The sequence below is a fragment of the Tympanuchus pallidicinctus genome, unplaced genomic scaffold (genome assembly GCF_026119805.1).
Source record: "Tympanuchus pallidicinctus isolate F22 unplaced genomic scaffold, pur_lepc_1.0 scaffold5, whole genome shotgun sequence".
Classification (NCBI taxonomy): domain Eukaryota; kingdom Metazoa; phylum Chordata; class Aves; order Galliformes; family Phasianidae; genus Tympanuchus; species Tympanuchus pallidicinctus.
The window spans coordinates 34,340,816-34,457,347 of NW_026294769.1; the positions used below are offsets into that span (position 1 = coordinate 34,340,816).

The 116,532-nt window shown below is 42.2% G+C and overlaps 1 protein-coding gene across 3 annotated transcripts; it reads right to left on the minus strand.

Annotated features, from left to right (window-relative positions):
- Positions 1 to 12,069: 12,069 nt before the first annotated feature.
- On the minus strand, positions 12,070 to 112,430 carry GAREM1 (GRB2 associated regulator of MAPK1 subtype 1). 3 transcript variants are annotated; one of them, XM_052704509.1, is made up of 6 exons: positions 112,018 to 112,430; positions 91,461 to 91,601; positions 36,142 to 36,272; positions 27,204 to 28,382; positions 21,889 to 22,055; positions 12,070 to 18,914 (listed from the first exon to the last, which is right to left on the minus strand). In XM_052704509.1, exons 1-6 carry the CDS (start codon positions 112,136 to 112,138, stop codon positions 18,008 to 18,010), a joined length of 2,646 nt encoding a protein of 881 aa, XP_052560469.1. In that variant the 5' UTR covers positions 112,139 to 112,430; the 3' UTR covers positions 12,070 to 18,007. The 3 variants fall into 3 exon arrangements, with proteins under 3 accessions (XP_052560469.1, XP_052560468.1, XP_052560470.1); XM_052704508.1 differs by having other exon boundaries at positions 12,070 to 18,917; positions 112,018 to 112,429; XM_052704510.1 differs by lacking the exons at positions 36,142 to 36,272; positions 112,018 to 112,430 and having other exon boundaries at positions 12,070 to 18,917; positions 91,461 to 91,565.
- Between the last annotated feature and the right edge of the window lie 4,102 nt (positions 112,431 to 116,532).

Here is a 116,532-nt window from a genome sequence, read left to right on the forward strand (position 1 = left end):
TACTCTGCTCTCTACTCATCAGGATTTGTGTAAAGTGGGTATTTATGGGTGGAAGAAGGGCTTGAGCTGATAACATTGACTCCCTAGTTCAACTACCTTGCTCCTGTCCTTTATCTGAGTGTGAAACTCAGCTGATACCCATTGATGAGCTCCTAGAAGCTACCCCTGTTTGAGTGATGGTGGTCTCTGCTCCTCCTTTCCTGGGCTCCGGTCTGCCTGTGCAGCTGGAGCCAGCAGAGGAAATGCATGCTGCACTGAGAGCTGTGTGCATGACTCATCCCTCAGTCTGTTGGGAGTTACTGCATGGGCTTAAAAATAGATAAATAGGTAAATAAATCAATTTCAAGCCAGCAGCTCAGGTTTGGGGAAGAAAACACACGCATACATACACAAAAGAAACCCAAAAGTAGGTTATCCTGTCTCCTTCTCTGTCTTTCTTTAAGAATCTCAATACTGCAGAAAATCTTTCCGGCACGCCACGCCACGCCACCTAATATCTATGCTAAACAGTACACACAGCCTCCCACTCCTGTTCTAGGCAAACCAGACCAATTTCATTGCTATTTGCATCACACAGATGGATTAACTTGCTCATCCTAGCTTTTGCACAGGTAGCAAATAGCTGAATCATAATGCTCTGGCTGAAATGGCATTGTCTAAATGCAAAGGGAGAACTGATCCCAGGTGGGCAGGTTCCAGCGTGACCGAGTCTGGAAGGGCCATTTTTTCTGTGCAAACAGCCTGTGAGATCAGAACAGGGCAGTGGCATTTCTCCATTTTCACTCTTTGGAGACTTTTCTTAAGGCACAGAAGCCATGCTAAAATGCTTGTTATTTTCTTAAATACGATCTTAATTCTCCTGTGTGCTCAGACTGCATTTTCAGTCTATCTGCCACTGCAGTGAGTGCAGGTAGGCAAGTGTCAGCAGGAGAAGCCAACCACTGAACAAACTGCCTTTTCTAAGAAGAAGTCAACTGCTGTTTCTAAAATCCAGAGCTTGATCTCCGCCTTTGACTTTGCCTCCCATGAAGATGAAATAGCATCAAAGAAGTCGAACTTGAATGTCTGGAGCTTAAAAGAACAAAACCAAACTTCATCATTTCCCAAGGTCGCAGTGCTTAATCATACAATACATAAACATCACTGCTCCTACTGTGAAATACTCACAGGAAAAAAAACAGTTATGCACTTTTATCAGATGTGAATCTTATCTCTGAGCAGTTTGATGGAACATTTAGATTAACATCTTAATGACAGCATTTCTGCTGCGAGGTTCCTGTCACATAACTAGAAGCAGCCATCCTGCTCTGCTAGAGCTCTGTGCACGTGCACTTCCCCTTCACGTTTCTCTTTTACCGCCATCTGGATACAGGCAGACCATGCTACAGAAAAAAACAAATCCTGTCAGCAGCACGTCTCCCTCTTCAGCTCTGATTTTGCTTTTTTTCCCATACTTCTCATCATGTTGTAGACACCTGAGGTTGGAGGCAGCTTTCACTCATGCAAATGATGTTGGCTGGTTCAGAGCATTGAGTTATGAGTTCCATGAAATACCACTGGGACTTCGGTTTAGTTTGTTAAGTAAGCTATTAGTTCATTAAATGATGAAGTCATTTAGTAGACTTCACTTCATTAACCATGGTAGGAGTCAGTGTTGCCACTCAGAAGAATCATGCTGCTACTGCATGCCTGTTTCCCTGGCAGATATGTGTCAGGGTGAGGTGGAGGTAAGGAGAGAGGCAGGAGCTGAGAGCATCAATGATCTCAGCTGGTGAAGGAATCATCTCTGCGGGCACTTAGAACAACTGCAGGCTTGCCTTGGCCAAAAGAACAACGATCTTGCCTTTACTTTAACAGCAGTGATTTCATAGCAGTGAAAAAAGAAAAACCATTGGATTAGAAACTTGTTTATTCTTAAGTGACCAAGATCTATAAGAAAAAAAAAAAAAAAAAGAAAAAAAAGAGAAAAAAAAAAGAGAAAAAAATTAAGATAGAAATCCCCGACTGCGAGTCCTTGCATGGCAGTCTATGACCAATTCTCCCCAGCAGGTGCGCTGTTGGAACATGAGGCGTGAGCAATTTCTGCTGCTCCAGAGCCCACCCAGCTGCTCCACCTTTCACAGGCTCCCACCCCCCGGCTCCTTGGGCCAGCCCTGTCTGCTTGCATGGCTGTTCTGGCCAACACGAGCACTGTGCCCCAGCTACAGCCCTGCCACAGAAGGCAGAAAAGCTACGAATCCTCAACCCTGGAGCACATTTGAATTCCTGAGAAATATAAACAGCTGCAGGCATGTTCATTTTGAACGCGGAACCTCCGTGGTGATTCTGAACTGAATGGTGGGGCAGGGAGGAAAGGAGAGTGATTTACCATTTTCTCTCTAAAATGATTGGGATGAGCACAAAAGCAGCTCTGAACCCGAGAGCAGGGGCTAGGTCTAACAAGTCGCCCATCCCTTTGTGCTGGTGGAGCCATGCATGTGCTCCCAGTTAAGCCACAGCCATACCCCAGTGCCCAGCTGAGGAGGTGCCACTTGCTTTTCCAAGCGCACGGTGTGTTGCCCTCCGCCTGCCTCGCTTTGCACCCACACACACAAACCACTTCTCAGGCCTGTCAGCTCCCTCTCAGGATGGCTGCTCATGGACTTGCTCACATCTCTGCTTTCTGTCTTGCTCCCCACAGCATCTCAGTGATCTGAGTGACAGCCGAGGCCGGTGTCCCGGGCAGAGGCAGTCCATCCGTGCTGCCCTCCTTTGGGGCACAAACAGCAATGCAGGTCCAGCAAACCCACCCCTGCGGAACCCTGACTTGTTCCTAGACTGCACCCCTATGGAGAGGGATTGGTGCTGGTGGCACTGGACATGTCAGTGCAGCCGTGCACCATGGGAGGGCTGCAGGGATCAGGAGATGGAAAGTTTGCTGGCTTTGGAAACGCAAGACTGAGCATCGGTCTTGTAATCAGCAGTTACAGCTGCTGTCTACTGCCTTCCCTGAGACCCCCTGCTGCCAGTGGAAGTGATGTGGGGGATATTTTGCAATGCAGAGATCACCTCTTAAAGGGGAACGCAGAGCCCTCCATCACTCTTCAGCTAAAGCCCTGCTCCTGGTTGCCCTGCGGTACCATCTTCCCATAATGGCTGCAAGATTCTATTTCCTGTATTGTTTGAAAACACAACTTCCATACAAATATAATGGGACATCATTTTCAACTTTGGAACAGGAGAAAATACTGAGCAAATTTAATCAGCAGCTTTTGTTACTGCAGGTACAAGAACCTGCCACTTTCCACCAGGGTCTCCAAAAGAAAGTTCAGCCACTGGAAGAAAAGGCATTATAAAGGTTTGTGTGATTAGCACAATTTAAGCCTTAAAGCTCCCAAAGCTGAAGGACACACGTAAGAAATCCTTTGCACTTTAGACTTTTAGTTTGTTTTCCCAGTATTTCCTCCCTAGAATACTCCCAGTTCTTAACAAACTTGAAAATCTTGCACCACAAATTAACTGCTAATTTGCTTTAGCTAGTGATAAGGTTACACCAGTACTACTGGAGTATAAGAAGTATTGCAATTACTCATTTCAGCCTCAAACTGAGAAAAGAGAGAAGCCTGCTTTTCTAAAGCCTATCTATATATAAATAAAAGAAACTCAACTGCTTTCTTAAGGAAAAGCCATATTACTACACTGTTATTACATATACCTACCAGTGCTCCAGACATTACAGATCACAGACATCCCCTGAACTCCTGCTGTTTCACTGATCAGACAGAAATGCTGAAGCTACACATTCTTCAAGTTCTTGCTTCAGGACCCTTCTAGAATAAGCTTCTTTTTCCCTCTTCTTATCTATCTATCTATCTATCTATCTATCTATCTATTTATTTTCTTTGGGATCCCATTCCTGGATGTATGTGGCAAGTACAGGCTGCAGATCACCCACGAAAACATCTCCCTCTGGGACACGCACAACCCGCACCTCAAGCTGCTCTCCTGGTCTTTGTCCTAGACCAGGACAATTGCCTACGTCCATTTTAGCTTTCCATTTTATTACCAGACCACCTTTTGGCATTAACAAGTTTTACCAGGTAGAGCTTTGGGTTACACATCCTGGTGAATCTGCATGTCATTGAGAGCCATTACATGATCAAGCTGAGGTTTTTTTTGGCTCTGTATGCACTGTATTTGGGTACTCCGTGAGGTAATTCAGCTGCTGGGCAAGCTCTTATGAAATTAAAACTTTGGATCATGACAAATCACAACAGCTCCCACTGTACTGATGTGGCTAGAATACTGGGAGAGCTGTGTGGACAAAGTGTTTTCCCAGTGCTGCCAACCAAGTAATGGTGCAAGCAGTCCTCTGCAAGAGAGAGACTGTTTATGCAAGGAGAATCATAGAATCATAGAATCACAGGGTGGCCTGGGTTGAAAAAGACCACAGTGATCACCCAGTTTCAAACCCCCTGCTATGTGCAGGGTCTCCAACCACCAGACCAGGCTGCCCAGAGCCACATCCAGCCTGGCCTTGAATGCCTCCGGGGATGGGGCATCCACAGCCTCCTTGGGCAGCCTGTTCAAGTGTGCCGAAGATTATTGTTTTAATTAGTCACTTTTTAAAGTACCTCCTCAACATTTGATTGAATCTCTGCATAGACTCACTGAGCTTGATGCCTGCAAGAAAGACAATACCTCTTCCAGGAGCATTTCTGCATTGTCAGGTTAATGTAACTTAATTGTGAGTGCTGAAAACAAAGCATTTAGAAATGAAGTAACGACTGAAGAGCTGATGTGCCTACAAGTGACAGAGGCAGAATAGTTCCATCAACTTGAGTGATAAGCTAAAGCCCCTTCATGAGAGCAGTGGGTGTCTCGCCCGAATAAACAGTGCAGGATTAGACTCTATTGCGCTTCGTGCCAGCGCTAGTTAGAAACACACAACAGATGTCAAGCAAATAGGGAAGTGTGGGACAAAACAGAAATAATTGTAAAAATGTGCCCAAGGATAAAATAAATTGATCCTAAGACACTAACAAACATTCTTGTATGAGACAAAATGAGTCTTTGTACTGGTTTAGCTTTTATTTTCTTGCTAATATTGCATAACAGAGCTGCGCTGGCACAACAAGGAGGGGGGATAATAAAATAACTTATCAATGCACTATTAACTCTACACACTCTTACCTAATAATAAGATATGGATGTCTCTTTTAATGCGTGTCCCATTGTTGAGAACTTTCTCATTACCCCGAAGTAGAATACACAAAATGGCTTTTTTAATATACTCATGGCCGTGAGTGTTCGGTGCTAAAGACTTGCTTAAATGGTCAAAGATATCCTATTTAAGAAACAGCAAACACTTACATTGCACATTACCAACATTAGAATGGAATCTCATTATCCATTTGCTGGTATTAGTGCAATTTATAACTTACTTTAGTTTGAGCTTTGCAGAATTTCTTGATCTTTGCCACATCATCAGCTGAGAATGTGGGTGCTGTTTCTTTGCTCATCAGTTTGATATTATCAGCCAGCATTGTTATCCCGGGTATTTTCCTTCAGATTAAGAGAAATGTCACGAGATTAACTATTAAATAGGTTAACTATTAAATACAAACCGGACCATTGTTTTCATGACATCAAAAGCTGCTTAGGAAGGAGAACGTGCAAGTGGAATCAAATTGAAAGAAATTATTAGGTTTATCCATTCTATTATGGCTTAGCTAGTGAAATCCACACTAAGAAAGGATTTAACAAAGCTTCAACCCCAGAATTCAAAAGAACCGGAGTGATGCAGTGCAGCTCCATAGCACTGGGGATTTCATTCCTTCTTTACTGCTAAATGCTAGAGACTTGGCTATCTGTGTTTGGTGAAACCAAATACATCCCGGCAAAGGATGTGTTTTGGAGCTAGGGCTGACCTCAGCTTCGGCTCTGGGGAATCATCGGTCTCTGATGGCGTGCAGGATGCAGAGCTGCATGGGGAGGGGTGGCCAGGCAGAGCACTGCTCACAGGACCAGGGCTTACCCAGCAGGACCCAGCACATCATCGTTCAAGCAGGAAGCAAGCTCCAAAAAACGTGGGGTCTTTCTGAGTGGGTCCTTAAGAAAAAGCTCTTAAGAGGTTTTGGTAATAATTGCAGGAGAAAGCTACAATGGAATTAGGAGTACTTGCAGTCAAGCTAGCAAGAATCTAACTGTTCAGATAAGAATACCAATCCCTATTTGATGCCAAGTTCATTTCAGGCTGGCCCTGCTGGAAGCTGCTTTGCTGGTGTGCTCGGCTGTGCTGCCAGCCAGCAGAGCCCTGGGAAGGGCTGCTTGGACACAGGCACTCAGACTCCAGGAGATGTTTCTGAGCATACGATCCTCCTGGATATTTTCCAAAGTGAATTAATTTTCCTGTAAGTGCCTTCCACACAGTCTTGGCTATATTGCATTAAGAACTGGTTGCTCCCGGGGATGGTGATATCTGGAGACTTCCATTCTTCGGTCAACAAGGATGGATGTCAATGGCAGTCACCCAACCGCAGGGCGGGGAAGGGAGCACGCAGCCCACAACAATGTTTAAGTTGCTGTATCATGACTTCCATTGCTGCACTCCTCTGAGCTGTGGCTCGCTCCCAAGGAACAGGAAGACCCCAAATGTGAAGAAATGTCCTCCAGTAGGGATGCATGTTGGCTCTGCACCAGGACCCGCAGCCCCAGCAGAGCAGGGGGAGATAAAAAAACCCCGCCAAGCAGCACGCATTGCTTTACACAGCTGAGGGGAAAAACACAGACGGAGCTACAACAAAGCTTAAATCCAAAATAATTACATTTTGTCACAACTCCTTCCACACGGCCCAAGCTACCAAGGAAGCAAGCCGCTGGTGTAGGAGGGGAGACACGATCTGCTCCACAGCCTCCTTCAATCCCAACACGACCAGTTCCAAACGTCTGAAACAGGGAGCGACTAAATCTCTTAATGCTCTCTGAAAAGCAATCAGCTCAGCGAACGCATCATTCAACAGCCTCCAATATAAAATAATTAAACCGTGAAAAGCTGCTGCCGTAATCTGACTTTGAAATCCTAAATTCCTTTACATGCGGAGGATCTGATGGCAGCGAGCACAGCCAGGCGCAGGCAGCCAGCATCTCCAGGCTCAGCCTCACGTGCCTCCGCTCCCTGAGCAGAGACAGCTTAACTCTGTGAAGATTTGTGGTTGCAGCAGAACTATCTAGGAGATACAGCTAAACCCCAGTGCATTCAGTTCCCCAGCCAAATTATATTTTGATGCAGGTCGCCAGGAGCTAATCTTTCATCTCTATTTTTTATACATGAAAATGAAAAACCAAAAAGGAAAAAAAAAAAAAAAAAAAAAAAAAAGATTTCAGATTAAACAGCATTTATCATACTAAATAGAATTAAATCAGATGGAAAATTGCATAAAGACGCTCAGTTAAAACAATCGAATTAAAAAGCCCTTTACCTGTGCGAGTAAAGTCTTTGATTTTGTTAGAAGAGAAGCCTGTTATTAAGCAGGCTTGAAAGGGAGGTTCGGGCAGCCCTGTCCCATTCCCTTGCGCTGGAGCTGTCGGGCTGTCCCCTGGCACAGATGGTGCTACCTGTTTGTCAGGCAGGGTCACTGCTTCGCCCTCACCTGCGGGAAGAAGATGCGTTTTCAGTACTGCAGCGGCACAAGGGCTGCACGGTAATTATGCAGCAGGTTTATTCAGCCAGGCATTTTTCTCAGCGACGTGCATACGCACACATCCAGGTGCACACACACACCTGCACTCAGCACTGGAATGCTCTCTTGGCCAAGCAGGGCCAGAGGCTTTCAGCAAGCCATACTGACGTGCTGACTGTTAAAGAGCTCTCACCTTAGATGGCTTCTGGTGAGGGTTAAAATGAAGAAATAGCAAAGCCTTCTTGAAGGAACCTATTTCAAATTATCTCAGAAATAGTATTTTAGTAAAACTGAAGGAATTATAATCCATCTTTTCAAAAAAAACTCCAAGTTATTCTTTCCATCAATTAAAAATGCACTTATGAACTTGGCTTGTGGCAAAACTGAGAGCAAAAAACAGTGGCTGTGATGGAGAACAACTGTCTGGAAACAATTTTTCTGATATATAACATAGGTCTAAGAGGCTCAATAATATCTTTGGCCAGATTTTGCTGATGAACATTGTCCTGGATTCTTGGCTGGAACTCCCTTTGGCTTCAAAAGATCCTATGTCATTTCAGGGTGAGTTTGGTCAGAGCAAGAAATGCAGAAACCCCTACAATAAGATTGATTTCATAAAGAACTTGAGAAATGCTGAAGGTTGGAGTCCAAGGCAACATATATGCTATTCCTTGGTATCCAGGGTGTTTCCTTTAGAACCACATGAATAAGTGGGTGTAAAGTGCTCCTCTTGAGAACTGGGATGCTTTTTTGTTCCCAATTATAGAATCATCTGGGTGGAAAAGACTTTCAAGATCACCAAGTCCAGTTGTCAACCTGAGTGTCATCACTTACCCATCTCTCTCATCCACGCACCTCTCGCATACCCCACAGGACAGGGATTCCATGACGTCTCTATGCAGTCCTTTCCAGCCCTTGAGTCAGAATCAAGCATCTTGTAACTGAACATGCTCCACACGTTACTGCATGAATCCTCTGTGAGGACCTACAGAAAGCTATAACATGCTTGAAAAGGTTGCATGAACAGTACAGACACAACATGCTGATGCTACTCTCGTGATCTGCTGGGGTCTTTGAATGCATCTGTCATTTACACGTCCAGCTCAGCTTAGTGCTTCTGGATAAAACCCAAGTTCTGGGTCTATCAACAGGAGTGATATTCATTTTCAAGGATCGCCTATATAGTTTTACTTCAGGTAGATTTTTTTTTTTTTTTTTTTTTGGTCAAAACAACAGTTTAAGAAAACAGGAACACAAGATATTTGGCCAAGGTACAAAAATCAAATGCCATCTGCTAGCTATCACAAATAAGCAAAGCGGTATATGCAGCCAGACAGTAGTTGAGGCTGACTCAGTGTTCCCCAGAGTGGGGAAAAGGCAAACTGCTTTCAGGGCAGTAGGAGAAGAAATAGCAGGCCATGTTCTGGACTTGGGGATGGGTTGATTTTCACATGAACAGCTGGAACCGTCAACTGGAAGCTTCTTGGCTCTCAGAACAACATTCAAGAAATCAGTAGTAAGGCAAAGGAGCCACGGACCTCCATGAAATCTAGGGAGGCAGAGGGCTGCGCTCATCTCTACTGCAATCCCACCAAAGGGAGAGGCACTAACCCAGGACATCTTCCCCAGCTGTTTGAGGAATAAGGATATCCATTGTCTTCCAGAGGAAAGAAGGGGCAGCAAGTGGGACAGACCTTGTGTTGCCCGCCCAGAGCAGGCACTGCCTGGCACCAGCATCTGTGATCATTTCTAGCTATCAGATGCTTCTCCTGTTTGCTGAGCTGCAGTTAAACAAATAAGATCAGCCAAGATACATGAAGCACTCCAGAGCTCTTCCAGCCCTCCTGACAGTGCTGACTCATTAGAGTTTCCTCCCACATTCTGCAAGAACACCTGAAACCCAGCCCCGATGGCATGTGTCACTGACCTCTAATTTACTAGAGGTAATTGCTGATGCTGGATAATGGAATGGCAGCAGCACGGTCAAAATAAATGCTTCTTGTGGCAGCACTTTATGGAGCTGGCAGTGAGTCCCAATGAGTTCTTGACCCCATCAGCCGCTGCCGCAGGTCTCCTGTCCCAGCAGCTGCGTGCCAGCCTGACCCAGTGTGGCACAACCAAGTACTGCATGAAGCAAGGACGGCTCCTCCCTGCCACCTCTGAACTTGGCACATTCTATGTGTCCTGTCCTTCCTCCCTGTTTCCCTTTTCTTTTATTCTTCTTCCTTCCCCTCTTGCACTCCCTCTGAGGAATGGTTTTCATTTAATTCAAGTGTGTTTGGCAACAGATTTCTTTTGTCCCGCCCAGGAGTCAAGGGCATGTTGAGGTCTTGTTGAGCAATACATCAAGATTAGAAGCTTATTTCTGTTGAGCTGATGTAGTGCCCTGACTGCCCAGCTTGAGCTTTCCACCTTTGGCATTTCATGGCAGGAATGAAGAGGAGACACCCCTCTGCTAAAGCCACTTCACTCCGATGAGTGGAAATGGGCTGCAGTGCTTTGTCCTGCTTCCAGGCAACCAAATAAAAATATAAATAGTTAAAAAAACAAAACCAAACAACAAAAAAACCCAATTTGCCTTGTTTGAGCATGAGAACCATAGGCCAGGGATAAACAAGAAAGAAATGTATATGCAGAATACAGTTACCTTTGATTTTTTTTTTCAGCAATCATTAGAGTTGGCATTCCAATGCCCACCACAGGGGCAGGGTTAGCAAAGGACACCAGGGCTCCCCTAAAAACCGGGGAAGCATTGGAACTCCCGTCCCTGGAGGTGTTTAAGAGACATGTGGGCATGGCCCTAAGGGATTTGGCTGAGTGGTGGGTCTCAATAAGTCAGCTTGATGGTTGAATTTCATGATCTTGAAGGTCTTTTCCAGCCCACATGGTTCAATGATTCTGTGATCTGCTCAGGCATGGAGCAAGCAGAGCAGAGCTTCACCCAGGTTTATAGATTTTGGTGGCATGGAGGAAGCAGTTGAGCACAATATATGCACCTGCCAATACCCAGCATACCTGTACCAGGGCAGCAGAGCACAACAAGTGTGCCTCAGGCTGCTGGTGACCTGGGTTGGCACAGCTGCAGCCAGCGCTCTGATAGTGAGTCATTGCATCTGTAGAACAGCTCAAGCCTGAATGATGCAGCTACTGACCCCAAGGAGGGAGCCCCAGTGAGGCAGAACAGGTATGCACACATTTGAAGATCCAGAGGAGGCTCAATTAGTGAGCTACACAAGGAGGGCAGCATGAGGACAAGCAATGAGCTTGCACTTCTCAAAAAGAAGGGAGCTGCATTTTCAGGCTGCTCCTCTGCTGTAATCCTCATCCATATTTACATGCAGCCACAGTGACTACAGGCAGATGGGAGACATGTTAGGTCTGAACCTAACACACATACATCAGAAGTGCCTTCTTAGCACAGCACTTTCCTGTTGGGGAGGCAGAGGCATTCTGCAGTGGGCAGAGACTCTCTTTCCCCTTCATGCATTGAACACTTCCCATGCATTGAACACAGCCTGGAGCAAACCAACTGCAACATTAAATAAATGGAATAGTTTCCTTTCCTTTCCTTTCTTCAAGGTGTCCTAGACCGCTTTGCTGCTGAGCAGTGGGGTTTTTCTTGACTTCCCACCCCAAGTGTCCTGCTCCTCACCTGCCCCAGATGGGAAAGCTGGAGTAAACCCCATCCACCTCATATCCAGTACCTGCTGTGAGAAATTCCACCCCACTTAGTTTCTCACAAACACAGTCCCAACAGAAACCCTTCCACAACTCCCGCTGTGCTGGAGAGAACTTCCTTCTGGCCCAGCATTAGCGAGCAGAGCTTGTGCTGAAGGAGGCTTTGGCACAACAGCATCTTGTCTGCATGACACGTGGATGGTTATAAAAGTGACTTTTTCCCCTATTGCTGACACTGGAGGAAACTTAGGCAGGCAGCCTCGCTGAGAAAATTGCTCCCTCTCATTTTCTGCCCTCTTCAGAGACTTCTTGTCAATCAGAAATACTTACGTGTGGTCTCGTGCTTAAAAATACACCCAAATGACCATTGAATGCATTTCTCTAAAATGGAGATAAGAGGCTGAGGGCTCAGGAAAATACTGTTTCTTTTTTTTCCTGCTGGAATCAGGAAAGCTGTCCGGCAACAAATCCTTTCGGGAACGTACAGCTCTTGCTAAGGGGCACCGGGTGAAATTGCAGGATGGAGAAATCCAGCGCTGTGTGGTGAGAGGTCAAAGGTAGAAGCCTGATGGCTCTTCTCATCTCTCCCCTTTTGGAGGTGGTTATTTCTGACTTACACTGAGATGAGCACGGGGTTAAGTCAATGAAATTACTGAATGAAAAGCCACAATTTTACAGAGCATGTGCAACCCAACCACTCTGGTACAACAAATCCCATAGACGCTGGAAGTATCATGAAAATAGTGTCTTTAATATACAGTTTATATACTTACAATACGCAGTTTAGATTTGTTCATATACATTAAAAGGAAATTTATTTGCACCTGGTTTAAATAACAACCCGCCTTCAGCCTCTTACACAAACGCCCAGAAGAGCACAGAGTTTCCACAAAACCATGCTTCGTTTCGTAACGGAAATGCACTAAGCTGAAGTTTGAGAGTTCTTTTTTCTTCTTCTTTTTTCTTTTCCCCAAATGTTACTTCTTTTGACCTACCCAAAGTGAATCTAAAGAGCTAAGAACTAACATTACTTTTAACATACTTCAGGAGATTGTCCAAGTCAAGAGAATCACTCTGTAGATTTTCGCTCTGAGAATTTGGTTATTATGCACAGAAATGGTAAAATCTGAGCAACTCCTGGATGAACAGGAGTTTAAGACATAACAAACAAAGAATCATTTATTGCTAGGTCTCAACAAGGAGCCTGAATTTCCATACTGCCCCGATGCCCCTAACAGCGCAACTAAAAGCATCGCTGCGATTACCTTTTCATTCCTACCTTCCATTCTGCACACGGTTGCACTGCAGATTTTGGACATCGAGGAGACGAGGCAGGGGAGCGTGCTCAGCCCTCACCCTGACCTGGTTTGAGGCAGTCTGGCCCCTGGCCCCTGCATACAACTGCTTGGTGCCAGCACGCTTTATGGAGCAGGGAGGCAACTCCAGGAGTCAGTTCAAGAAGAAAACAGGAGAAAACACTTCAAGTATTTACAGACAGATTGGAAGTATGCTGTTTTTGAAACTGTATTGCTATTTACACTGTTTTTTTTCTTGAAGCTGTTGTGGAATGAAGTCAGCTAAAGTGGCAAATAAAACTGTTGTATTGGGAAAAAAAAAAAAAGCATGATGCAGATTTACTTCAAACCCATGCTTCTAGCGGCAAGAACACTTCAAAACACATTTTCCTTGTAAATTTGGAGGGACCAAATGCTTTCTGTCTCCAAATTTCTAGCTGTGGGCAATTTTTACAATACAACAAGAAGGCAAATATGCATTTTCAGTTGATTTCAATACAACTTTGGTTAGCCAGCCAGGCAGCAATACAAAGCTGCAAAGAAGCCCTGTGGGGAAGGTCTCAGCCCTGCAGAGGGCTTGGGCATCCTGGTGGATGAAAAGCTGGACATGAGCTCGCAGTGAGCTCTTGCAGCCCAGAACAACGGTATCCTGGGCTCCATCAAAAGAGGGGTGGCCAGCAGGGAGAGGAGGGGATTGTCTCCCTCTGTCTGCCCTTGTGAGGCCCCACCTGAAGTAGTATGTCCAGGCCCAGAGCCTCCAGCACAAGAAGAATGCAAAACTGTTGCAGTGGGTCCAGAGTGTTGCCACAAGATGATCAGAGGGCTGAAGCAACTCTCCTATGAACAAAGGTTGAGAGAGTTGGGCTTGTTCAGCTTGGAGAAGGCTCCAGGGAGACCTCATTGCAGCCTTCCAGTACCTGACAGGTGCTTACAAGCAGGAGGGGAACAAATTTTTACACGGTCTGACAGTGATAGGACAAGAGATAATGGCTTTAAACTAAAAGACAGGAGATTTAGGCTAGCTGATGGGAAGAGTTCTTTACTCAGAGGGACACTGGAACACGTTGCCCAGAGAGGCTGCAGATGCTCCATCCCTTGAGATGCTCAAGGCCAGGTTGGAAGGAGGACCCGGGCAGCTGAGCTGATGGGTGGCAGCCCTGCCCATGGCAGCAGGGTTGGAACTAGGTGATCTTTAAGGTTTCACTCCAACCTAATCCATTCTGTGATTCTACGATGAAGAATCTCAATCCTAGGCACAACGAGTGTTTAAAGGAAAGCAGCATTTCCTCTCAAGCTTTCTCCAATCCCTCCTCTTGCCAATTCTGTTTCCGTTCTGGAGAAGCACCTGTGCTAGACTGAAATTTTCACAGCTGAAGGCAGCATCAATGCTTTGCCACATGAATACTGCATAGAAAGGATGAATTTCCCAGTGCAGAGTCAAGAGACAATTCCATACATAATGAGAGGCCAGAATTTTTGCTGCCAAAATCCCTAGACAAACAAGATCCCCAACTTAGTAGCACACTACTGCAGACTCTACTAGCTAAATAAGCATCAGAGGCCTTGAGCTTAAATAATAGGAGAAAGGAAACCCAAAGTTAGGACTGGCCAATATTAGCAAAGCATCTCCAAAAAGTTTTACTTTAGGCCCCCTCTGACATGACATGCAATCTCTGCATTCAATAACTCCCTTGCTATTAGCAGATAAAATGGACCAGAACTCAATCTTGGATCCCAGCACACCTCACATCAGCCTGGTCAAAGTCCAGACCAAGAGACCAACTCTGCTGCCCCCCAGATGATGGCTCGACTTCACCCACCTTACTTCCTGGGAACAGTCACTGCTTCCTCAGAGCTAGGCCTGCACCAGAGCCATACATGTGCCCAGGCCAAGAGCACAGCTCAAGGGGCCCAGATTCCAGCACTGCTCAGGTTCCCAGTACAGACGTAAGTGAATGCACAGTTAGACCTTGGGGCCAGTTAGAAAGCAGTGAGTGGTGAGGAAAGGAGCTAGTACCTCTTGCCAATGACAAACTGGAGTCTTTAATACCATCATGAAACTCAGTGGTATTCAACAAATCTGGCTAACACTAGTCTGCATCCTATTTAAGCTCAAAAACACATCAGCAACATGCACATGTGCATGAGTCATTAAATGTCTCCTAAATCATACCACACCTTTAAACACACAAAGCATACCTGCTGCAAACAACACAAGGCCAACGAACCAGCTCAGGAGGAAATGAGATTCTGTGGGCATCAGCACTGCCCTATGCTGGCTGCTACATCTAAGTTCAAGCAAGTCATGACACCCCAGCTGTACAATTTGCAATTTGCTCTCCTGATTTCACCAGCACAGACACTTCTACTCTGCTTGGGCATGCACACAGTGGCTCGATCCTGCAGTCCTCTTATTTACACAAAGGTTAGCAATGCATGAATTGCTATAAAAGGTTTGGAAAGTGAAGGTGATGGGCTGCTCTGGGCTACAGTAAAGGTCAAATGCTAACATATTATGCATGAAAATAAGTAAGCAGTGCTAAGCTAGAATAAGACAACTGGCAGGACATCAGTAGCAAGTTTGCAATTAAGAGGTTTTAGCTGTACTTTTGTACATAAGATCTGCTTCTGAAATCACTGCACATTTCTGCACCTTTCTACAGGCCAGTTCTATTCTGGTCTATGCATACATGATGTTAATGCAGCAAACTTATGAATGCAGATTCCATCACACTCGCTTTGTAAGGAAAAAAAAACACACACAAAAAACATTCCAAGCAGGTAAGCACGGAAACATGGTATATATCCATCTGTAGTCAAAGAACACTATTTTCTCAGGGATGGCAACTTGCAGAAATATTTAACCTCAAGATTGCAGTTCCAAGGAGAGAGAGACCACGCACTTTTTCATCCACAATTAACAAGCCAAGCAATAACAAAGAGAGGTATTGGATATTTAAAATTTGCCCGTTTAACAAATGAATGTTCTTTTGACATAATGAGGGTCAAAAACAGCTGATTTGAATTTGCTTGTGCCTACCAACAAGCACACGTATCTGACCGTTACTCTAATTTAATCCAGTCTTAACTGCAGTTAAAATATTTTAGGACACTAATTAAAATGCATTCAGAAATTACTGATCTGTTCTAAAAGTCAATACATTAACACAGAAGAGTAAGATCATGAATTCTTGGGTTTTTCTATAGGGATATGTTTTGGCTCACTGCCTTCTAGTACCCACATTTAGTTGGGCCTTACTCTCTGGTTAGAAACTGATGGTTTCTATTATTGCAGGACAAACAATGCATCTTGGCTTCAGTATGGAAACATGACATAAAATTTGCCCAGGCAACAGAAAGCTAACTTTGCAAATATGTTTGTTTTAATGAGTCTGTTTTTTTGAGGAAAAAAAGGCAAAACGAGCCTCCCATTTTTGCTCTCAAGACGTGCCTTGAAAGATGCTCTTTGTCCTTCGGAAAGGACAGAGAGGCAGTTGTCAACCCTTTCAACTGCAGGACAAGTGGAAATTTTAGTGTTTTAAGAGGGAAGGTTTAGGTTGGATGTCAGGGGGAAATTCTTTACCGAGAGAGTGGTGAGGTGCTGGAACAGGCTGCCCAGAGAGGCTGTGGATGCCCCGTCCTGGAGGTGTTCAAGGCCAGATTGGATGGGGCCCTGGGCAGCCTGGTCTGGTATTACATGGGGAGGTTGGTGGCCCTGCATGTGGCGGGGAGTTGGAGCTTCATGATCCTTGAGGCCCCTTCCAACCCTGGCAACTGTGTGATTCTGTGATGGTCACTCCAGGCAGCGCTCTGCTCTGTGGCTGGTGAAGCTGCTCCAGCATCTCTGGCTCTGACTGCCAGAAGGTACTGGACACGCAGCATTGAGGATGGGCTCTACAGGCTTTCCTGAGGACAAATCCTTCCTTCACGACTATGAAGGCAGGGAACCTCGGGACCTTGGAGTTATTTAGACATTTTTTAGAGCTCTGCCAATGACAAGAACTCAGCAATGGACTACCAATAATGAATCCTACTTCTGACTTCCCACACTTAATTCAAAAGGTGCCCAGGGGCAGTCTTATGCCTTCTTCCCATCTCTGAGCTCACTTCTGCTGCTACTTTTGCCTGGCATCTATTGCCGCAAGTTTTTGTAACCAGGCAGTTGAGTTTGCACATCTCAATGAAGCTACTGTCCCTTCCACTTCGACATTCACATTTTCCTAGCCCACTGCAAGTGAAACAGGTGAACTTAAGCATTACAAGCATTTCCTGAGGCATGGCCCAAACTCTCACTGGGCCCCTTCTTATCTGCGTGGCAGGCACTGCTCCTGGTTCTTTGCACCTCACCAAAGTTTTATTTCAAAGGCATCCTGCAGTACTATCACCTTCCCACACAGATCTGACTCCAAGAATAGCACAGCACATTTTCAGATGATGGTAACAACAACAGATGAAACGTAATGGGTTTCCTCAGGGCAGAGCAAGGCAAATGGAAGGGCTGAGCTACCAGGCTGCTCAGACTGTCCTTGTGGCTGTGAGGGGCTGGAGCCACTGAGGACAGGGTTTGTGTAGGGAGCTGCATTTCACATAGGAAAGCTGCATGACCCGAAGTCGTGCCACTGACTGCAGCTATCTGACTACAAAAGCAACTTTTGAAATCTACAGGTCACAAACTTTTAGTTGGCCAGGTCAGAGCGGCTCAGTAGGAAAATCCCCCTTCTCCCTTCCCTTTGGGCACTAAGCTAAGCAAGCTCTTTTCTCTGAAAGTGAGGTGGAAAACATACCCACAATTATAGGTAGTCATGAAGACACTGTTAATAAAAACAAGCTGCAAGAGTAGTGTATTAGTGGCACTTCACAGCAATTCTTAACATTTTCAGATGTAGTGTCAAAACCATGTTTTTCTATCTCTGACCATGCTTACTGTTAGCAGAAAAGGAAAAAAAAAATCACAGCATGTTGTCAAATATTATTTGAAGAAATACTCCCATAAGAAATACATTTTTTTGCAGTTAACTCAAAACTGTAAACTGGATTGGCGTGTGTGTGTGTCTTTCAGCATCAAATTGTTCAGTAATAAATATGACTAAGTCTTAATAGAGTACAGAGTGAAAGTTCCCTTAGTGTCCAGTTTTTAGCAGCTGTTGAACATTCAGGGATGCACAAGGCACACCTCTGCAGATTCTCTACCATTATTATTGACATACAAAAAAAAACCCCACCGTTCACCACTCAAAAACTTCTATCTGCATAGTTAAGAATTTTTCTATTACTATTTACAGGAAGGGCTCTTAGTGCAAAAAACAGGAAGTGATGTATTAGCTGAAGTGCCTCTAGCACACCTCATACAGTTCCACTGAAAACTTGTCAGCATCACATCTTGGGCCGCCAGCCATTAATGAACTGTAGTATTTTCTTAACCTGCAATTTGCTTAGCTTAAAGTCTTCTGACAGGATTTCTTCCGTTAGCTGAACCAGTAAATTGCCATCAATCTTCTCTGTAACAAAAAATGAGATGACATCTTCAGACAGACCAATAAACCTCAGCGATTTAGACACTTCCTCTATCGAGAGTCCAGAAAGGTCTGTGGGTGGCTGCCAGGGAGAGCCATCCCCACAAGACCTTGGCGCTAACTGGAGGTGGAGGGGAGATGAGAAGGGATAAGACACAGAGAATGTATCCTGCATGCCCTTTTTAACCAGATATTGATCTTCCAGGAGGTCTGGAGAATCCGTTTTTGATTCTTCCTCGGCACCATCTATTTTTAGTGGCAAAGTACACATGTCTGTAACTTGTTTCTCTTCGCTTGACTTTGGTGCCCGAGGAGGTAAGGCAGGACATGAATGACTCTGCTTTGCATTGCTGTCTCCCAGAGTTTTCTCATCAGTGCTGCCTAGAGAGTAACTTGCTGACTTCGGGCAGCTGGAGATGTTGAACTCTGCTGGGGACAGCTGGGAGTACCCCGCAGGGAGCTCACACCCATCGAAGTCAAAAGTCAAAGGTGCTGGGCAGTTCCTCTTTGGCGTGCCTGGAGTCTTCTGTCTGGGGTAACTGTAGCTCCTGCTTGGATCGAGCAGGAAATCACTCCTATTCTGGCCTTCCATAGCTCCTGAAAAATGGTTCGGCCAAGATAATCTGGAAGGCAGAGCTTCAATTGAGGGGCTTCCAAAAGGCATTGTGTTCTCAGGCTCTTTGGATTCAGTTTTCATCACGGTGCAAGGGTAGCATGAAACAGTTGTGCTGCTCTCAGCTGGGTTCGTGCTGTCACTCTCTGTGACGCTGCTTAAGGAACAAAGCAGAAAGGATTTGGTTAGCACCAAAGTAAAACGTGAATAAATACATTAATCATCATACAAAATCAGAAAGTTGTTGTTGTAAGGAAACAATCTTTTTTTCTGCTGTCAGATTGTTTCAGATTTCAATTAACAATACAAACGTTGATGGTTCGTTTCTACAAGCCAGATGAGATGCTGATATACCCCAAAGCCTCACGAGATAGATTCATAGATTTTTTTTTCTTCTTTAAGCTCAGAAAAAAAACACAACAACAAACAGATGTCTCAATTCTGTGTTGTGTCATCTCCCAAATATTCAGATTTTCACTGTTAAATTCCTGAGGAACATCATCATGGTAAACGAATAGCTTCATGCATACTAGAGGATTTTCTAATCCTGTCTTTTATTTTTAAACACCACAGATGCGTTACAGTATGTAAAAACTCCTAACAGAGGCAGGTCACCATTGCAGTAGTTACAAGCTTGGTAGACATAAGAGATGACCAAAAGCCCTTTTGGGGCCAGTATTTTCATTTGCTATGGCACTGCACCAGCGTACAGTACAATAACACAGAACAAATTATTGCTTACTGCCAAAGGAAGATTTTTACCTGGAAGGGTAAGTAGAGAGCTGTATTCATTGAAATACCAGATTTTAAACTTAAGCCACAGTAAACTGCTTATTCATATCTTTAAAAAGTTCTGACATAAAGCCCTTGCTTTTCAAAGGCACCTAAAGAAAAGTTATCCTGAACCTACTTCCAGGCAGTAAATCAAACTCAGCCTGTCCAAGGAAACTGACTGTTTATATCCAGGCCTTTCCAAAAGACTGAGATGCTAACAAATACATACAATCTGTTACCAGAAGTGAATGTTCTCTGCTTTTATGCCACTTTCTAAAAGAGAGTCTGAAGGATTTGGCTGATGTTCGGAATTCTGGCCAATTAAGCTGGAACACTGCAAAAACAATTAGCAGACTTATAAAATCCTTACCTAATACAGCAGAGGGAAACCAACAGTTGAAATAATTGTTTTAATTACTCACCTCTCTCTTAGAAACTAATTACTCAAGAAAGAAAATAGGCAGTAATTCTGTGGCAGCTCAATGAAAACTGTTTGAGGAGGGAGACAGCTTCTGAATAGACCACAGTTTTGAACAGATTGCCACAAAAAAATTACTTCCCATGTACTTACAGCGAGTTAAAAAGGAAGCCAACCTAGACTTGCTTAGCAAAAAAGTAGATGCATAAATGCAGTTCTAATCTATATCACTGAAAAATCACAGTTCCCTCAGTTTCCCTCTCTGACAACTTGCTCTCCCACTCAGTGATCTCCAAATATTTGTTTTTGTTTTTTTTTCCCTGCACAAAGCTGCCAGTAAAAACAGTTGGCTTATAACAATGCCACACTTAAAAAAACCAAAACAACAACAAAAACAAAAAATACCACTCTCATCAAGGATATACCTTCAACTGGTCAATTTACTCAAAAACATTTTTCCAAAAATCAAGACACTGGGCTGTCTAATTCAGAGTAGACAGTCAACAAGCTGTTATGAACAACTGACCATACAGATGAATTACACTGACTGATCCTGCTTCTGTTCTCTAATCCAATGTTAGAAACAGGAACATTTAAAAGATTAACATTTTAGAAGTTCAAAAGAATTAACAAAAAATGATAAAATATTCACAAACCATTTCCTTACTCATACTGCACTAAAATTAACCTGCTGAGGCTCAGAGCCAGAGGATGCGAGAAAAACCTCCAAATTACAGGGTTTAATAGGCCAAAAAGGAGAAATCATATTGTTCTTTTTTGTTGAAAAACCAGTTGCAACCCTTTAAGATCCAGAAAATAAGATTAAAATGTCAAAACTTGAAAAGTAACTTCACCAGAAATCTGGTTACTCCACATGATGTCTACTTTCCACCTGCTTCCTCAGCAGCTCCAGATCAATGACACCAAATTGGAGATACCCGGTATGGACCCAAGATATACACATCTGTGATTAATTTCATGTGAATTTCCATGCAAAAAAGTCACCTGCATGAGAAACTACTCATTGTTTTCTTGCTTTCTTGGGAGACAGATGCGTTGTTAGTTATCAAGAACGAAAACAGCATTTGATGGGCCCCAAATTCTGGGAGGTCTTGTGCTTAATCTCCTACAGAGTAGACTTTTACAGATCTATCCAATAGGCTTCCAGAAAAATAAATGACAAGCCTTGATCTAGAGCGACCATTGCCAGGTACACAGCACTTAGCTGAAAATGTGCAGTATGGCTTAGAAAGGCAACTCCAGGAATTATCATACCATTGCACCTAGACAGAACCAATTTCAGCAGCATTTCTGATCAATCCATAATACTCAGGCAGTACCTTGGAACTTTCTTAGCAACAAAGCTGAAGAGGTACAAAAGAATCATGACATCCAAGTAAAAAAGGAGGTAAAATTTCAAACGACATACACAGTTTCTAAAGCCAAAGGAAGAACATTGCATTGCAAAGAAAAGGTATGCAGCCAGGAAGTTCAAAATCCAATGTCAACTTCTGACTAGCCTAAACAGATTTTCCAGTCTGTGGTTTAAGTTTGTGCTGAAGTGGGTTTGATCCACAAGCTGCCTGGATCCATTTTTGCCTTTTCCTCACTTCATGCTCAGCGGCGTCTTCCAGCTTCACTGCTTTCCATCATACTCACCTGTAGGTTCACATTTGGTTGGCACAAAACATTTCTGGATTACCACACCCTTCTATGCCCCCAGTTATCAAGAGCAGGTAGCACTACACGCGTGTGAGACTGAAATTCCACTTGAAAACTAGCTTTGAGATTATCTGGTTTGAAGATTCAAGCCATTTAAGAATTATACAGAACTGCACAGGATTTTCCAGTCAAACAGTCTCTGCCATCTTACGGTGAGATTACCTATAGCAGTAGGTATTTAATACAAATTGCTATGTCCTATATAATAACATACATGTTGTGCAGTCCTGAAGAATAGTAGGACAGAGTAGGGCTAGGAGAGCGCGTCTGCTGTCGTGCAGGTTTGACTGTGCGAGGAGGGATGGAAGGACTAGTGGAAGATGGTTTTGAACTCCGTGGTGGGACAGGGGGAGCGTTCAGGAGCCTGCATTCCTCTTTTACCTGTTAAAAAAAGGACATGTAAGTAAGCAGCCAGAAAACTCGGGCAACAGTGCTCTCCAACAGATGAAACACATCTGCTTCAGGCTTATTCTGTGAAAGGAAATAATTAAAAAGGGAGGGGAAGAGAGAAATGATGCTAAGTATATACATTTGTAACAGTATGTGGCTGTCATAAGAAAGACAAAAGAATGCTTTACTACCAGTAGAGCTACTACCAATCTTTTAGGGGTGCTTTGCAGTAGTTTGAGATCCACTCATTTATAAGAAGGAACAATGAAACCATATAAAAGAACCTTCCTAACGAAAACAAAACCGGAGACTGTTCCAGATATTTTATATTCTGTAAGAAGCAATTCATTAGAATCAAACTCCATTAGTGTTGTTTATTTAGATGTAATAAACCAAGCTTATGTAATGAAAAGATCTCAGCAGATCTCGATGTTTCCTGACTTACTTCACCAGTGATACTCACCATCCAGTTCCAGGATAATTCCCTGCTTCCTCCCTCAAGGAACAGTATAAATATTGTAGATTTACCAGATGCACCCAGGACACATCTATCTGCAGGAAAGCACTAAACAGAAATGACCTTGGTGGCCACCGCTCCGTCTTTTCCTGTGGGCTACCCAGCAGAGGCCACAGCACCACTGGCCATGCTCCTTCTCCTCAGTATATTTCATGATGTACATACTTCTAATGCCAGACTTGATAAGGCAGATATGCGGAGTGGTTTTCAATAGATAAATTATAAACAAAAAATCCCCTTCCCTCCTTTTTTTCTCTCCATCCTGTGTGTACAAACTATGAATGGACCACAACCTGGGTTCAGATTGGGAGACTGGAATGCTCTAGCTATCTGAATGCTGGAATTAAAATATGGAGCTTCAGTCCTTATGTCAAAGTAGTCCAGGCTATGGTTAACTACAAAATGTATAAGGTAGAAAGTGCAGAGCAGAAAAAGCTGTTAAAATAATGCATCCATATAAATGCCAAACAGACCTCTTGTTACCAGCCACACAAATCTTGTTTCTAGGATCAGAGTAGCAGCAGAAAGGTAACGCAAATGAAATGGGTGGGGGACTACAAGGATAGATCTGGGCATAAAGCAAAAACCATTTATGAGTTGTGTTACAAAAATATAGCATGTCTTCTTTAGCCTACGTTTCCTCAGAGCTGACTTTGATATTAAACACTAACAACAAAGCCAACTGGTCTACTCACTGCAGTCAGCTAACTTTGCAGCTTAAAACACATGACTGTAGCACTGTTTACATTAATTTAGCTTGGTCCTGCCTAGGGAGGAACAACGTACCAAGATAAAGCTCCATCAGAAAAATGATGGACTAAGACCTTAATCTCATCAAGACATACAAGGGAGAGCAACTTGGTGGGACCAGAGATGTGTGAGGCGGCTGAGAACAAGGCTGCCAGGCAAGCCTTTTGAGGACTCACCACTTCCCCAAGGCAGCAGCAGATCTCCATGTTGTCCTCATTTGAAATCATCTCAGATGCACCAGAATAGGAAAATTCTCTTTGTGTTTCAAACTTAGTTTATTTTTAAATTTACCAACACTGCAGAACTAAAAGTTATCTTATCTTAGCAGTTTTGCAACACATAATTAGCAATTAAAGTGATTTAATTTATTTAAAAACAAAATAAATGTGGAACCTTTTGCAATCCACTTCAGTGCATTCAGAATGCAACAACCCATTTAGTACTAAAGTAAAATGGAAAACTGGGGACTGGGACATTGTAGTACATTTTTTCCTAATTCAGAACACGACAAAATTACAGGAAATGCCTGACAGCATAAAATACTGAAATAAATCTTGCTCTAAGGGTTCTTATTTGCTCTTTCAGAAAAAAAAAGGAATCAATTTTATTCATGTTTGTTATTGAATTCAGGCATAAAACTCTTCAACCATTTTAGTGCTGTGCCCCAAGGATGCATAAGGACTTCATTTTTTTTTTCCCAAGTCAGAGTAGGCAAAGTTAATACTGCATGCCATGGAACACACACCCATGGGGGTCAGAGACCATTCAGGGGAGCTCTTAGGGCACAGCAGACAGTCATGAGGTTAAAGAAATTCTTTCCTGGGAAGAATAACAGCATTCAAAGGTACTAGCAGACCTAACTACACCCAGCTCCTCTGCTGACCTAGATTGCAGATCAGAAGTGGGCCGTAAATAATACCAGTTTGCAATCCCAGTTGGTCCCTGTCACAAGACTGCGATTACAGCTGCCAGGCACAGCTCTCGGGAAACACAGCAGAGGAACAAAAAGGAGATTTTGCACATTAAACCGACAGCAGCATGGGGAAACTTCACAGGAGATCTGCGCTCGTGGGGAGAACAGCAATGAAACAGTGCGGGAGAGGAGGGGAAGAGTGGCGGTGTGACACAGCGCCTGCCTTGGTGACTTGCTGCTGTTACACAGAAACACTCTTTCACCCAGCAGCGCTAGATGCCGCATGCCTGCCAGGGAGAGATAAAGTGCACTTGCAATGAGAGCCCCGGGACATCTCCTCCCACGCTCAAACACTCCTTCCCATGCTAATCCTGGTAACGGTGACCCCTTCCTTGCATGAGGTGCTGCAAGGATTTTAGGATGCGCTGCAACTCATCTCTCCCGGGGTGATACCACCCATGCAAGCACCCCTGGCTGTGGTGCCAACCCAACCCCCCCGCTACCAGCACTGCCACCAGGGTAACGCAGCCTGCAGGAGCACCAGCCTCCGGCACGCTCCATCTGGGCATGCTGTAAATCAATCAGGAAAACAGCCCCTGATATTATGCAAATTAGTGTTCTGGGACCAAAGCAATTTCTGTTTTACAGGCCTTAATTCAGAGGTCATTTTCTTTCTCTTTTCCCTTCATGCTACTTTGGTTTTCTGAAAGGTATTTAGAAAATACACACTGCATCAGAACATTTTGCCCTGTGGGTGAAAAGAAAGACAGAAGAGCTTCTGAAACACCTGAATGTCCTTTTCTCCTACAACCAGCTCCTACACACACACTTTAAATTTAGTGCATGCAAAAACACAATTGCCTGCCAACCTTTAAACAGAAACACTATGGAATATCATTCCAGGGGATGTGATGACTAAACCTCATGTTCACCAGCAGCTACTGAGATCCACTTATTCTATAAATACCCTACATGGAAAGCATGCAAGCATCTCGGCCAGCCTCAGCCCACTGATGAGCTCGGCCGGTCACTGAGACTCATTCCAAAGCTGTTCCAGGAAGCCACAAAACTGATTCTAAATCATTATCCCATCTACAGAGAGGCAATTTTTTATTTTTATTTTTCACAAGGTTACACCCTGCCCAGCTCGAAATGCAATCTAATAGCTTTAGCAGAAATTAGTTCTCCTGCATGGTTAGGAAGTCACGCTGAAAATGCTGACAGCACATGGGTGCATTACCTCAGCCCTGCTATGACGGACATGACAAAAATGCACGCTTTTCAAGCTGATGATAAAAGGCAAAACACACACAGGTCCCCCAGAGGCCATGCTGCTGTCCCCAGAAGGGACTCTACTCCACAAAGGTCCTCGAGGCATGACACAGTGGGCAGGCGTGCCCCTTCCTCTCAGCACCCAGGCCGAGTGGGCCTCAAGGACATGGCATTCCCTTCCCCCTTGGCCCACTGTGACAGCAGTCTTCCTCCTCGCCCTCCCCCTGCCTCGGCTCCAGCTCTGTGCTGAAGCGGTCTGGCTCACAGAAATCAGCAGGAAACTAATCGTTTTCCACATCCAGACCTGGCTCCCTGCCCAGGCACAGGAGTGCCAGAGCCAGCACAAAAGGAAAGCCAAGCCCACGTGGCTGGGAGAGGAGAAGGGTGGGAGCAGCCCCATGCCGGTTTACATTTGTGCAGCTCATCCTGATACAGTGCAGTGGGCACTTCTCCAACACACTTTGGACAAAGCGTCGGTGCAAACCTGAGCCTGACAGCAAGGAAGTGCTCATGGGTTCCAGCACTCAGACATAACACGTAAACACTCCTTTTGCTAAGACGACGTAATGTCTTGACTTTCCTGTCTTTGCTGAAGCTGCTGTGGCTGCTTTTTGGGAAAGTTTTGAAGGGCTGCAGTTGTGCTTTTCACACCTGTGCCGGCTTATGCCTTCTCTCTCTCCTCGCAGCACCTCCCTAGTGGCTGCATAGCAGCACATCAATCTACTGAAAGCTGACCCAGCTCAAAGAAATCAATCATAGTTGTCAACCAGGCTGTGATCTGACTCATGATGAAAAGGCTCCTGAAACACTGCTGAGACAGGAAGATGGCAATGGCAGAGAGATCACCACCATGTGCTGCAGTTTGGTCTCGGATGAGCCCCAGCTTGCTGTGCAGCCTTGGTTTTGAAAACATTGCTCAATTTGCAAGGACGTTTTCCTTAATTAAACTTCATTTTAAAAAAAACAGCAAAAATGATTAACTGATTTGTTAAATAATAAGATAATCAACTACGTATCACTTAATCTTGCTAAAGTTCCCTAGCCACTCTTCCTTGGGCAAGTTTTCTTTTTTCCTGTTTTTAAAATAAGGTGTAGGACTACCTCAAGAGACCATGCAATGGGTGGACTTTCCATACAACCCACATAAGCTCCTGTAGGAAAAATGTTTTTAATTTTGTCGCTGAAGTCAATTCAAACAGTTCAGGTTTGGAAAAGTGATTTCTCCCAAGAGTTTTTAACCCTCAGACAGAATTCACTCTGTTTAAAACTGAGTCTTCTAAAAGGCTCGTTTCTAAACTCTGCTGCAGAGTATATATTTAAGCATGAATTCTTTCAATAAGCACTACCAAAACAGAGCTAAATAATCACTCCGTGAAGTCTGGTTGAAGGTGATGAACCTAATAATCTCCACTCTCACTGAAAATACGAGAAAACAGACCACACGTGGAGAGATGATGTCACCTGAAGTATCAGGATTAAGCTACCAGATCAGCTACATTAAATATACTCTGATGAATTTTAGGATGTGACTTACAGTTGCTATGTGGTTAGCTGAAGTTGCACACTTCTTCTCCCTATTTCCCTGCATGTGCTCTACCCCCTCCAAAGTCTTCCCCATAAAGAATTCCCAAGCAAACTTTTCATCTGCTGAAAAAGAAACAAACCAACATAAGCAACCCTGACTTACTGCTTCTGATTTGGGAGGCACTGGAGGTGGAGGTAGGGAAACATCCGCAGACTTTGTTGCTGCATCGACTGTCCCAGGCACAGGAAGAGATGTACTACCACACTTTGATCGGAAGGATCCTCTGTAATTGTCACATTTGTTCTTCTCACTTAGCGAGCGAGTGAGAGGCTGCTCACCAGGCTTTCCAGACCCTTGGTCCAACCACAGCTCTTCGTAAGGAAGTTCTGGTTTCGTAGGCAGAAACATGGACTCTTCACCAACCTCTGGAAAAAGGTAATCACTGCTACTGTCACCAGAATCCTGGTACTGAAGCGCATCGTGAGAAAACAGTGCCCACTCGTTACACAGGTCCCTGCAGCCGTGGAGGTTCACTTCGCTATTGCCATGCAAATTGTTGCCATAAACACACACCGACAGCCGGTGGAAGGACTGCGTGAGTTCGTCCCGTGCGTAGCTGAGGGAGTTGGGCACGTGAGTGTGCCCGCTGCACCGGCTCTTCTTTGGGCTCTTGCAGTCTTCATTCCAGTCTGTTTTCACATCGCGCACGGCCCGGGAATACTCATCTATGTCAAACTGTTCCTGGCATATATTAAACCAATGCTGGATGAGGGATTCGTGCCACAGCTCCCCCTTCACAAGACTGTCAGGTAGAGTAAATTTTGGAAGTGTCAAGTGCAAGGGAAAATGCATGGGAATAATTTTGTTGCCACGAAGCACGCAACAAACCACCACAGTTTTGGTCTGAATGTTGACAAACTTGTATCTGTGCCCTTCGCGGATGAAATGCAGGTCGTAGGGGTTTCTCGGCGTAGGGCTTGGCACAGTCACATTAACAGGCAGCCGGGTTTTTTCTACTATATTACGAATTGTGTGCTCACCTTCTTGCATCTGTACCTCCAATGGGCTGCGGGTGCTAAACTTGCCCTTACACTGGAATGGGAGACTGATGCTTTCATTGGTCCTGTGGTTCATGCAGATGAGGCAGGGCATTTTGCCTCTGCCAAGTTTGCTAATTGAATTAAGTTTACCAATTTTTTTGAAGATGGTGTTGAGTCGTGACTTCTCCTTAGAAGATTTTGCATAAAGGATTTCTGCTTGTCCCATTAAAGTGAGTTCATCCCCAGTACTAAGGGTAATGTTGTAAACCTCAGTGTCTTCATTGCATTCACCTGAAGCTACCTGCAAAACAGTAATGAAATAAATTGTTTTTACCTCGCTGAAAACAACATCACAAATCACATCAAACCTAATGAGATTGGACTTGAAGGTGGTACTTTGGGAGAAAAACACTACTTTTATTTGAACAGCTGAGTAGTCAGACACACGTGAGGTTTAATGTAAAGCTCAGTCAAGTAATCTTTTTTTACTGTTCTGTGTATTCTCTCATCTTATTAGAGGGGAAGCAGCCACTTGGGAATGACAAAGAAGACACGAGAACAAATATAACAAGCTTTAAAATAAAGGACAACTCCCAGCAATTCAAACAGCCAGTTGTGTCACACAGCTATGAGAGTCTGTCTGGATTTGCTCAGGTATCTTCTCTTCACTCCTTGTTTTTGCTGTAACTTATTTGTCAGGCTCTTAAAGGAAGCAAACATTCTTCTTCCAGCTTCATCTCCCTGAGGAGCTGAAAAGGTGATCTCATCACTATGAATGAAACATATCCCTTTGATATAACCTCTTCACAGCTAGGGTGAATGACAGATGACATCTATTCCCTGGAGGACAAGTCAAGAATATTGGTCTATTCCACATGCCCAACTCCTTCTCTGTCTTCAGACTTCCTTCCTCATTTTTTGATCATAATTGCAATTTAAGATATTAAACAACATATGCAAAGCCATGTGTGTGCTTTTCTACTATAGAAATTGTACTGGAATTAAAAAAAAAAAAGAAAAAAAAAAAAGAAAAACAGATGTCCAAGGCTCATTTATTCCTGAAGTTATTTCCTTAAGACTGGAATAACTCTTTATGCACAAGACTGCTCTGCTTTCTATTTGAATGGCTTAATGTGAAAGGCCTTTTTCAGGGACCAACCAGAACTTAATGAGCTCTTCTTCGCAGTAGCAGATACTTATTCTTAAAGGAAGGTGCCTCAGCTAACCACAGCAGGCCTGCTAAAGACCACTTTGTTCAGGAATACTGAACATATTAAAAAAAAAACCTGCCAAAAATAAGCAAGAATAATATATCCCTGCCCCATCTACATGACTCCTAAAGATTCCACCTAGCTATGTGAAGTTCACATTCCAGCCTTCAGACTTCGTCACAGGACAGCCACTGCATGAAATCAGAGCTGTAATTCCAATTAGTCAGTAATTGAGAAGTGCTGTAAATAATGCTTCCTCTTGTAAGATGTGATCTGCAATTCACTTGTGTTTGTAAAGTCATTATTATCTTCTGGAAACCTCTCTCAGCAAATGGCCAGGCAGCTCAGAAGAGGTGTGCCTTCGGAGTGTTTCAGCTCAGCACTTCCTGACAGGAAGCCATTCAAGCCCTGAATTATCCAAACAAACTCTAATTGGCCTAATCCAGGAAACCACTGGGATTTTATTGTACACAGTAGTCACAGTTTATGCTGCTGGCCAGACAATATAATGAAAAGCTGCAACATGAAAAGAAAGCACTCAGATTTTTCTGCTGATAACACCAGAATGATGCTTATTGCTATTTTCTCTTCAGAACCAATGAATGCTACGTTCGCATTGCTGCTGGTGAGGCCCTGACCTTAGAGGAGCTAAGGGGGCTGAAGACACAGGACTCTGTGCATGTCCCATGCAGTCCACTGCATCTCTTCTCGAAAGGGCACGTCCTATAAGAATGTGGGTTTCTATGCAAATCCCCATAAAGGACTTCTTTGGGCAACACTGTCAGACATTTAAATGTGTGACAGCATTATTACAGCTTCTTCTTACCTCCTGCACAATGAGGACAGAAGCGAGGGAGCTGTTGTAATCCATGACTGCAGGAGCTGCTGCTTTGACAACCTGCAGCTTCTGAGCGATTTGTGAAAAGCCCATTCTGAAGGACAACATGGCCACTCAGATGTGCAGCCACAGGAGGTACTGAGCAAGCACAGACACACAGTGAGCCATGGTTATGAAAGCAGTTGCTGATTAGTGGCATTGAATTCAACCAATAGCACAAGGATTGTGACATCAGATAGTCATGTTTAAAGACAAAACTACTCTAAATTAAAAAAAAAATAAATTGGAAAACGTTATTTTCTTTTCTTGGAATACAGTAGCAGTGTAATAATAGACAAAAAATGGCTGAATCAAAAGAAAAACTATGCTGCTATTCTATTTTGAAACTGAGAAAAATGATGTGTGTGCCTCCTTCTGAATAAATATCTGTAAGGGACCAGTTGCTGTCTAAAATGGTAACGAATTGAAATGGTGAAACCAAAAGTCTTAGGCTGCACAACTGATTTCATTTCTACTCACAAAATCTTACTCTGGGGACATTAAGGCTGCAGGTACACCTCAGCAGGTCAAGTGTATTTTAAATTTTAAGTTCCTAAAATTCAGGCAGCTAACTCCTCTCTTGTATGAGATTAATTCTGTTATTTATTTACCTACTACTTAACATTCACAACAAGTGCATGGCAGGTAAATATTTGGGTGCAGAACATCAGCAACAAACACATACCTTGACCCACTGCCTCTACTCATGCTACTACAGCCCCACATGCTGCTGTCTGCCCTTTCCACACCTCCAAGTCTTCCTGCCAGGTCTTTTCTGCAAGCTGTTTCCTGGACAGTCTGCCTGCTGCAGGGCTAATCCCACGGCAGGAACAGGGCTCTGTGCTCACTAATGAACCTCAGGGGGCTCCCACCACTCTGGAAATCACAGAATATCCTGAGCTGGAAGAGACTGACAATGATCATCAAATCCAACTCCTGGCTCCACACAGGACTGCCCAAATTCAAACGTTATGTCTGAGTGTGCTGTCCAAATGCTTCTTGAGCTGTGGCACTTGGGGCTGTGACCATAGCCACGGGCAGCCTGTTCCATGCCCACCACCCTCTGCTGAAGAGCCTTTCTGTAACATCTAATCTGATCCTCCTCCTCCTGAAGCAGCTCTATGCCGTTCCCTTGGGTTCTGTTGCTGTCACCAGAGAGCAGAGCTCAGTGCCATGAGGCCTCCCTCAGCCTCCTCTGCTCTGCAAGTGAAGCAGTCAGACACAGATGCCCACTGGTTAAAAGTTTCTAGGAACAGATTTGATTCACGCCAAAAAAGATGCTTAAAGACAAAGCGATCTAAGAGAAATCACAAATTATTTCCAAAAGTATATCACAAATTATTTCCAAATGAAATGATGACAGTGACAGGGATAAGACCATGCCCTCTATCTTCCAAGCTTCCAGCACCAGCCCAACAGGATCCATACCTTCAAGCACCACGTCATGTCTTTATACTACCACCTGAAGCATGTAACATACACTGCCTGCTGTGAAATCAGTGCAGGGATGTAGCAGAATCCTGGACTATTTCAGACACTTTGAACTGCTGGCAGCACATCTCACAACATACAATTCCTGTACAAGAGAGACAACAGTGCCCTATCTCAGAGTGGCAGTTAAGGTAGCCCAGACTATAGATGGATGCAGACAGATATATATCGTCTGTTTTCCCGGCAAACTGCTGGAATTTCCTCGTAACTCTGGAAAATATGTAGAGTTACAAAAGGCACCAAAAAGCCTTCATTCAGCTGTATAACACACCAGGAGGGCTGACAGATCCCAGTGTGGCTCCAGCCTGCCCTGCGCTTTCCGCTCGTCTTCCCTTCCTGCTCTGCCCATATTGGAACCATGCTCTTCTCATCTCCTCAATGGCTTTACCAGGCCTGCTTTGAATCTTCAGCTACAAAAACAGGCAGTCTTGCAGCAGGACGGGAGAGCAGCTGAAGGAATGGGGAGAGGAGGAGGGAAGGTGAACACATTTTCTTCAAACCTTTCCTCAGTGGGACAGTGCACTTGTTTTAATTATTTTGTGTATGCTCTCTCTTTACATCTTCTGTTTAAAACACAGGTTCCACACTGGGCAATTTTAGTGCAACAGCCCACAGCAGTAACTGCCACACATCTCAGTGCCATGATAAACACAAAGTCTTATCTAATTATTAGCCTTGGGAGCATCCTGAAGTAACTCCTTCCCCAAACACATTTCTCTTCTTTGTTCTCTCTTAAAGTGCTGCTTTACACATTAAAACAATCAACTCTGTAGCTTTATTCCACCCTCATCCTTCTGTCACTTTCTCATAATAGGTGAGAATAACCAGTGCTTCTAGCTCTGTGAAAGAAGTAGTGTTTGCCACACCATTCTGCAAAAAAAATCTCGCTAGATGTTCAAACTGAACATCTCCCAGTATGAGAGAAGATCCACACAACCAGAAGCAGTTTGCTTCACACTTCACACATCTACTCCTCAACTTTACACATACCGATCCATACTAACAGCTCAGTACTGATGCCAGACTGCTGACCAGAAAGGCTGCTGGCTTGCAGACATCTTGTCAAACATGGGGGGGGTTAAGGCATTCTCATGTTTTCAGCTTGCAATTCAATAACCATTCAGAAGCCAGTTATATCCACTGCAGAAGACAGGCATCAGGAAAGTGATGAATGATGATTTAGGCAACGTGTTCTTTTGGGAAAATTCAAGCATATTGTAGCATATTGTTTCTTTTGCTTAAGGAAAGGTTAACTCAGAAAAATAGATTCTGATAACACCTGAGTCAATATCCTGTCCCGAGCTCCGAGTGTTCTAATTTGTTACAGTTAAGAGGCAGAAGTCCTTAGTCACTTGGGCATGTAGGAACTCCTTATAAAAGTGATTTGTGGCTTCATACAACTTGTTATATCTGCTAGATCTTATTAGAGCAATGCAAGCATTGCATTGTCAGTACAAATTCATAGTTAGAACCTTTATGAATTTTTTTTTTTTTAAACAGTGAGGCCTCTGATGCATAGTTACTGCATACAGATTCTATTATTAAAGCCAACAGACCAACCAGAACATATATTTTTTTCCACAAGGTGTAGAAAGTGGATAAAGAGTTTTATTTAATATAAAATAGGGTATCCAGAAGAGTTGTAAGAAGAAAAAATCATGATTTTTTTTCAAGGAACTTAACTATTTTTTCTTTTAGCCTCCTTGTTTACATAGACTTCTACCTGTGTGGAACCTCAGCACCCAACTGCAGAAACCTATTGCTGCTTCAGCAAAAGCTAGGGCCCTGGAGTAGCAAAACTTTCTTAAGATTTTTCTTCTAAGCATAGAGAGCTAAGCTTATTCTCATCATTGCAATGTAATGCTGTTATATAAACAAAATTATCTGTCACTATGAATTGAATAGTAACATAGAAAAGGCTATAAGATATCTGTTCATCGAAGAATAGACAGAATGCCCACAATTTTCTACTAGGAATAGATTAGATTTTGACTGTAGGCAATCAGCTTATCCTCAGATCACTCAGATTTACTGTGTCTGTAGATACTGCTGGCTACCAGGTACTGAGGTGACCAACAAGGTATATAAGCACAGATACATGCACAAATCAGAAGAAATTAATAAGTAGTTCTAATCATTACAAAAATTTGGTTTAAACTCAAATTCCTGCTTGCTGTTCTGTGAAAAGTACTCAGGACTCTACCTTCTAGTCCCAGCTCTGCTTTTGATGGCATGCCTTACAACACTCCTTCAAATACAACACAGGCCCTAAATGTTCTGCCTCGGCACACTTCCCAGAAAAGCCACCTAACTGGGAAACAGTAAGAAGGGAAGGGAGATGTCTCCGTGGCCTACCTTAGGGTAAAATTTTACTAACAAGTGAAAGCACACAAAGTAAAATAAAACCTCCCTCTTAGAAAAGATGTCATGGCACTTCATTATGAGAAAGCAGCCGTTCTCTAAACTTCTCTAAGCTGCAAAATACTGCCTAAGCAGCAAAGGAATTAGTTGGAGGACAACGTTTGCATGGAGTCAACCTCAGCAGTGGCACACAGCATGCTCAGACAGATCTCAACACAGACAAAATCATACAGGAACAGTCCAGTGAAATTCTGTAAAGCTACCAGCTCTTTCTTCAAAACTTATCCACAGCAGTGGATTTTTTAGAATAAGAAAAAAACCCCAGACATCACAATTCCTCCTCATCTTAAGTGCTTTATTAGATATTTTAGACATGTCTTCTTTTTGTATCAGATTAACTAACTTCTGATAATCTTAATTTAAGCAAACACACTGCTTTGGATAGAAATCAACTGCATTCTTCCCTTTGCTCAAATCACTTTGACACCATCTCTCTTATAGAATCGTAGCATACGTCATTCCGTTGTGTATAGTCATTAAACACTTTTAAAAGTCCTGCTAATTCATTTTTCAGAAGATGACAACTTTGGAATAGTCTTCTATGAAACTTGAGAAACAGCCAAGAGAAATACTGCCAAGATATGTTTAACTAGGTTAAACCTGGATTATTAATACTGTTATTTACATTATAGAGTATGGCTAAAATATCTTTTAAAACGTATCTGATATACATAATAGTAAGCTATGCTTAATTCTGAGTTTGCTAAATATGACAAAGAGATTGAGAATACTGGTGCTAAACTCAAGGCATAACGTTTTATATTTCGAAAAGACTTCTTCTTCCAAAATTATAACTGCATGTTTCACTGTGCCATGCTCTTCATTTGGATACAGATACACTGAGAAACAATCGCACAGCAGTTCTAAGATAATAATGATCTTCTCGGGTAGAAATGGAATTTTCTTGCTTCCTTCATTTGGCTAAATATATCCTAAAAATTCAAGCGTTTCATTTTTCTCCTGTAGTTATCATTCCTGAAAGGCTCTGTTGCATGGTTTCAGATTAATTAATTAATAGCACAAAAGTTATAAAAAAAAAAAAACAAAAAAAAAACCAACAAAACAACCAAAAAAACAACTTACTGTCCTGAAAGGCAAAAGTCTGTGTATCTAAATGAATCAATTAATGAGCACTTATATTAGTCTTCAGCAATCTTGTTTCATACCTGTAAAAACTGAGTCTAGCTGATGTCTCCCAACTCTAGCAGTGCAAGAAAGAGAAGAAGCCATTAAAAGATACATGGGTTATAAAAAAACCCACACTACTACACCTGGGAATGTACTATACTGGTTTTGCACTAGCAGCATCAGCCAGTCTTTTCTGTACACAATGCAAATATACACCATTGCATCCCATCTCCAGGATGCTGTTGTGCTCATTCACCAGAACTGACCTATCATGCATAGGCGTCCTGCTATGGAAAGAAAGGAAATACAGGTAAGACAAGGGAAATGAACATGCTCTATTACCATTGCTTCATACCATAGAACTGCAGTTTGGTGATGCAAAGCCCTCCTCTGGCATTGTTGTCCCAAAGATGAGCCCAAGAAGTGTGTGCACAAATACACACACACAGAACAAGGCCATATTTTCTATTTTTGTCTTTTATTCACAATGACACTTTCTGTAGTAATTTCGAGAGAAGCAACACCATCATTTCACTCTGCACACTCTCTGAGAATAAGGCTTTCTGGATAGGGATTTGAGCAGCTGCTGCTTACCAGAAAATAAAATTCAAACTGCTGGAAGTGGGAGGACAAAGGGGGCAACAAACAACATTTGTTTAAAGTCTGGCAGCAACATCCCAATTAGATGAATTATGGGATGCATCATCAGTACTGCTCCCTGAAGTGCCATAGGATAGGACAGCCCTTCTAGGACGTGTTGATTTAGCACTGCAAAAACGATCCTGAAGAGCACCACCACAGAAGGCAGAACTAAAGACCCATTTGTCTCAAAAATCACACTTCCCACACAGCGCTGTTGCTCGCTTGCCATGTATATAAAGGTTGTAACAGTTAATCACTGAGACAGAGATAAATATTTATTCAGGGACTACCTTAACGTTGAATGTTATTTCCTCCATGACGTAAACTCGTTCAGGAAATGCTTTAGCCACCTCCTCCACACTGTTAAAATACTGCACTGGCTCCTTAATATCTCGGTCTTGTTCCAGCAGCTTAAACTGCCCTGAAAACAGATGATAAACAGAAGAGTTGTAAGATATTTACATTGGACAACTGTCACTGTGGCAACTGCTGGCTCAACTTCTTCACTGTTTTCCTCGGTCAATTTTTCCGGTTATTTAGCAGCCAAAATACAAAATGAAAGACTGCAAAGAGCCTTCTGAACCTGCCATGAAGGACACCCAGTTTCACTAGGGCAGAACAAAAAGAATGTGCAGGAGCTGCAAATTTTAAAAGATCCTTTTATCACATGCTGTCTAGAAACAGTAAATAACTACTGAGACTTCTGTGTTTATGTACTTCATTTACTGTAATAGTATCTGCACAGATAACATGTTTGGCCCCTAATAATAGAAGTGTTACAGACAGAAAACACACCCAGTACTATAAAACCCCAAACAGTAAACACGTATTTTTTTTGAAGTATATATTTCAGCGTCATCAAAAGGCTATGCAAGTATGTGAGGCTACAATCCTTTTCCCCCGGGCTTTCCTAACAGCGGAACAGTGTGGAACAGCATCTAGTGCTTAATTACAAGCTAAGCCCTCTGAGAACTTCAACACTGCAAGAAACAAAACCATACACATATAAAATCCTTTTGAAGGTGGTCAGCCTCAGACAAGCATTAGGAAGAATCATTTGTTGCTTTCTCCCATGTTTTCAGTGTTGTGAGAAGCAAGGGCCAACACCAAGGATTAATTGCTCTTGTGCGTAACAAACACCAAGTTTAGAAGTTTGTTGTATAAATGCAGGCATAATGAAAACTCAGATATGTTGCTGTTTGTGTGACAAATCAGCAGAGCAATCTCCCCAAATTTAGCAACATTAACTACTAACATTAACTACTACCAGGCTAAAGGATGATCTCAGTGGGAGAACAGCATAGCAAGCCTCCTTGTAAGGAGCAACTCAAGAAAACGAGTAGAAATCCAATTAAAATCTGAGATTTGTGCATCTTCTGTAAAACATGTTTTAAAATTAGCAATCCACTCAGCACTCAGGCTTATTGCTCACAGCGCTCAACTTCATGAAAATTTATCCAATACATGTCAGCCACCTACAGAAATATTCCCAGTCCTTCAGCATTTTTGTGCACCACACACAGTTTCTCCTACATACCCCCATCAGACAGTTCAGAGGATTCACCTGTACGGAATAGCTAAAGATGCTGTCATCTCCCACGTGCTGTTTTGCGACTGTTTAATAAATTACTGCACTTCAAAATTCAGTTCTCAGTGTTTTTCTAACTCTGTGTCTGCTTCAGGACACACCATCATTTGAAGTCCAGCCAAGTCAGCTCAAGTATTTCAAAGATCAATGCTACTGTTCCTGTCGCAGGAACAGGCAAACCTTTGGTCTGACCTGGTGATGTTGTCCCTGTAGTGAATCACACTTGCTGTCATAGACTGCAAGAGTGGTTTCACCACATCAGACCAAAGCTCTGCCTCAGAACCTGAGGCTCAAGGACGCCCAGAGCGGAGAAAAGGTTTTAGCTTACTAGCTCTAAATTTCTACCCTATAAATTTGTTTCCTCAAGGTATCTTAAAGTTTTAACGTAAACAGACACCCAACCTGAAAAAATGTTGGCATTCTTCTTCCACAGGCTTTATAGTGCTTTCAACATTAAGAGGAGAAATTTCAGGAGTGACAAAGCTATGCCTGCCAGACACTACAGGTAGCCATAAGAAATCTACAGCAGATGAGCATTTGAAAAGAACACCTTACATACGTAGTAGAAACATATCAGCACTGTGCAGCCCATTTTGATGTAAAGCAATCAAGGAGGAAGCATGCAACTCCATAAAACTTGCTCTGGCTAGAGAAGCTGGAAGTTGTGTTGTTGATAATGGACAGAGAGCGAGAGATGAAGGAAAAACAACTAGGCTTTTTAATCCCCCAGTCGCTACACACAGACAGTGTAGTTCTGGTTGTGAGACTTCCCTGTCAGCCACTTTCTAACTTGGAGAAAGATGCTCTTCCCAGATCTGCAGGTCCTCCTCCCTCCAGACACACAGATTTCCTATGGAGGAATTTCAGGAGTGCACGAACTAAGTGAAGGCAGACCTTTACCTATGTGTGCCAAGACATCATACAGCAGCAGAGATTATGTGCGGCACCAGGGAGTGATAGCCTGATAGCACAGAGAAACAACCACTCTGGAGCACAGAACCAATGACAGTATTCAACAGTATTCCACATATAGTCACTGGAGATCAGATGTTTTTACATTTGACAGAAGTTGTCACAGTGTTCCCCATGCGTTCACTACTGGATGTAGCTCACTCCTGCTTGCTTTGGAGTTGCTCTACAGGGAGCACAGTTGCCCCTCTTCAGCTAATGGCACAGCCACCTGGATGCAACTCTACTTGATTGCCCAATTTGGGATCTGGGGGTTTGATCTGTAAGATTCCCAGCTGCAGTCACTATTTGAGGCAAACTGTGATGAGAATTTATAATAGCATTTTACACTTTAAGTCCCCAGAGGAATAAACAAACAAGATTACTGCAAGTTCTAGAAACCTCAGACAGATGTGCTAAACTTAGTGGGGTTTAACACCCTTTCCTACAGAATGAAGTTGAATACAATACTGCACAGAAGCTACATAACAGTTGAAAACGGTGATACATTGCGGAGATAACATTTTGCTAGTTCAGAAATAAATAGGGAAATCTTGCTCAGGAGTGGGAATTGAATTAAGCACAATGACAGGGTATGAATTCATATGAATAACGGAGAAGAACATCATCTTGAACAATAACATTATCTAAACAAGACTCACCCAGCACTTTGAGTGAGGTCTTTAATTCTAGGTCCTTTAGTTACTCTGTCTGGAAGTGTACTAGCATTATTTTACTATGACTGTGATGTATTTAAAATATGTAGGTCTGGTGGCAACAAAAAGTCAGTCATCCATTACAACTCAAACGTCTACAAAATAGTCCAAAATTCCTCACCACAGAATAAAAGCTTCAGGCTGTCAGCAACCAGAAGGATCTGCTAGCTACTGCAAGCTTGCACAAGTTCTTGTAAAAAAACCAAAAGCATCAGCTGGAGTATTGCTTCGGTACAAAGAGATGCTCAGAACCATCTATGTAGCTGTCTGTGTCATCCTCCCTTCAGCTAAGCTGCACAAACACAAAGCTGTCTGTGCCTTCACTGCTAATGTTCAGCAGTTCATGACGAGGCTGACTACAGAGGAGTACATACAGATCCAAAAGCACATAATAGAAGGGCAGCATTAATCTTCTGTTACGAAATCAAGTATTCTGTGCATGGAAGCTGTCAGGACTGTATGTTAAAATGCTTTTCCTTTGGAATATTCTCTGGATTTTCTATGGACTTTTTTGGAATTTATTTCTTCATTGAGAAAAGCAGACTTTTCTATTGGAAGGAGAGAAAAAGGGCAGAAGAGGGGCCTGCAAGACACTTACAAGCCAGATGTCAAGTAACTAACAGAGAGGAAGCAGACAATTACTTATTATGTTCCTCCCCAGTCTCAATTGCCATAAAAAAAAGAGCATAGCTGAAACACAAGTCAAATGGACATAAGTCTTGACTACAAGCTGAAATGGAATTTATTATCATTCACAATAGACAAGATTCCATCAAGAGACTTTACAAAACTGACAGCAAGCTTCAATACATTACTGTACAATTTAACTGTGCTAATCAGAAATGTGACAAAAAAAATGAAGAAAACCTAAAGCTACGCCTTTATAGAACTATCCCCCTTTCTTGTGCTGCTACAGAAAGAATAATGAAATATTCCTCTAGTAAATCACGTTCAGAAAGATCAGAGATTCGTTATATTTGCATGGTCCACTGAGCAAGTGTGGTTACTCCTTTGCAGCCAAATGCAAGGGAGTAATGAACGACTACTGCAAGCCTTATATCTCTTTATCTCTCAGTCTGGCCTCTGGCAGACAGAGTATTGGAACAATTTCATTCTAGTATATATTATCTACACAGATTATGAAGCCTTATTTCCGTGTGAAAGTACTTACAGCAAAGACTATAAATTCACTACTAAAGGAAATGAATCTGGAAAGATAAAATGCAGGGAAAGAATTAAACCAGGGCTCATCCCCCAGTTTATGGAGGTATTTATTAAAAATGAGTAGGAAGATCAGTCCATTCTGCCTCTTGCAAGAAGCCAAACACTTATGAGCAGGATCTGCCCTAGGTCATTAACCAGACCTTTCTGTTCCAGCCTTTTGGCTGCTTTTGCCACTTCCACTGCTCAGGCTCTTGCAAGTTTATGGATGTACAGAACTGCAATGCATCTCATTAAAGTATTTCTGCAATGTAAGGTCTGCTGGTCTTAGCTGCAATCTCCCCTTCACACCCAAACACCTCAGCTGTTATAAATGTTCTGACTTATCTCCAAAACAAAAAAAAAAAAATCGGACTATTCTGTAAATAACAAGAGAAAAGTAGCTGTATATCATCAGTAGAAAACATGGAAGATCACCAAAACATCTGCTCAATTGCGTTCACTGCTAGACGTTTCCCTAAGGAGGCAGCAGTTGTATTGTCTTTCAGCAGCTTTGATTACTTAGCAAGTCTCACAAGGCAAAGTCTTGTGCTTCTTCAGAATACGCAGACAGCACAGCGGGGCAGCCAAAGTACTGCAGAGGTTTATGTTTCTTATTATTTGTTGACTGCTGACTGCACTTCAGTATTTCAAAGAGTAACAGACTAGAATCAAAGAGAAAAGACTCACTGCTTCCAGATCACCACAACTTAGGAAAAAGACTATTTCTGTCTACGGTTTTCTATGCATCAAGATGATAGGAAACAACTTTGTCTTCCACTCCAAAAGGGTGATCCTTGATATAACTGAGCAGAGTTGAGTAACAGAAACCTAAAGAGTAAATAAGAGACAGTAAAGAGGGCAAACACAGGTAGCTTGCTAGATGCTAGGGAGAATGTCAGTTTATTTCCTCACTTTTCAACTCCATCAACTATGTCATATGCAAGAGTTGTTCTTCCCTTCCTAATTTTCAGATAATAAAGCCAGTCAAGAACAATCAGTTTTTAATTTGAATTGACATTGCCAAAATGTCACTGCATAGAGCCCACATGTGGCATTTTAGTGTTCCAAAGAGCGCTGGTGTGACACTGGTTGAAGATGCCTAGACCTGAAAGAACGGAGAAAGACCAAAGAACACTTTGAACATGAGAATGTATCACTAAATCAATAACAAATGGTTTGGCAGACATGCAGAAGAAACAGAGAGCAGAAAATTAATGTCTTCCTTTGCTTCTGTCATTTTCCAGCTTGCAGAAATCCAAAGCTTGTTCCCAGCTCTCCACGAGCTAGATATTTACCCTGGAATTTAGGTGTTTAGTAGCAGAAGTGCTCCTGGGTCTCCACTATAGAGAAGACAGTTGAGGCAGGAAAGACTTATAGAGGAAAATGGCAAATACAAATGGTACACTGTTTTTAAGAACACTATTTTCAACAACTACGGGAGACAGCAGACCTCAAGTCAACTTGTACAGACAAAGGAAAGGACAGGAAAGCCAGTTCCTTGCTCCATCTAGAAGGATTCCTCATCAAATAATTTACTGGCTTCATCCTGGACTGGAACCTGCCAGCGAAATGACGTAGGTATGATTCTGTGGAAAGTTAATCCCCTCATCAAATAAAGAGTAAGGAAAACCTTCCTGGTACAGATTCAGCCTTATCTGTCACATCAACAGCTTCTGAGAGCTATATAAAAAAGGCAGAGAGGTAGGGTGCAAAGATGGAAGTTTTTCTGAGTTATTTGTAAGAATTTATTATGTACTGTACCCTGCTAAAAGCTACAGGAGGTTATAAAAGGTCAGAGAATACAGCAGGAAAATACAAGAGTCTCAGCTTCCAAAGGGTAAAGACTGCCCACAAACTAGAAAAGCTACAATTGAATCTTACACTGTAATCACCATGAAATAGCTTTGAAATACTGTCTCTGTTTTTTAAGAGCCGCCTGTCTATACTTCTTCCTTGAGGGGAAAGGGATAGAAGAGTACTTCCCGTGTCCCCATCTGTCCCCAGTCATTTGGAAATGTTGGGAATGAATTAAAAAAAAAAACAACAGATGAAAGATGAACTAGGGACATATCTAAGTAAACATAATACAATTAGAATTCATCAAGTGTACTGGAGCTAAACTTATGGCCCTGTGAAGCAGAGGGCAAGGCACAATGGCACATTCAGTCAGAGATTGTGCAATGTTTCATGGGGAAGGAGCCCTTCAGATGAATAGCTTTACTTCTCAGAAGTATTATCTAGATTTTGAAGCCTTAAATGCCTTTATTTCTCTCCGTGTTATGTCTGCTATACAATACCCGTTCAACCACAGCAGAGTGAGTCAAGCATCAGAACCCAGTGAGACATGTTGGAGCAGAGCATCAGCAGGCTGACGCATCACCTGCTCATATGCATACTGGTGGAGAGATCAAGGGAGGGAATGCAACCAAGTTTCCCCACGCAGCAACACAGTGATTGTGCTTCTCATCTAAATCTCTAATCCCGAGCTGCTAAAGCAATGGAGATGATACAGTCTAGCATTCTATTTTCCAAATCTTACTGTTATGACTCTTGAACAGAGTAAAAATGTATCTGATTCTACTGGAGGCATTAGGCAGACAAATCAGTTCAAATGGTGACTGATGATAGTTTGAAGCAGATTTAAGTAACCGATTATGTATGAGAGGGAAATTTAGGTTACTGATTATGTAAAATGACGGACAGGAAACAAGTCTAACCTCTACCCTTTGTTGCATAAGTTATTATCATCATTATCATCACAAATGCTAGATTACCACAATGAAAGGTTTCATTTTACGGGGTCACGTTGGAGTGTCTGGACTAGTAAGAAGTTGACCAGAGTCAACTTAGTCACTGGGTTAACATTCAATCTAACTCATAATTAACATCATTTCATTCCTTTCCCACATGCTACCAGCAGACACCATGAATGCTCCATATGCAGTTTTCTGTCAGCATTCAAGTTCATACACTTAAGAGGCCATGCAGAGCAGACTGGTGACTACTGCAGTCTGACTTTCCTAATTACTACCAAGAAAAGCCATTGCTGGCTTCCTGTTGAACAGTAAGATCATTAACACACATGAAGATGGCACGCTCTCCTAGAGAACAGCAGAGCTAATTCAGACTGCAGCACAAGGCAGCAAGAGCAAGAGTAAAGTTACAGTGAGCCCAGCTAAAACAATCCAGAACTTGCCTGATAGTGTTGAGATGACTTTGTTTACAAGCAGATGTCAGATAAAAAGCTTTCCTTACGCGCTTGCTATTCTTTTCAAGCTGCAGTAGAGTGCCACTTACCTCTCAGTTAACAAAATGTTAAGCCACTAAGAGCTAACAACTCTCATTACTGCAGTGGCAACCAGCATCCTTATGAGAACCCTCTGCTGGAAATGCTTGTCACCACTGATGATTTGAAATGAAGGTAAAGCCAATGTGTCCTCTGCCTAACAAATGCCTCCTCCAGAAACTGTCCCCCCTATGAAAGGCTAAAAAAAATATATAGAACCAAATGTGAAAAAGTATGTGACTAAAGTCCTTATTGTACTTAAAATCATTTGTCTTTCTGAGCAAATACATCACTTTCACTTATACTTGATACATCAAAGCTGAGTTAGAGCTAAAAATCAGACCTGAAGAGTAGTGATTCAGTTTAGATATATGAAACCAAGTTCAGGATGAAACTTTGCCTTGAATGGCATTCAAGCCCCTTACCTTATTTAGCCCAGGAAATTGAATGTTGATTTCTAGTATTAATACTTATCAATAAGTGTATGCTTTTTGAAATTAAAATTCTAATTTAGTAATAAGTAAATTCTATTTTTTTGGAATTGTTCTAACCCAAGCAGATTTTCCTATTTTATCAAATGGCATTAAATACATTGAAAGTTAAGAAGCAGTACAGGCTTAGTCGGTCTGCAAACATATTCTTATCTACGTGATCTCCTCTCAGATCATCAGTATACATCAGTTTCAAGTCATTACAAGAACAGGGCTGTCTACAATAGATTAACATTTAATTAAGGCACAGAAGAAAGTTATGATGAGAGTAACAGAATAAACCCCTCGTTAACATCTGAAATTAATACTACTAGGTACAAGCAGGTTCAAACAGGCCATATTAGAATAGCTGTTACAGATTAACTAGACAGCCTAGAGATTTTGTATCACAACTGCATCAAAAAATTCTGCCTTCATCATGGATTTACTCATTAACATCTATTCAGGCTGATGTTGCCACCAGCAATGGTGCAGTTGTAGCTCATAACATGTGACTCCAAGTTCCAAATTCAGCCTAGTCCCTCCCTCAAGAAGACACCTTCTCATGGGAAATCCACATAGGAAGAAGCATTTCTTCCTTTTCACTCTTGGTTGGTATAGCAGAGTTAAGTTTCTTGTGCAACTGAAGTATCAATGAAAAACTGAAGTGTTTTTTACAAGCAGCAGTATTCCACATTCCGAGCTCAGTTTGATTAGTCATCTTCTACTTTTGGTGTCTCACTATGTTCAAAAAGGTAAAGAGGGATTGTATATTGACAGTGAGTTAAAGTATATTAAACACAGATTGTACTTACAAACAGTAGTTCAATATACATCCTTATTACTAATGTCCACAAGAAAATGAGGATGTTTATTTGAGGTTAAATAAAAACCAAATGGCATTCTGTCTGCCGATGGCAATGGAGAAATCTTACACAGACAGACGGAAGAGACATCATTCCTAGAAGAATAACTGAATTTAGAAAGAAGGTAATCACTTTAGTGGACCAAAAGTTTACTGCATTGAAGAAAGCAAACTTTTGCAATTTAGAAACCACCAGGTCCCAGTCTCAGTGCCAGGCCTGCTCTGAACCACATCACTTCACTTTGATTTGGAGAGAAGTGCCTCTACGGGAAGAAAATGAAGGTGTGCAGAAATGGAGAAGCACGTTTTTGGATTTCAGAGACTCTAAACAAGCAACTTCTGAATTTGTATCTTACACAAGTTGCTGGATTTGGAAGCCATCTTTCAGAACAATCATTTGATAGAACCGGAGTGATTTTTCTAAACGACATCATGCACATTCTTTTACATCTTGTTAGGCCAAAGCTTTTGCTAAAGTAACAGCAATGGCTGCTAAGCTTAATCATTAACTTTGTCTAACTCAGCAGCAGCTTTTATTTATTTCATAAACACATAATGCTCACCATAACTCAAGCTATGAGTGCTCCTGCCCCACCATAAAGACAGGCCTGCACTCAAAAACCCACCACCTCTTTCTGCACTTTTGCTAACATAACCTTTTCATCTGACTACTCCCACACTAAAATCTCCATTTCTACAGCCCGACTTTAACTGCATTCATTGCTGTCATGCTGCTTGAGTAGCCTTTTGTGCCCTTCAGGTTCTGACCCCGCTCCCCGTTACGCAGGCCATGGTACGAGTGTAGGCCGGTGTGCGGTAGAACAGCCCAGCTGACAAGGACTGCCATGCATGCAGCACTGCTGCTGGCAGCCACGTTTGGTGCAATAAACAAAGCTAAAGAAAAAAAGCATTCACAGAGCAGAAATCTTTACAATGTATGCAGTCCAATACTGTATATAAAGTGCTTTTGTTTCATGCTCAGGAACAGGTTTTATAATTAACTGAATGGGAAGAGTTTTAAAAACCAGGAACAATGACTGAGTCAGCAGTTCCAGCTTTTGGTAACTCACAGGGCTTTACACGAGGCAGAATGAAATGCATGTTTCATTCAGAGTTAGACATTTTTATCAATGCGGAGAGAGACTTCAGAGCCTGGGCTTGGTAGCCTGAAAGAATGTCTGTGCATTATAGACTGTCTCATTGTTCCATAGCTTGTATCTCATTCACTCACTGAATACACATGGTTCACAGTCCCTAGTGCTGTATTTCCCCACTCTGCCTCTCAACTTAAATCTATTGAAATATTTCATGCAAATTATTAGAAGTCCTGCTGCTCTAATAGCTCCCAATACTTGCGTATCAACAATATAATGGAAAGGCTGTTGGTTTTTTTAAGCAACTGAGAAGTATTTTGTTAGGAAAAGCTCTTATTTTTTCCTCTCCCTCATTCCCCCTTCTCTCCCCCCCAAAAGCCTGGCACAGGCTATATCTTAGCCTACGTATTTATAAAATGTTCAAATTGGGTGTGAATGCAATTTATTATAGCTCTGACCACCAGCAATTATGAGCAAATTCTGGAAAAAAAGTTCACTTCTGGAACAAATTAGACAACGTATTTCAAACTGAAATGAAGCCAATTTCCAAAGAAACTCCTTATTTACACAGTAGATCCAGCTTTGGCAAGAGACCTTAGCTAAATAAGTGTTAAATCTACTTAAGCTACAGCTAAAACTATGTTATCAAAAACTCAAACAATTGTAATTGTTTAAGATAATTAAGTTAAATGATAGACAATCTGAAAAGTCACAAATTAAATACATGTAATAAGTTATGTCCTCAAACTTTTGTTGTCCATAATGCTGGAATATCCAGTAAGTCCGCAAAGTTATTTGCAGCAAACATTTCTAGCATTTATTTACAGCCAACAGTCATGTTTACATCATCACCTCAGCTGAGAAGGTGTTTTGTGACCTGTATTCTGCATGCAGCAAGCCATCTTTTCAGTCACTGTGTATAAAGCCGTAAAGTCTGTCAGAATCACTTATCTGGTTTCCAGTACAACCCAACGGTGATTCAAGGTTGTGCAATTTATCTACATAGTCAAGAAAGCTCTCAATAACAGTACAAAATGAATGAAAGCAGCTTTTAAGAATGAACAATTTGGCATACATTCACAGCATATGTGAAAGTGTCACAAAAAAAAAATCAGATGAGCTGAAAGCTGAGTGAATAGAGTTAGTGGATAAGAGCATACTGCTTCAGCATCATCGCCTCATTTAATTTTCATTTCTCCTTAAAAAACCAACAAAGACAATAAATCTAAAATTCAGATCTAAGCAAGATAACATCTTCCTTAGCATTCAGTCACACACATTGTTTCATGATCTGGTTCAATAAAGTACCTTAAATAAGTTGGTTATCATCTAAAGCCCTCTTTGGCAGTTCAGATGGTTATAGTTGAATCCAAATGGTGAAAAGAAACAGAACACCCAGCCAATTTTTCCCGTTAAGTCTGTCAGCTTACCGAGAGTAAATGAAACCCATTAATAGAGCCTGGCCTAAAACTGCCTGACAGAAAGTAAACAATACAGACTACACATTTTGTGCTTTAATTTTTGTGTTTCTAGAAGACCACTCAGGTGATTTTGTTTTCTCCACGTAAGTGATAATGAAAAGTTATACTGTGTATTGCTAAGGCTTCCTGAAATTATAGTGAATACCTTAGTTGTGTTTATAGTGAAATCTTTTCTCTAAAACTGGCTTGGGGCATCTCTGGCTAAAAGCCATTTTTGTACCATTTTGCAGCCTTTCATGAAAAGGGCTGTGAAGTGGTAATTATCAAAGTGTCTGGTCTCCTATTCATCTTTGAATGCACGCATGTTTTCACAGATGCTAGACTCGATATGTTGTTACAAACTAATTTTTAAGTACAGAAGCTAACATTATCAGTGGCAAATGCTCTACAGAAATTCTCTGAAAGACATTCCCATGGAAAAACTTTTCCTCTAAAACAAGGCCATATCAATGCTACCTCTAAGCCTAAAATAATAGTAACATCTCTGGATCAAAAAGAAAAGTTATTCATAGAATAATGAAATTAAATCAATACTAAGCAGTTTGTGTGAGCACAAAGATTTAAGGAGGTGAAGAAGCCATGGATGGGATGGGGAGGGACATCAACAAAAAAGACAGCATTTGAAACACTTAGAATTGGTGTACTAGAGAAGTTGTGAGAGAGAGAGAGAGACCAGATTATGCTTAGACACCAGAAAGACTGGTAAATCAAGCTGGAAGCAACTCAAAATACAGAATTGTCAAAAGATCAGTCTCTGGTAATGTTACTATGAAGCACTGCAAGAGTTTCCTCACCAGCCTAATGTTACCTATCAAGAAAACAGCTATTTCAGTCGAGTTTTTTGAACACAGGGAGCAGAGCTGCAAAGCTGCAAAAAAGATACAACTTTCAGATGACACAAATTGCACTTCTTGAATCAGTAATTTCATAAAAAATGTCCTCTTCTTCCTTGTTCAACTACACTCTGCATTCCCAGCAAGAGCAAAGCTCATCAGCATAAGCGGCCTCCCCCCAAATACTAAGCCTTCTCCACAGGTACAGGAAAGCATACTACAATGCTGCAGAACACTTGGAGAAGGGTCACTTGCTGGAAATACCCCAGCACTTTCCTCACTCTTTCATGGAATCTCAGAATGGTCTGGGTGGGAAGGAATCTTTAATGGTCATCTAGTCCAACCCACCGCCCAGGGATGGGACACTTCTCATTGGATTAGACTGCCCAAGGCTCCGTCCAACCTCATCTTGAACACTTCCAAGAATGGGGCAGCCCCAGCTTTTTTGGGCAACGTATTCTCGTGCCTTATCATTCCCACAGTGAAGAACTTGTTCCTTAATCTAAACCTACCTCTTTTAGCTCAAACCTGTCACCCCTTGTCCTGTTGCTACATGCCCTTGTAAAAGTCTCTCTGTCTTTCTTAAAAGTCCCCTTTAAGTACTGAAAGGCTGCAATAAACTACCCCCCAAAGCCTTCTCTTCCTCAGGCTGAACAACTCCAACTCTCTCAGCCTGTCTTCACTGGACAAATACTACAGTTCCCAGATTGCACTTGCAGTTGTCGTCTAGACCCAATATATCAGGTCTGTGTATGTCATGTGCTGAGGGCCTCAGAACTGGACGCAGTCTACCACACCGTGTTGCCCTGAGGGGATCAGACCCTGCCACTGAAAGAGTCTCCCGTAGAAAACTTGGTCAATAATACTTGTGTTCACACAAAGTAGTCATAGGCACAGCTTTCACAGCCTGGACATATGGAGCTATAGCTAATAGGCTTATCAACATACAGTTTCACTGGTCATTTAACTAAACTGATATACAACACATTTAGTTCAGTCCCTGAAAGACAGTGATCAGCTCAGCTAAGTCAGATACAGTCAGATCCCCATGTCACATTATCAGCAGGAGGCTCTCTGATGGATGTCAAAATCCTTAATTTCAGAGTCCTCACCTTTCTTCCTTGCAATTGTTTGTTCTCTGACACAAGCTTTCCCAACGACTCTCAATCCTGAATTATTCGAGTTGCTGAATACCTGAATGGATTCAGCAACTTGGGATATTCTTCATCATACTCAAGGTGGTACTCCTGCTTGGCACTTCATGGCTGATCACACAGCTCAGCTGCCGGCTCCAAGAAGATGCAGCTGAGCCAACTTTCAAAAAACTGTATGCCAGCTGACCCAAGATTTTTCTTGGATAGGAGTCAGGAAACCACACTACACTTTCCATCCGATTCACATTAAATGAGCCTTACAATATCCCAACACCACAAAGCGACTAACATCTGCAATACGATAGGAAGGTGGCTACTTTCCACAGAAGAGGACTGGTGTACCCAAACAGATTGAAGGCGTACAAGCGTCACAAACATTATCGCAGACATCTGCCTCCTTCAACCAACAAGCCTGACAGCAGCCATGCAGATTGAGCAGCACAGGGTTTAATCCTCAGCACTGCACTATGCCTTCCAGAGACTCCAGGCAGGCAAACCTTGGTTGCTGCCACACACTGAGCCACTGCTGCCTCCCTGTTATTGTTACAGCAAGTCAGTACACGCTGTGAGCTTAAACATTCACTGTGCTGTGTGGGCAGACCTGAAGAGTCTCACTTTCAGGGCTTACCAGAGCGAAGTCTAAAGCCTATCAGAGAGCTGATGTGCGAAACCTACTCTCCTCTTTTCGCAGAGCTGAAGGTTTAGCGTTGCCCTTTATATTATTTCTTCCCTGTCAAACATCATGAGATGCACCAATACCACTGCTGACCCCCTCCCTCACAAAGAGTTATATTACTCTGAAGAAAATGAAAAGCAAGCAAACCAATGTGTTGAAAATACTACCTGTGACTCTCTAGAAATAGCACACCTGGAAATCAGTATGACCAACATTTCCTAGTAGAGTATAAAATGCACAGGGAAGAAATCTATGCCACCAGAAATGATTTTTTTTTTCTTCTAGCATTAAAAAAGCTTTATAAAAATTAACAGGCATTATACTGAGAGTAATAATAATAGAGGATAACTTTGTCTGTGACCACATAGCACACAGCTCCATAATGATCAACAAAAGTAAACTGAACCAGACACTACCTTCAAAAACAGAAAAACTCTACAATTAGCAGCTTACACGTAACAGAAATGACAAGCCCGCACAATTAACGTCTTCACACAAGACTATAGCAGAAAGCATGAGGGCTAATCCAGGAAATCCAAATAATGTAATGATACTTTCTACTGAAAAATTAAAGCATACATAGAGCTCACAATATCAAGCTTTCTAACATGTTTCCGCTTTACCCAAACTCTGTTTGAAAATGAAATCTTCACCTCCCTTTTGAAATCCGATTCCTCCTCCACAGCTGAACTCAAGCAGTGTTGATGGAAATTACATGAGGGAAACTGAGCAAGTACTGGGTTGTCTGATCAATCTTCACCTGAGAGTTCAATCTCTGCATAGTAGAAGCTTGTTAGAATGACAGCTCTTTCCATACAGATGAAGGGACTAGGGTGATAATAATCCATTTCTTTTTACCCCCATTATTGTACTTCTTCAGCTTCTTCTTTAAGGTCCACAGTTGGGATCTCATTGCTCATTGAGCAATTCCTCCAAACCTATAGTATGAGCTCACCAGTTTTGGCTGTCTCCTCGAGAAAAACTTGTAGAAGTAAAGCACAGATGCAACTTAAAGACACAGAACAGACGGTATTTCTGCTGGATCAGCTCATCCATCATCCTCAGGAGCTGCCCATCAGGAAGTTCTGGGCAAAGCACAGCACTCTAGCTGCCATCAGCTGAACAACTACACTAAGGAGAACACCATGAGTAGGGATTTGATTAAAAAAAATCCTTTTTTTTTTTTTTTTTTTTTTTTTACACAAATTTCACCAACAGATTAATTTTCTGAAGAAGAACACAAGCCTGCACACTTCATCTGCTTTTCACTTTATGCTGGCAATTTTCTTGTCAGGTTTTTCTTTTTTTCAGCAGTCCCTTTCCAAAGGATCTTAAACTTCCTATGAAATCTATTTTGCTGAGTGCACAAACTAGATCTGTGTTCAGCAATTTGATTAAACTTTTCTGCCCCTTGTGTAGATCTGAAGTGTGGGAGTTACTTCTTTTCTGCAGCAGAACTATTCTGAGACGCCTTCTAAGTGCTTTCCGCCCACCAAAAAGATGCATGGATACAGACCCAGGTCTGCATAAACTCACAAACTGGTAAGCAACTTGCATTCATACTACACATCTCTTTCATTCAATTCATTTTAGCTGATGATTTAAATCCAGTCTCTCCCAGCTACAGAATCAATCTTTTTGCCCCAGTCAAAATCATATATACATAAAGAAAGAATTGCTCCAAGCAATCCTTGTAGCAGAGCAACTGATTGCACGATGTTATGGCCAGGGAACCATGAAGATGGGAAGCAAGATGGAAATCCAAACTTCAAATCCAGCAGGGCAAGAGATGTACATGCTTGCAGCCACCATTCATTGTGTGGTAACATTCTCCATTTTCACTGTGGATGTGAGAAGTCTTTCAATTAAAAAAAAAAACAAAAAAAAACAAAAAAAAAAAACAACAAAAACAAATTAACCAAAAAATATCAACACCAAAAACAAACCAACCAAAAGCAAACCAAGAAAACTCTTCAAACTTAATTCTGTCAATGTAACAGAGAAAAATTAACCTGCATCCCTCTGGTTAAAGAAATGTTTCATCAATACAAGTCAGGCAGCAGGATCTGGAGCTATGCATACGTTCTTTTAATGACTTCCAAGTAGTGTTTGCTCATTACAATAATTAAAATAATAGCTCAATTCTTTCAGGGTCGATAATTTTCTAAAAATTAAACTACTTTATTTCAGCATTCACCATGCAGAGTAGGAAATCATTCTTATACCAGAAGGGGGTTCCTTCTCACCAGGCAATTTACAGGATAAGCCTTGATTCTGCAGTTGTGGAGAAGGCAGCCAGCACAAGGGGGGGTATTGTTAGAACCCCCTGCCTTGCATGGGCATGCTGCCTGCCCCTAGGGCAAGGTTCACAGCCTTACATAAAGCTGTGGAAGGGGCAAGCCACAATTCATTGTCTGCCCTGGTTTTCTCCTTGCCCTGGGTGCCAGAGCTGATGCCTTGGAGACAGGTCTCAAGGAGCTCGGTCTTGGCTTACTGGCTTTCTTGACAAAATCTCTAGTGAGATTTTGTCAAGGCTGGTGAGAGCTATGCTGCAACTTACCCCTGCAGGAGCAGAGACACGGTTATGCTGTTACGTGCATGGGAGTTCTGTTTCATTTGGCATCAGGACTGATAGGAAGAATCAAAAGGAGGATGGGAGTAAAAGATTTATTTGTATATCAAGAGCAAAAGCCAGAAGCCACTGAAATAGCTTAAAGGGGGCTGGAAGAGTAGTACGAAGATCAAACATTATACTGACAGATATGCAGATGGCATTTGTAGGCAAACCTCAACAATTTTACCCCAGCTAAATTTCAGTAACATTCAGGTACCTCTTCAGAATGTTACTTCAAATATTTAAGTACCACTAAATTAAGGAAGTTTTAGGGAAATGTGCATCACTGTGACTGATTGCCCCACTCCCTCCACATCAGCAATGTTTTACAAGAATTACATTGATTTACCACATTTTATTCTTTAAATGTTGAGGAAAAAAACTGTTTGGGGAGCAAACCTACTGCAGTCACAACTGCAGGGGAAAAAACAGCAACTCGGGAATATAGACAGAGGGGAACAGAGTAGAAGGAAGAACTAAAGGATGCAGATGTGAATTCTTAAAGCTTCTGTGTTACATGGGGTCACTGCAGAGTTTCTCACTCTCAGGAACAGGTTATGTGAAATTCTGGAAAAGGCCAAGCGCAGACATAGCAGGGGAAAGCAAATCCATCCATGAATACCACTGCCTTTTATACAATCATTCAATTCTTCCCACATAAATTCACCCTTGCAATTTCCCTTGTCATTTGAGAGCCTCATGCCTAGGAGAATGATGACAAACAAGAGCAAAGCATGTAATCTTACCAGGTGCAAGAGCAAATCAGAAGGATGAGTAAAAGATTTTCAATAGTCTGTGGGCTCTCTCCTCAGTGGAAATCACAGCACAGCTATACAAACCTAAGACAAACAGCCATGAAAGCTTGAAATATCCATTCAGAATTTGTACAAATTAAGAGTTTACCAGGCAAACTCTTTCCACAGCCTCATTTTGTGGTTTTCTTCACTTCTGTACCACTGCATTACACACTACAACACTGAAAGGTTTTCTTAGGCACTAGGTATGGATAGCATACAAATACTTTTACATTTTTCCTATCCTTAATTATAGACACTTACTCATTTGCACTTGTCTAAGATCTATATACCAGATATGTTTGATGCTGTCATTTCTCCATAAATAAACAAATAAAAACAACAAAAATCACTGCAAAATGTTGAGGGGGTGACAGGGAGAAGAACAGGAAGTTTTTCAGTCCAACTTTTTGGCTTTGAGTGTATTCCACATGTATTCCACAGACCTGAATCCCAGCAGGATGGTCTGCACATCCAAGAGTACCAGTGTGCATGCTAGCAGCAGCTTGAGACATCAGAGAAGGCTGCTGCCAATATGTGCATTAGAGCACTGCCCCTGCCAAAGCATGCAGAGCTGCAAACTGAATCTTCCTAGGCAAGAGGTAGGAAAGGATCAAGCAGCAGCGCTGAATCCTTTGCTTTTGTGTAATGGCACTAAAGCTAAAAATAGATTTATACAACATTCATAATCCTTAATCTCCCTTCAAATCAAAATGATTTATTAGTGATTAGAGACCCCAAGAGATTTATTTGTAAATGGCTGGCTCAGACTCTGCTAAATCCTTCTTGCTTTTGTTTAGCCAGTTTGCTGACCTGGTAACCATGCAAAGCATAAATTTTAATGAGAAAAATATCCAACCACCTCCTGCACATTAAACCTTTGTAAAGAAAACCAACCAAACAAAAAAACATCATGAAGAGAAAAAAAAGGTGTGGGGTCACAAACAGTGGTGGGGGAAGGGAGATCTTTTCATAAGCAGATGAATGCAATGTTCAAAAAAGGTCCAAATCTTCCATATAGACAACGTATTTAGTGGTTCCCTGCACAACTAATCTGTTGTTACTCATTCTTTTTTGCTCAGTATAGATGGACCCTGTGTAGCAGGGAACAGGCTTTGGAGAACAGCCCTCATTTTGTTCAGCACAATACAGCCTTCTAAAGCCTCTGCTGCCACTTGAACTATCAAGTTGTATACAGGCGATACAAGGACAATTTTGAAATGAATAAAGCAAATAACTGGTTTTAGTCCCACTAGGATATAACGCTGCATCCCTGCTAAGGGCCAGTGCAACTTTGTATGTGGTATTTTCCACTCTTGGGATATTTCTTAGCTTTTCAGGAGAGAGACAGTTACTAGCACAGGGAGCATACCTGCAGTTGGATGTTGGGTGAAGGTTGGCGATAAAGGCACAAAGTAGGCTGCTCATCAGCACCCACAGCAGCTTAAGGGCCAGTTGCATTCATATCATCACAAGGTTTTAAGGTTCAGAGACATTTCAGATCACAGCCAATGAAAGCTTGCTGATCTGCCATGACTCACCTAGATTTATATTCCCCCTTACAAATTTGGTAATACAGAAAGAAATATAAAACACCTATGGTATTCCAGAAAAAAATTCCCACCAAAAATCATTTTTGTTGGACGACGGTATTTTCATATCGCAACACCCAAGAATCCAATTCACATACTAAATGTATTCCACTAAAAGTTTTAACATACTTGTATTCATCAGGGCCAAGAGAAATGCAAGCACAATTCCCAGATGATGAAGGAATTCTCATTCTCAGAGTTAGAAGTGAAAGGAGTGGGCTGAAAAGGGAAGTGTCCATAGATACAATTGCCAAGGAGTCTCCAAGAATGAAAATGCACTGCCTGACCTGAACCTATTCCAGTTTCAGATAGTTTGAGAACAGAACATTTGTTTTCAGGAAAAAAAAAAAAAGAAAAACGAAAAAAAAGTGTGTTTCCATGGCTTTTCTGGGTATTTGAATTTGTTTTCAGGGAATTTTTAATAAAATGGTTCAGATAATATTAAATAGTTCAGAGTACTTCTATAGGTGGTAAATGATAAAGCTGTAAGATTTTTGGCTCACTAAAATAACACTTTTATTGTACAACAAATAGAAAAAATTCCCTCTTAATTTCAATCAATCAATGACCATCATCAGCACGAGATTTCCAACAATTAAACAGAACGGAGCTTATTGCTCAGTTAAAAAAAAGTCACAATGTTGCATTTTTGCCACTTCTTACATTCCATGTAAGAAATTTGCTTTCTTGAAGTGGTACTTGGGAGCTTCAGGCTGCAGAGTCCAAATGTGCCAGAGTACAGACTTGGCACTCCACAAACTCCTAGGAGGAGAATGTGCGAGTGATCCCTCCCACAAGAACACGTGTGCTCAGCTATGGGACAGGGGTCAGGACTTCTGCAGAAAATTCTGCACTAACAGAGATTATTTTAACATTTTTTTGGCAACTGTTATTACCAGCACTATAACAAAAATTGCAGAAAGTAAAAAAAAGGGGAAAAAAAGAAATCAAGATCAATCATATTGTTATATGTAGCAAGGAATTAAATTCACAAACTACAATCCTTACTGTGAAGCTTAGAGATAGTGGTCCTTTAGCTAGAAAAAAGGCAAGTCTACACGGCAGCAGCAGTGCATCCATCATATCCCAAGAAACAGGGCTATAAGAGAGGTGAGGATTCAGAGGAAGCCATTTGGCATCTCTCCCAGACAGTCACTAAGTCTTCTCATTCCACTTCTGCCTGAAGCCCCAGTTCACCAACTTGCACGGGAGGGCTCCTGAAGAACTAAATTATGACCTGGCTTAAGGGAAATATAGAAGAGAACATGCCGCAAAGGAAACGAGTAGCTCAAACTCAGAATTACTGCATCAGACCACAGGAATGATTGAAGGCACGGATATTTGGGGGGAGATATGAAAAATCTGCAAAAAATCTGTGATAATTCGTACAAAGTCTTAGACTACAGAGCTTAGTTTTTCCTTTTACCTCTTGAAAAACTGAGTGGATACTTGACTAAATTAAGAGGCAAACAGCAGGCAGGTGGCAAAAATTTCCTGTATGGGAGAAAACAAGAGGTTGAACGAGGAAGAAATTATGCACACCAGAACAACCACTCAGATGTGTGCGATTACTTCCAACTTGGGCGCCTGAGGACTTGAACCAGCAGGATCCAGTTTTCACAAGTTAACAGCCATGAGCACTGAGACCTTTGAGAGAAAAGGGAAAAGAGGGGGAGGAGAACAGGCAAGTTAGCCAAGGAAGGCCATCTGGTAAGTGAACTTAGGCTATGAACTCAAGACCTGCCCATACTAGGCTCAAACATCAATAGGATGCCCCGGAAACACCAACAGCTAATGGAGAAAAATTCCTTTACTTCATCAAAACTGACTAAAAATTGAAGTGTCTAATTTAAAATAATTTCACTATGTGCAATAGCCAATTAGTCACAAATTACATACAAAATAAACCTCACAACAAACTACAAAATGAGAACATTCTTAGTATTTTTGAAAGCATATTCTCATCAGTTAGGAATAAGTGAACAGTAAAATCACATGGAAATGCCAAATTATCTTCTGGCAGCATTTGTAAACTTTAGAAAGCAAGGATGCAAGGAAGAAGAGGGAGGGGGAGAAAAAACTCCCACACAAATTCCCAGCTTCTAGCATAAATGGAGAACAAAACGAATCTGACAACGAGCCATGGCCCTGGAGACATTCAAGGCCAAACTGGACCAGGCTCTGAGCAACCTGATCTAGCAGTGGAGGTCTGTGTTCACTGCAGGGGAGTTGGACTAGATGACCTTTAAAGGTCTGTTCCATCTCCAAGGATTCTATGACTCTCATTCTATAATTCAGAAGGTAGGGAAACAGAAACATGAGAAACCTAATGACTTCTATCCTTAACATGACACCTTGAAGTATCTCATACAGCTTCCTTTTCAAGGAAAAGGAAAACAAAATAAAACTTCACCAGTGTATGGTAGACAATAAGAGAAGGTTCATTCCTTTTCTCATCTTGCTGTTTAATTCCTAATAGCTTCTTACAAAATAACTCTCACAAGAATTGGAATAAAACTTTCAATTTTAAAACTAAGGTTTCAGTAGTACAGGATCAGCTTTTAATCATAAGCAGAAGAGGAATTCTAACACTAAGAAGAAATTTTTCCATAGTCCTTAAAGAACTGTACAATTGGATTTGGAAGGGAGCTCTGGAAGCCATGATGTCTGAACTTTTGTTCAAAGCAGGACTAACCTCAAAGGTGGATTCCACTACCTTGTTCCATCAAAGTTTGAATGTGTCCAAGGATGGAGAACCCACTGTGTCTCCAGAAAATCTGCCTCAGGGCTTAACCGCCATCACGGCGATGCAGTTTTTCCTTACACCCAAGTAGAGTTTTCCCCATCAGATATTGCATGCTTTCCTTTCTGACTTGTCTTCCAGAGCCTGAACTGCCTTTCCTATTACTCCATCTGGTTGGTGGAGGGCCACTCCCCACCTTTTCCTTCTCCAGGCTGAATTTCCTCCAGCTTCCCTCATACATCATCAACTAAAGCCCCATAACCATTTCACCGATCTCTTGCCGGACTCAGGGGATCACCAATTCCAGACATACTAAAATTTGCAGAGAACTTCGGGATCAAAGTTTATGAACAAAATCATCTTGAAGTCACTCTTTCATCACCACCTAGTTCCCTTTATGCAGTATATTGTTGCAACTTCCCTCAATATCTAAGTGTTGATGGTTTCATGGTTTTCTCTGTAAAGGGTTAACAAATACTGGAAATAAAAGCCAACCCTCCTCTACTCTCAAAATAAGTCACAATATATGTAACATGAGAAATATCCACCAACTGCTTGGTTCCAGTTTTTCTTCCTTAGTTCTTTTTTATTACTATTATTATTAAAGCTTTCAGGATGCATTCAAATAGTATCTTCTCACTTTTCTTTAATAAGAATGAAATAAAGTTGAATTGGCTCCAGAAACTGTAGTGTTAGGCAAAGTAATTAATTACACAATTATCCAAACAAAATAATAATAGTAAGAGTTGATAGAAATTCCTGATGGTAACTTGCTACCCCCTCCTTGCTCCAAGAACAAAAGAGCTAAAAGATGTTCCTCTGACATCACAATCAATAATAAGATTAATTACCTTAAAGAACAGGCAGAAAGACCAAAACAGACGCTTTCAAAGAGATATTACAAAATGCCAGTCATGGGAAAACCCTTATTTCACTCCCATGAGAGCTGCTAATCTCTCATTTAACTTCCCCAACATTTTGCAACATAAATCATGAAACCAGAAGGAGCCAACATAATCATCTAAGCCTAATCTCTTTGATAGTAGAAGCCATAGGACTGCAATGAACTATTTCTTTTGAGTTATGTTGCATTGCCTACTACAGAGTTAATGCTTATGGATTTGTGCTTTTTCCAAAAGGGAGAAAAATTTCCAACTTCAATCTTGATTGAAATATTCCCAGGGAAGGAAGTTCAACCCACAAATTCACATTTTTTTTTTTTTTTCTCTCATATTCACTGCTAACTTTTTGTTTGCTTTCATTGCTGGCTCTGTCATGACCTGGTCTAGTAGGCATGCTCAGTTCTTACATTACACAGCTTAGTTCCACAATTTTGATAAGGTAAAGCTCTTGGAGACCATAGATGAATAAAACTAACTTCCCTTCCAAACCCCTGGAGTTTGCGAGCAACGCATTATTTTTGAGCCCATCATTTTTATGCTTATTCTAGAAACTCTGCTTTACCACCAACTGCTTTACTGAAAACCAACCATAAATTGTATGGTTGCTGTCGCATCAGTCACAAAGAGAAAAAGATTTGTACGTGCTTCTGTTTTATACATCCATTGATTGCATTAGGACCACTTACAAAAGAAATCAGACAATCTCACAGCGGGTAATCTAGACATTTTCAGAGCTAGTGTTTCTTAAAATAGCATTCTACTATAAGCATAACTTGTATTTCTCCATTCCTGGACATGCAGTTTTTATTTTGGTCTGCTTTGAAGTAAATATCGTTTTACAGCAGATCAATTTGTAGCCTGGTTTCATTTACTTCTTATGTTCTGTTTGCCAGACGTTTAATTCATTCATAAAAATACTAAAAACACAAAGATGAAAAAGAAGAGATATAAACTCATTTTATACAGCTTCAGTTCTTAAACAATAGAAACCAGATGTCCAGAGCTTCTCTTTAAATCCCTTCTCTTCCCTCCCTTTTCTCACTTCCAGTAAAGAACTTACTGTCTTTGCACCAATTTTGGCAAATGTTGGACCTCTTCTAAAGAACATCCAAACCATCTGCCTAGGCAGTTTTTGCCAGTACGTCACATCCTCATATTTGGTAAAGTTTCTGGAATAGTTGGAATAACTTGTTTCCATATGCCTTGCTAGAATTTAAGTCCCCTGTTTTGTCACAGCAGACTGAGGGGATAATTCATTTGTCACACTTGATGCCTCTGAACTACTTCTCCTTTTCTAGAAGGTGCAAACCAATGTTTCCTTCGAGTGTTGCATTACCTATGCTGTGATTATTTCTGCTGCTTTGATCTGGACGTTAAGGCTCCATGCAGACAATAAAGATTCTACTGAGCTGACTGATGCCTTACCAACTGCAAAGAGAGCAGAATGATATCATCCTACAAACCAAAAGCTTTCTCAGACACTTCACCCCTCCCCTTTCCTTGAGGCAACATCGTGACACTAATGACTCATGTTCAGATTTATAAACAGAAGTAAACTATTAGAGAACTTGTTTTCCATACTTAAATTTTCAGCTTAAAATAAGGTCTTTGATGTCTGTTGCCAGCAATGTGCTTGAAGCCTCCCTTTCAACCTTTTTTCACACTCTGGTTTTAAAGTGGATTCGCTTTCAGCTGTCAACAATTTTCCAACTGTAACCATCAGTGACTGGGATGGCTGATTTTCAGACATATCAGAAGGTCATTTTCTAAATAAATACAGACATAACATAGTGGTAGATATAGACCATAAATACTATTTGCTTGAATGCCAATTCTCTGTGCGGGTGTAAGGAAAGGCTTTCATTTTGGTTATTGCCAACTACCTTCCAACACAGCAGTTCAGCATAGACAATGTCTCTGCTGTATTTTCAGGAAAATATACCATTAAAAAAAAAAACAATAACCAACGAAGACGGTATGAAAAAAGTGATTTTTTTTTTTCATAGATAAACTATGAAACTCTAGAACAAAAACAAAAAACACCGAAAGAAAACGTGCAACAGAAAAAGAAGCATGTTCTTTATTTACCCTGTTCTTTGAAGTTACAACGAGGTAGAACATCTTAGATAACTGGACCATAACTAGGAAAGAATCACTTGCAATAATCACTCAGTTAAACAACCAGAAGGCTCAGTTTTACACATTGATTTCTTTCTCTGTAGCAATACAAAAACAGTCTGGGAAAATCCCAGCAAGGAAACACTCAGACTGCAACTCTAAAACATCCCTTAGTTTAGACAGCTTCTTTATGTATAAAAACAACTGCCTTCATCTTCTCTGTTTTAAATAGTTACAAAATTTACTTCTGAACTGTGCTCAGTTTAGAGCATTTGATGGAATAGATGACATCCTGGATGAATACTGCTACAGTAGTTTTCCAAATGGACTGCTGAAATACAAATCAGCAAGGACAGTGCAAAATGTGCAGTGAGCTGAAGGGGAGCCAAAGTAAGAGGAGAGGGCAGAGAGGAGCCTCAGGAAGTCAGAGTCCTGAAACTGTGGAGGAATAACCACAAGCTTCAGTACAAGTTAGGCACCGATCTGCTGAAAAGGAGCTCTGAGGAGAAGCACCTGGGTGTCCTGGTGGACAGCAGGTTGACCATGAGGCAGCAGTGTGCCCTTGTGGCCAAGAAGGCCAATGGGATGCTGGGGTGCATTAACAAGAGCGTGGCCAGCAGGTCGAGGGAGGTGATCTTCCCCTTTCTACACACTGCTCTTGGTGAGGCCACATTTAAACTACTGTGACCAGTTCTGGTCTCCTAAGTTCAAGAAAGGCAGGGAACCTCTAGAGAGAGTCCAGTGGAGGATCCCAAAGATAATGAGGGGTCTGGTCCCTTATGAGAAAAGGCTGAGGGAGCTGGGACAGTTCAGACTGGAGAAAAACAAAGGAGATCTTATTGATACTTAGAAATATCTAGAGGGTGCGTGTCACAAGGGTGTGACCAATCTCTTCTTGGTGGTACTCAGTGACAGGACAAGGGGCAATAGGTACAAACCAAAACACAGCAAATTCCATATGAACGTGATAAAAATGTCTTCACTGTGAGGATGACAGAGCACTGGAATAGGCTGCTCAGAGAGATTATGGATTCTCCTTCCCTGGGGGAATTCAAAACCCACCTGGATGCTTTCCTGTGTAACCTACTGTAAGGAACCTAGATCGGATGGTCTCCAGAGATTCCTTCTAACCTTATAATTCTATGAGAAGTGTTTTAAATAAGCAAAGCAATAGCCAGGAGAGATATTATGCACACTTAAATGGGAGAGTCTTAACTTTCTAATTTTTTTTTTTAATGCAATTGGACAGATGGCCAGGTAGTGAGTGACAATCTGCTGCTTGAAGATTTTATTCACCCTTACTTTCTTTCTACTAGTTATCTTCTAAGACAGCTTAAAGTTCTGATTCAGGCCTTGAATTCCTTAAGCTTAATTAATAGAAGAAACTAAGAAAACAAAGAAGCTTCTTTTAATACCCTCCTTCTGAAAGGTGTCAGGAAAACATGCTTTCCCATTCCTCCTACGGAAGTCACAAGAAGCATTAATAATACATAAAAGTTTATTTCTATAAACACTGAAGTAATACTGTAAAAGGGAGATATAACCTAGAAAATTAAGAACTACAAAACAGGACATCTCAGTGATAACTCCCAAACAACAGTTAATATTTTCCCTTCCTTATTTATCTTACAAGTTCTGGAAGTTTCTCTATGCCAGGCCTTCTTTCTGGAAAGAAACAAAATCCTTGGCTTTCTCTTTTGAAAGCAGCAAGACACAGTAGCAGGAAGGAGTTCAAGTAAGTTAATGTACTTTGTACGCTGAGTGCAGAGGCCATCCTTAGAACAGTTTGCATCTTGAAAGCTGCTTTCAAGTATTAGCAATTATAAAGAACTAGTTTCCTGGCCACAGAAAGGTAGATCACTTAAGAAACAGCTTGGCTTGGATGGTTTTCTCAATGGCTAATTAGGACAAACTTTACTGAGTATCTCCAAGCAGAGTATTTCATAACAACATTTAAATCTAACAGGGCAGGGAAGTACTTTTAAAAGCAATGGTAGTAAATACCATTAAAACCTTGCTTATTCATAATGAAAGATGCTACTGGCTTGCATGAGAGCAACAGACATGAGTTGTACTTTCTGTCAATGAACATTGTTTAGCCTTTCCTTCAGGTTTAGTTTCCCACATTCACCAAACACAGTTTTCCACTACAAACATCATTTTCCAATTTGCCTTTTACACTCCCATGCTCAGCAGGAGTAAAGAAATGGCCTTATTTAAGATTTCAGAGTCCTTCACAGAGGCAATGTTATTTTACTAAGTATACCAAGAGAAACACTTAGCCAATTTCAACAGCAAGCCTTGTCTGGCAACAATGTATTTCTAAATCAAAGTATGTTATTATTTATAATGACAGCCAGTATTCTTGTAAATTAAGCAATTAGACCCCCTGTTCCCAACTTCTTTTGCCCCGAAATCCATCAACACCAAACATCATTAGGAAGCTTTTGGCTCATCTGATGTTTCAGGATGCTGTCTAAAATTCAGTACAACTAAACCTACTACTTCCAGTGAAGATTAATGAAAGAAATCTAGAAAGGTCAAACACTTGCTTTACTTTACAGACACACTGCTGTGCTTTTCACTACATGGTTATTAAGCAGCTCTATATGCCTGCATGGCATCTATACACAATCCAACGTACCATATTTGATTTTATTCTCTCCTAGCTGATGTTTATTGTGACTAGTGTTCAGCATCTGAATTAAACCAGAAGGAAAGCAGCAGTAAAGCATTATTTAGAGAGCTAAAATTTTCTTATAGTAGATTTGAGTTCAGATCTATTAGAAGACGCCCACAGGACTTTCAACATGGTTAAACTGCCTAAATTAAACTGTGGTCTGTAATTCAGATTAATCAACAAATGATTAACATATGCAGTATAAGATCATGAGTTCGCTCTCTGAACCCTTCTTTTATTGGCAGCTAGTAAGTGAATATTTTTGAGAAGTCCTTGCAGAACATAAGTCATCTTTCAGCCATTCTCAGTCAGAAAGTGCAAAACAACATTGAAAAAAAAACATCCTCAATCTTCTACAGGACAAGCTGAGATTAGTTTAATAAAGCACATCCAGTTTGACAGGCACAGACTGCAGTACAGAGATGCACTATTTCCTTCCCCACTGACCCTCCCCCCAAAAAAAACAAAACACCCCACCACTATTAGAATTAGTATTTCAAAAACATCTCTAACTGCAAAAAAGAATGTGGTTATTTCTAAGAAATCATTGCATTTTGCTGCCACAGCCACTGGTTCCAGACTACAACATCCTTCATTTTCTGCTGTACATCAAACTACATTCTGACCTCTTACTTCACTACACACATCTTCCCATTTCTTCCTTTCATCAAGGACTCTGTGTGCCTCATCCCACCCATGTAGTGCAAAAATAGCTGCTCCTCCCTAATGACTGTAAGCCCAAAAGTCTGCCTGCCTTTTCCAACTATATCTGAAATTCCAACTGGTCTAACAAAAATATTATGCCTCACTATGTAAGTTGTTGCAGAGAAACAACAGGTATACGAACACCACAGCTACCAGCCCGCTGCACTTGAATTTTTCCTTATTTCTCACTTTTTCCACGGAGAAAGAAAAAATAAGTCATTCCCCGTTATCCACATTTTAAATTTATCACGGCTTTGGCTGCTATGCAAAGAGCTGTCAGTCATCTGACTTAGAGAGAAAGCACCCAAACTGCTGAGAGCGCTACCCAAAGGCCTTGTACCTGCCGATACCTCAGGCACCCCCTGGCATTTGGCATCAACTAGATGTAGCACCCGCAGAAATATAGGGCTCATAGGGCCACATGAGCCATTAAGTTCAGATCACTGAAAGACCCCCAAGAGCAGTGCAGCACCAGCTCTGCAGCCTATTGAGATTTCCAAGATCTCCATCTCGCATTAGTTTTCTCATTTTTGAGCACAGGCACTGGAAGATACAGCTCTCAGATGGCCTCAGCTGGGAAGTGGCTCAGGTTTCAGAAGTGTGTGCCCCCATGTTCTCCCAAGCACTGCCTTTGCTTTATAGAGAGGAACAGCATCCTCCCTGACTTCACAGCCAGCACAATGGACACTGATTTCTACAACACAAACACCGTGTGACCCTTCAGAAGAAGGAGCTGGCCAGGTTTGGACACCCAATGCTCACAACAAAATGTCAATGTGCAGTTGGCACTGTGTGGGCAGAAACTGGGACACAGGAAGGTGCAGAGCAGTGCCAACTGAAGGCATTCTATGCATTTTGATACATTAGCTAAACACAGTCCTGCAAACAGAAAAATATTCCATTTTGATAAAGGAATTCGAGAATAGGTTTCAATATTTCAAAGAAAAAAAAAAAATCATCCTTTCTTTTGGTTTACTTGTGACTTCATTTTCAGCTGACATAAATAAAAACTATGAAATTTCACATGGAATGTACAGAGTTAAATCAGACACTCAACTCAAAAGTCTGACCATGTCTCTTTACCAGACTTCAATAAGCTCTCTCTTAGCAGAGAGAAATATCCCTTGCTTCACAACCAAGCCTTGTTCGTGACACTGCTTTTTGGCAAGTACGTACATTTGCAAACAATTGCTTTCAAGGATGAAGTACAGGAAGATTAAAAACACTTTGAGAACTCACTAAGAACTGCAGCCACTGCCACCAAACCAGAGTGATGTTTCACACAAGCTGAGCCATATACCCCACCTGTTTTACATTTGGTTGTTCTCTTCTTTTTATGCTTTAGTAGGGAAATATATGTTAAAGAAGTAGTTCTGATTCATACATTTACTATACCCTATATTTTGTATGTGTCCTGAGACAATTCCTCTTCACTCAATACAACCCAGGAAAGCCAAAAGGTTGGACACCCACGAACTAGGTCAATTAACAGAAATCTGTCACCAACTGGAAGTAACAGTCCTACAAGTAAAGCCAGAGTCTCTCCTGTGATCACACAAGGCCACCTCATCTCTTCCAATGTGGTACTGGCACCCATTGAAAGCCAGTTTTCCTTTGAACAATATACCCTGTGGGCCATATTTCTTGATTTGGCTCACCTGGATGGGATTTCCAGCCTAAGTGCATGAACTGCTGCTTCACATGTAAGCCATGCTCATTTCAGTTCAGACTGAGGACAATCTGTGAATTTTAGCTTATTTCAGATGCTCTAACAATGATACTAACATTTATCCACCCATGCAAAACCGTCAGGCATCTTTCTTAGTTGCAGCAAAACAATTGTAATTACCTCTAAACCTTAGGTTCTTAAAGAGAATTTAATTAAGCATGTTTATAAAATGATTTACAAGACTACAGACACCATCTGAATCTCCAGGAAAGCTCTTAGCAAGTATTTAGTGAAGTAAGAGAACTCAAAAACAAAATCACAACTGGAAAAAAAACAAACCAGAAAACAGTATTTTCTCTGGCTTCCAACAATTATTTTCATTTCAGCAACCAAGATTTACCACAGACTGCCTTGGAAGGTGATAAGGCCAATCCAGGAGTCAGAAGTAAAACTCAAATGAAGGTGAGATAGGAAATGTGCGTTTCTCCATTCTTGTTAAGCAAATACTAATACATGCTACAAAAAAAAAAAAAAAAAAAAAAAATTATGCTGCAGAGCACTGATGACAAAAATCAAGCCTTTGGTATTCTAAAGGTATTCTTGATGACTGTGGAAGTAATACACAAATACTTAAATATGGTATAGTGTCATCTCAATCAGCGAGCATAACTGAGTCAATATGCAATCAGGAACACTCATAAATAAAAGTTTCACGTCTGAGTCTAATGTGCTCCTTTTCCTGATGTAAGCACATTTCAGTCTGCATAGTAGCTACAGTTTTCACATATAAAGCAACCTGAAAAAGAGTGAACTCTCTACATACTACTCATGCTAGAGAAGAATGAGACTGAGGAACTTGACAGCAAACAACATATTTAGTGACTGAAGCCTGGTTCCTTTCTCCTACTCTGCCAGGTTTTATATTTTGACATGACAAACATCAGTATTCATCAGACAACAGTATTTACTACTGTCAAGTATGCTCCATCTCCATCACTATTTCAACTTGATTTTCATTTGATTTCTTACTTCAATATAACACCTTAGTAAAAATATAATCAACAGACGCATCTGGGGAAGATTTTCAGGCTGTCTAATGCTAAGTAGCTTACACATACAACAGGAAGAGTCTTCCACCCATGCCTTTTAACTAGCTGCCAGACAAATTGATGAGTACCACACCACTTAAAGTACTTGGTTCATGTAGACTTAATTGCTGCAGTGGTGACCCTTAATTTTTGCTTTGTATTTAATTTTCTACCAACTGCATTATATTTTCCTACAGAGGCTTAGAGAAGATACACCTGATGGGAGTTACGAACAGCTCAGTACACAAGCAAGTTCTAAAGGAAAGGGAAGATTTCCAAGTTTGCTCCATATGCAATCAAGGCTTTCAATAGTCCATGATTACATTCAAATTTTGAAGAACAGGTTTTTTGTGTGTCATTAGGGCCTATACTGGCCACAGAAATAGGAGGATCTTCAATGGAAAAAAAAAAAGATGGGTCAACAAACATCAACCAACACGAATATGCTGTAGCAAGACAGCCTGCTGGGTAGCAGCAATAGGTGTGACAAAGGATGCCTTTCCTTAGCAGGGAAGAAAGGCCATCCAAAAAGGCATTACCACCAACAGGAATAAAATTATATACAGAAAAACTCAAACAAATGATTAGCTAGATTGGGGAACAGTGTAAAAAGGTCTTAAAATAGTAAAACAGGCAATGCCACAGAACAGACAGTTGCTGAATGAAGAAAATTACCACAGAACATTTTCATATCACTACTACATACGTAGGTCACTCCAAAAGTAATGCCTCCTATTTATTTCCACAGAAGCTACAACAGATGCAAAGAGCACAATAACACTACTTGATAGAGCAAATCCTCAGCTACAGAACACATTTTTCAATACAGGCTCCGCTCTTAGTGCAGCGCAACTGCACCAGTCATGAACAAGAGTGTGCATGCTGTGATCATAAAAATCTGCATTACCATCTGAAATGTGGCCTGTTCTATACACTGCTGTTGCCACTGCTGAAACGCATCACCCACCACCTCACTGTGCTCATGTCACAGCAACATGTAACAGAATACTAGCAGGAAGGTTCAATCTCTACTGCCGTGCTGCCAATATGTGTCTCTGACATTGTGAGCCAATATAATAGGAGGCATTACTTTTGTGGTAGCCCCTGCAGAACACAGCAAGCACAGCTGCTACTTACAAGCAATGAGGTAACAGCTTTTACTTTTATTGTGGGAATGAGGAGCAGCACAGTGTCACTATGCTGATGGTTATACACAGACCAACAAGGGGTCCCATAGGCTGTAACTCAAAAGCTTTCTGCTTTGGAACTGATACCTCCCAGAGCCAGTTAACTTGGCAAGATTTGTCAAGCGTAGCAAGGAATCAGTGAAGTCTAAGACACCTAGTTCTCCACATAAGCATAATTAATGTGTCCAACTATCATGCTTACGACTGACGTTGTCTTGGAAAATCTCCAAGGGTCACAGGCATGGTACAGGAAAGGAAGCTACAGAAGGAGCTACTGTATTTCCCTAATAAATCTACTGCACAGACTGCTGTCAGTGGATTTTGTTCCAAGAAACTGTACAAACAAAACAGCCTTTACAGACAGAGGAGAAAGAAGGGGGCGGGAGAGAGGCAAGAAGGATCTGATCTCGTGATCTCTAACAAAGATGAACAGCTGAACCATTCACAGACAATGTCTGTGGAACTCATGAGTTTTCTGAATTACTGTGACAAACTTCAAGTTTACAATTTAGAGATGAAGGCAAAGCTAAATTTTATCTCAACTTTTTTTCTCTTTAAAGAAGCCAAAGAAGTGCCACAGTTTGTCATATAAAGTGTGAGACTGCCAATGAAGATATCACTTGTCTTTTATTGTCATTACATTCTTTGGTAACTTTTCCATCTTTCTTGGAGTTGGAACACATTCACATACTGACCATCCATATTAGATTTTCTAATAAAAAAAAAAAAAAAAAAAAGATCACGTTTTACACAGTCACCTTTTCACCAGAGAACCTCAAATATAAATTAACGTTTGAGTTTTCACATAGATTTCTCAAATCACCTTAATTTAACTAGAAGGCTTAAACTATGGCCTCTCTGCAAAGACAAGTAAATGCCAAGCATAAAAAAAGGTGTAACTTCATAACAAGTTTGCCTTAATTTAAAGCCACGCTTACCAGAAATGTAACGGTAAGTTACATTTTTTTTTTACAGGTAGTATTTTGTCATTCAACTGTAGGAATGGAAGAAGTGTTAAAGGGTAATCAGTTCAGCCATGCTGCCCTTCAGTTAGGTTTAGCTAGTACACCCAAAAGCTGCTACTTCCATATCAGACTGGAAAGTCTGCAGAGTCTCTGAAAGAGAACCTGAAACAGAGCCTTTAGCTAATTATGTACAAATAGGATAAGCACTAATAACTCTCCCAAAGTTGTTCTGTTTTAGATATAAGAATATTATAGACATACTCAGAAGTTCCAGTAGATGGAAGAATACTGTATACTGCCAATTATTAAATGAGGCTTACTTTAAGAAATAATCTTACATATGTGTCTTTTGTAACTTGCGACTTACAACTAGGCTTTAGCGTGTTATTCTGGCAGTGAGTGCCTCCCAAACAAGTTTAATTCTGCAGAAATACTTCTTTCCTTCACTTGTTATTATCAAGGAAGCTTAGTACTGTAACACTTATTGTACAGCTCTCTGTAACAAAAATTTGGTCCTCAGTGGAAGCATCACACAACTTGCAACTGCTAAGAGTCACTAAAAGATGGCAGTTACTAGTAAACATAGTCGCAAATATAAAAATGCACAAACTTTTATATGTGTATATATATAAAATACAGAAATAAGTATTTGCACGTTTAAAGAAAAAACAAAAACACAGACCTCACCTTTCAACCAAAAATCTCACTTCAAAAACTCCTTAATAGAAATCCCCCCGTTTTCCCATATCCACACCCACGGCAATACACTTAAAGCATGCCTAGATGTCAGAACAGCATATCCCTCCCTCCTTCAACACATATCCCTGACCCACTTCACAGCAGAAAGCTAGTGAGACAGGCTCCAAGTATTTCGCTCTGCAGCTGGTCGTTAAGCCCTAATAACCGAGGGAGGTTGAAGTCACTCCCTAATCTGCTAATGTTAAGAATCAACAGAGCTCCCCTTTGAGCACCCAGCCTACGCTGGAGCACAGAACAGATTGTGTCAAATGACAGCTGCTTTCTGGCAGAACACACGATTCCCTACCAAGAAAGGGAGGCAGGAAGCATCACTCAGTTGTTGAAAAGGTTGCCAGCTTAAAAAAAAAAATCAAATCAAATCATATAGCCATTCAAATAAGATCTGTGCAGCATCCAGAGTATGTACTAAATTTAAACTTTCTGCTGCCATCTCCTCTCCCTCTTGCCTACCACGTGCCTGTGGGAGGGTAGAAGTTTCCCACCTCCAGGGCTGTTTGCCTCTGTATCAGAGTGGTGCTTTAGATAATGGTCCTCCATAAGGATTATTTGCCTATGTAACCAAATGGCCCTTAAGATGCTAGAGCTGCCCAACAAAGCTACCCAATTTCAGCAACTTACAGTTTGAGATCACGTATTTCATACAGGTGATCACTTTTTGTTAGAAAGGAGAGCTGATAGAATAGTGATCTGCAGCCTGCCAACTGATCGCAGACAGCATTGAATGCATGCACACTACCACGTGTGAGCATATCTTGTAAACCTAGTAGGTCATGTGTAACCTAGACTCTACCCATTGCAACAGAGAGCATACAAACAATTAAAAATGGTTTCACAGCTCCATCTCCTCCCCTACTTGTGCAAGTATATTTTAATTCGGAAGTTGCCACTTAATACTTTAATTAAACTGCAACCAGTCTTAAGCCATAGGTGAGAAGTTTCTGAAGTTAGATAACCATTTTTTCCCCCAGGTGTTCTGAATCACCTTTAGCACAAGGCTAGAGTTTTTCACACATTGTTTCTGAAAACCAGTGTCTGGAATTGTTTTTTAAAAAAACTTCTGAGCATACTAGCTTGTAAGTTGAAAGGAATAAAATCTGGACCAACCACCCTTCCTGTTAAAGAAACCTTCTATTTTCTGTTGAAGAAAAAGAAGTAAAAAGCTCGCCAACAAAAACTTCCTAGCAAATCCACAACTGACTTTTTAAAAGGATCGTTAGGATCATTTATCTTTTTATTTATTATATTTAAAAAAGGATAATATTCAGGTGGCCAAGAAGGCCAATGACATGCTGGCTTGTATCAGGAATGGTGTAGTGAGCAGGACTAGGGAGGAAATCCTGCCCTTGTACTCAGCACTGGTGAGGCCTCACGTTGAATACTGTGTTCAGTTTGGGGCACCTCAGTACAGAAAGGACATCGAGGTGCTGGAGCAGGTTCAAAGAAGGGCAACAAGGCTTGTGAAGGGCTTGAAAACGTGCCCTATGAGGAGTGACTGAAGGAACTGGGACTGTTTAGTCTGGGGAAGAGGCTGAGAGGAAACCTTATTGCTCTCTTCAAACACCTGAAAGGTATTTATAGAGAGAGCGAGGTTTTTCTCTTCTCACTGGTGACAGGATGAGGGGAAATGGCCTCAAGTTGCGCCAGGGTAAGTTTAGGTTGGATATCAGGACAAACTTTACAGAAAGGGTTGTTAAGCACTGGAATAGGCTGCTCAGGGAGGTGGTTGAGTCACCATCCCTGGATGTGTTTAAAAACTGTTTGGATGTGGTGCTCAGGGACATGATTTAGCAGAGGGTTGTTAGAGTCAGGGTGGTATCATCAGGTTGTGGTTCAACTTGATGATCTTTAAGGTCTTTTCCAACCTGAGAAATTCTATGATTCTAAGAAACTATGACTACAACTTAATAAATTTTGCTTTCATAAACTTCAGCTGTATTATTTAAGCTCTCATTAGCTAGATTTTAGTACTGCTTAAAACCTTTGTCAATATGTTCGGCATAAGGCATGTCGTAACAAACTCCTATGTGAAATCTACACTTTGTGTAAGCAATAATATACAGATCAAAGGCTTCTCACTGGCCAGCCCCAGCAGAATGAAGAAAAGGGAAGGGTACAGAATTCAGTATTTTTAGAGGAAACTGATAATCCAGATGAAAGAAAAATGTCATAAACCAGACTCAAAGCAGTTCTGATACAATACTGTCAGCAGACAATGTTAAAATGCAGACTGCAATCCTCCAAGAACTCAAAAAATGGCAAATGGGTGTAACTTAAACACACCAGACATTAACAGTTTAATTTGTGGATGAAAGAAAAGTTCCAGCCCTTACAAGTAAACACATCCACAAACAGATGCCGTAATAGGAACAGTTTTGCAACACAAGATAATACTAATAAAACAGGAAACACGGTTACAACATCCCCTCTTGTAAGCGTCTCGATTACATCATGAAGTTAGGATTATAAATTACTGCTTTTACTACTTCCTGCAGTGATTTACGTTCCGTTTACTGAACTGAAACCGGCACATGAGGGCTCTGTGACAGGTGTCCTCCGCCCTCGCCCTCTGGCAGCTGTGTCCCTGTGCCAGCAGAAGGGCAGTGCCTTGCACCAGCTGCTCCAGCCCAGGATGGCTGTGCAGATGAGGCACAGCTGGGGCACAGGGCTGGAGCTCAGATCCAGTGCTTCCAAAAGCCATGGCTACTTGCGAGATGTCAGTGGCTGGACAATGTTTTCCACTGCAGCTACATGATGGTTTTGCATCTACATCCACTAACACTCTGCAACTCAGCACCAAATCTCACAAATATCGCCCTCTACTCAGATCACAGAATCATAGAAGCACCTGGGTTGAAAAGGACCACAATGATCATTGTGTTTCAACCCCCTGCTATGTGCAGGGTCGCCAATTACCAGACCAGGCTGCCCAGAGCCACATCCAGCCTGGCCTTGAGTGCCTCCAGGGATGGGGCATCCACAGCCTCTTTGGCTTAACCTGTTACAGTGTGCCACCACACTCTGTGTGAAAGACTTCCTCCTAATATTTGACCTAACCCCCCCCCGTCTCAGCTTAATACCATTCCCCCTTGTTCCGTCACTATCCACCCTCATAAATAGTTGTTTCCCCTCCTGTTTATATGCTCCTTTCAAATACTGGAGGGCCACACAGTGAGGTCTCCCTGGAGCCTTCTCTTCTGCAAGCTAAACAAGACCAGTTCCCCCAACCTTTCTCCACAGGAGAGGTGCTCCAGCCCTCTGATCATCTTAGTGGCCCTCCCCTGGACCTGTTCCAAGAGCTCTGCAACAAGAACAACACTCCGTCTTACCTTCATATGGCTGCAGCCACATATAGCTTCTTCCTGGAAAGCTCCGCAGAGCTAACAAATCATAGGAAACCTGCTGACACTCTGGACATGAGCAGGCTTCATTCTAACTCAAAGCAGCCTTCAATGCTGTATCCCTGTAATTTTTTAGGGAAATACTAATGACCTTAGCCTAAATAACATACAAGTCTTCTTAATTGTACAATGAAAGAGGGAAGCGTTGAAGCATTCAAAGTGGCCAAAAAAAATATTCAGATTTAGCAACTATTCAAAAAAATCATTAAAAATTCTGCTAATTCATAAAAGCATAAAGATATTTTTAAAACTATTACTTTTCACAGTTTTCTTAAAAGGTAAACATTACAGTATTGAACTTGCAGGACAATCTGAGTAATTTCAAAACAAACAGGAAAGAACAATTTAAAAGTGACTTTGCTATATTTAGGAATAGCACAATCAATACAATACAGACATCAACTCCAAAAATATAACTCAGGTCAGTCGCCAACGCCTGAAGCAAAAACATACAGGAAAAAAAAAAAAAGAATTCAATCTGAAAGTATAAAAGTTGCAAAGCTTTTTTATTGTAATTTTTCCAAGTGTTAAGTTCTTTCAGGGGATTTTTACCCAATTTCTACACAACCATAGCAATCTCTTAGCAACTTTTCATGTGTTTGCTTTAGTTTTGTGTTAGATAACACGAGGCTGTCGTGCAGTTAAAACATTCAGGTGATACCACATGTGCTCACAATGACAGGAAAAAAAAAAGTGTCTTCTGAGAACATAACCCTGACTGCAGCTCTAAGAGAGATGTTACATCATAACCCAGATGCAATCAGATTTCTGATAGGTTTGTAAATCAGTCGGTTGTTTACAATACTTAAAAGAATACTGGTATTGACACAGATTTGGTTTCCACATCACATCTGCAACTGTTTGCAGACAAAATTTTGTTATCTATATTAGTTGGGCATTCTGGAATAGTCAAGCACTGTATTTGTTAAGTATCCTCAAGCTGTAATTCTGAAAAATAACTCCAAGTAACTCCAGAAAAGTTCGTGAATGAAACAAAAAAAATACCAAAATCTCCATGGAAAGATCTACCACCAGACTGAAAGAAGTCTACTGACGCCCTTCAGTGAGACTTCACATTTACTGTCTCAAGGACTTACATATCAAATACATTCCAGTCATGATGAAAAATTCTATGAATTTACATGGCCATCAAAGCAAGCTACCTATGTAAAGCAAAAATTCAGGTGTAGTTTTGTGGGTTTTTTTCCCTGAAGTAAAAAGGTGTACAGAATTCATCTTTACCAACTAGCTTTTATATCTGCAATTGCATCCACTGGAATGGAAGAATAGAGAAACAACAGGCGAGTGCATCTGTTTCTAAATATTTGATTGGATATGGTTTACTCTGCAGCCCAATCCTTACAAGATGAAGTACTATTAGTAAATAATAGAAGTCATTTGTACTTGCTGTTGCACCTCTTCTTTTTAGTAGAAAACACATTTATATTGTTCTTTACTCCTATGTTTCCTAGACATTGGAGCTGTGAGTAAGGAATCTAGATGCAGTGCTCCCATGGCTGTGGGTGGTGGGGAATGAGTAATTTGGTATATTTTAAATGCCCTGAGTTTGTAGGTAGGCATTTTTTATTGTGTTGCCATTCTATTCGAACTATATTTACCATGAAATCAGCTAAACAAACGCATGCATACTTTCTTACCTGCATTAACTACATGCTTCCCTATGTACTAGATTGATTTATATGACATTTATATGACATTTACTTCTGCATGGATAGATATTCTTTTGTAGCCTTCAGATCAGTTTAAGTTGCAGTTTAAGGCAGTACCTTCTTAACTCTTACTGAGAAAGATTCACACTTCAATAACTTCTACCTGCTCTCATGGCAACAAGCCCCTAGGTCCATGGCAGTTCAAATAGCTACAAGGCATCCATTCTCATCACTTACTTACATTTCTCAGGTTTTGAGCCACAGTAGTAGCAGCAGAATTGCAGAGAATACAAGTATCTTTAAATAATTAAAAGTAAACTCTTCTGAAGAGCCCTTAACAGTAATCTAACTCTGCTCCCAGGGAGTTCAGTAGTACTTCTATCACACTTAGGAAAAAATCCATGGCTCAGCTCAGGAAACATTACATACTTCTGCAAAACTACTTATGAGAGAGAGAGAATAGAGAGAGCTTTCTTCTAACCCAAAATGCCAGTTAAAAGCTTGGTCTAATCACTCCCTGATGCTGCTTGTTTCCTCACTTACTTCAATATTACCCAGAAGTTCTGACGTGAAGGATGAGGCGTAACCGTTCTCCTACGGAAGGAAAAGAATCTCTTCCAGTGAGGAATTACCAAGATGAAAGACTAATGAGCTTTTGACACGAAAACTATAGTTGGTGAAGGACTCCCCAGTGAGAGCTAGAAAGTCCTGAAACTACAAAAGTGATTATTCAAGACAAATTTCTGAATTGCAGCATTTGTTAACCATAAGCAAAATTCATTTGTGAAACTTGTCTGGCCTAGAAGCTGTGACACGGTACAGCGTGTGCAATCATGCAGTGCAGGGCTGTAGCTACATACAGGGAACAGACCTCAAATATAAGAAATCGCCACACACGGTTATTTATATCAATTTCAGAAAGAAAATGTTTGAAGATGTAAGTACACGTTTATATTCTTTTTAATGATTCCTCACATAAAAGGAAACATCTTTACAAACATTTTTGTTTATTTAGTACAAAGAATTCCTGGATGGGAAACCAACATTTATAGCAACACTAGTCAAAGTGTTCTTAGTTCCCAAGATCAACCCTCCAACCAAGGAGAACAACAAACAAAACACTCATCTGCCAAAACCAGCCAAAGTCATTTCTATTGTTGATTTCTTTTGAAGTCAATGATACTGCAGCCTAGGGCAAACATTAGCCAATCAGATTCCACCCTGTAGTTTTCCAAATACCATCCATGCGCAATTTTGAGCTTTTTAGCCATCTAAATCAGCCTTTAAAAAGAGTTTGCTTTTAACTGATCCAACTGAGCTATGATTGTGATCGAGTATTACTCAAGGGCTGCCTTTCCAAATGCAGCAGTTGAAATTTTGAATTCAGCTTTTGAAGAGCCAGAATTACAGCTGTTCAAGATAAGACTGCAATCAATAACCTCTCCATTCTCCTCCACATTATTTTATAAATGTGACTAAAGATTGCTGTGACTGGACCATTAAATTGAAGTATTAAAAAAATAAAAATAAAAATCAGTGCTACCCATCAATACACACAACACTGACCATGGGTTTCTATGATGCCAACCTCCCAAAAACATAGCTGTTAACTTATTTCTAAGAACTTCGAATAAAAAACTTAGAATATTTTGCTATTAATGCATTTCAGGATTGCATTCAACTCCAGGAGTCCAAAGAACTGTAGTTGGTTTTTTTTTTGAAAGCTGCATATAAAAAAGAACCGTCTTTTGTCTGAGTAACCACAGACACCAAAAATTTAAAAGCCTGTTTTTATGTTGCATTAAATTTATCCTACCCTTTTACGGATGAATTTAGGACAGTGCAAATAAACTAGATTCCTGAATAGCTTATTCCCAGAAAGAAAAGAATCAGTCACTATTGTTACTTTCTACTGCTTGACATACAGCCAATAGGACGCATCAACTGCTTATTCAACTTACCTTTCTATCAAAGTGTGCGTTCCCCTTACAGTGGAATAACAAACTTTTTTTTATAATAATTAAAAAAAAAAAAAAAAAAATAGTAATCCCTGCACACATCCCAGCAAAGAGCACTGCTCAGCTCAGCTACACTGGCAAAATCAGTATTGCTTTTTCAGTTACTTGTCCATGAAGGAAGAGTGAAACTTCCTTAAGAATAGATTTACCTATGTTTCCCTCTCCCCAAAATATATATAGTGGCTATTACTCACACCTTACTACAGTAACATGACTTGGCAAACAGAGTGCCAAATGCCATCTCTCCCCTCACCCCATGCTGCAGAGCTATAATTGGGCACCAGCCATTGAAACAGAAAGGGTTGCGTGCATACACACAGCTGGCCCATGCCCAGGCCAGGTTGGGGAGGGAGAGCTGGGCAGCATGCAATAGTCACGGTGCTAAGAAGGCCTGCAGGGCTGCAGATTAACAGCTCCAAAAAGAAAAAAGAAACAGCTCCAAAAGAAAAACAAAAAACAACATCCAAACATTGCTGGCCAGCTGAAATCTTGTACTCAGATTTCAGCCTGGTCTGCCAGCCACCAGACCTGGTAGCATCCAAGCAGAGCTGTGCCACTCCTCTTCCACTCTGCTTAGATAAGAATGGGCTCAAAGAGGTTATTTTAAGCTGCAATAGCTAGTTCATATCTTATCAGAAGGGCTTGATGTGCACAATCATTGCTGTTAATTGCTTCCCATCCTCTTCTGAAAGAGCAAAAAGAATTTTATTCATGGCACCAGGAGATAGAGCAAACAGAACCGAGGTAAAGCACTATATGTGCTCTGTTGCTGCACTGTGACAGTGAACTCCAGCACTTCTCATTCCTCTTGCAAGAAGTCCTGCTGAGATATGTCTGATGGTTTGAACCATGCTTCTCTTTTTCTTGCAGAAACGTTTAACCTGGCCCTTCCTTATTGTGACACAGGGCTCAGCTGTGCTCAGTGTGGCAGCACTGCTTAAAGCCGCAGCCTGCAGAAGCAGCAGTCTCTCTGCAGCTATGAGTTGGGTATTTGCACACAGGAGGTAGCGAAGCACTTCACTTTCTGAACACAGACCCTAAACAGCAGGAAGAAATCCTAGGAACCACAGCAGGAAAAAATGGCACAGCTGTACCTGGGATGAGCAGCACAGTGGCAAGAAAGTACTTCTCGCTTGCTACATACAAATTGCACTTTGAGAACAAACCTCAGATCCAGTACCAAATGTGATTGCCACAGCACTGAGTAATCCTCACTGGGCAAGGTTAAGTGTTGAAGGACAGCCTGACCTTGCCACAAGTTCATCTAAGAAGGAAGTTGGGCATAAATAACTGGATATGTTGTTATTCACATGACTCCTTGTGCAGCTACACCTTGGCACTGGACTGCTCTTGGATCAGTCAGACAGCTGTCACCAGCAGCACAGACTGGTCACAGTAAATCTCACGCTCCCAGACTAGTGGTACCTACGGCTTAGGAACAATGCTCTCCCCATCAATCCTCCACACCCACTACTGTCCACTGAAAACAATATTTTCCATTGAATGTGCCATGAATTAATTTTAACATGATTTTATACAGCAGCTCCAATCACACTCTGGCCTTTAGACTGATGTGACATTCAGAAGTCAGACATTATGTCACTTATGTATCATTAGAAAACTCTGGATGCTGTGAAAAGGCACACAGGGTAACAATCACCAGCAAGAGGTAAAAGAACAGGTGCTCCCGCTCCCTAAACTACATTCTGGAACATTTCCTTATAGTTTGGGTAAGAAAGTGTGGAGAAAGGTAATGCAAAGCTTTGTTTTCCTGCAACACTTCATTATGACCTGTGCCCCCATTTCTCCAAAGAAAACCTACCAAAAGGTTGCAGGATTTTTTTTTTTCCTGACAGTAAGATGTTGCTCTAACACTGTGCCACACACAAACTGGATGAGCAGCCAACTGCTGAGTGGGAGGCTCATTAAAAAGGGCCATTTGCTTGCCATATGTCTCTTTCTTCTGGACGAGACTAATTCTAGTCATTAGACTTTCAACCAGAAATACAAATCAGCAAAGCCACTCCTTTGCTAAAATGGTACCAAGAAAGAACCCTCAGACCCATCACCTCCTCCTGTTCTCCCCACCCAGAATGCTGTTGTTGCCTCCTGCCTCACCCGGCATCATCACCTCCTTTTCATCCTTCTCCCTCCCCAGCACCACCATAGCATTTCTCCTGCTCGTTCCCACAATCAGTGCAACGACTGCAGGAGGGCAAGCTGACTGAGATGCCTGCTTGCTACTTCAGCCTGAGAAAGCAACACAAACATGTCTGCTCCTGACCCTACACCCAAAGCAGCCCTGTTGACCTCCAGCCCCACAACAGCATCTTCAGCAGTATAGACACCACATCAATAGAGAAACACAGGTAATATACAGGCAGCCATAGGGCCTGTGGCCAGAATGGACACACAACCATCACCACCAAAAAACGCATCTTAGGATTTCAAGTGCAGCTCTAAGCCTCTTTTTTAGAATAAGGTAGTTTTTCAGATAGGAACATACGCACACAAGATCTTATTATAAATGTCAGCCTCTTCTATTTACATCCTGTTTTAAGACATTGACAGCCTGAAGTCAAATTCAGGTTCTCCATCAGTTCTTAGTTGGCAAGTTTGTCTCAATTCATGTTGTTTCTATAGCAACAGTCCTCCTGAAGATCTGAAAGCGTTTCACAGAAAGACTGGATACCACCACCAGTCACAAGAAATGGCCAACTCACCCACCTACCACATCAGTGCTTAAGGGGGGGTGTGGGAGCAATGGGATAATAAATCAAACTCAAGAGTTTCTCATTGCACAGCAGTCACACCACAGTCCTTGCCCTCTGCTGTGTTTGAAACACACCCCTCACAGCAGCTAGTTCTGGGTTTCCAAGTCACCCTCACAAGAATCAATCAACTCAGACACTCAGGTCAAACACAGCACTATTTTATTTTGGTCAATGCCATGTGTATAGCAAGTGTCATAATATCTCCCCTTTAAGCCCTAGTAATCAACAGGAACATAGCAATTACAAAACTGGATTACACAAGCCATCCTTTGCACCATCTTGCCATTTTCCCTATCAACTTCAAAAGCAGTCCCCCTTGCCCTACACAGCCCTTATTTACACTGCAGAGGCCCATGACGTATTTTATCAGATGGCTTTTCCCAGTTGCTACTTCCTCCTGCACTCCCTTTTCTCTACAGATACACATCTCACACTTGTGTTTACAAGTTTATTAATGAAAAAAAAAAAGAAAAAGATCCGCCACAAACAACAAACAAACAAAACCACCAACTATTATTTTTCTTCTGGCAGAAGATGACAAATGCGGTTTCCATCATTTTGATGAAGACCTTCAAAAACCTTCAGGTGTGATCATGCATCCTAATTGCTCATTCTCTTCTTCCTTTCTCCTGCACACATGCAGTCACTGTGACAAAAATTGGACCTTGCACATGAAGAACTGGTCCCCAGGCACACTGGGAGAGGGATCAGGTGAGCACCAAAGCTACAACAAATGGACACAGCCAGTGTGAGCTGTTCCAGATACCCATACACAGCCACCCCAGCTAACTATTCTTAGTCTAGCACAACATGGAACCTGTGTGAGGTGAACCAGAATTAGTTAAACCAGCGACAAATATTTAAAGAGTGCTGTGAAAGTAACTCCTTTGAAAAACTTTCTTAGCAGCTAGATTTAAAAGGTCTTGCTCTACATAGGGTATGGCAGCTCACCAGGCAGCCATTCCTCATTTGGGGACACTCATGAGCACTATGAGCGTATTCACATATGCTCTGTATCTTTGTCCCAACTTTGTCTGCCTTCAGGAATAACCCAGGCACTCTGCTTCACAGGGAAAGCTGGGTCTCAGCTGCAGCGAAGAGAATGGGTAGGAGAAACAGAACTTCATGGCTGCACCTGATGCAAATAAGGCACAGGCTTCTGTTTCCATCTATTCTAATTCTGAAGGACCTAAAGCAAAATACCCAAGTTTCTTCTAGCCAGGTAAAAGTAGCCACATTACCATTAAATAGCTTCCACCCCTTCTCACACACACTGAAATGAATTAAATCCTTCCACCTGAGAATGGAGTCTCTGCACAGTCATTCAGAAAAAAAAAAAAGCCATTTCTTCCACTCTGAAGTTTCAAAGCCCACAGAAGTACCATCCCCAGACTGACACAGCAAAATTATCATATTGGATCACAGGCTAAATTAAACGCACAAATTACATTCCCTATATAAACAGACTTATGCATGGCTTAAATAGCAGGGTTTTATTTTCCTGTTGGCACCAATGGGTACAGTAGCTCAGCTGAAGCTTAAGATGTCTGTGATGTCAGTCGCTTTAATAGGCAGCACTGACGTGACTGGCTTTCGTTCCCAGACGTGAAGTGTGCTGGTTTCCATGGGGAGGATGCTGCCTCAAGAATTCCTACCACACTTCCCATCAGTTGCTTTGCGCACCAAATACCAGCTCCAGGGAAAAAATGTCTGCTCGGGCATCCAAAAATTCACAATATGACATCATCCCATGCAGCACACTTCCCCACGGCTATCCCCACAGGGAAACACAACCTATATGGAACCCTGCTGCAGACTCCTGTCAGCTGGGTTTGTGTATTTAGGGAAGCGAAAGACACTGGAAATTTCTGCCTTACTTGTTTGCCACTAAGCTCATACAACAGACACCCTTCCAACTCTGAGGAGCAAAAGGACACTCAGTCTGAGAGATTTCTTAGACTAATCAAAAAGCCTCATAGCAATTTCTTCCCCTCCCAAATTCCCATGCAGATTTAGAGGTGGCTGAATAAAGTTGGTTTGTTTTTTTTTAAGGGTATGCAGTAAGCCGTATCAAAATCCCCTAAACACTAAGAGCTGCAACTTTTCTCCGAAAATCTTCATCTGCTATTAGCACACGCTACAATCCATGTAAGATCACGAGTCACGAGACAGTCAAAGTGGGGACTACACCATTCTTTGCAAGAGTTTTATAGCAGTCACTTGTGCTCCCTTTTTTCATTCTGCATCTATTACTGTTCATACAAAAACACAAGACCCTACTTCACACACCAGAGTTCAGGCTAGCAAAGAAAATCATTACCATTATCAACTATCAACTTGAAACACACCAGTTTTCAGCTGGAGCAGTCTTATAAAAGTTCAAGTTTTGCAGAGAAGAGAAGGCATGTAAGTTTTGCTGTGCCCTTCCAACTGACTTCTCTTCATTCTCTTCTCCCATCAAGAGTCAACTCTGAGGCCAAATGGATCATAGAATGAATCACAGAATGGCCTGGGTTGAAAAGGACCACAATGATCATTGAGTTTCAACCCCTCTGCTATGTGCAGGGTTGCCAGCCACCAGACCAGGCTGCCTAGTGCCACATTCAGCCTGGCTTTGAATGCATCCAGCGGCATCCAACAGCCTCCTTGGGCAACCTGTTCCAGTGTGTCACCACCCTCTGAGTGGAAAACTTCCTCCTATCATCTAACCTAAACCTCCCCTGTCTCAGCTTAAAACCATTTCCCCCTTTTCCTATCAAATGATTATATTAGACCTGTTACAATTAGGTGAGTATATGTATATGCGCATGCACACACACCCTTATAAAAACAGATAAATAGTTCCAGACTTGCAATTACAGACTACAAGCTAATAGATCCTCTCTGAGCTCCTAATTACCCATCAAGCTTTTTAACAGTATTGTTCTCTACCTCCCTACAAATCTACTTTAGGGCATGAAAAGATGAAGCAGCTTTACACTTAATTCATACCTTATTCCACAGACGATGCCTGAAACCAGACTGTTCTTCCACCTATCCCACTTCCAGGATACAGAAGGGAGGTACTCAAGCAAAAAACATAGGGTCCTGCTTTACAGGTGTGTCTTCATCTCCAGTTGTCCTATCTAGAAACTTCTGCAAGTACAGAAGTGCCCATTCCTGCCCTAGCTTCACTGGCACAAGCTTTCAGTGCCATACCATTCAGGTACATCCTCCCTTATAATGCCTTAGGTTGCATCTCATGGAAGAAGAGAATATCATCCTCTTGGAAACACAGGAGCCATATTCCCCACTTCCTCATAGATAGGACATTCTCAAGTGGTCAGAAACATGGGAGCAGACCAGAACCTCAAAAGTAGCCCTAAATAGACGTGCAGCTCCCAAGGTGACTCAGACTTATCCCTAGAGCTTCCTAGCAGTTATGTCAGGCAGCTTTTAAGAGCCTTCTCCCAAGCACTTCACCCCAGTGCTCCACCATACCAGCCAAGAGCTAAGGCAAAACAATTCAAGCAACAGTGAGCAAATCCTGCATAATTTAGCCCATCTCTTCTGAGAAAGCGTTTTCTGGCTGCTATTCAACCTTCCTTCAATTACAATCTTTTTGAAAGTCTTCCTCATCAGTTAATTTCTTTTGTATGAGCCTCTAGAGCTTATCTTAATTGATGCAACTGCTATCAGCTTCTTTGCAAACAGAAAAAAAAACACCTTACAGTGAATGCATATAAGGTCACAGCTGAATTTCAGCAGGCTGCAAATTTCAGCAGACTTGGTGTAAGAGCCAAGAACCATGGAAGTCTGAGAAGAACATGTGATACTTCAAATCAGCAGCTATAAAACTACTAATTTTCCTCTCTCCTCCTACTTGTTGTCCTTTCTCACCAATAAAACAAAGTTCTGTGCTGAAGCAAATCTTAAGCTTTTTAACAAGGGTAAGGTTGCAGTGACGTGGAAGTCAAAACAGAGAAAAGTAACTGTGTCTAAAATCATACATTCTTCTGCCAAGTACATCACTGAGATAGCACTGAAAGATACCAGGCAGCAGGACTGAATGCAGAGGGGAGCTTGAATGGTTGAATGGAGCATCACCAGAACACTGAATACAAAATCTGATACTTCCACTGGCCTCTGAAAGTTGAGCAAAATCTGCAAATTCCATAGATAGGAGACTCCCAAAAATCTCTCCTAGACGTAAGGCTGTGAAAATATACAAATGAAGAAGTCTGTTTTTCAGTTTGCTGATTTTCCTTTATGAGGATGATAACTTTAAGAAAACTGGACACCACAAAAAAAGGCTGACTCAAGAGCTGTGAAGCTGTAAATACGTGAGAAGACCCTCAGAGGCTCAACCTGATAAGAGTTGCACATTTATTTTTTGCCAGAATCTAGCTAGACTTCAGCCACCTCCCCATACAGAAAGGTATTCCTGATCTATAGCCTGCATCCTAGGAAGCTACTAGCAGACAATCCTAGAAAGTAAGTCCTGTACATACTCAGAACAAACTCCCTGAGCTCAGGACATACTACTGGTGCTAGGAGAAATTCCGGTCAGCAGGCAAGCAACAATAATTGGAAAACATGCACATATTCCGTAATAGGTTAAAAAATAGTACAAGAGATTCTCCAATACAGATGAACTTACAGAAGGGGAATATTTAATAAAACTTATGTAAAATGCTGCTACATCATCTGACTCAGCAATGGTGGGCAGGGGAAAAATGAAGGAACAGGAAGAATATGATTATGATCCCAAAAGTGCAAGAGAAATAAGCAATTTTTGCCAGCATTTCCAGTGCCTGCATTTTTATCTTATGATTTGATATTGAGCTGTAGGCCAGCAGAGATGCATCTGCCAAAGTTTAAACAGACACGGGAACTGAAATAACAGATAGGGCCATGGGGAATGATGGGAAGTCTGACATCAGCTAAACTTGGTGGTAAGTTTATGGAAGGAAAAAGCACCACACAAATTAAGAATACAGAGATTTGTTCATGAATGGAAGAGTAGTCCATCCACTGCTTTCAGGTTTTAAAAATCCAGGAATATGAAGACAGTTGCCAGACAAAGCCTTGATTCCTGTGAACAGAAAAACAGCTGGTGGTAGCAGATGAAAAAAAGGAGTATCACAGAACAGCTTGGGTTAGATGAGACCTTAAAGCACACTCAGTTCCAACTCCCCTGCTGGAAGCAGGGTTGCAAAGCACCGAATCAGCTGCTCTGTGCCTCAATCAACATGGCCTTGAATGTCTCTAAGGATGAGACATCACCAACTTCTCCAGGGAGCCCGTGCCAGTGCCCCACTGCCCCCTGAGAGAATTTCTTCCTAACATCTATTTTAGATATCCCCTCTTTTAGTCTTAAACCATTCCCCTTTGTTCTCCTACTATGATACTATGTAAAAATTAGTCTCTCTCTTGCTTATTAGCTCCCTTAAAGTACTGGAAGGCTGCAAAGAGGTTGTCCCAGAGCCTCCTCTTCTCTATGCTGAACAAGCCCAGCTCCCTCAACCTTTCTTCATAGGAGAGGTGCTTCAGCCCTTTGATCATCTTCATGATCCTCTTCCTTTCACCAGCAATCACCTCCCTCTCCCTGCTGGCTACTTCTCTTTTCATGCAGTCCAGGATACAGCTGGAGTTAACAAAAAATGAGTAGATAAATAGAGATTAAGATGTGGTCACGTCCCCAACAGAGAAAGCAGGGAATGACAATCCATGGACAATTTAAACTGCTTCGGACATTACTATTCTTAAGATTTCTGAACTATGGAGGGAACCTGTAACACCCAGGCACTGTTCCATGACAACACCTCTAAACTGATACTGAAGATACATTTTTTTCATGGGGAGAAAAGTCTTGCAATTCTCAGGAAGCTTGACAGAATCAAGTGGTTAGTGTTATAAACATCGTTCTGCATGAAAACTATGAAGGCCATATGCTAGTGGCAGCGCTTTTATTAACAGTACACATGAGGTAAAACTTTCACCCCTCTGACTGCTTTTAAGATTTAAAAAAAAAACCTTTTAAAGAAAGCACAACAAAAACAAAATTTAAGAGTACCAGGGGCTAAATATGGGGGCTGTTTTCTGTCTTGGGTTTCTTTTGAGGACATATATTCATTAATCATTTACCAGCCCCTACACATGACAGCCCGCAGTCTTTCAGAAACACTGAATTCAGGCTGTTTTGTACAGTCACACAGCACAAAAGCCCTAGGAGAACTATGTGATAGTTGGGTGCCAGGTAAAGTTAAAAGCAAAACACAAATTAAAATGCAAAACACATTTCATATCAGGGAGTGGTGTACCTGTTTGCTCGAGAGGACTCACCTAAATAAGCTCTCTGCTCCAAAGCAGCGTCCCTCCCTGCTTCAGATCTCACTCACTTCTTTGAACTTTAAAGTTCCTCCACCAGAGCTGTGCTCCTTCACATACACAAAAGAGCAAACTTAGCTCTTCACAAAACCATAGTTAATTTGTAGTGAGGTAAAACTCAGCAAAAGGGCTCTTCATCTACCTCTACCCTCCCTAACTAGCAGATCCCCACAGAAATGAAAATACTAAGCTGAACAGAAGAAAGTAAAGTACCCCATCTCCAAAGTAATATAAGTTGGCAACAGCTACTATAAAGTCACTGAGAACGAGCATTTGTTTGCCAATATAACGTCTGCTCCTCTCTCCAAGGCCACAAGGTAAGCATACTCTGAAAAAAGCTAACATACTGCTAAACATCTAACAGTGTTCTGCATTGCCACTCTCCTACACATCTCGGATGGAAGAGATACAAGGGCGATCAACAGCTGCTGTTGCCAACATCTGAAGACAGATGGGAGATGCCATACTTGCACCATACTTCAGCACCCTCCTCCGTTTGTCCAACTTGTGAGTATCCCAGAGCAGGCAACAGTGGGACTGCTAGCACTGCATAGTTGTATTAGAGACAGGAGATGGAAACTGCTGCTGCTGCATGCTATTAATGTCTCCTGCTCCTCAGCTGCACAGGCAAGTTCTCTCTTGAGAAGACCCGCAGAGTGTCTTCCTCCTCGTTAACAGGATGCAGCAAGGAACAGGCCTATCAGGCACTGCTCTGTGATTAACAAATCCAACTAGTAGAAACAGGTTTCAGTAGGATGTTCATTTACTGGTTCTAAAAAGCAGAGACAAGATTTCTGACTCATTCTCACCAGCTGCCCCACCTGGGGAGGGCTCACATGACAAGGTCTTATATTTCTTCATTTTAAAGACATTAAGAAAGCTATTGGTATACTTAGGTAAGCAACCAGACAGGGCACAAGTGATTGCTCTGTATTAGTAATCAAACACCTTCACTTTGTGGCTGGGAGGCATGAGGTCACAGGAAGAGTATTTCCAACACCCCGGATATGTTACAACAGGGTACACCCTGCAATAGGGTGTTACTTTCTAGTGTCTTAATAGAAGTATTTTCTTTACTAGTTGATTTTCTTTTCTAGTTGCTTCACATAAACATACCAACAGTAGCACTGATGCAAGAGCTGTTTGCCTCCAAACCCTGGACAAAGCTGATTAGAAAAAAAAAAGGAGAGAGAGTGTCAATTTTATTTAGACAATACTAACAAGCAACAATACTAATAACAATCATTTAGAGGGAACAGCTTTGCTCTTAGGAGGGAAAAAGCCTCCAACAGACACCACAAGAGTGGAAATAAACTATGAGTGGCAAAACAGAGATTAAGTGCTAAAAGCAATAGTAAGATCCTGTTGCGAAGTGATTAAAAACTGGAGCAAATATCTGGGGCAAAGGAACTCCAATGCTGCCAACTCATCCCAAAGCATTTTTTCTATCACTGCATCTGCTCTGCTCACAAACAACAGTACAGCCTTTGGAAGAAAACGCTGTGCTACACAGGCAACATTGAAAGCACACTGGCTTGCTGCACAGCCCTTTGAGCTGCTTTTCCTGTACTGCAAGTTTCAGAAACCACAGCCAGCTCCATCCCACTGCAAAGCATTGATCTGCCCCCAGAACAAGCTGCAGTCAGTCACATAGCGCAAGCATACACAACTGCCAGAACTCAGCCTCTTCGGTCAGAGCAGAAGATCTCTGTGGCTTGGGCTGATAAAACCTCCCAAACACTTTTCTCAGTTTCAAACTCTACAACTCTGGAATGTAACACAAGGGTTAGAAAACACCTGAGGGGCATGGTGTTCAAGCCCTGTGCTGAAGGCAGCTTCAATCACTTTCAGTTATGGTAGCATACATGTGAAAAGCAGTCACGAATGCCTGCATCTTTCCACACAGCTACAGAGGAACATGAGACATCACCTCCACAAGAAGCAGCACAGTGAAGTTTAATTCTGCAAGATATCAAATTCAGATCATACCATATTTTCCAGAGGTTACTGAAGGAGACACTCATCAAGATAATGTTCACAGCATGGCCTAAATCAAAACCAATGGCAGCATTTGAAGAGTGTAGATGATGCTCACTCTTTTCTAGAACAGAAATTTGATATTAGGAATATAGTACCAGAAACACAAAGCTAGCTCAAACTGAGAGCAGGTAAGATGTATTTTTTAGATGTATCAAATGTCAATAAATAGGCCCTGACAAAAGGAAAGGACACTTGAGTCTGTAAGCAGCAATGGTTTACTTGGGAGGCCTTTGACATCTGCGTTCTTATCATAGAATCATTAAGATTGGAGAAGACCTCTAAGATCATCTAATCTCTTACACCAAGACAGGACACTATCAGGACAATAACTTTGATCTACTTTTCATCCTAAGTACAAGATGACCTCTTCTGCTGTGAGAACCAGAAATACATTAACCACTTGTTTTTGATTACATGAAAATTTAACTCAATGCTACATTAACTTTAGCTAAAGAGAAACAGACTGGAAAGAGTATTCAAGAGAGAATACTCTAAGACTAACAGCTGTCATATGTGAGTGTTATCTGACAGGAATAGTAAAAATTAACCATGTCAGACATCCCACTGAACAGCAACAAACAGGGTAGTAGCTTCCTGCTAGCAGTACTACAGAACAGAGGTTGCAGTAATGAGATTTCACATAAATGTAAAATACAGCCTTTTCCTTCTTTAACTAGGCTTTATTGCATTTAGGTTTAATAAGTGTATCAAAATCTGATTTTATTAAGTAGCAAAATCAGATTTATGCTATACTAGTATTCATATATGCAAGTGATGACTTTGCAGTATGTAAACACAAACCTCAGAAGAATAAAATCAGTTTCAAATTCCCTTTCTATTCAACAAGAGCAATCAAAATCATGCTGAAATCTGCTACTTTAAAACTTCACAGTGGGGGGAAAAGAAAAAATTTATTTCATTAAAACTGAAAAAATCATTTTCATGAACAGTTATGTTCAAACTCCGCAGACCTTTCTGGATAGCAGTATAAGAAGCAATGCCAATTACATGTTCACAAAATTGTCTTACTTGACAGAAGTTTAAAGTTACTACCTGGAAAAGAAGCAGCAGCAATACAATCCAAAACTTGTCAGTAAATAAGTAAATACGTCCTCAGACAGCAATGAAGTTTACAAATAAAATCCTACCTGTAAAACCAAAAACTTAGGGCTGACCTCCACAAATACAGTCTGTCAGTTGTTCTACTTGTGTGTTCTACAAAGATGGAAAGTTCTTGGATGCAAATGGAGAGCTGTGCCAGCAAGTTCCTAGGGCCCTGGCCAGCTGAACAGCCTACCTTTTGGCAGCAGCACATCTTCCTCTGAGAAGCTAATGATTCTGAAGCGCTCCCATCGCCCAGACTTCTAAACTGCTTACAGCACAGCAGATGCCCAAGGTAGTTCCTGAGCTGGAAGTATAACTGCATCAGGGAGTACAAGTCTAACACTGAAGACTGTCGTCTTCACATGGGGTTCTGAGTTACAAAAGCATGCCATGAGGCACAATGCAGCGCTGCGCTGCCTCACGCAGCTGTATCAGGCATCATGTCAGCATAAATTTGTTTTTTGGTACACAGAAGATCTCTCAAAATGCTTTTAGATGTTAGCATCCAAGCACTAGTTTGAAGTACTTTTCTAGCTAAGCCTTCACATCCTTATATAAGTCTCTCCTTTCTCACAGCTAACCTATTTCACGAGCTCTGACACTGCAAGTTAGCACCCATCAGTCTTGTGAAGTTCCCTTGGCAGCAGAGTCCATCAGATATTTACTAAGTAGCTTTACTAAACAGCAATTTGTGAACTTGCCTGTATTTTCATCTCATTAGTGAGGTGTTAACGTCACGGAACCTTCTAGAGATGATTGTTTGACAGCAAAATGCATTCTGTCAACTACATACACACCCTCGTCCTGTATCGTAGGGGACAGGTTTTGAATTTATATAGACATCTTTAAAAATTAATAACAAAGCTTAAGAAACCTTTTAAGAGTCCAATCTTCCTCCATGCCAACAACCAGGTTATTTGCTGCTCTCCTTCCACAGGCCAATGAGGATTTTATAAAGCACCATTCAGTCTGAAGGAAGTGAAGTGTTTATCTGGCCATGGCACTGAAGTTTATGGAGTCAGGAGATATAAAAAACGCTGTTACTACGAACAAGCTCTAGAAACTACTTATACTGAAGAAGTTAAATGTTAATGTCATTGGTCTGAAATTTTCAGACATCTTAGAATTAAGCTTCCAGAAGTCAGCTCAAAAAAGGAACATTAAGTTCCATCACTGCAATATGGTGCTGTTGTAGCAGCACTGTGATTAAAACATCTCAGTCAACTCGTGTACAATTCAGCCCGACCTCTTTACAGCGGGATTTAAAATGAGACAATAACAGAGCTATGTAGATTACTCAACTGACAAGTGGCTATTCAGAAGACAAAGTGAAAGCAGAGTACTAAGCCCACATACTTCCTTTATAGCCAGCTCTTTTACTTACAAAAATTTTAAAAGCTCAAGTGTGCATTGTAACTGCAGCAGGGTAGGTACTTCCCATTCATTTAGTACTGTTCTATTTAGCATGTGAATAAGGATACTAAGCAGTGAGAAACAGTACTAAAATAAAAATGAATAAAATACTTTCTTTGGAAAGTAAAGCTAATTTTTTAAGTTACAAAATAAACATTGATGAGCTATATATCTGCCATATATCTAACCATACTTGCCTACTTTGAACAACGGTACTACTGCATCATCCAAAAAGGCAGACAGCAACAAAGAACTAATGAAAAGCACCAATGTAATACTGCACTGTTGTTCTGAAAGCTCTTGGGCTTTCAACACAGAAACATTAAGACCTCCCTCCAGCTTGAGTATGTAATTAAGTGCAAACTTCATTCCATCTCTGACTGATCATTTCAAAGCATTTTCAAACTTCCCCTACCATGTTCACAGATGACAAAGGCTGGCAATTTGTTATACTCAAAACTGAGATTCTTCTACATTGCTGTGCATTCTGTCAACATGCTGCCCAATGAAACATCTGTTTAATAGCCCTGGGTGTATATCACTATCTCTTGAGCTCTGCAGTGTTACTAAAAAGATAATTCACAGTCACTGATACTGAAGATTTAGTTTCACTCTACCCACTAAAGTGATTAACTTAAGTGGTAGGCAATTCATTCTCTTGAAATTTGTTTTTCAGGTTAACAGCAGCTTTACCTGCATAATGTACAGGGATTTCTATCTTTGGCCCTATGACGTAGTGGCCCTCCTCCAGACTGTGAGCTGTAATTGTTGTCCACTGCCGACACGAATGAATCAGGAGGTAATCACTCTCTCGAAGGCCTTCTACAGTTTCTCCTGAAAAACAGACATATGATTTTAAAATTACACTTATTGTCTACAGAATTAGGAAGACTTCACAATAAGCATTGTGTTCTTACTAGTATTTACTTTTCAGAAATCCGGTTTAAATAAGTTAAGAAATCCAGTTAACTAAGTTGCAATTCTAAACAGTACTCATTTTGCAAGGTAAGCACTTTATCTTAAAGAACACAAACATAAACCAACCCACTGTCTGAATACAAAGTACCAGAGATGTGCTGTTGATCATTCAGCAGTGGCTTTTAGCTTGCTTTTTCAGATTTCTGCTTAAACAGATTTTTCACATTCCTCTTTATGTCTGTCTATCTTACTTAATACACATACTTGAGAGCTCTTAATCTTTAAATAAAGGAAATCCACACACAAATCAGTTATTACACTTTGGAGGTATCAGGAGAAAAGCATATTTCCATACGTTAAAGGACCAGCACTTCACTAACCTAAAGCCACCTAAGGCCAAATTCTGCTTGTCATTATTAAGCAGCTGAGTACTTCACCTGCAGATAGAGATTTCAGCTCTTTTTATCCCTTTGCAAGCTACTAGGTAAATAGCTATTCCTGTGCAAATAAACTTAATCCTATTGCTTGTGAAGAAAAAGTTAATACACTACAATCATCACTCACAGCAGGCTGCTCTTACATTCATACAGTCCTGTTTGTACACATAGAGAAAACAGCCCTCCTCAAGGTGTCCTGAAAGCAGTCAAACGAACTATCAGCAACACCTAGCAGACACCAAACACAAGTCAGAATGACCAGAGAGGTTGCGGAGTCTCCTCTGAAGATACTTAAAACCTACCTGTACACTTTCCTATGTCACCTACAGCAGGGAACCTGCTTTAGCAAGGGGTTGGGCTTGATTATGTCCAGAGGTCCCTTCCAACCCAAGAGATTGAACCCAAGAGATTGACCTCACGTGGTCTACTGCCCCATGAGCTGTTAAATCCATTTAAAAAAAGTATTTTGACAGCAAGCAGGCACACTTTCAAGTAGGCACAGCATTTCAAGAACTGGTTTCCAAGTCCCAAGGCAGTCCAGCCAGGCAGGCAGTCTGCTAAGCACCAGCTCCTACTCACTGACTTCGAGCATCTTCTGTTCTCTGCTCAAAAGGCAACTCACAATAGGCACAAAAATTCTCTTCAGCTTACTCCAGTGAACAGTTATAATTCTGGAGGGAAACATAATGATAATATATGGTCTATTTGAAACTCAAGTTTCAGTTCAGAGTCTTAACCTCATGCTTTCTATAGCCCATGGCAACAAGCAATTATTCCATCCCACAGCAAAATAAAAACAATGACACCTAAGGGAAGAACTAGTATTTTACTAGTTTCATTGACAACAGCAAACAGATTCTGAAGAAAAGCCAAAGCACCGCTGATATGTTCTACTGTGCCTTACAATTTGTAGTTATAATTTCAGACCATTACCTAAAGAAAGCCCGAATTCTACATCCAGGATTTGCAGGGAAATAATTACAGTATTGATCGTTCTTGAGGAGTCTGAGAAAGATGTTTTCAGTAAAAATAAATAACATACACACATAACAAAAAGGAGCTTCCAGTCATGGCTCACAAGCCACGATCTGTTAAACAGGTTACTCCTAAAACTGGGTGGGACAGGTGAGTGTAAAAAGGTATTATGAAGGCAGGCCCAATAGTGACTACCTAATTAACTCTGCAGCTGGAAGTAGTAATTTTTAAGCAGAGTCTTGGAAACCACAACTCTTGCTACAACAACCATTCCCTGGAAGAGATTAAATTGGAAACAAATTCCGTATTTCTCTCTGGAAGCTGGAGCAGAGCAGAAAGGTGGACGTACACAACAGGCAGGCCTGGCACCTGCATGTCCTTTGCTTCTGTAGCCTAGGGTGAGTAGAGTTCCTGGGGTTGCTTTAGACGAAGCTGCTCCTCGTAGGGATTAATGGATTAGCAAAAAACCTGGCTAACAACAGCCTCCACACTATGGGGAAATACAAGGAAGCATCAAATATGAATGAGAACAGCATGTGGTGATACACGTTCTTTCTAATTCCTTCCACTGACTTGTCCAGTGCCTTTAGACCAGCCTCCTCTCTTCAGGCTGGGGACACGTTTAAACCAGGCTACGCTTCTCAGGATCTGGCCCAAGCGCACCCAGATGCAGCCCTTCATACTTTTCCCAGCAACCCCTACCTTGCAACACAGCCACATGCATCCAATCTGATTTTCCCCCATCTCAGTAACACAGGTTATGCAAGCCTTTCATTAATCACATTTTAGCTATGTGGGAGAGAAGTCAGCAGCCTTCACATCCACAAACTATGCATCTTGGCTCTCACCTATTCAACATACTCCTACACTACTGCTTACATAAAATCAAACTCCATGAGAAAACAGAATACAGGTCACTCGTCTTTACTAACAATTTTGTCTCCTGTGATCAAATATGGATTAGCTGTATCTCGCCCTCTCCTCCCCACCCCAAATGCCTGCAATGTAATTATACCACTACAAAGAATCTACAGGTAAATACTTGAGTTCATTCTTTCCCCTAAATAAAAGTCAGAAGCAAGGAATTATCACGTTTCCTCACACCTCCCTAAGTCCATTACACTTTTCCAAAGCCTGAGTCAACTTTATTCATAATAATGCCCAAGACTAAGAAGCCCATGCTTTGCTAACAGCACGTAAATCCTAATAAAGCACTGACACCCCTCCTTACCTTACAATAAAAGCCTCACACCTCTGAACGGTGAAGAAAGCCAGCGTATTCCTAAGCAAGCTGTCATCCTGTGAGCACTGTGACCAAGACACAGGCTACGTCACCACCCATCACTGAAGCAGTGCTTTAACAGCTACTCGTGTTCTTTCTCAATCAGATATTATCATTTTTTAGTTACATGATTGGCAAAACTTCATATCCATGCAACTCTTAAGAACTACAAACAAAAGCCCGCTGTTGTTCAAAAGCAATTGCAGAGAGAATGATGACAATGAAAGGAAAATTCTTCAAATGTTGGTAGTTAAAAAACAAGAAAAAGATAATTGCCTAATCAAGATTCTTATGCTTATTAAATGCCACCTACATTAAATGCCGATACTCCTTTCACAATTCTTTCTAGTCTTAGAACTTGTAATCCAATCTTGGCTCAGTCACTGTGCACATTCCAATTTCAGATGAACAGTTAAAAACTGCAGCAAGGCCAGGAGCAGGATACCTCAATTTACAAGCTCAGAGATGAATTTCTGTTCTCACTTGCTGTGTTCCAGAACCAGATGAGAAAATAGTGGCTGGCTATGCGCCAGGACAGAGCTTATCCATGGCAAAGCCATGGCACACAGGCACACTTCTCTTGAAGCAAGGACTGACATCCCCATGAGCTGTCACTACCACTTCCTGAGAAAGGGCACTTGCATTTCTCAATTCTCAAACATCTAAGGTAAAGACCCCGTTATAACTGTAGACGTTCCAGTTCTGAAGGCACTGAGCTCTCCCATCTCCTGTTCACCTCCTAGATCAACAATTAAAGCTTGGCCCATTCATTCCCATACAAGAGAATTCAAGATGGTTCCACATATTCTCATTTGCCAAAGATAGAAGTGACTTTTCAACACCAACCGCTAAAGAAAAATAATGAAAGAAATGGAAAAAAAACAAACAAGACAAACTTTCAGGATTCTCATTCTAGTTTTGAGAAGCTGATGTTCAAGTTACTGCAAAACATGTAGACCAACATGACTCATTCACTCACAGAAACTACACTGCTAAAAATAAGCAGCCATCTACAGGAATATAAACATTTTAAAATGCCACACACTTTGTCATCCTGGTTAAGAGTTTGTATCACTCCCTTAAAGCCTAAGCTTTGTGTCTAGGGAGATAAGAATAGAAAGAGGAAGTCCACACAAGGTTCCAGCAACGTAACAGATACCATTCGCACATTCTAGACGAACTGGATACCATCTCCTCCTGCCAGGAGGATGGTTAGGGAGACATTCCTCTTATCCCATTCATTACAGAAGACTGTAAAGAGAACTAAATGCTGTCCCTTGCACGTTAGATCAAGCAAGCAGAATTTGTTCTTCCTGGAACAAAAAGAAAATACAGAAAACTAAACTCATGTCAGAAGTAAGATTGCTGCTGTGAAATAGCTGGTGAAGAAGATGCCTGCTGAACCCCAGAGACAATTAATCTAGACTTCATACCATGTGTTTTCATCAAGTCTGAACTGTCTGCAGCCAGGTAACAGCTGCTGCACAATTAAGTGCATCACCCAGGCTTCCTTGATGAGTTAAGCAGGTGGTGGGCTTTAATTATCCCACCTAATGTTCTAAGTCACATAACAAATTATTACAGAGGAAAACCTCAGCAACATGAGAAATCCTTTCAGTGGACACTCAGCCAGGTAATTACAAAAGCCCCACACAAATGAGTAACTTCAACTTTCCTCCCACTCAAGCTTGTACTAATGCTTGCTAAGAATGAAGGGTTAACTTGAGGAGCAGCAGAGGCAGCTGCCCAGGCAGGTGAGCTCTGTGGAAGGAGCAGGAAGACCTGTCAACACGTGGCTGGTCTTAAAAGGGAAGACAAGGGAAGACTAGCAGACAAGGTTTGCTTTGCAATGACCAGAAGCTAACAGAAAGCAGAGTGATGAGAAAAACTGGAGAAGAGAGAATTGAGGTTCTTATTTATTCAACATGGTATCACAGCACTGGGGAGCCTTCCTTACTTATGTGGTATCTGCTGCACAAGCAGCAGATTCTTTTCCCGGCTGAGGGCCAAACAAGCCATGCATTAAGACACACCTCAACATCATCCTACAGAAAGCACAGCTCCAGCCAGGATGAAATGAAATTATAATCCATTCTTAATAAAGACAGTATTATGTGTTATGGCCTTCATGGCTCTGTTCAGGGAGACATTTCAGGTCAGAGGGAGGTCACACTGCTAACACAAATAAATGCCAACACTGCTCTTCCACATTAAAAGAAAGAATCTGTAACACTGTACACTAGTCAATTAGTAAGAGTTGTCTTGTTTTTGAGAAAGTTAACTTATGTCTCTACAAACATTTGCTAGTCATAGTTCCTATAGGGGTAGCATCCTAGGGTGAAGTACTTTTTTAGCTTGCTAGAAGATTCACCACAGGTATACGCTGGAGCTCCTCTTGTAACACAAGCACAGAGGTTCATGTATAAAAATGGGAAGTAGAGGGGCCCAGCATGGATGAGACAGCACACCTGAAGAGACAAGGGCAGGTCAGAAACACCCAGCTGTCCCCAGCACACCCATTAACTTTGGCACTATGCACACAGACTTCAGCTTGCCTGGCAAAGAGGACCTGTGAGCATCACAGGTGGCTGCAGCCTTCCCAATGCAGCCTCTCAAGTATCAGCAGCTCTTAGGGCCAGGTGATGAGCACAGCATCCTTTTGCCTTTAAGATGACAATCATTAAACTATGAAACTCCAGGTAGTTCATTTTCTAGTACCTCCAATGCTTAGCACCTGGAGTCTAAACTGGAGTTTAAATTAAGAGCAGTATGAATTATTTCACTCAGGAAACAAGGCTGCACTCCTAAACAATCTTCCCTGGTTTTAATATGAGCAATGGAGGAGAAGCAAAGGAAGTGAGTATGTGACAACTCAAACTCAATTACATTCTACTAGTTAATCAAATACCTGCAGTGCTGTTACGCATGACCGTCCAAAGACAGTTGTCATGGAAGGGAAGGCCATGGAAGGCCAGGAAGGGAACACATGGGCAATTTTTTTTTCCTTCAGAAGTATCAGCTTCACCTAAAATCACCTCATGGTCATTCTGTTTCAGACAGACTGAAGCTGCACCAGCGCATAGGACAGATGCACCAGACCCACGACCTGCCCCAATGCTAACACCATCTGGTCTTTCATCTCCAACTTGCAGTTGTGTTACCCTAGCAGAACAGCTGCCTCTTCTCCCACAGGTTAAAGCTTTCTTCTAACACTGAGTCTGGAATTTACATTTCAGGAAATAAAACACAAACTTCTTGTTAACTCTGAATATGTACTTTATTTTTTATTTTTATATATCAGATCATACAAGCCTGCCCAAAGTCCTCCTCACGGCAAGTAACTTGCATATGAACTCTGAAGGAGGGTGAAGGAAGAAATTAAAGCTTTTTCTTTTCCCCTGCATGCTGCATCATACTCCAGAGTATCTGTTGGGTACACACCTACAGAGATATCTCAGCAAATGTCAAAAACTAAGTGTTGCTAGGGTCATTTGCTTGCTTATCCTTTTGTGGTGTGTTTGGTTACTGAGTCAACTCTCAATGAGCTGTTCAGCCTGCTAGTGCTATTGCTTCAGCAAAAATAAGAATTGCCCTGGTCTAAATGTAGGTCAGAGAGAAGTTCAACAGGATGAGAACAACATCCAAATTTTCCATTGTGGAGCTGCAAAGGTTTTGTATGAAAAAAGACTACTGTAATTTTTCTTAACCAATGAATGAAAGAAAACCTCGCAATTGATTTGACATGTGAAGTATCCCACTTACAGTAACAAAACAGATATACAATAATTGAAAATGTTGGTCTTTTGTCACTAAGACTGAACAGATGCTTGGAAGAGTTACTGTTGCATAAAACGTGCAATGGAAGAGAAGTAAAAAGAGCACTGAATGGTAGAAAATACTGCTACTGCCAGAAAAGCACACAAAAGCCCTTCCTCGAAGGTCTCCCCACGTTATCAGTCTCACTATGTCATTCCATACAGACATTAAAAAACAGCATAAGAATTATCTAGCTGATCAGAAACATTTCTTTGGTTAAAGAAAAGCAAAACAATTTGCACAGGGGTGGATCACACGAAACCTAAATGCAGGCAGCCAGTGACTTAGAAGTGTCAAGACTGTAATCTCTAGGAGCAACGTGGGGGAAAAAAAAAGCATTAACATTTAATCATCTCTGGGCTATACAGAACAGTATGCTAAATTTTTAATTTAAAGTGAGCCAACTCATTCTGAAAGCCTAACGGTGGTCTTATCTGTATATGAGCACAGCAGATGGAAGTAGAAGACTTTGTCCACGGCTACACAACCTTATGGATAGACACAAAGATTGGGAATAAAAATCACAGTTACAGTTGAGACTTCTGATAACACATCTCACTTTCTAGCTTTACTTCTCCATTTGCTGAGTAGTTTTAAATATGTTTCTAACTGTTTAATTCCAGCAGCACATTCATTGGTGCTGGTTCCCATCACCCGGGTGAGCCAGTATTTGGCATGAGTGAAACTCCCCAACGCTCCTTTTTTGGAAGAAATACAATGTGACATTGATTTGAAGCACCACCAATTGAATAGACTCCACATCTTCCAGTAGATGAAAGGCTTACCAGACAGTACGAAAGTTTTGATTTTTAAAACAAATTCATTTCTTTGCCAAAATTAAGGTAAAAATAGCAACTCAAGCAGGGGAAAGCAGGTAAAATTAGTACAAGTGTGCTGTCTCCAAGCTAAGATTCAGCCTGTTGTCCTCCAGAGGCCATGGGCAATGGGATCAGCCCAGCCCACAACACTGGGTCACCAGTCCTGCCCTTCTACAGCACAGCCCTTACCAGCTCCCTCAAAGAAGTTTTCTCCAGATGAAACAACTGTTGCTGTCTACAACTGACCACACTGGAACAGTTTTCAGTGGTGACTGAATAGCAGGACTTCCATTTTGCTTAACTGACCACATCTGCAAACAAGGGGCAATGACAGCCTTACCCACAGACTAGAATCACTACTTGCAGTGCTCTGTTCATCTCTGCAATCCTTCAGCCCCACAGCACTGTGATCAAACACCGCTTTGGGTGACCACTAAATATTTCACAATCAAGAGAAAGTAGACAAGCCTTTGCTTCTGCAATTTCAATCCTTCTGCAAAAGCCAGATACAATCAAATTGCTTCAATACATCTGATGCTGAACTCCAGCTACCATCCGCTAATACCCAGCAAGAGAAACAACTCCCATCCCCCTATTCTTTCTACGCTTGCCAGGAAGAAGACAGATTTATTTCTTTAGGATTAAGATTTTGCCATTGGAACAACTGGATATACCAGTACTGTTGCAACAAATCAGCATAAACCCTAATCTTGTTATAAGGCTATGGGACAGATTAATCCACTGAAAAATCCGGTTTGTTCCAATACAAGCTTTTCTCTAGCTGCCAATGCACAGACATCATCTCAGCAGTCTCAGAAAACCTGTTCAACTCACTGCAGGAAGGAGGAGCACAAATATTTTACGTCGGTGCCGAATGGTGCCACTGCCTTCAATGGGGAATGCTCCACTGACTTCAGCAACTTTGGCATCTTGATGCGTGTTCATATGAAAGTTGGTGGGAAAAAAAGAATAAGGCTAACAACTCAGATTTCACTGAGCTTTGTTTGCATTCATTTCAGGCCTTCAAAACAAACAACCCAGAACGAGAAACCTTACTTTTTATGATCTCAAGCCAAGCAAGTCAAAGCACATCTTTCAACACAGCCTGCTCTCCACTCCTACACAGGGGAAAAAAACAACAGTACCTTACATTTGCATCCCAAAACACAGCGATTTTCTGTCACTGTTATAGTTACTCTTATTAATGCTGAACATTATCAGATGTAACTACAGATTTATCCACTTTATAGATTTAGCTGTAAGATTGGTCCAACAAGACAATCCATTAACCCAGTTACTTACAAACCACTGCAGAAAGACCCAACAATTCTTTAAACTACTTCAGTACCCTACAACATGTGAACCAGTGCCCATTATCATTTTTCATTTATCATGGTATCTTAAAGGAGAAAAAAAGATACTTGATCAGAGAATCATCATTAATTAAAAAAAAAAACAAAAAACAAAACAAACCCACAACTGAGATTCTCAGGGAAAAGAAATCCATTCTGAAGTGACCTAAGAACACAGATCTGCAGCGCTAAGAATCTCACATTAATGAAACTTAGAATGATTACAAATCCGGAGTACACGAATGAGAAAGATTAACTTTTCATTGCAGGCAACACAGGTTCCAATCTACTTTAGTGCTACTGTAGAGAGACAGGAAATAATGTGTAGATTCAGTTTGTTTTCCATTTTGAATTCTCATTGCCAAAGTCACGGAAAAGAAGGTTCAAGCATTTATTTGTCCTTTGCAACCAGAGGTCCAAGCCTAGAAATTAAGACCAATAACTGCTTGATAGTGATAAAGGGAATAACAGAACTACCTGACCAAAAGAAAACCATAGCATTAATGGGGTTTCTGAGCAGCGTGCTGCCATCCAAATCAGCTCCTTTATATACCTCAGTAAGAGAACTGAGGTTTTCCCATACCAGAGGCAAGCATTCCTTATGCTAGAAAGCTCCTTCTCTGAAGCATCTGTAAATACTATGAGGGCCACCAGAGGATACATTTCCAAGAACCTGTTTAACATCAGCTGCCTAGCTGGACAAGCTTAATACTTAAAAGGTGGGAAGTCAGCAGTTAGCATTGCACTGTGCGCTTCTATTGGCCTCCTGTTTATTTCCAAGCACAGCAACAAAATGGTTGCTTTAACTGACAAGCTAAATTTTAGCTGCTCCAAGGAGCCCTTCTTCCAAGGTGCGTCGTTTGGAGTCTGGTCAGGAAGGTCTGGCTGCTGCTCCCTGGATTCAAGATGCCCACAAAAAAACCTTTGACCCTGCCAACCCCATAGCTGCGAGATCCAGAACGTGATTCTAGATTGCCCTGGCAGACGGAAAAGCAGCCTATTCATTCAGACTTTTCCTGGGCACAGCATGAGAGCTGGGGAGCTGCCTATTGTCAATGATTTATAATTAGATGATTTTTTTAAACAGTAGCCAAGCAAGCATGCTCAGCCTTCTCATTATACTGCCCAAGTCCTAAAGAGACACTGTACTCCTTTGTGCTGCATGGCAGTGATCCCTGTCTGAACTTAGGGCATCTTGGACAAACTCCCAATTAAAAATAAAGTAGCCAAAAATGCAGGAGCTCCTCAAGGATAGTTTTCTTTGGCTTTGCAAGAGCTCATCATTGCACTTTAATTTGCCTGCGATTTCTGCAGCATGGTAGGGACGTAATAAAAACAGCTGGGAGCAAGCAGAAGTTCAGCTCTGCTCTCCAGCCAGGATGCCCGCTGGCTGCTCTCCGAGCTGCCTGGCTCGGCTCCCCACGCTGTCAGATGCAGAGCAGGCGCTAATTGATGCGCACTAATTGATGCTGGGGGGCTGCTCTCTGGATGGCAGCTCCAGCAGTGCCACCTCTCCAGTTCCACCTTGTAAAATCCAAGCGCCACTAATGACAGGGTAAGGCCTCTTCAAACACAGGCTGACCACATACACGCACAGAAATTGTTAGGTGTTCAAGGGTAATTAGGCACATGCTTGATTTGGTTACGTTCTGTACAGCAAGAGTATCTGAGCAGTATGGGAATATCAACATGAGAAATGCAAGCAGGACTGCACCTTGTTTCTTCCTGACCAAGAACAATCCTAATCCTGAGTGCAATTAATTCTCATTGTTTCAGGGAAATCTGCACAAACTGAAAGGTACAAAAAGAACACCTTTGTTTTAAAAGAAAAAACAACACATAAGGGATAAGAGGGTAATGTCCCTTTGATAATAGCTTTTATCGTCTTAGGAATGCACAAAAAGAAAAAAGCACCCCCCCCGCAAAGAGGGAAAGCTGCTTTCAGTGAGCAGCATACAGAAATGACAGTGAAGGAAAACCCATCATGCTTCACTTTCCCCTTGAGGAATAATTTATCTTTGCCCACAGGCTATTCAGTCTCAAGATATTTTGTTCCATATTGACAGGAACACAAATGATATTTGACAATACAACCCATAAAGCGCACAACAGGGATGATCCGATCTCTGGACTGCCCTGCATTCAGTTGCAATGGTATAGCAGCTTTGCTACTCATCTCCAGCCACATCCTGGGTTCAGCGATTGCAAAAACATACATGTAAGAAGTCACATTTTGTTTATTCATATAGAACCCTACTATCTCCCTGATTCACACGCACACCAATGCTTTCTATATTCTTCTCCTATGAATATAATGTAGAGTCATATCTGGAGACCAGGGTAGAAAAAAAGCCTGCCATAACAAAATGATAAATATCTCAGACATGATCACATAAATTAGCCAAGACACATTTTTATAGCTTCCTTTAGAGAGGAAAAGGGCTATTTTGACTTTTTACTAAATAGAAGCCTGAACAGGACTGTTAAGATAGAAAAAGAAATAATCTAATGTTCTAATAACTAATCTCTCAGCTAAGACAGAAATCAGTTTACACACACTGAATTCTTCTCCCAGCTAGTCACATTCCATAACAAGTGGGATGTCTTTGGGACAACCTCCCAAACAAGGATTACTACAAGCTCACTCACCCTCTGTAAGTCAAGCAAGAATCTGGTGCCAGTTAAGAGGAAGCATTAGAAGAAAAACCTACCAAATCATGTTCAAGTCCTGCCAGCAAAACCCACTTCAACGAAGCTAAACCAACAGCATGTCAACATAAGAAAAAGAGTACAGGATGAGAGAGATCCCATGCTACCTGCATGGATACATGCCTCCTCCCTGCATCAGGGTCCAAAAACACCTGCTTACATTGCACAGCAACTAGCTGCGTGTTGCATTTCTGGTCTCAGTGTCCAACTCTGCTGTCCCTGCCTGCTTCCTCACCTTTGGTGGCAAATTCAGCTATCACTCCTGGTACGCATACTGCCAAAGACCACATGCTGTCTGGTCTAAGAAACAAGTTCTTGATTCCCATCCCCAATTTCCTCATAGCCAGAGGTTCTTTTCACTTAGAGCAGAAAGAAGAATCATTTGTCTGGGAGCAACAGGACAGAAACAACAGCAGTGCACCAGAAACACTGGAAGAGGCAGAAGGGAGGACTGTACTATTTCAAAACAAGGGAGGATAAAAGAAAACCTGGAGATAGCACCATCTGCTATTGCTAGGCGGTCCTGGGTGTTTTACCTTCGAACGCCCCTGGAAATACCTCCAGATAACCAGTGTTCTATTCAGGTCCAACAGCACAATAGGAGGCTCAGCAGCTGAGCAAAGGGCACAGTAAGGCCAGCAGGAACAGCTTGGAAGTGACTGCCTAAGATACACATAGCTACCTTTCTCCGCTTGTACTTTCAGGTCAATCTTGGACATGCAGTCTCTTTTCAGGAAAGAGGCAATAAAGTTTTAAAGCAAACATTTTTAAAAGGCGAATTCATGTTGCGAGAAGATTCTCCGAGTCTGAGAAGCTGATCATTTCTTCAGTCTCTTTCTAGTGCGCTCTGGAGAAATCATCCTGTAAAAAGGCCAGCAGCACGCAACACTACAGCACCTCCACAAACACCTGACCCAAGACCGCAATAGCGCACAACATGAATAGTTTAATTTACTGCTCTTATAATCCAGAGGAGCTATTCACTCTCCATCTGCAAGAGTTGAGAATATGTTCTTGAACTGCCCTTGAGAATGAGAGCTATTACACAGTTATGGGTCACTCCTTGTGGTTAACAGTACTTGCACAGAAGATAGCAGGCAACTTTCAACCACTCTGGTTGATGACCCTTCAAATATCCTGTCCCTGAGAGGCACCTATTATGCACTGCTCAAACAGCAACCTAAAATCCAAGAAAAGAAACAAAAACAAGAGTGAGAGAACACATTATTTTATCTTCTTCGGATTCTCAAGGCCTCACAACAAATCCCTACGCTATCCTTCAGAAGAAAATAGCTTATTCCTTTTTTTTTTTTTTTTTTTTTTTTTTTTTTTTCCATATCAGCAGTGCAAAAAACATCTTGTGAATAAACAGGTTAGGGCCATTGCTCCCTAGGCTCTCCAGTCAGTTACACACTCCTTCAACTGCCCCAGGTGCTCTAAGATACAGAGAGGAGCCAAGGCCTCGCACAATACGCCCTTCCACAGCACCACACATGGGCCACTGCTGCTCACGCCACAGACTCAGGTCATCTTTGTTAAAACTGCTGCCCAGCAAGTTACCTTCTCACCCAGAACACACGGGAGTTTTGTCATGATCACAAAGACACAAAGCAGAGCAGAGCATGATGCATACAGCCCTGTCAGAGGGGCTTTTCAGTCCCTCGCTTCACCAAAAGCCACTCAATGCCCTGCTCTATGCAGGGACATCTCCCACCAGCTCAGGCTGCCCAGAGCCAATCCAACCTGGCCATGAACACCTCCAGGGATGAAGCATCCACAGATTCTCCGGGCAGCCTGTGCCAGTTTGGGAGCAGGGGATGAAAACAAGGAGACAATGCCAGAAGGGGAATTGACTCACATCCTCCCACACTACAAAGCCTGGAGAGCAGAAAGCACAGGTCTTTGCTTACTCTTGTCTACAGCAAAACTCCTGACAGCGATTTGTGCACCATCTCACCTGCCACAATGAGGCTTGCTGTTTTTCACAGGCAAGTCACCATGGGCTCCTTTGCTGAGATCTCCCAAACCCACAACCCCAGCAGGTCCCAGGGCTCAGTGCAGGCCTGTGCCATGGCTCAAACCAGGGGCTGCTTGCATTTCACAAGGCTCAGACTCACTGCTCTCCACACGAGGGACCTGGTCTGGGAACCAGATGTCAGCCTTCTCATTCCTCCTTCAAACAAACCAAACACCAATGCAGAGCACAGGAGATGGCAGGCCTCCACGCTCAGCCCTCCCCAGCAGGGCCTCTCAGCCCCAGTCCCAATGGGGCCATGCTGGAGGCACTGTGGCAGGGTAGCTCTGCTGGCTGGTGCTAGGCCTCAGCCTTCTGTGCCAGTGCACCGGCAAGGCCACAGTGTTAGGAATCTTACATTGATGTACACCAACACAAAGACCCCAAGGCAGACATGGCCCCGTTCTCAGCAGATGCACTCTTCAATGTGCTCACACAGAACAGAAATATAAAGTTGAGCTACGTCTTTAAGTTAAGGTGTCAGTTGCTCAAATCAGCAGATGTGCCTCACAGATGAAGGCACGGTGAAGTGCACCCCACAGACTTTTCCTTCTACTAATGACATGAAGAAAACTGGCCGCAAACGTTACATGAAATTCATTCCAAAGGAGAAAACCACTTAGAGCACAAATTTCAGATTCAAAGTATTGACTCACTGAGTTTTAGGCAGGTTGCTCTTTGAGTCATACGCAATGCACACTAATATGATGCATACTTTCCTATAGGGGAGGAACTTAAGCTTCCCTAAACCAGCCGACTTGTTACTCCTAATGCCAAGAGGAAACACAGCAACACCCATGCCCTGTGCTGCTGACAAACCACTGCAGGAATGATGGGAACAAACTGCTCACGACATGCACAGAATCCTGGGGCATCACACCACGGGGTCCAACTCCTCCTGCACTGCTTCCTGGCACGCTCCCTTGGGTTGCCTTCACAGTGCTGTTACAGAGAGCACCAACCCATGCAGTCATTGCAGCAGGAACACCTAGTCCCAGAACAGCACCTACAAAGCTTAAGAAACAAAGCCCTTCTTTCTTACACATGTATCACTCATTCCTCAATACCACATTTTGCAACAAGAGCATGTGATTCACTGCACCTCTCTTCTAAGATCAAGAGTTTCATTGTTTAGGACACCTTAATTTTTTTTTATTTTATCTACATCTTGTGCCATATCTAAAAGCTACACATAATTGAAGCTTAAAAAGCCAAGACACTAAGATTCCCCCAGGATTCTGCCACTGTGGTTAAAATTGCAGCTCTTGAATTCCAGTTATAAAAAGACAGATGTTGTTTCATCATCTAACACCTGAACTACAGAACTGCATAGGAAGTTTGCTCTGCTACATACATTGAAGCTTTGCCTAACAGAGTCAGAAATTTAGAAGCAGGAACCACAATCTAGAATTTCTACATCCTGCACAGTAGCAAGAAATCTGAACATTAAGCGTGCAATAAATGAGGGGATGGTAATTACCTGTGTCTGAGCTGCCCTATAGCAGCACTACCACGGCTCTAGTGTAGTGCAAACAGCACACAGGTCACAGAACACACAATATACACAAAACCACTGCAAAATATGAAAGTAGCTAAAAAAAAAAAAAAAATGGATTTTAGGTGTAAAGCAGGTACGCTGCTGAACTGTTATTTGTCTCATTTGAAGCCAGTGGTACTCCTGGGAGCAGGTGTTGCCAAGCTACTGGACTACATCTCCAGCAGGGCACTGTAATCTTCACAGACACCGTTTGGTAGCTGCAGATTTTAAATGAATTAAAAGCTTTTTCAATAAAACGTTCCTGGAACACACCTCTGCCAACAGGGGAAAAAGAAAAACAATGACAAAAGACAACAACCAGTACCAGCGGTTAGCAACCTGTCAATTGTATCTTCATTTGATTATCTTGGTGGAAACACAGCAGACCATAAGGCAAAGGAGGAAACAAGAGAAAGCAAGATGTTTCTGATATTTTACTACAGTGGCAGAACATACAGAACAAGCAACTGGAATTTCAAAGTTGCTCAGCATCTAAGGAAGAAATCAAGTCATGTGGCTATAACACATTTCAGGATTGATAGGTTACAAAAAAAATAATAATTTAGTCTACCTGCACAGCGCACAACATCTGTAACCTACCAACAGAGCACACAGCAGCCAGCCATACCATGAGTGGGAAGTCAGATCACAGCATCTGCTCAAAGCCTCAGCACATCTGAAGTCCCTTTTCTGGTCTACTTGAAAGCCACGTCCCACCCCCACATGATTCACACCCCCTCACACCAACAGCAGGCTACCGAGGAGCTCTGCAGCAGTTTCTTGAGAGGAAGAGGTCATTCAGGACAATCAAAGCAGGGGCAGCAGCACCCAGAATAAAAAGAACAAGATTCTTTGTAGTTTCCAAGCATTGTCTGGCCACACAGACAACCCGCATTTGTGGACTGACGCAATATGGAATTGTCATTATGTACACAGCCAAGATGTTCTCTCCAGTACGATCGTCTTTGATAAGCTGCAAGGGCGCTCGGTTTCAACTTATTTACAACTGGCATAAGCCCCACAATAACGTGCTGCAGGAAACAACAGGCCACTGAGACTGCTGGAGCAGAAGGATGTCAAAGGGAAAGGCTGTAAAAAGGAGAGAGAAAAAGAGTACCTGAATACTTACAATAAATAAAATCTTTGTCCCCAGGAGCAGTAGCAGCACAAACTCGCTGTTCACCCCACCGCCGCTCTTCACTAGAGTTCTGCCAGGACTAAGGAATCACTTTTATAAAAAGATTGCTGCCTATTACATAGATCTTTCCTTCTTTCTGGCCACTATTTCTGTCATTTCACTTTAAAGTAACCACACATTCACAGAAAAGAATACCCTTCTGAGTCTTAATGGCTTGTAATGATCCTCCAGAAAAAGATCACTGTTGTTTTTACATAGCACACAGCAGGGAATCACTTCTCCACCAGCTGAGGGCTTCCCCCAACCCAGCCAAGTGCCACATCTGATCTCTACAGCATATTTCCCTAAAACATTATTAGAGCACGCATAAACGTGCTCATCCCTTGTGGAAAAAAAAAAAAGAAGTTGCACCAGAGGATCACATGCCCTCTTAATCCCAGAAACTTCAGTCTTCATACACAAGGCCTGGATTTCTGTGAACTCTTTGCAGCCAAACTGTGGGTCACAGCTCTCAGCTGGCAGTCTGCTTCTTGGCTGCACAGCAGCAGGGTGAAAGGGAGTCCCACCAAGCACAAGAGCAAGCAGTGAGCTTACACAGGAATGCTCAGCCTGATGGTCAGCTCTATGCAAAACAGCATTTTCCAGATCTTAACCCAAATAGCACTTCTCTTTTACCCTCCAAAGTTATCCTAGAAAAACAATCACCAGGAAAGCAAAGTGTTGAAATAACCACACTCAGCATCACTGCACCTGAACAAGTTAGAAGAAAACAGTCATGTTTTCACGGAGCACTGGAACAGGCTGCCCAGGGAGGTGGTGGAGTCTCCTTCTCTGGAGATGCTCAAGACCTGCCTGGATGCCTACCTGTGGACCTGCTGTAGGGAACCTGCTTTGGCAGGGGGTTGGACTCAATGATCTCTGGAGGTCCCTTCCAACCCCTACAATTCTGTGATTCTGTGATTCAGTTTTTGCCTTCACTACTCTTTATCCAAAAACAGCCACCCCGAGCCTCTTTGTGCATCCGCCTGCATGTTCTCAGTCCAACTATGCACACCTCTAGCCATAAGGCTACAGCCAGGCTCAGACATGAGCCCTTTCTGCTGCAGGTTCCCAGTGCTAAGTACTCTTTCAGTAGCTTTGTATTTGAGTTGCCCTCTGGAAACATTCAGGCTGGAAAAGCATTCCTCTCAGAGCAACATCATTTGCTCTACTTTTTCAGTCAACGTTAACAATATTCACCAGGAAAATATTAAAACACAAAGCTGACTAAAGCAAACACACAGGCATTAGCCATCTTCAAAATGGCCATCTCAAAAACTTAACTTGGCATACAAAAGGATAACTGGAACCCAACCAAACAGTCCTAGAATTTCACCTGAGAACTAGATACTAACAAAGTTATCATTTAAGGATAGATAAGGTAGGCACTGCTGCTTAACTGCTCCACCTTGATGCAGCGAGAGACTACCTCCTTCCAGCCCTCCTTTATCCCATGCCATCCAGAAAAATCCTCCCTTCTTGCAGAGGACTGAATTTAGTGCACATCAATATTTCATAACTTCATCCTGTCAAGAAATCAAACAGAAATACTTAAGGGCACTCTTCCAGGAGATGCACATCTTAACTCCAAGCATGAAACCACATTCATCATAGCCCTTCTCCCCCTTCCAAACACAAGGCCTGAAGGTGAGGCAGCAGTGAAAAACATGAGATCTTGTATGCATATAATGTAAGAGCATTACCCATGGTGCACTACTTCCATTAAAAAAATGCAGAAACAATGCAGCAAAGCTGGCCTGGTCTCCTGTGAAGAAAATATATCTCCAGCATTTCAGCCCCCCTTTACCTCCTGGCGCTACACAAGAAATGAACTCCATCCCAGCACCTCACGATGATCAGATACCCAGTCTGAAAAACAATCAGCTGCTAGGACAGAGCAGCCAGCCATGAAGACACAGGATCACTGAACGCCTTGGTTTGGAAGAGACCTCAAAGATCATACTGGTCTAACCCCCTTTGCTGTAGGCAGGGCTGTCCCCCACCAGCTCAAGCTGCCCAGGGCCCCATCCAATCTGACCTGAACAACTCCAAGGATGGGGCATGCACTGTTTCTCTGGACGTCCAGTGCCAGTACCTCACCCACTTCTGAGAAAAGAATTTCCTCCTAACATCTAATCTAACTCTCCCTTCTTTTAGTTTAAAACTGCCTCCTCTTTTCCTATCAAGTCAGAAGGCGCCTGAAGACAGATATTACCATGTGCAGTGCATGCAGCTCCCACCAACCTCAACAGGAACTCAGCTCTTCAGGAACAGAACAGGCCACTTCCACACCATTACTGCTCCAATGTGCTGGTGACTACCTGCAAGCTGTATCTTCAGAGAAGTGGAGATGAGAGCTTTACCCTAACCTGCCTTAGGCAGTGGCACAGGATTACACACATTTGGAACAGATTTTGCACTTCCTTCAGAACCACATCAAGAAATTCTGACAGAGCTCTACTTGGCAGCTTTGCAGGACAAAGACAGGCACCACAAGGCAAGCTCCCAGGACAAGAGTTGCTCAAGTTACCTGTCAACACACTGCATGTTCCCTGCTTATCTCCTCAGGACACCATGCACTGATTCATGACTCTTGTTCCTCTTGATGCAAGACAGCTTCCCTTGAAGATAGGAAAAGCATCCTCTTCGTACCACTGAGACCGGCGTCTGAGTTCTTTATAAAATATTGATCTGTCTGCCATCTGCAGTCCCTTAAGTTAAAAGGTACATCTGCACGATGAGGGAAGGCAGGCCTGAGAGCCTTTGTCTGTTCCCTGCACAGCTGCCTCTGTCTGGGCATCCCAGGACATGGTCACACAGAGCCCAGGACTGCCCACGTCCACCTATGTAGTGATGTGCTTCAGGTGTGAGCAGGCGACAAGCAGCCCTTGCAAAAAGCCAGCAGTACTTCTGTCTCTGCAACGTTCTTCTCACCTGATCTGGCACAAGACACCCCCCAGAAAACACACCCAAAGAAGGGGAGGAGGGGAAAAGATTGCTCACTTCTGAACATCCACAGAGCTCTCTCATCTCCCTCCAGAGGGAGCAATTCTAGAGGGAGCAGAAAGGCTGAGAAGGAGCCTGACATACAGAGAAGGAAATCAGTAAGTCATCAATACATGTGCCCTGTTAGAGCCTGAACCGCTGCCAGGAATTGCAAGTGAATTGATAGCCTTAAGTGCAGTGACTGGAGGCCATCTTGGCTGCTTCAGGGACAGGAGGTACTACCACAGGAGGAACTCCTTCACACAGCAGCTTTACCATTATTGCAGGACAACATCGGTTTGGCAGCACGAAGAACAGCCCGCTGCAGCTAAAATGGCAGAGCAGCTTTCACCAGCCTGCTCCAGCATGGCAGCTCTGGGCAAAGGCTGGGAAGCGTGCCGCACAACCAAGGGACAAAGTCAAAAAGCCCTGGCTGGGATTGCTGCAGGGTTATGGGAGCTGCAGTTAAGCAATAACCCAGTCCCAGTCCTGCCTAGCACACGGGGAGTCACAGCACACAGCACTCACTCTCCTTTCTCACTTTTCAAACCAGCGGAAAACTTTGTGAGAGCTCCGATCTGTTCCAGCAAGCAACTACAAGGCCACTTCATATACTAACAAAACGCACAGCCCAGACACGTTTCCAAATTTTGAGTTATCCTCTGCATTCCGTCAGGGATGGGAAAGCAGGACGGTTTCAGGGAGCCACGATGCAACGCCATCGCGAAGCAGCAGTGCGAGCCTCCGGAGAAACCCCTGCGCTGCCCAAGCACCGAGCGCTGCCTCCTCAGCGGGCACCGCCGCCACCCAGGCTGGCTCCTCATCCCCTGGGCTGGAGGCACACGCACACCGATTGGTGCAGGTGGGCGCCCAACGGAACAGCAGTACGAAGTTGTCCGGGAGCCGTGCAGGCACCTCGCGTCACCCCTGGTTCTCACAGCTCCGCCGCTTTCCTAGCGAGCTGTGACAGGCGACGAGCCCGGCTCCGCCGTGCAATATTCCCCCTCCTCGGCCCTGCTGCAGCATCGCGCCACCGCACCGGCTCTCCTCTCACACCGCTCTAACCTGGGCTGGCGGCGAGCAGCCTCCCGCAGCCCGTCACGCTTCGCTCAGTCGCGAGCCCGAGCCCCGCGGCACTGCCGACACCGGAGCCCCGGGGCCTCGCGGCCGCCCCCTGCACGGCTGAGAGCGGCCCGACCCCCGAACGGCCCCGCCGCCCGCCCCACGCACCGCTGTCCAGCCGGGCGATCTGCGGGAGGCGGTAGGTGCTGACGAGCAGGTCCAGAGGGACGGCCACCGCGCTCCACTTCACGTCCTTCAGGCTGAAGCCCAGCGAGGAGCCGGGGTCCATCTTCCCGCCTGGCCCGGGCAGGGCAGCGGCGCGGAGGGGAGGGAACCGGGCGGGCAGCGCAGGCGGGGGTCGCTCCCACCCGGCGGGACGGCGGCGTAAGGGAGGGAGAGGGAGGGAGGGAAGCGGGGAGGCAGCTCGCCGCGCTCAGCGCCGGCTACCGCCGCGGGACATGCTGGGCTAAGCAGAGGGGGAGGCCCGCCGAGCGGCCGACGCTGCTCCCGCCGCCCCACGGCACCGGCTGGGGCCGCCCGCCGCCGCGCCTGGCCCAGGAAGCGCCATCCCAGCACTGACTAATCAACAGGGTGCGAGCAACGCCTGCGCAGCTGCCGCTCCTCCCCGCTCCGAAAAGGAAAGTGCCGGGCTGCCCGCCCGGCGGGGCGCGCCGCCGCCCGGCCCGGCCCTCTCACTCCACCCTCCGACCGCTCGCCCGACGTGCAGGGGCGGGGCGGCCGCCTCGGGCTGCAGGTGGGCGCGGGCGCTGGGCGACCCCGCACCTGGAACTGCCGCCCAGAGCCGTGGGGCGATAAGGCTGCGGGTTCGGGGCTCGCGTCAGGCACGGAGCTAACACCAGACCGCGGGGCTCTGCGTGTGCGTTTATGCTTCGTTATCAGTCCGCCTGTTTAGCGTAGCGAAGTTCCATCCTACATTAAAAAACAAACAAACAAAATTAATTATGTACTAACTTTATTATTTTGTTTTTCACTCATCAACCACAAATGGGGTTTCAAGAGTGGAGAGCAGTACACAGGCACTGGAAGAAGATCTCTGGTGTATTTATACTGCTGTCACTGCAGGCATAGGTATTGTGTACCCTATTCAGTTCTCCTAACAAAACTGCAAATCAGCTGATCGTTCTCCTTTCTCAATGCTCTCTGTGATTGAGCCCCTCATAAGAAGTACACTGAGGCCCCAGAGTGCATCCAGAGAAGGGTAATGAGTCTGTGAGGGGTCTGGAGCACAAGTGTGATGGGGAGCAGCTGAGAGAACCGGGACTGCTCAGTCGGGAGGAGGCTCAGAGGAAACCTTATTGCTCCTTATAGCCCCCTGAAAAGAGGTTGCAGGAACTGGGAGTCAGCCTCTTCTCCCAGGTTAACAGTGATAAGACAAGAGGTGATGGCCTTAAGTTGCACAAGGGGAGGTTCAAGTTGGATATCAGCAAAAATTTCTTCTCCAAAAGAGTGCAGAAGCACTGGCATAGGATCCCCAGGCAGGTGGTGCAGTCACTGTCCCTGCAGGTGTTCACAAACTGTGTGGATGTGGCAGTGAGGGCCGTGGTTAGTGGGCATGGTGGGCATGACGGTTGGTCTAGGTGATATTAGTGGTCTTTTCCAACATTAATGATTCTGTGATGCAGTGAAGTCTTGTGTGATCTCCACGAGGTCAAACTGGGAGTTAGGAAAAGGTTTTTCACCAGAGAGTGGTCAGGCAGTGGAACAGGCTCCCAGGGCTATGGCACCGAGCTGCCAAAGTTCAAGGAGTGCTGCACAACACACTCAAAGGGTTTGGATTTGGGTGGTTCTGCGTGGAACCAGGGGTTAGACTTAGTGATCCATGTGGATCCCTCCCAACTCTGGATACTTTTTGATAAAACAAAATGTTTTTCTACCCCCCATAGCTCCTTATCTGCCTGCAGCCCCCCCACCCCTCGCTCTTCCTGTCCTGTATCAGGCCCAGCCATAGCTGCGTGCTATGTGGCTGCTGCCAGCAGTACTACAAGAACAAGGAGAGCTGAGACAGATCTGTTCTTGTTCTGGTTGGCTGCAGACAGACTTGTCCATGCTCTAAGATGAAATGACCACTATGGAAGCCAGAAGGAGTGAACAAACTCAAGTTAACTTGCTTTAAAGGGGTCTGGGTAGGGGTTTCCCATCCCTATGAAAGTCCTTCATTCTCTGAACTCGGTCCTGGTGATGTTAGATTCCACTTACTGGAATTGCTAGATTCACAAATATGAGACAGTGGATTTTATTTTTTTTTCAAAGTAGTTTCCTTTTTATGAAGTTTGCAGAATGCTTTGAACTACTTCAGTGAATTAAGCTATTGAAGTGCAAAGTGATATAATAGCTAAAAGCACTGCTGTCAAAATATGGAAAGCCGAAGTATGGTTTTAACTTGCTTAGGTTTGCCAAGGTTTTTATGCGTGAGGCGAAGCAGATCAGGTCAGACTGGGATTCACTGAGACCAGGAGCATGGGTCTGTCAAGAAGTGGCTTTAAAAGCAACCTACGTTAATTTCAGGACAGACACAGCCTCACCTCACAGGCTTCTCTCAGACATCACACAGCACTGCTGCTTGGGCAGAAACATTTCTCTCACAAAATCACAGAACCGTAGAGACCTCTGGGTATCATGAAGTCCAACCTCCTGCTAAAGCAGGTTCCCTACAATAGGTTGCCCCTTGGTTACTGCTAATTTTTCTTTACAGATTACTTTCTCCTTCAGTTTTAGGTGTGTCATACATCTATTAAGCCTGTCTTCATATACAGTCATGCCAGTGTCATCTTCCATCAGTAGAAACCCAACTTCTTCTTACCCATTCCACTGGAACAGGATGCATATTTTTAAATGCAATTTAGAGATACCATTTAAATTTAATTTAGTTATTTACAAGCAAAAATAAATTGTAAAGCCTATTATTATTTAACTGTTCTACTGGAGCTCTAAAATTGACTTTGTAATGTGTCCTACCTGTACTGCAGCTGAACCTTCTTGAAGTATGTTTTACTACTGCATACAAAGTATTCAAATCACTAGAACATAGAATCTCACAACTCTTTCTTGTGTTAACTGTACCTTATGCATAATTAACACTTCAGATATAACCATTTCTCTGATGTTTAGCAATGCCTCAGTCATTCAGTGATCTCTTACCCAAGTCTCCTGCTGGTGCTGCAAAATACTAACAAAGCCGCCAGATCTTTAGAGAAATGAATGTTGTCACATCTGCTCCAGGACTGGGGCCTCAGTTATGTTGTATCACAGTTTTTGTGCATGTATCTTTCAGGCAGCAGAGACTTTTTTTTTTTTCTTTTTTCTATGTATGTATGGGAAATTGTAGCCACAAAGCCACATGGAGTGGCAAAAGGGACTCAATAACTCCAAAACCTATTCTTCAAAGCATTCTGAACTGACAGGATCTCATGTTGATTTCTTAACATATTCATGTACCAGGAAGAAAAAAAAAAAAACAACACAGTATTTATTCAATTGCCAATAAAATGATTTTTAAAGCATTTAGGGTGATCATCAGTTCATATCTACACAAACGATGGAAATGGAGCTGTATTAAACAAACTAAGTTTACCGTGAATCTTCTAGCTTGCTTTATACTGTAGAAAGCATACACTAAATGGATTTCCAAGCCTCATTCTGTAAGATTCGTGTGAAGCCATTTATGTCAGCATTTCTTTCATCACCTATGAAATGGCATTCCTTCTTCCCTCATGACTTTCCCCTTTATCAAAGGCCCGATTAGCTGAATTTACGAGTATGGTGGAAAACAATAGGAGATGCTTTGGTCATTTCAGAATCAGATGCTAAATGCCAACTTTTCTCTGAGGTGAGCGGGGAGCTCAAAGATAACAACATTTGATATAGTTGACAACTGTGAATCTCTTGTTTTGAAAGAGAATGCTATTCCTGCTCTACTGATAAAAATCTTTCCTCATGCAAAGTATTCTGAAGAGATTTGAGCAACCTGATACATTTGTTGTTGTTTGGAAACGTAAATATTTCACCTCCCTAAGATGAGCCAGTGACCGGATAGCACCTAAGCCAATGTAACAGAAAACCCAGTAAAATTAAATGACGTATGGAAGGAATTCTTATTATACAGAGAAACAACAAAACCCCTACTGCCCTCTTTTATTGATTTATATTCATTGTTGGGAAGAGGATGAAGAACCAAATAGAGACACAAACTCCAAGAACCAGTAGCAAAACTTGTGTGAGTTCAGGTCAGCTTAAAGTTCAGAACTGCTGAAGGCAGAACTGCAGAATTTGGTCAGTACAGAAGATGGCAAGGAAGTGAACTAACTCAGCTGGATCATGAGATTTTTCAATGACATGAAAGAAAACAGAAAGCAGGTCAAATTACTGAATTATGAATAAACATGTTAAACAACTGGAATTAAAAGATAACAAGGAAGCTGGAGGAAAAAGTGCAGTGAGAAGACCAAGGAAATAACTGGTCTGTTGTTCTACAGAGGGAGAAATCTATTTAATTATCACATAATCACTGATGACACTGAGACACCCTAATGTCTTAAACCTTTGTCTTCAGTTAAAGGCAGATGTGATTTTACTACTAGCACCACTGACAAAGGACTAACAGCTTAAGCAGAAGAATGAAGAAATATCATGGAAAATACTTGTATAAATAAAAGATTTTTGATA

Excerpts from the sequence above, each read along its gene's own strand:
- GAREM1 (XM_052704508.1), bottom strand. The coding sequence starts at position 112,138 with ATGGACCCCGGCTCCTCGCTGGGCTTCAGCCTGAAGGACGTGAAGTGG. Across the intron at positions 91,602-112,017 it reads GATCGCCCGGCTGGACAGCG|GAGAAACTGTAGAAGGCCTT; the intron begins GTGCGTGGGGCG and ends TCTGTTTTTCAG. Across the intron at positions 36,273-91,460 it reads AATCCCTGTACATTATGCAG|GGCAGTTTAAGCTGCTGGAA; the intron begins GTAAAGCTGCTG and ends ATCTGTTTTCAG.